Raw genomic sequence first — 131,376 nt, 5'->3', positions numbered from 1 at the left:
TAACAGAGACTTGAAGGAACAGGACTGGAAGATGAGTAACAGGGAATCTTGGGAAGAGGTATAGGGATGGAACGCTCTGAACGGGCACAGTGTGGACATATTTATATCTGCCTTTTTTTTTTTTCTTTAGTTTCTTGACCGTGCTGCGTGGCATACAGGATCTTAGTTCCCTGACCAAGGTTTGAGCCTACACCCCTTGCAGTGGAAGCATGGAGTCTTAACCAATGGACCACCAGGGAAGTCCCCCATATCTGTGTCTTATGTGAATGCTCTTCAGGGGACATCTACTGTAGATGTCAAAAATCAAGTGGACAAAATGACACATTCTGCAGCTGTCAGTCAGCCTCTTTCCCTCAACACCCTGTTTCAAGCGGGTCCATGTGACAGGGATGGAGAATATGTACAGCTAATAAGGCCATCCCCTCGACAAGCTGATCTGGCTCCTGTCATTCCTGAGTGTTTAACCTTCCAACAGCTGAGACCAGCACTGACCTACCACCCTGCATGCCATCATCCCCAGGGGGACCAGCCAGCCACCTGCCTGTAGGCTGGTTATACTGGACCCCTTTCATTATGGAGGGGGCAGCAGTTTTAGAATAAACATGCATTCTGCATAGGATTTGCCTTTCCCATCAGCAATGCTCCCAGTGTCACCATCCATAGTCTTTTGGAATTCCTTTTGCACTTTCATGGTATTTCACGCAGCAGTGTATCCAATCAAGGGAATGGCTTCTTTTTTTTTTTTTTTTTTTTTTGCGGTGCGCGGGCCTCTCACTACTGTGGCCTCTCCCATTGCAGAGTACAGGCTCTGGACGCGCAGGCTCAGCAGCCATGGCTCACGGACCCAGCCGCTCCGCGGCACGTGGGATCTTCCCAGACCAGGGCACGAACCTGTGTCCCTTGCATCGGCAGGCGGACTCTCAACCACTGCGCCACCAGGGAAGCCCTCTTTTTTTTAAAAAATAAATTTATTTATTATTTATTTTTATGGCTGCATTGGGTCTTTGTTGCTGCCGCATGGGGCTTTCTCTAGTTGCGGCCAGCAGGGACTGCTCTTCATTGTGGAGCGCCAGCTTCTCACTGCGGTGGCTTCTCTTGTTGTGGAGCACAGGCTGTAGGCGTGGGTTTCAGTAGTTGTGGCATGCGGGCTCAGTAGTTGTGGTGCGTGGGCTCCAGAGTGCAGGCTCAGTAGTTGTGGCGCACAGGCTTAGTTGCTCCGCAGCATGTGGGATCTTCCTGGACCAGGGCTCGAACCCGTGTCCCCTGCATTGGCAGGCGGATTCTTAACCTCTGTGCCACCAGGGAAACCCAGGAATGGCTTCTTAGCAAAAGAATTGTTGCTGTGAGCATGCATGTGTAGAACTCAGTAATATTACTATGTACCCCATCACCTAGAAGCGGCTGGCCTGAAAGAATGGTGGAATGACCTACTGAAGGTTCTGTTCTGATGCCAGTTGAGAAAAACACCCTGAAAGGATGGGAGTGTGTCTTACACGTGCTTTCTTACAAATGTTGTCAATACGTGGTGCTGTTTGAAGGTCTGGAACAGGAGCAGCTCCTCTCACTGTTACACCTACTTTCAGTTCCTGCTCCCACACATTTAAACTCGATGGGAGGTCTTAGTTCCCAAAGGAGGAATATTTCCTAATATTAGGGGACATGGCTATGGTTCCATTCAATTGGAATCTGGGCATTTGGCACTTCCCAACTGGTAAAGAAAGAGGTTATCTACTGGCTGGGATGATTCACCCCAATTAGCAAAGCAAGTTGTTACTTACAAAGGGGGCTGCAAAACTGTGTCTGGAACCCAGAGGATCCTATGTAACACCTCTCATTATTTCCATGTCGAGTAGCAAGAGTTAATGGGAAATTAAAGCAACCCAAAAAGCAGGACCACTGAGAATTAAAACCGTTTAGACATGAAGTTACTTTTTGTTTTAATTGCTTTTAGGCCTGAAGTTTTAAGGCACTCTACCAGGTAGAGAACCCTAACTTGATGAAGTCCTGGCTGAGGGCAAAAGAAACAGAGTGGGTAGTGGAAGGAGGAATTAATAACTATTAACCTTGTGAGCAGTTACAGACCACATACAGAGGACTATAGCAGCTATACACTCCAGCTGTGCCTTTTAGAGATCATTCTAACATCCTCTCAGACGAACAACTTCAAGATGATGTGGTAGGGCTTCCCGGGTGGCGCAGTGGTTGGGAGTCCGCCTGCCGATGCAGGAGACGCAGTTTCGTGCCCCGGTCCGGGAAGATCCCACATGCCGCAGAGCGGCTGGGCCCGTGAGCCATGGCCTCTGAACCTGCCCATCCGGAGCCTGTGCTCCGCAACGAGAGAGGTCACAGCAGTGAGAGGCCCGCGTACCATAAAAAATAAAAAAAGATGATGTGGTATATCGTAAGATCAATGTCCAGTTGATCAAGATTCTTTAGGACTATATGATGATAGAAAGCAGAAGAGTTAACGTAGCCCTGAGGTAAGACTGTGAGTGTGGCCGTCTGTCCATCACAGGTGAATGCAGTCTGCTTTGAGCCTCCTTCTTGCCCATTGAAAAGAATGCACTTGCCAGATCAATAGCTGCATACCAAGTGCCAGAGGCTGTGTTGCTGCTCTATTACACTAAAGATGCTACATCTGACACAGCAGCTGTGACTAGGGCTACCATTTGGTTATAATAATCAACTGTCATCTACCATGATCCATTTGGCTTTTACAAGGGCTAGACCAGTGAATTAAACAGGATACTAATCTCTACCATTCCACCTAGGATGCAGGAGTGCTTCTGATATATGATGTTGGCCAAGGGAAGAACTCCAATGGTTTCAGGGACTTCTCCTTGACTTTTCCAAACATAAGGGTCCTTATTCTCTAAGTCAAGGAATAAATGTGTGGGTTCTGCTGGCTAATAAGTATATCCATTCTGATTACTCACTCAAAGATTTGGGAAATGACCAGAGGAACATGACTCCAGGTATCACCAGCTTCCGTATACCCCCATTCTAACAAGGGAGCCATGATGGTATTTGGGTCTCCTTGTATCAGTGTCAGCTCAGACCCATACCTAAGAGCCCTCAGAAGATCTTGGCATTCCTCTGTTCCGTATTGTATGGTTACTCTGGTAAATGATTAAAAGTCCTTTTGGAGAAGCTATAGAAGTATATAAGTATATACTACTTGTTGTGGTATTGCAGGGTCCTTTCTTGAGGGGACTTGGCCTCGCCTTCATTTGATGGGTTCTGGGCATAAAAGCCAGCTAATGTCTGCTAAATAGGTGAGAGATTTAGACTTTTCCAGTGTAATGCCTGACATCAGCCATCTGCCAAAGCCATCAATCACCTCAAGATCTCTGTGTTAAAGGCCACCTGATTGCCATTCCCATTTTGCTCCCCATTACAGTCATTGTGCGTGTCTTGCCTCTGTTGATTAAGTGCTACCACTTAGCCTCTGCTACCACTCTGGATTCTGCTATTTCAGAATCCTATCATGCATATTGGCACTAGGGAGCCCAGGTACACAGCTGCATCTGGCCCACAGAGAATGGCTACCATTGAGTTTCTCAACAATGTTGACCTCTCACTGGTACGTTCCATACTGCTTTAGTGAAGACAGTGTCTTCTAGAGATCATGGTCAGGTTCACTGGTTTAACGTAATCCATCCTAACATGCTTACCTCTCTCAGCTTTTGACCTTTTCCTCACACTGGTAAAGCAAGGCCAGCATTACCATCTAATTTTCTGTAGGACATCATTGTTTCTAGGCTTGAAGGGACCATTCCAAAGGGTACCAGAACTGGCTCCAGAAGTCCTTGCCAGAATATTAAATCCTGAATCATGAGAGGGTTCCCCTCACATCAATAAACTCTCCCCATGCCAGCCTTATAATTCCAGGCACCACCCTCCCTGGTCCACCACTAGCAGGATCTATTCCCAGGAATGTTCTCCTTGTTCCTGCTGGAAAATATTAGCCAGGTTCTGAAGCTCTTTGGGGAAAACTTGACCCTAGTTTTTGTCCTAGAATCCTTAAGGGCAGGAAAGGGCAGATCTCAAGGAGGACAAGTATCATCGTGTAAGACATCTGCCTCCAATGAAGCCTTTGCATGGTCTCCAGGTAATGGGAAGCTGATTTCTCCAGTGAAGGGGAGGGGCCGGTCCTGCTGTCCAGGGTGGTTAGGGTGAATCTGGGTGCTTTAGGTTCTCAGCTGCATCTACTCAAATGTCACATCCAGGCCTCAGAGCCCCACTTCTTCCCTTTCCAGTCCCTAGCAGAGGAGACTTGCTGGGGCTGTGAGTTCAGCCTCCTTTGTAACTCATAAATAAAATCTTGGGCCTGATTTTCAGCCCTGTTTTTCCTCTGGCTACAGGAGATTAGGGTCTCTTTAGATGTCACTATGGAGACTTTCTGGCTTTCACATTGTGCTCTGAGTTGATAGTGGACCGACTTGAGCCTATTGTTTTCTTCCTTCTGGGCGGCAGTTAAAAGAGCCAACCAGCCCCACAGTCCTTTTTTTTTCGGGGGGGGGGTGCCGCACCACACAGCTTGTGGGATCTTAGTTCCCTGACCAGGGATTGAACCTGAGCCCTCAGCAGTGAGAGCTGAGAGTCCCTAACCACTGGACCACCAGGGAAGTCCCCCCACAATCCTTATAATAATCCATTACCCTCGTTTTTCAGGCGATAGCGTCGTTGCAGATACCAGTGCAGCTTCTTCCACCTAAACCCCATCCCCATCTACCAAAGGTGAGAGTCTTAGTCATTGTGCTGGCCCAGCATGTTTTGGGTTATCACCATCCCACTCAACATCAGTAACAGGGTCCTCATTGCCATCTGACTGGAAAGTGATCCAATCCCAAAATCCCATTCTGAGAGCTTACTTCCTGGAGCCACTTCCGGTAACATCTTGCTTTAGATTCCATCAAATGCAGATTTAGCAGGGAGAAATTAATGGAGGAAATTGATTCAACAGATATTGAAGGACTGAAAAGGTGAGGGTGGAACACAGGTAACACTGAGATAGTAACTGCAGGAAACAGATACCTCCCCTGGGCCTGGGAGGACAAGGGCAAGGGCTGGGATTGTAGAATCTACACGCCTGGAGGAGGGGCCCATGGAGCATGGAGTTGAGAGCAGGTAGCTTATTCTGAAAATGATTCCATGAAACCCCAGTAAGAGTAGTGGGAAAGTAAGACGGGGACGGTAAGGAAGCTGATGTACAGGGGGTGTGGTTGCTATACGGGGTGCGTTAATGAGTGGTTACCACTGTGGGCAACTAGGGCTCCATCGCAGACTCCCTCTGGGAGGTGTGCAGAGAAGTCCTCAGGACTGTCCTACATTAGGATTAGGGAAGCATGGTATTCATCCACTAACTTCCACCTCCCGTACTTTAAGGGCTGCCCTGGAAGTGTTAACGTCCTGGCACTTCCGTACTTCCCACATCCTCACTGAGCATGTTCCTGTGCCCCTGAGAAAGTCCTTTAGGTAGAGAGTCTTGGGTGCTTGCACCGGGAAGCCTAGGGGTGCATAGGAACAACGGGCGCTTTGAGGAAATGGGGGTGGGGTGCAGTGCCGTCATGATGGCTTCGCCGGAGTCCAAGCTCCATGGGCCCCTCCTCCCCTGCTCACCGCAACTAGAGAAAGCCCGCGCAGCAACGAATACCCAACGCAACCATAAATTAATTAATTAATTTTAAAAGTATTTGGGAAGCACCAAGGCAGCATCTTCGCTGTGCCTGGTATGTGGATGGTTCCTGTCTTCCCTTCCAGGTTCTGTTTCATCTTCAACTTTATTCTGCAAACATTCTCCTGACCAGGGCGGTCCAGGCCCTGTGCTCAGAGGGGGCCATGCATGGATACGAGTCTACCTTCTGTCTCAAAAGAACTCTGATCTTGTTGTCTGAGCGTTGGGACTAGCTTGAACTTTTGTGGATATAGATTTTAGGAATCTTGGTACATCCTCTGCTCTATTGATATTGAACTCTTCTGTGGTCTCAGACCTGCCATGCAGTTCCACACCTCAGAGCCTTTGCCTGTGATGTTCCTTTGCCCGGGAACGTGGTTCTCCTGTTCCGTCTTCTTGTCCTAACAAACTCCTGCCCTCTCTCAAGACCTAACTGAACTACTCCCTCTTCTTTCTCTGACTTCCCTATACAGGACTGTGGCTTCCTCCTTGGAATAAAAATATGCATAAACACATCTATTATGGCCTGTATTACAAATATTCTTTATAAATCTGTTTTTCTCCAGAGTCTGACCTCCTTTTGGGGCTCATTCATCCCCATATCTTCATTCATTAGTGCAACAAATCTTTTTTGAGTCCCTGCTCATCCCAGGCGTGGGAGCAGCTCAGTCAATGTCTGCTAAAGGGATGAATGAATTGGTGAGCAGTTGCTACCCCATGGATGCTGTGTTGCTAGGTGACAAACTCTAGTGATGATTAGAGAGGAGGGGGGTGATGCTGTTGTGTGAGATGAGAGTCTACACATCTTCCCTCAGGATCAGGGAAACTTCGTGGGTGGAATTTCCACACTTCAGCACTGCCAGCGTGGCAGGGGTGTGGCTGGGCTTCCGACAGCAATCTTCATTGTGCATGCGGAGAGGAAGGACAGGGGGAGGGAGTTGTGTTAGAATCTTTCCAGTATATAAGAGGCTATCTTTCCCGCATCCTTCAAGTTGAGAATCACTGAATTAAAAGCTTTCCAAATAAGAGTAATGAGGAAACTGAGGGGAGTGGATTCAATACAAGAGTCTACACAGCTGCCTGTGAGGACCAGGCAGGAAAGTGTAAGTGGGAGCAGCTGATTGGAGGAGAATGAGGCTCATGCCTGGAAGGAGCACTGTTTCTCAGCACAGAGAGACAGTCACCTGGAGGAACTGTGGGCCCCGGTTTGCAAGGTCTTCCAATTTTTCAAGAGAGGCCCCCAAGTCCAGGTTTTAATATGAGATTTCCCAAGTTTTCAATGTTAAAAATAAATCTGGGGGGTTTCCTTGGTGGCACAGTGGTTAAGAATCTGCCTGCGAGGGCTTCCCTGGTGGCGCAGTGGTTAAGAATCCGCCTGCCAATGCAGGGGACACGGGTTCAAGCTCTGGTCCGGGAAGGTCCCACATGCCACGGAGCAACTAAGCCCGTGGCCACAACTACTGAGCCTGCACTCTAGAGCCCGTGAGCCACATCTACTAAAACCCGTGTGCCTAGACCCCGTGCTCCACAACAAGAGAAGCCACAGCAATGGGAAGGAAGCCCGTGCACCGCAACAAAGAGTAGCCCCTGCTCTCTGCATCTAGAGAAAGCCCGCGCGCAGCAGAGAAGACCCAACGCAGCCAAAAAAAAAAAAAAAAAAAAAAAACAGTAAATCCGGATTTTGCAAAGCCTGGGGTTTTCAGACTCAGTCTCCCCCTGGCCCAATACAGCTCTTTCCTCCAAGCCCCAGGCTGGAGAACACGTTCCCAGGGGACCCTTCCCTGGCATCACTGGCTCTTCTGTTCATTGAACATTAATTAAACCCTAGCTGGGTTTGGGGCTGAGAGGACATCGGTGGAGGAGTCTCTGCTCTCGCCAGCTTGCGTGTAACCCCACCGTTGCAGTGTCTCCCTTAACTTTATTCTTCCTCTGGTTTGTTGGTTTCTGTGTCTACAACTGGCTCCCCCTCTATTCTCTGAGCATCATGAGGGCAGTAATAGCATTGGGTGTATCTCTGCATTTGGCGTATAAGAGAACTGTAGATGTTCACAAACGAAACCTCCAGGGAACACAGGCCTCAAGTAAAGGAGAGACAGTCTTGTGGATTTGGCAAACAGGTTAGGCAGGATCCAGAGGGCAGAGCTGGACCTTTATGAGAAGGAAGCATTTTGGTTTGGGACTCTGCGCTTCCACTGCAGGGGACCCGGGTTCGAGCCCTGGTTGGGGAACTAAGATCCCACAAGCTGCGGCAGGGCAAAAAAAAAGGAAGCATTTCTAACAATGAGATGGGTGGCTGGCCTGGAGGGAGGTGAGAAGCTCACCATCCCTAGAGGTATCTGAACAGAGATGAGCTGACTGCCCACTAAAGATGCTGGAAAAAGGGGAACCACATTGGGTAAGAGACTCTGCTAGATGGTTACCTGTTCCTTCTAGCTTCCTTGGTTTGAACGTTGCTGTTTCTGTAACATTTAAGTGAGTAAACTACTAAATTAGGCCACGGAGGCAGTCAAGTGGCTAGGAGCATGGGCTGTGCTTCCAGGCAGACCTGGGTTCAAATCCAGGCTGTGCCACTTTGCTGTGCAGCCATGGGCAGGATGCTTCACCCTCTCTGAGCACAAGTAATGTACTGTTCAGGGTGCAGGATGCTTCTCACCTCTTCTCCCTCCAGGGCTCCGACGCAATGACGCACTCCCACAGTGAGTCCAACACAACCAATTTCCCCTCCTGTTTTAGAAAAGAAGATCACTGATAAGCACCAAAGGAAGTAGTTAGCTTGCATCTGCAGGCTAATGTCTTGTGAAAAATCCCCGTCCTTCGGCGTTAAAATCACTGTTAGTATGGTGAAAGGGCCACACGCTATGGGACAAGTGTGTTGGAATTGAGTAGACTGGAGACATAGCAGCTTTGGATCTTCTTTCCCTCTTGGCTCTGGGCCAGAGGTTCACAGCTGAATGGTGGTGGAACCTATATTACTTCAATCTTTAGTTTTTCTCTCAGTCTCTCTTTTCTGTAATTGCCAAACCCACATACCAGAATCTTCATAGGTTACTTTAGATAAAACACTCTATTGACTTAGGCAGTCTATAACTCCAATCCAGGGTGTTTAGTTAACTGTGTTGAGAATTCTCCTTTGGCCATGGGCCTATATTCCACCTTCCTACTCTCTCCTCCAGAAATAAAGACGGTTAGACCCAGGTGCGGCCTGACTCAACATTCCACCAAGTGTAGTAGAAAAGCTGCAAGTGCATGAGACCAGCCACCTGTCCCACACAGCTCGTCACAGGTAGAAAAGAAAGGGAATGGGCACCTGCCAATCATTTTAAAGGGACCCCACCCACTAAGAAAATGATTGTCAAGCTCTGACTGTTGGGTTAGCTCCTCTCCCCTTAAGGAGGAGCAAGGAAGGGGCAGAAAGGCTGGAAGTGTTCTTTGGGGGCATTTGTGTGAAGTGCCCTCCTTTCCTGTGGAGGCAGCCGTGAGAAGAGGGGCTTGTAAACATTCCTTCCCATACTTGCTGTGAGATCATCATGTAGAGGACTTAGCATGCTGCCTGGCACACGGTGAGCCTTCAAAAAATGTTAATCGGGGGCTTCCCTGGTGGCACAGTGGTTGAGAGTCCGCCTGCCGATGCAGGGGACGTGGGTTCGTGCCCCGGTCCGGGAAGATCCCACCTGCCGCAGAGCGGCTGGGCCCGTGAGCCATGGCCGCTGAGCCTGCGCGTCCGGAGCCTGTGCTCCGCAACGGGAGAGGCCACAACAGTGAGAGGCCCGCGTACCGCAAAAAAAAAAAAGTTAATTGTAACAAATAGTATTAGCCAACTATTCTTCATAATCCAAATACGTATAAAAATATTCAAATGAAAATATTACCAATATAAAAAACAATAAATGAATAAGTTAACAGAGTCAAACTTCACTATCCATGTCAGGTACTATTATCTGCCCAAACAATAACAATCATGTGATAATAACAGCCCACATATATTGAGTACTTATGATGCATGTATCTTTATCATTCCCATTTTACAGATAAGAAGAATGAAGCTTAGGGGAAGTCAAGTAATACAGCCAAATTTCTGCTGCTAGTGAATTCGCAAAGCCATGTAATCTGGCTTCAGAACCATGCTCTTAAGCACTGTACTCTACTGATTCACTTATGTTGGGGTGTTTCACTTATCCTGAGAATATACAGCAACTCTGGTAATTCCTATCATTGGTAACTCTGGAGCCCAGCCGGAAGATATACACCTGGGCTTCCCCTTGAATTGGTGTAGAAATTGGGCGATCAGGTAACAGGGAAGCCCAGGGGAGGCATTGCTCTAGAAATGACTGGATGGCACAGGGTGGGCAAGGCTCTCCTTTTCCTGACTCTGCTTGTCCCTATTTCTCCTCACATGTTTGTCTCATTCCCTCTGGCCACAGCCAGACCCTCTCCATCTGGTGCGAAAGGCCACTGCTGGCAACCCCCAGCCTCCAGCCTCAAAGATTACAACTGGAAAGGAGAACCCTGTTCCTCCTGGTGTTCCTAAGCCAGATGGACTGGAAAGAACTGATTGGCCAAGACTGGGCTACATGCCCCTTTGACCAGTCACTCTGGACTGAGATTGGCACCATTATTGTCCAAACCTTGACTACTGGGCCCAGACCCACAGTTAGGTGGTGGTCAAGTCCCTGGGAGTGACCATCCCACCATGGGATGGGGTAGGGTCAGTCTCCCAGTGGAAAGAGAGGTGCTAGGAAAACAAAAGCAGGCATTCACTACAAGGAGGCGGGCAAATAATGGATCATTTCGGCACACTGTGGTCGGTACCGGGTCCTGTGAGTTTGAACTCCAGGAAGCTGTTGTTCCTCACTGGGATTGAAGGAAGCTGAGCTGGCTGATGTGGCCTGGCACCTGGGGTGGCATAGCCGAGCAGTGCTTCCCTGCTGTTCCCATTCTCCCCAGAGACCCACCTCCTCTGTGATTCCCCAGCTTCCCCCTCTTGGTGCAGGAAGAGGAGCAACAGATCGGACCTAAGAACACTGAAATTTGTGTCTAGCTCTGCCATGCTGGCTGTGTGACCTTGGGCAGGTGGCATCAACAAGGGAGGGGCTTGTACAGCAAGCTGTGGAGAGCAATGCAAGAATGAAGGACCACCACTCGGCTCATGGCTGAGCCTCTCGTTGGACACACCATGCCTCCCTCCTTCCTACGCAGGCCCTTTCCTCTGGTGATCTCTGCATCTGTCTGATAGGCAAGGAGGAAGACAAGAGAGAAAGCATTCTACCTAGCAGTATGAACCCAGACAAGCACTGGGTGGCCATTTCTATGTGCTTTTTTGAGGTAAAGAAGATTTAATGATAGAGTTTACAGAACACCAAATACAGCCCCAAACTCCTGCCACTTAAGCCAACCTAGGTGGACGAGTATCAGGAGACTAAACAGCTGTGTGGTTGCCTTGGCAACCACATTTGTTAGCGATTAAAACCTCAGAGCCACAACACAGAGAAAACTACAACCTACCACCTGTTTGCACATTGAAACCATCAAGCAGAGCCTTGGGTGTTCAGGGAGAGAACCTCTGGGAAGGAGCTGGGTGATTTCTCTTGATACGAGGAGCAGGGAGTGCTGAGCACCCATTCACCAGTGCAGCAAAGAAATAACCCCACGTGACAGCCTGGGCCCCTGCTCAGAGGGGCAGGTCACCTCACTCTGGGATACTGGGGACCGACAGGATTTTGTCTCTCTTGGCTGAACCCATCCAGGTGTGTAGGCAAGAGTTCAGACCTTCCTACACTAAAATCAGGTCAGATGCCCTCGTGGACTTGCTGTGTCAGAATGACCAGAGCAATCTGGGGCACCAACCCGTGTCCCCTGCATCGACAGGTGGACTGTCAACCACTGTGCCACCAGGGAAGCCCACCACCCACTTTTTAACTAGAAAATGCTCTATAACATGGAAGTGGGGACTCATCTATAATCACAACCACTTAATACAATGAGTTTTTCATGGTGCTGGGTTACCTTGTCCCCATATCATTTTGATGTCCGTCCATAGAGCAGATGAACCTTAACCGCTGGGTGGGAAGCCCCTTTCAGATCTGTCCCTGCCCACATCTGACATCAGTTCTGCTCTGTTTTATTCCAAGGCAAAGAGATCCTGCCTCGTCTGAATTCTGAGTTGGCTGTGCATGGGTGAAAACAATCAATTAAGTCCCTGCCATGTAGTTTGGGACGAGCCACTGTACACTGGACCCCAGAAATCCTTCCCCAAATATTCTGGCCCATAAATCAGATTATTGTTCAAGAGCTATTATGATTTCATTTCTCTCCTTAGAATTAATTTTTTTTTTATTTCTTGGTTTTCATTGTAAAACTAATATTACCTTACAGAAGAAAATTTGGTAACTCAACTGTACACTTTTTTGTGTATTTCCTTATAGTCTTTTTTCCCCTTTATTAGGTATATTTATTTTTTAAATATGATTTTACTCATATTGTTCATGTAATTTTTTAAATTAATTTATTTATTTTTATTTATGGCTGTGTTAGGTCTTCGTTTCTGTGCGCGGGCTTCCTCTAGTTGCGGCAAGTGGGGGTCCCTCTTCATCGCGGTGCGCGGGCCTCTCACTATCGCGGCCTCTTTTGTTGCAGAGCACAGGCTCCAGACGCGCAGGCTCAGTAATAGTGGCTCACGGGCCCAGCTGCTCCGTGGCATGTGGGATCTTCCCGGACCAGGGCTCGAACCCCTGTCCCCTGCATTGGCAGGTGGACTCTCAACCACTGCGCCACCAGGGAAGCCCGTTCGCGTAATTTTTTATTTTTCTTTTTTAACTTGGCATTATAAAAAAGCATTTTTACTTAGAAAAATAAGCCTTTTTGTAAAACAAGCTTTTACATACATAAGCATGTATAATGGCAGCCACTTCAATTTCACAACCATACTTTTAAAGACAGCTTAGGGAAAAAGTAATTCTTTTTCTTACAGTTTTATGCTATGTGAAGGAAAACTGCACTCACTTTTTATATTGATATTGAGGAGAAAGTCACACTAAAAAGTGTATATATTCATTTAGTTTTTAAAGTGCTTACAAATAAAGTTTGTTTTAAATGAAACCTTTTTGCATCAAGTAGAGTGACATAATTTTTCATCCTTAATTTTAAATTATGGGAGACTTTTCCACCAAATGGAAAAGCAGCTGTGGTAGGTAATATATGAACAACGTACGCATATCTAGTGTGTTTGTGTGTGCCCTTTATAACCACGAGTTAATTTTTTTTCAAATTAATTTTTTTATTGAAGTATAGTTGGTTTACAATGTTGTGTTAGTTTCAGGTGTACAGCAAAGTGATTCAGTCATACATACATTTTTTTTTCAGGTTCTTTTCCCTCATAGGTTATTACAAAATATTGAGTATAGTTCCCTGTGCTCTACAGCGGGTCCCTGTTGGTTATCTATTTTATATATAGTAGTGCATACATGTTAATCCCAAACTCCTAATTTATCTCTCCCCCTGCCAGTAGCTACTTTTGCTATTTCATTTCCCTCTACTTCATGAGACAAACATTTTAATTACAATGATTGAATATTTATAAGTATTTAAAAGATATTTATTTGGGACTTCCCTGGTGGCGCAGTGGTTGAGAATCCACCTGCCAATGCAGGGGACCCGGGTTCGAGCCCTGGTCCAGGAAGATCCCACATGCCACAGAGCAACTAAGCCCGTGCACCACAACTACTGAGCCTGTGCTCTAGAGCCCGCAAGCCACAACTACTGAAGCCCGCACGCCTAGAGCCCGTGCTCCACAACAAGAGAAGCCACCGCAACAAGAGAAGCCCGCGCACCGCAACGAAGAGTAGCCCCGCTCGCCGCAACTGGAGAAGGCCACGCGCAGCAACGAAGACCCAATGAAGCCAAAAATAAATAATAAAATAAATTTATAAAAAGAGAAAAAACACGTGCATAGCCATTAACTGTTTATAAAGTTCTTGAATGTGTGTGCTCCCTTCCGATTCTCACACCTTTCCATTTAAAAAAAAAAAGATATTTATTCGATGTTAAGGTAAGATGCAATTTACAACATCAATGTAAGAATTTAATTTTTAAAATAGATTTGAAGGGTTTACTAATCAGAAATGATAAGGCAATAGATGCAACAACTGAAAGTTAACAATTAGAGAACAGCATGATGGGCTATCCACTATTTTGACAGCATGCTAAGTAGCCATTGCAAATGAGAATCATAAAGACAGTATCGCAACATGAAAAACCACTCCTGCTACATTATGTGAAAAAGCAGAACAAGAAATTTCATGTGCCCCTATGATTGGTTAGCACAAGGCCTAGCACTCAGGAAGTACTCACTACATATTATTAATTAGTTGTAATAATGTAAAACTATGTATATGCCCCTGGAAGAGACGATGAAAGGACCACACCAAAAATAACTGTGATTTTTGTGCTGAAGGGGTGTAATTTTTTTCACTTTGTAAATTATATTCTCCAAATAAAAATTTGACAATACAAAACCAACAGCCCAATTTAAAATGGAATAGAAAAATGGACAGAGGATATGGATAGATGGTTCTCATAGTGAAAAAACGAATGATCCAAGCGAATGAAAAAATGTTCAGTCTGCCTCATAATAAGAGAAACATACGTCATAATTAGCCTGACATACGCTTTTGAAACTATCAGATCGGCACAGTCCAAAGAATTTGAAAACACTGTGTCGCAAGAGTAGAGGGAAACAGCTGCTCTCATACCTTGTTTATGAGACTGTAAGATGGCACAATTTATGGCTAGCAATTTAGCTATATTTACTAAAATTTTAAGTGGATGCACCCTTGATCCACTAATACAACTTCTAGGAATTTATTCCACAATCTACTTACACTTTTGCCTAACAACATGAAAAAGTCTATATACTGCAGCATCGATCTAATATCAAATGCTAGAAACAGTCTAAATGTCCACTAATAGGGGATTTGCTTAAATAGTCCATACAAAGGATCACTCTATAGCCTTTAAAAGTGGGGTGGGGTGGGCAGGGGCTAAGGGTATTGAAATGAACAGGGTTCAGGGTGTGTTAATGAAGTAATGGGAACGAGGTGTAGAATGGTGTGTCCAGTGTGTTCCCTTTCTGTGAATAAGAAAGGAGCATGTTAATCAGGCACAGATGGTCTCCAGAAAGATGCACAGAAGTCTCTGCAGTGGCACCTGGGCCAGAGTGGGACAGAGTCCCTAAAAATGGGAATGATACTTTGCATCATAAATCTTTTTTGTGACTTTTGAATTCTGTAGCTTTCGTACATATAACCAATTCAAAAACTAAAGTAACACCGTATTGATTTTTAAAATTTGAAAATGTTACCACCGCTCTTTTTTAAAAAAACCATGATCCTCTAAAAGTTTTCTTAATCCAGGCTTGCAGAGGTCACCTGGTTCAGTGGAACAGAAGCAAGAGGGTTTTGAGGTCCCATTTCTGGTTCAGCCTCTGACTCAGTGGGTCTCAGTGACTAGTTTCATTCTGAGCCTTCCTTTCTCATCAGTACAGCAGTGGAATTGGTTGAGGTAATCACTAAAGTCCCTTTCACCCTAGTATGAGTACCTTTGAAAATATGTTTTACAAATAAGAAGATATCATTCACAAACATTTGTTAAAGCAAACATTTTATTGAAGTATATAGCACACAGGAAAGCACACAGATTGTAAGTGTCCAGCTTGGTGAATAAAGTGAACATACCCAGGTAACAACCCACACCTAGATGGATGGCAGAACATCACCCACACCCCCAGAAAGCCCTCCCCGTCACTACCGGGACCCAGGGCTACCATCCTCCCCACCCCACAGATTACTTTTGCCAGGGACAATTAAAAGCAAATCACTCCAGCACCTAAAACAACTGTTTCCACGTTTGCACTTTTCCTTCCATTCTTTTCAAGATGCACTTTTCCTTCCATTCTTTTGCACTTTTCCTTCCATTCTTTTCTGGTGACGATTGCCAGAAGGTAGTTGACACCCACGTTTGTTTCCACCACCTGCCAGTTCTTTGCCATGAGGAATCTAACGGCAGAGAATGGTTGATACTCTTCTCCTTTGCGCTGCCTATTACGATGTTAAAGGGAAAATGCCATTACAGACATTTCTAGACAAATCACACGGGAGCAAAGCACACACGTGGATGAACGGTCTGGAATGCACCCTCATCAGATAATGGAAAAATCCAGGCTGTCTTCTGGTGCCCTGCACTAACATACCCCGGGGCGGGTGTCCTAGTCCCCCGGGCGGTGGTCCCCCTGCCTGTTCCCGGTGGCCGCCGGCGGGCAGCGCGGAGTGTGTGTTCTGCGCATTCGTGGAATCCGCGGGATTAGCTGGCTTCCCCTGCGCCCCGGTGTTCGCCGCCAGAACCGAGGCAAGACGCGCGCGAGGGGCCTCCGGCTGGAGACGCGGGCTCGCCGGTCCCCGCCAGCCCCACGGTGTGTGATCGAGTGACTTTCATGTCAGACTTTCCAGTTCCCGGCTCGGCTTATACACGTAGCCTCCCCCTGGACGTCCACATTGCTTCTGCTGTGCAGCGTCTGTTGTGTCGAAAGACCTCTGCGGATTTGACGAAAGTTTGCCCAGCAAGGCTACAAAGCCGCCACCCTTGGCTTGAATGGAATGGGTGGGGTGTGGGGGGAGGGGGGAGTGTTTCTGCGGCCCTGCCCGCGCCCCCGCCCCGCTCCCACCCCCGGCAGCAGCCGCCAGCCGCGCTGGTCGGCTTGTGTCGTCAGTGATTTACGGCCCGCGGGGCCCAGCTGTTGGCGTGGACGCGGCAGCTGCCCAAGGTTAAGGGGGCCTTATGTGAGGTACTCGAGTCATGGGATGGCCTCAGAGCAGCTGTTCCCTCCCGAGGTCAAGGCGGTGATCATGTTGCCGATCTGCGAGCCAATACCAGCCAGGAAGAGGCTACAGGCCCCCCACCCGGCCACATGCACACACTGACCCCGCTCCAGCTAAGGCCCAGCGCTCTCCTCTGTCTCAGTCTTCTTGGTGGCGCGTTGATGCCGGGCTGGCTGAGCTGAGCGGCTGTTTAGGGGCCGGGGCCCAGCCCTGCAGGAAGATGGTTAGTGGGAGCTGCTCCCCGTGGTCCCGGATTGTCACCCAGCTCAGGCGTGCATCAAGGCCAGGGCTGAGAGCAGAAAGGAACTTGCAGCTCTTCACGAAGCCCTTATACTGTGTCCCAGACCCCTGCCAAATGCTTTACTTGCATTTTGTCATCTAACTCTTGCAACAGTCCAGTGAGGTGGATTTGACTAATATACCCCGGAACCTCCTGAAAACTGAGGTTCAGAGAGGTTAAGGAAACTGGCCTAGATCACACAGCTAGCTGCCTGTCTTTGGAGCCAGAGCTTTTAACAACTAAAGTGCCCACTATGTGTCAGGCAGTTTGCACAGGGTACAGTATTCAATCTCCTCATCAATCCTAAAAGGCCATTCAGGAGTGAGGAAGCAGGCCCCGTGTCTTTCCTAAGGTCACTTAGGCAGTGAAGCAGCAGGGCTGAGATTGTCCTTGGCATGCTGAGCACCAAACTCTGCTCCTTTTCCTTCCCCTTCACCAAACTACACCTCCTGCTGCTTCAGGGAGGCTTCAGTGGGGCACACTGTGGACTTTTTGCCAAAGGGGGCAGACAGCTGGGGATGGGCCCTGCTTCCTGCTTGCACCTTCCTGCCCACTCCGCTGCCTGTGACCCACTTGGCCCCTCCCCCTTCTCAAAACACTCTCCTCTCTTGGCCTCAGCTAGTCCTCCTCAGCTTGTCCACATCACATGCATGTCTCCTACCCCACTGTCTGCTATTTGGCCTCCTTTCCTGAACCCCCCTCCTTTCCTCATTCCAGTGATGAAAGGTCCCAGGACTTGATCCTGAATCCTCTTACCCCTCTACTCATCTTTCCAGTAAGAGTTCTCCCATCCCTGTCTGTGGCCCAATAACTTCCAACTTATTTCTCCTGCTCCAGCCTCTCTTCTCCGGGGCACACCCGATTGCCTCCTTGACGTTTTTTTTGTTTTTTTTAAATTTATTTATTTATGGTTGCATTGGGTCTTCGTTGCTGCGCGCGGGCTTTCTCTGGTTGCGGCGAGCGGGGGCTACTCTTCGTTGTGGTGCGAGGGCTTATTGCGGTGGCTTCTCTTGTTGAGGAGCACAGGCTCTAGGCGCATGGGCTTCAGTAGTTGCAGCACGAGGGCTCAGTAGTTGTGGCTCATGGGCTCTAGAGCACAGGCTCAGTAGTTGTGGCGCACAGGCTTAGTTGCTCCGTAGCATGTGGGATCTTCCTGGGATCTTCCCGGACCGGGGCTTGAACGCATGTCCTGCATTGGCAGGCGGATTCTTAACCACTGTGCCACCGTGAAAGCCCGCTTCCTTGACATTTTTTAACAGCTATGTTGAGATGTAATTCACATACCGTACAATTCATCCACTTAGCGTGTACAATTCTATGGCTTTCAGTATATCCACGGACTTGTGCAACCATCACCACTACAGTCAATTTTAGAACATTTTTACCACCCCCAAAAGAAACCCGGTACCCATTAGCGGTCACTTCCCACTTCCCCCCAACTTCCACAGACCCTGGAAATCACTAATCTGATTTCTGTCTCTATGAATTTGCTTATTTCTGCACATTTCATAAAAATGGGATCATACAGGGAATTCCCTGGCGGTCCAGTGGTTAGGACTCCACACTTTCACTGCTGAGGGCCTGGGTTCAATCCCTGGTCGGGGAACTAAGATCCCGCAAGCCATTTGGCACGGCCAAAAAAAACAAAAAACAAGACAGGATCATACAATACATTACCTTTTGTGACTGTAGTGGTGTGGTTTTCTTTTTAACACCTATACTGGGGTATAATTGCTTTACCTTTGTGTTAGTTTCTGCTGTATAACAAAGTGAATCAGCTATACGTATACTTATATCCCCATATCTCGTCCCTCTTGTATCTCCCTCCTACCCTCCCTATCCCACCCCTCTAGGTGGTCACAAAGCACCGAGGTGATCTCCCTGTGCTATGCGACTGCTTCCCACTAGCTATCTATTTCACATTTGGTAGTGTATATATGTCAATGCCACTGTCTCACTTCATCCCAGCTTACCCTTCGCCCTCCCCGTGTCCTTGAGTCCATTCTCTACAGTGGTGATGTTTTATGCTTTCAAGTTTCATCCAGGGCTTCCCTCGTAGCACAGTGGTTAAGAATCTGCCTGCCAAGCAGGGGGTTCAAGCCCTGGTCCAGGAAGATCCCACATGCCACAGAGTATCTAAGCCCATGAGCCACAACTACTGAGCCCACGTGCTGCAACTACTGAAGCCCGCACGCCTAGAGCCCCTTGCTCTGCAACAAGAGAGGCCACCACAATGACAGACCCATGCACCACAACGGAGAGTAACCCCCGCTCACCACAACTAGAGAAAGCCCGCGCACAGCAACAAAGACCCAGCACAGCCAAAAATAAATTAAAAAAAAAAAGTTTCATCCATGTTGTAGTATGTATCAGTACCTCATTCCTTTTAATAGCCAAATAATATTCCACTGTATGGGTATACCACATTTTCTTTATCCTTTCATGCACTGGTGGACATTCATGTTGTTTCCACTTTTAGTTATTATGAATAAAGCTTCTGTGAATATTCATATGTAAGTTTTTCTGTTGATTGATATTTTCATTTCTCTTGGATATATACCTAGGAGTGGAATTGCTGGGTCATATGGCAACTCTATGTTTAACTTTTTGAGGAACTGCTAAACTGTTTTCCACAGAGCTGCACTATTTTACACTCCTACCGTCAATGTATGAGGATTCCAACTGCTCCACATCCTCACCAACACTTGTTATTGTCTATCTTTGATTATAGCCAACCTAGTGGGCATGAAGTAGTATCTTATTGTGGTTTTGATTTGCATTTCCCTGATGACTAATGATGTTGAAAATGCTTTCATGTGTTTATTGTTGATTTGTACATCTTCTTTAAACAAATATCTGTCCAAATCCTTTGCTCACTTTAAAGTTGAGTTATCTGTTCGTTTATTATTGGGTTGTAAATGTTCTTTACATATTCTGGATACATGATTTGCAAATATTTTCTTCCATTCTGTGGAATACCTTTTCACTTTCTTTGTAGTGTCCTTTGAGACTTTTTTTTTGATGTATAGTTGATGTAAAATATTATATAAGTTTCAAATATAAACATAGTGATTCAAAATTTTAAAGGTTATACTCTACTTATAGTTATTTTAAGGCTTTTAATTTAATTCTATTTATTTATTTATTTATTTTTGGCCACAACACGCAGCATGCAGGATCTTAGTTCCCCAACCAGGGATCGAACCCATGCCCCCTGCAGTGAAAGCGCAGAGTCTTAACCACCGGACTGCCAAGGAACTCCCAAGGGTTTTTAATTTTTGATGAGGTCCAATTTATTTATTTTCTTTTGGGTGTTGTGCTTTACGTGTTATACCGAAGAAACTGTTTCCTAACCCAAGGTCATAGAGATTTAGTCCGATGTTTTCTTCTGAGGGATTTTATAGTTTTTAGCTCTTACATTTAGGTTTATGATCCATTTTGAGTTAATTTTTGTGTATGGTGTGAGGTAGAGGTCCAGCTTCATTATTTTGCTTGTGCATTTCAGTTATCGCAGCAGAATTTCTTTAAAAGATTATTCTTTCCCTAATGAATTGTCGTGACACCCTTGTTGAAAATCAATTAACCATAAATGTACAGTTTATTTCTGAACTGTCAATTCTTGCCCAATGATCTATATGCCTTTGCTTATGCCAGTACCCTCTCAAGTTTTAAAATCAGAAAGTTTGAGTCCTCTGTTTTCTTTCTTTTTTTTTTTTTTTTTTAATAAATTTATTTATTTATTTATGGCTGTGTTGGGTCTTCGTTTCTGTGCGAGGGCTTTCTCTAGTTGCGGCGAGCGGGAGCCACTCTTCATCGCGGTGCGCGGGCCTCTCACTGTCGCGGCCTCTCTTGTTGCAGAGCACAGGCTCCAGACGCGCAGGCTCAGAAGCTGTGGTGCACGGGCTTAGTTGCTCCGTGGCATGTGGGATCTTCCCAGACCAGGGCTCGAACCCGTGTCCCCTGCATTGGCAGGCAGATTCTCAACTACTGCGCCACCAGGGAAGCCCCTCTGTTTTCTTCTTTTTCAATATTGTTTTATCTATTCTGGGTTCCTGGCATTTTCATTTAAATATTAAGATCAGCTTACCAATTTCGCTTTAAAAAGCCAGCTGGGATCTTGGTGGAGATTGTATTGAATCTGCAAATTAATCAGTCAATCTTAAAATGTTAAGTCTTCTGATCTGTGAATATGTCTTTACATTTATCTACATCTGATCTTAATTCCTTCAACAATGTTTTGCTATTTCCATTGTACAAGTCTTACACATCTTTTTTTAAAGTTACAGCTAAGTATTTTATTCTTTTTGTTGCTATTTTAACTTGAATTGTTTTCTTAATTTCATTTTTGGAATGTTTATTGCTAGCGTATAGAAATACAATTGATTTCCATATATTCATCTTGTATCTTGAAACCTTGTTGAACTCATTTATTACTTCTAATAGTTTTTTAGTGAGTTCTTTAGAATTTTCTGTACACAAGATCATGTCATTTTTAAATAGAGATCGTTTTACTTATTCCATTCTAATCTGGATGACTTTTTATTTATTTATTTTATGACCTATAGTTGATTTACAATGTGTTAATTTCTGCTGTACAGCAAAGTGATTCAGTTATACATATATATATTCTTTTTCATATTCTTTTCCATTATGGTTTATCACAAGATATTGAATATAGTTCCCTGTGCTATACAGTAGTACCTTGTTGTTTATCTATTCTATATATAATAGTTTGCATCTACTAATCCCAAATTCCCAATCTATCCCTCCCCCACCCCCCACTTTGGCAACCACAAGTCTGTTCTCAATGTCTGTGAATCTGTTTCTGTTACGTAGATAAAAGTTCATTTGTGTCATATTTTAGATTCCACGTATAAGTGATATTATATGGTATTTGCCTTTCTCTTTTTGACTTACTTTGCTTAGTATCATAATCTCTAGGTCCATCTGTGTTGCTGTAAATGGCATTATTTCATTTTTTTATGGTTGAGTAGTATTCCATTGTATATATGTACCATATCTTCTTTATCCATTCATCTGTCAATGGACATTTAGGTTGTTTCCATGTCTTGGCTATTGTGAATAGTGCTGCTATGAACACAGGGGTGCACGTATCTTTTTTTCTTTTTTTTTTTTTTTTTTGCGGTACGCGGGCCTCTCACTGTTGTGGCCTCTCCCGTTGCAGAGCACAGGTTCCAGACGCGCAGGCTCAGTGGCCATGGTTCACGAGCCCAGCCGCTCCGCGGCATGTGTGATCTTCCCAGACCGGGGCATGAACCCGTATCCCTTGCATCGGCAGGCGGACTCTCAACCACTGCGCCACCAGGGAAGCCCTGCACGTATCTTTTTGAAGTAGAGTTTTCTCCGGATATATGCCCAGGAGTGGGATTGCTGGATCATATGGTAACTCTATTTTTAGTTTTTTGAGGAACCTCCATACTGTTTTCCAGAGTGGCTGCATCAATTTACGTTCCCACTAACAATGTAGGAGGGTTCCCTTTTTTCCACACCCTCTCCAGCATTTGTTATTTGTAGATTTTTTTAATGATGGCCATTCTGACCAGTGTGAGGTGGTACCTTACTGTAGTTTTGATTTGCATTTCTCTAATAATTAAAAATATGGAATGCTTTGGGAATTCCCTGGCGATCCAGTGGTTAGGATTCCATGCTTTCACTGCTGAGGGCATGGCCAAAAAATATATATATATATGGAACGTTTCACGAATTTGTGTGTCATCCTTGCGCAGGGGTCATACTAATCTTCTCTGTATCGTTCCAATTTTAGTATATGTGCTGCTGAAGCGAGTACCTGGATGACTTTTCTTTCTTTTTCTTGTCTGATTACCCTAGCTAGAACCTCCAAAACAACGTTTAATAGGAGTGATGACAGTGGACATCCTTGTCTTGCTCTTCATCTTAAGGGGATGTCATTCAGTCTTTCACCATTAAGTTTGATTTTAATTATGGGTTTTTCATATATTCCCTTTATTAGGCTGCAGAAACTCCCTTCTATTCTTAGTTTGCTAAGTATTTTTATTATGAAACTGTGTTGGATTTTGTCAGATGCTTTTTTCTGCATCTTTTGAGATGATCAGATGGTCTTTGTCCTTTATTCTATGGATGTGATGTATTACGTTAATTGATTTTCAAACCCCCAAGACCATCTTCAGTATCAATGATTCATAAGAAGGACTCATAGGATTCAGTATGTAGTCATACTCACAGATAAGTTTTATTATATAGTGAAAGGACACAGAGCAAAATCAGCAAAGAGAAACAGCACAAGGGGCAAAGTCCAGAGGAAACCAACACAAGCTTCCAGAGTGCTCTCCCAGCGGAGTCAACATAGGACACGCCTAATCCCTCCAACAAGTCCTGACGACATGTGAAATATTGTCTACCATGGAAGCTCATTTGAAATTCAGTGTCCAGGGTTTTTAATAAAGGCTGGTCATATAGGCATCCTTTGTCTAGCATGTATCAAAATTCCAGACTCCCAGAAGGAAAGCAGGTATTTAGCATAAACCACATGATTTGTATAAATAGTGTAGGCATAGTGAGCTACTCTTACCAGTCCTTAAATTCACATTCCCAGATGCCAGCCAAGGGCCAACCTTGCAAGCAGGCATTTCTAAGGATAGCAGTCTCAAGCTCCACATGTTAATTTTTTTCTGCATAAGATATTAAACCAACCTTGTATTCCTGGGATAAATCCCACTTGTTCATGATGTAATGGTATAATTATATACCATGGTATAATTCTTTTTATATGTTTTTAATTTTTATTTTTTTATTGAAGTATAGTTGATTTACAATGTTGTACCAATTTCTGCTGTACAGTAAAGTGACTCAGTGATACACATATATTTATTTTTTCCTTTTTATATATTGTTGGATTCATTTTGCTAGTATTTTGTTCAGGATTTTTGTGTCTAACTTTGTAAGGGATGTTGCTCTGTTGTTTTCTTTCCTTGTGATGTCTTTGTCTGGTTTTGGTATCAGAGTAATACTGGCCTCATGCAATGATTGGGAAGTTTTCCCTCCTCTTCTGTATTTGGAAGGGTTTGTGGAAGATTGGTGTACTAGTTTCCTTTTGCTGCTGTAACAAATTACCACAAACTTAGTGGCTTAAAATAACAAACTTATTCTCTTACAGTTCTGCAGATTCAACATCCAGAAATGACTCTAAAGTGAGAAATCAAGATGTAACAGGACTGGTTCCTTCTGGAGGCTCCAAGAGAGAATCTATCTGCTCCTTGCCTCTTCCAGCTTCTAGAAGCTTCTCATGGCTATTTCCTCCATCCTCACAGCCAGCTGGGTAGTAGCTTCTTGTTTAGACTCTGCTTCCTTCTTCACATGGCATTCTAACCCTGACTTTTCCATCATCCCTCTTAGAAGGACCTTTGTCACTACATCAGGTCCACTCAGATAATCCGGGATGATCTCCCCATCTCAAGATTCTTAACTTAATCTCACGTGTAAAATCCCTTTGTCATATAAATTAACATTCATAGATTCTTCAAATTGTGACAGACATGGGTATTTTGGGGAAGACATTATTCAACCTACCATAATTAGTATTAATTCTTCTTTGAATGTTTCATAGAATTCACCAGTGAAGCTATCTGGGACCAGACTTTTTTTGTGGGAAGTTTTTAATTATTAATTTGATGTCTTGTAATTCATGTTTTCAATTTCTTCTTGAGTCAGTTTTGATATTTGCGCTTTTCTAGAATTTGCCCATTTTATCTAAATTATCTAGTTTGTTGGAGTACAGTTGTTCATAGTATTCTTTTTTTTTTTCCTTATTTCTTTGGATTTGTGGAGGTATAATTGACAAATCAAATTGTATACATTAAAAATATACAACATGGGACTTTCCTGGCGGTCCAGTGGTTAAGACTCCGTGTTTCCAATGCAGGGGGCACGGGTTTGATCCCTGGCTGGGGAACTAACCTCCCACATGCCTTGTGGTGTGGCAAAAAAATGGGAAAAAAAAAAAGTATACAACATGATGATTTGACCTATGTATACTTTGTGAAATGATTACCACAATCAGGTTAATTAACACATCCATTACCTCAGTTACCTTTTTTTATGTGTGTGTGGTGAGGGTGCTTAAGATCTATTCTCTTAGCAAACTTCAAGTACACAGAACAGTATCGTTAGGCAGTTACCATTCTGTACATTAGATCCCCAGGGCTTATTCATCTTATAACTGAAGGCTTGTACCCTCTGATCAGCAGCTCCCCGTATGGTATCCTCTTATAATCTTTCCTATTTCTGTAAGTTTAGTATTAATGTCCTCTCTTTTATTTCTGATTTTAGTCATTTTAACCTTCTCTCCTTTTTTCTTGGTCAGTCTAACTAAAAGTTTATCACTTTTGTTGATCTTTTCAAGGAACCAACTTTGGGTTCTGTTGATGTTCGCTATTGTTTTTCTGCTCTTTGGTTCATTTGTTTCTGCTCTAGTCTTTATTATTTCCTTCCTTCTCCTTGCTTTGAGTTTTATTTGCTCTTTTTTTTCTAGTTCCTTAAGGCAGAAGTTTAAGTAATTGATTTGAGATCTTTCTTCTTTTTAAATATAGGCATTTACAGTTATAAATTTTGCCCTGAGCCCTGATTTAGCTACATTATGTATATTTTGGTTCTTGACATTTAAGAGGCAATGTTGTGTAGGGGTTAAGGTCATAAGACCGGGACCCACTCCCTGGGTTGAAATTCAGCTCTGCAACTTATTAGCTGCTTGGCCTTCGGCAAATGCCTCATCTGTAAAATGATATGATAATAATAGTAAATACCTCATAGAATTGTTGTAAGGATTCTATATGTATTAATATACTTAAAAGATGTAGGACAATGCCCAGAAAATAGAAAGCACTTAATAAGTGCTTTTTATTTACTCAAAATAATAAATAATATTATTTATTCAGCAAATAGTTATTGAATTCCCACTATGCAGCAGGCTCAGTTTTCGTCGGAATAGTAAACAAGACTAGGGTACTACTTTCCTGGCATATATGTTCCAGTTGGGAGAGGCAAACAGTAAATTAATTAATTAAGGGAAAGTGCTACATTGAGAAATAAAACAGGGTGATGTGCTACAGATAGGCTGAGGGACTCCTTCAGATTGAAAGAGGTGGTTTAGGGAAAGCCATATCCAAATGAAATCTCTCAAGGACAGAACCTGCCAAGCTGAAGAACAGGCTTACACAGAAGTCTCACAATAAGAACAAGAGTGGAAAGTTTGAGACCCCTCAGGAAGGCTGGAGACCCCTCAGGAAGGCTGGAATGTTTTAAACCCCTCAGGAAGGCTGGAGACAGGATAGAGGAAGAGTGGTGTCAGAGGAAGTCAGTCTGGGACTTTTTTTTTTTTTTTGGCTTGCAGGATCTTAGGTCCCCTACCAGGGATTGAACCCCTGCCCCCTGCAGTGGAAGCGCGGAGTCTTAACCACTGGACCGTCAGGGAAGTCCCCAGTCTAGGACTTTTAAATGACTTCATGGGATTCCAGAGTTCTGGCTGTTCCATAATTTTTAAAAATTTTTATTGAAGTATAGTTGATTTACAATGTTGTGTTTAATTTCTACTGTACAGCAAAGTGACTCAGTTACATATATTCTTTTCCATTATGGCTTATCACAGGATATTGAATATAGTTCCTGGTGCTATACAGTAGGACCTAAATATTTGTCCATCCTATATATAATAGTTTGCATCTGCTAATCCCAAACTCCCAGTCCTTCACTCTGCCCACCTCCTTGGCAACCGCAAGTCTGTTCTCTATGTCTGTAAGACTGTTTCCATTTCATTGATATGCTCCTTCGTGTCATATTTTAGATTCCACATGTAGGTGATATCATATGGTATTTGTTTTTCTCTTTCTGACTTTGTTTAGTATGATAGTCTCTAGGTCCATCCATGTTTGCTGCAACCACAACTTTAAAATATTCTCTTATTGGAGGTTGCTTCCCAGTTTGTTGCTATTACAACAATGGCGGCACATCAGGTACATCTCTGTGCAGTCATGTGAGTCTCTCTTTAAGATAGATTCCTAGAGGTGAGGTTGTTGGGTTGCATTACTTTTTAATTGGAAACAATGTTATTAAAAGATAAATAAATGAGAGACCATACAATGAGGAATGGGACCCACTAGGGGCACCGCAGACACTTTCTAGAAGACTCTCATGTGCTGGGTAGTTAAGCCTTCAGGCAGCAAGGAGCTATTGAATAATAAATTAGAATTATCATTTATTGGGACTTCCCTGGTGGAGCAGTGGTTAAGAATCTGCTTGCCAATGCGGGGGACACGGGGTTCGATCCCTGGTCCGGGAAGATCCCCCATGCCACAGAGCAAATAAGCCCGTGCGCCACAACTACTAAGCCTGCACTCTAGAGCCCGCGAGCCACAACTACTGAAGCCCACGTGCCTAGAGCCCGAGCTCCGCAACAAAACAAGCCACTGCAATGAGAAGCCCGCGCACCACAACGAAGAGTAGCCTCTGCTGGCCGCAACTAGAGAAAACCTGTGCGCAGCAACGAAGACCCAAAACAGCCACAAAAAAAAAAGAAATTAGAATTATCATTTATTAAGAGCTTATCATCTGCCTGGCACTCTGCTTCCTTACATGCAAATTCATATTTCATCCTCGTAAAAATACTCTGCTATAATACTATTGGTATCCATCATTTTACAGCCAAGGAAACTAAGACTAAGTTAAAATAACTTGCCAACGAAAGTCGCACAGCTCATAAGTGGGGTAGCCTGGATTTGAACCTAGGAATCTTGACTCTACTTCTAAGTTTAAGCACTATATCCAGTGGTCAAAGAGGTGGAAATGGGTCAAATGCAGACCGAGAACAAGGTGTCTTCTTCTAGCCATGTGAGAATAGCTTTGAGAGTTTTGAAAGAAATCACTGGTTAAAAAATAAAGAAAGAATTGGTTATCCCTCATGATGCCTTGAATCTACACACGAATCCTATTAGTTGCCTTATAGCGAACATCCTCTCTCCTTTTTTCCTATTGGAATATCACTAAGTGGGCACACGGTCACCCAGAATGAAAATAACATCTCTCACCCTCCTTGCACTAGATGTGACCATGTGTCTAAACTCTTGCTGATGGGATACAAGTAGAAGTGTTATATGGCAGCTTCTAGGAACAGAAAATAAAAGACTGTTGGCGTACCCTTTGACTACTTCTCCATCTTTTGACAAACTTCTTTCTGCCTGGTCTGCAGATATTAACTTGGTGCCTGAAGCTGAAGGCCACCCATCAGCAATGGAGGGTGACCCAGGGAGCTGGAAGCAGCTGAGCAGGGAATTTCGTGGAGTAGAGCTTCTATTCCTGCCCTGGGCTGCAGGCATCTGATATTTTCTATTCTATTCCACCTCATTAAAAAAAAGTTGGCTGTGACCCACTTGACTTCACAACACACTAATGGGTCACAAGTGCCGGCCGCCCTTGAAAGGCAGGTTCCAAATGGGGCAGGAATACTGGAGAACTGGTAGGGAATATTCAGTCATCGTGTGCATTGGGTGCTGTTTTCTGCTTTCAAGAGTCCTCAGAGAGCAGGGCACACACAAACAGAAGCGCTCCAGTCTTCAGCAGAGATAGAAAGGAATGTACTCTGCTGGCAGCCCCCAATCCAAATTGTCCAAGGGTTCCCTAACATGGAGACAATCGGGGCTGAAAGAAGCCCTCTGCTTTGGTATTTCAAACCTAGGCAATTATGAGGAGCGGCTTAGGAGCAGTAGTGAGAGATAAGGCTAACTTTCCCCCAGAGGCCAGGAGCCTGAAGGCAAAAAATGGGATTAAGGAATTTGCCTTCCCACCCTGTTTTAGAAGCACTGAAAGCGGCTGCCATTAAACTCAGCACAGAGGCTCATTTGTAGACCAAACTCTCCCGGCCTAAAAATTTTATCTAGGTGAGGTCTTTGACTGTGGTCATTTGCACACGAAGCAAATAGTCTGGAGGGCTGCTAAGTGTCCCCCCTTAACCGTGGGGGGATAGTTCCAAAACCCACAGTGGATGCCTGAAACCATGGCTAGTACTGAACACTATACATACTGTTTTTTCCAGCATCACTACTCTTGCTCTTTGGGGCCATTATTAAGTGAAATGAGAGTTACCTGAACACAAGCTCTGTGACACCACAGTAGTCGATCTGATCACCGAGAAGGCTACTAAATGTCTAAGGGGCGGGAAGTATATGCAGTGCGGATGCACTGGACAAACAGGTGATTCATGTCCCTGCAGGACAAAGGTACACTGGGCAGGGTTTCATCACACTACTCAGAACGGTGTGCAATTTAAAACTTATGAATTGTTTGTTTCTGGAATTTTCCATTTAATATTTTCGGATGGCATTTGACCTTGGCTAACAGAAACCAGGGAAAGTGTAAGTGAAACTAAAACCGTGGATAAGGGGGTGCTACTGTATTACCCAAGTAACCACCAGTTTGGCCTGAAAACATCTGTGACTACTCAACCCTGAAGCCATTCCCAGGCTACAAACCTGCACCAGAAGTGAAACAGGCACTGAAAACCTTGTGGCCCCAACACGCATCTCCCCAACACCAACCTCTCCTGTGTCCTTGGGGGATAGTGGACATTTCTCTCATTTTCAGAACAGTCATTTTTATTGTGGTTACCTTGTTCCTACTCCACTAGTACATAACTAAAGACAGTTTGTCTTTTAGCTTATAGGTTGCACCTCTATCTGGACCCAGTGGGTAGTTATAGACTTAGGTTATAGACTTTGAGCTGAACACAGTGGGATTTGGGGAGTTTCTCTATTGGGGATCAGGTGAATGTGTTTCATAAGTGGAGAGAAGAATATATATAGGGTGACCATTTAATTTATCATCCAAACTAGGACACTTCTTTAAAAATTATTTTTAATATTATTTATTCATATGTTAATGAAATTATGTGTGCATGTTTATTTTAATAATATTATTTAGGTATCCTTGACATATAAAAAACTGCACATATTTAAAGTGTACAAATTAAAAAGTTTTGACATAGTATATACCTGTATATACCCATGAAACTGTCACCACAATCAAGATAATGAATTTATCCATCACTTCTGCCAAAGCGTCCGTGTGTTCCTTGGTTATCCTCCTCTCCTATCCTTCCTTGTACCCCCCAGCAGGCCACCACCAATCGACTTCTGTCACCATACAGTAGTGTGCACTTTCTAGAAAGTATGTGAATTCTATATAAATGAATATATAAATATAGCATAAATTATTTTATATGGCTTCTTTCACTCAACATAATTATTTTGAGATTCATCTATGTTATTGCAGGTATTGTGAGTGTATTCCTTTTTCTTACTGAAAAGTATTCCATTGTATACATATACCAGAGTTTGTTTATCCATTAACCTCTTTTTTTTTTTTTTTTTTTTTTTCTGTGTTACGCGGGCCTCTCACTGTTGTGGCCTCTCCCGTTGTGGAGCACAGGCTCTGGACGCACAGGCTCAGCGGCCATGGCTCACGGGCCCAGCCGCTCCGCGGCATGTGGGATCCTCCCATACCGGGGCATGAACCGGTGTCCCCTGCATCAGCGGGCTGACTCTCAACCACTGCACCACCAGGGAAGCCCTCCATTAACCTCTTGATGTACATTTGGGTTATTTCCAGTTTTTGGCTATTACAAAAAGCTGCTCTGAACTGTCAGTATTTGTATGGACATATATGCTTTCTTTTCTCTTGGGTAGATACCTTAAGGGTTTTTTTCACTTTTAATGGGACTTCCCTGGTGGCGCAGTGGTTAAGAATCTGCGTGCCAATGCAGGAGACACGGGTTCAGAGCCCTGGCCTGGGAAGATCCCACATGCCGTGGAGCCATTAAGCCTGTGCGCCACAACTACTGAGCCTGCGTTCTAGAGCCCGTGAGCCACAACTACTGAGCCCGCGTGCCACAACTACTGAAGCTCATGTGCCTAGAGCCCATGCTTCACAACAGAAGCCACCACAATGAGAAGCCCGTGCACCACAATGAAGGGCAGACCCTGCTCACCGCAACTAGAGAAAGCCCGCAAGCAGCAACGAAGACCCAAAGCAGCCAAGAATAAATAAATAAATAAATTTAAGAAAAAAATTGTGGTAAAATATACATAACATAAAATGTATCACTTTAACAGTTTTTAAGTGTTCAGTGGCATTAAATATATTCACATTGTTGTGCTACCATCACTATCAATTTCCAGAACTTTTTCATCATCCCAGATAGAAACTCCTGTACCTATTAAACAATAACTTCCATTTCTCCCACTCCCCAGCCCTTGTAACCACTCTCTGTCTTTATGGATTTGCCTGTTCTAGGTAACTCATATAAATGGAATCATATAGCATTTGTCCTTTTGTGACTGGCTTCTTTCACTTAGCATAATGTTTTCAAGGTTCATCCATGTTGTAGCATGTATCAGTATTTCATGCTTTTAATGGCTGAATAGTATTCCATTGTATGTATAGTTCACATTTTGTTTATCCTTCTAGCTGTTGATGGACACTTGGTTGTTTCTACCTTTTGGCTATTACGGATAATGCTGCTATGGACATGGGTGTACAGGTATCTGTTTAAGTCCCTGCATTCAATCCTTTGGGGTATATACCTAGAAGTAGAATTGCTGGATCATATGGTAATTTTATGTTTAACTTTTTGAGGAACCACCAAGCTTTTTCCTTTTTTTTTTTTGACTTTTGAGTGAAAAGGAATTCTATTAATAATTATGTGGGATAACAGTGTAAACCGTGACTCTCCCATGCAAACTGGGATGTATGGCCGTCTTTTGTATATATAGATGTAAGGATGGAATGTGGCAGAGAAAATTGTTTCCTTGTATGTTCTCTACTTGGTCTGTAAAATTTAGGTGTGCATGTGTCTACTCAGAATGAAATTCATATTTCCAAGGCTGCCTTGTGGCAAGGTGTAGTTGTATAAAAGTCCTCACCAATGGGATATGTAACGGCAGCTGAAGTTTCTGGGAAGGGTCCTTATAGGGACCTCCTTCTCCCATTTCCTCCTTCTCCTGACTGGAATGGAAATGCTATGGCTGCTAGATCTCGGAATAGAGATAACTTAGGAAAGGAAGATGGACGGAGCAGAGCGGGTAGAAGGAGCCTGGGTCTCTGCTACCGGCTGGAATCACTAATGCCAACCATGAACTAACTACCTCTGGACTTCTACCAGAGGAAAAAATTAATTCTTGTTTTGTTTGTTTTGAGGTTTTCTGCTCCTAATTCTTACAGGGACTCTCAGTAGCTAGTCACTGATTGTTTTAATGCTCTAAATATGATAGTTACATATTACTGATCTTGGAGTTAAGTTTGTGGAAATCCAACCCATTGCCTTGCTTTCTTTGCTTTGCTCAACACTAGGCTATTTCAAGCTCCCTCACCCATCACACCTCCTCCCTCCTTTTCTCCTCGGCCTTTTGCTCCCCCTTCACGGCAAACAAAGCCCTCAGCCTGGACCCGCACTTCCAGCAGCTTGCTCTCACTGGGGCTGGAGAAGCTGGCGATGTCCCGAAAGCTGCGGGAGCGGAGGCTCCTCCGGCTTCCCTCACCTGCTCCGCCCGGGGCTCTAACTCTGAAGCTCCTCCTGCCAGTTCTTCGCCATTAGTCCTTGGTCTCTTCATGCCGTCTCCTGTCACTGTTCACTCTTTGAAAACTCTGGCATCTGGGCCCGGGGCAGGGGCAGACAATGGAAGGCAAAGGGGCCAGAGATCTGTGCTCATGGTTGACCAGGGGGTCTGGACGAAAGCCTCAGTTGTCATGAGGATCTCAGCACCTGGGCAATCTTAGTCGTTAACATCCCCTCCAGGGGATGTTACACACACCCACTCCCTCTGCCTTTCAGAAGCATTCAGCCTCCCCATCTGTCCACCCTGAATCTTTCTCCTTTCTCTCGGCCTCACCTTAATCACGCTGCTTTTCCTGCTGGGCTAGGGCCCACAGTCACTCTCTTGCACTATTTATTATCTCTCCAGCCTCACCGGCATCTCTGACTCCTTCTGTGCTCCCAACCCCCGCCCCTGCCTCCTGGAAGGCAGGAGTCAGCAGACTTTCTGTCAAGGACAAGATAGCAAATATTTTAGGCTTTGCGGGCCTTTCTTCCCTTGTAGCAAGAAAGCAGCCATAGACAATAGGTAAACGAATGGGTGGGGCTGTGTTCCAATAAAATTGTATTTACAAAAACTGGCAGCTCTTGTTTGCCGACCCCTGCTCTAGGGCATTATTCTGCCAGGTATTCCTGACTCCCTTCTGGATTTTTAATTTCCTTCTCTATGCCAATTTCTTCTCCACGTTCTACAAATATATTCAAGTATCTGCCTTTTTTTTTTAATGCTGTGGGTTTTATTGTTAGTTTGTTTTTATTTATTTTTTATTTTTATTTTTGTGGCAGCATGTGGGATCTTAGTTCCCTAACCAGGGATCAAACCCACGCCCCCTGCAGTGGAAGCAGAGTCTTAACCACTGGACCGCCAGGGAAGCCCCAAGTGTCTGCCTCTTAATGGGAAAATAGCTGAAAGGAGAGAGAGGATGAGTCAAAGGTGAGGGAACACAGAACAGTTTGGGCTGAACTTAAAGGAGAGGGCAAGAGAATGAGAGTGATTTCAACGAACATACATCAAGTGTAAGTCCTTGGGGACTTCCCTGGTGGCGCAGTGGTTAAGAATCCACCTGTCAATGCAGGGGACACGGGTTCGAGTCCTGGTCCGGGAAGATCCCATGTGCTGCGGAGCAACTAAGCCCGTGCACCAAAACTACTGAGCCTGTGCTCTAGAGCCTGTGAGCCACAACTACTGAGCCCACGTGCCACAACTAAGGAAGCCCTAGGGCCCGTGCTCCGCAACGAGAGAAGCTGCTGCAACTAGAGGAAGCCCATGCACAGCAACAAAGACCCAACGCAGCCAAAAAAAAAAAAAAGATAAATAAATAAATAAATTTTTAAAAAAATAAGAGCAAGTCCTTGTAATGATCATATCTAAAGCATTGAAATAATAAGAAACCAGCCCTTTTACTAATTGGAGTAGTTTCCAGGGCCACACCAAAGAGAACGTGGATCACTTAGGATTAGGTTTGGCTGGCAGCAATTGGAAAATCCAAAATAACAATGACTTAAACAACATAAGAGTATTTCTTTCTCTAAATAAAAACTGAGAGACACACAGCACATGGAGGGAATGGTTCTCCACAATGACAGGGACCCTGGCTTCTTTTTCTATCCTTTTGCTGTGCCATTTACACCTTCCACTTCCAAGATCACCTCACAGTACAAGGTGGCTGCTTGAGTTCCAGCCACCATCTCTGTCTTCTAGCCATCAGGCAGAAGGAAAAGGTAAAGAGGTGAGCACATGCCCCCTGTGGTGGGCAGTCTCTATAATGACTCCCTGTTATCCTTGTCTCCCAGTATTCACATCTTTGTGTAACACCCTCTCCCTGAGCATGGGCTGGATTTACTTATTCACTTCTAGGGAAGGTAATACAGGAGAAGGGTAGAATATTACTTTCAAGATTAGTTCATGAAAAGATGGTGGTTCTGTCTTGGGTGCTTTCTCTCTCTCCTTCTCTGGATGGCTCACTCTGAGGAAATCCAACTGCCATGTTGTGAGGCTGTCTCATGCAGAGCCTAATTTGAGGGAATTTGGAAATGGATCTTTTTTTTTTCAATTTTTTGGAAATGAAATTTTGAGGCCTGCCGATAGCCACATGAGTGAGCTCAGATGCAAATCCCTCTCCCCCCTCCCCCCCCAACCCTGGTAAAGTCTTGGGATGACTGCAGCCCCAGCTGATACCTTAATTGCAGCCTCTGAGAGAGAACCACCCAGCTAATTTGCTACTGGATTCCTAACCTACAGAAACTTCAAGAAACAAATGTTTCCGGCTTCCCTGGTGGCACAGTGGTTAAGAATCCGCCTGCCAATGCAGGGGACACAGGTTCGAGCCCTGGTCCAGAAAGATCCCACATGCTGCGGAGCAACTAAGCCCATGCGCCACAACTACTGAGCCCATGCGCTGCAACTACTGAAGCTTGTGTGCCTAGAGCCCGTGCTCCGCAACAAGAGAAGCCACCACAATGAGAAGCCCACGCACCCCAACAAAGAGTAGCCCCTGCTCGCCACAACTAGAGAAAGCCTGCGCGCAGCAACAAAGACCCAATGCAGCCAAATCATGCTCAAATCACGGGTCTTTGGTGATTAATCTCCAGCCCCGCCCTTCTCCCCAGAATTGGGTGGGTGAAGATGGAGTTGCAAGTTCCAACTCTCTAATCCCATGGCTGGCTCCTCTGGTAAGGGGCTACCCAAGCTTGGTGGGCTTCTGGTAGCTCCTGAAGCTACCCAGGGGGCCCACCAAGAGTACATCATTAGCATAAACTCAGGTATGATTGAAAGGAGCTTATTATGAATAACAAAAGACACTCCTCTCCCCCCATCACTCAGGGTTTTAGGAATTCTGTGCCATGAACTGGAGACAAAGACCAAATATATATTTCTTATATCACAGTATCACAGTCCCTTCTCCCTGTGTCCTCACATGGCCTTTTCTCTGTGTGCTCCAATCGCTGGTGTCTCTGCCTCTCCTTATTAGAAGGCTAGTCATATAGGATTAGGGCCCGACCCTAACAGCCTCATTTTAACTTAATCACCTCTTTAAAGAGCTTTTCTCTAAATAAGCTATATTCTGAGATACTGGGCATTGGGACTTTACAAATTTGGGGGGAACACAATTGACCCCATAACATCATCTTGCTCCAGAAATCTTCACCTTCATTTATGCACGATTCATTCAACAAACATGTACTGGACATATGTAGAGATGGCACTGAAAGGCTGCCTAGGGATAGAGAGTGGTATTAGGTGGCCAAGGTCTAAGTCTTGGGGAGCTGAGCACTTTTTTTTTTTAATTTATTTTGGCTGCGCCACGTGGCTTGCCGGATCTTAGTTCCCCGACCAGGGATCAAACCCAGGCCCCCTGCATTGGGAGAGCAGAGTCTTACCTACTGAACCATGAGGGAAGTCCCTCCACTCAGCATTTTGAAGGCAGAGTAGGAAGGCCCAGAAAATGAGATTGGGGAGGAGTGAAGGGCTCCCTTTCTTTCAAGTGGATCCTCCCTCATGCTCTCCTCTGGATCTTCGGTCAGCCTCTTCCCTAAGCCCTTCCTCACTTTGAGCCCCATTCCTGCCTCTTGGGACTCCCCAACCCTCCAGGCATGAGAGTAGCTCTTCTGGTGTCACGTTCCAGTTGGATGTCAGTGGAACCTTCTTCTGCTTGGGTGTCTACTACTTTCCAAGGGGATTAAGGGTAGTGGGGGAGTGCTCTGGACTTTTAACAGGGATGTAAAATCTTAGACCTTCAGCTGAATCTCTGTATCAGCCATATCTGTAGCTGTTTCGCTCCTCAGTTACCAAACGGCAAACTCACCTTCTCACCACAGAATTCATTTCTTCCAACTCCACACTGTCTAGTCCGGTGAAAAACACGATTTCCTCTGATTGATATGATTTTGCCCTTTTCCCTAAGAAATGATAAAAATTCCTTAGCCTTTCTGTCCCCAAAACGCATTTGCTTTCCTCCTGGGGATTTTTTTCATAAAAATGATATATGATAATGCCTCCATCTGAGCTACCAGGGAAGGATAGCATCATTCTGGACTAGATCTCTGATTTCCCAAACTTCTCTTCTAATCTAGGGAGGGTTTTGTCCATTCTGCCATAGTATTTTTTTTAATATATTTATTTATTTATTTATATTTTTGGCTGTGTTGGGTCTTCATTGCTGCGCGTGGGCTTTCTCTAGTTGCAGAGAGCGGGGGCTACTCTTCATTGCGGTGTGTGGGCTTCTCATTGCGGTGGCTTCTCTTGTTGTGGAGCACGAGCTCTAGGCGCGCAGGCTTCAGTAGTTGTGGCACATGGGCTCAGTAGTTGTGGCTCACAGGCTCTAGAGCTCAGGCTCAGTAGTTGTGGCACACAGGCTTAGCTGCTCTGCAGCATGTGGGATCTTCCCGGACCAGGGCTTCAACTCATGTCCCCTGCATTGGCAGGCGGATTCTTAATCACTGCACCACCAGTGAAGCCCTCTGCCATAGTACTGAAACCAGAGAAGGGGTAGACACCAGGCCTAAGGATGTGGATGAGTTGTGTTCTGATGCTTTATCTTTGCTCTGTGCGGTAGGAAGCAAGGCCATCTACTGAGAGTAAAACGGGAAGGCAAAGGAGTACATAGCTTAGCAGAAAAAAAAAAAAAAAGAAAGATTAGCAATAATCTTGTGGAGACCTGGAGAGAGAGCTGACCAGAGATGCTTGGTAATACTCTCAGCATTGTTGAAGGCCCAGGGAGATGGGTGACCCTGAATTTTAAGCCAGACCAGTTTGCCCCTGCAGCATACAGCTGCCTAGATGCGCCACTGTCTCCTATTCCTGGCTAATAGCACTATTGTCCCCTAACAGGAAACCTCAAGCCCTCAAGGAGCCAGCCATTCAACCACCAACCTTACAGATTCAACTGCCTAAATATTCCTTAAATCCATCCCCTCTACCTTTTCTTTCATCGTATAACAGCTTCCTCATTGGAGTCTCTGCTTCTGTTCTTTCTTCACTCCGCCAGCCTATTACAGTAACTTTCAGATGCTTTCCAAATTCTCAAAAATTTGATTGTGTCACTCCCCTACTTAAAGCCCTCCACTGGTTCCCTGTCATCTGTGGGCTTCGTTCTAAGCACAGCAGAAGCCACTGGAGGGCTTGGAGCAGTGATTTGATTCAATTAACGTGTTGAAAAGATCACTCTGGCTTCTGCATGGAAGAACTACTTTGACAGGGGGCAAAAGTAGCAGCAGGAAGACCAGTGAATGCGTCTTCTTATGCAGGTGAAATGGTGGCTTAGACCACATGCTGGCAGTGGGGAAAGAGATAAGGGGAGAGATTTGAGATTTATTTTTAAAATAGACTTGATCACATTTGCCAATGGATTGGGTATAGATTGTGTGGGAGAGGGGGGTGTTAGGAAAGACCCCTTACTTCCGGAGACTCCCCGAGTCCTTGGTGCCGGCAGCACTTTGCCCTTCCCTTTCCCAAGTCATGCCTCTCAGTCTTGTCACTTCTCCACCATCATTGCCAGCTCCTTAAAGGATGTGATTCTTCAAGGCCTATGACTCCCTTCCACTCCAATTGTATCAGCTTTCTCTGGGAAAGCGCACTTACCCCTTAGCTTCTACTCTTAACTATATACTGACATTTTCCGAGTCTACATCTCCATTCTTTTTTGTGTGTTTTTGTTTTGTTTTGTTTTGTTTTGTTTTTGCGGTATGCGGGTCTCTCACTGTTGTGGCCTCTCCCGTTGCGGAGCACAGGCTCCGGACGCGCAGGCTCAGCGGCCACGGCTCACGGGCCCAGCTGCTCCGCGGCATGTAGGATCTTCCCGGACCGGGGCACGAACCCGTGTCCCCTGCATCGGCAGGCGCACTCCCAAGCACTGCGCCACCAGGGAAGCCCATTTTTGACCCATTGTTTATCACGTTCCATACCAGCCTTTCTGTCCGCAATAGGCACCTCAAATTGAACGTGTCCAAAATAGAACCTATTCTTTGACTCTCAAGAATGCCCCACTTGGGCTTCCCGGGTGGCGCAGTGGTTGAGAGTCTGGCTGCCGATGCAGGGGACACGGGTTCGTGCCCCAGTCCAGGAAAATCCCACGTGCCGCGGAGCAGCTGGGCCCGTGAGCCATGGCCGCTGAGCCTGCGCGTCTGGAGCCTGTGCTCTGCAACGGGAGAGGCCACAGCAGTGAGAAGCCCGCGTACCAAAAAAAAAAAAAAAAAAAAAGATAAAATAAAAAAGAATGCCCCACTTTCTGTACTCTTTTTTCTTTTTTAATAAATTTTATTTATTTATTTATTTATTTTGGCTGCTTTTGTCCTTTGTTGCTGTGCGTGGCTTTTCTCTAGTTGCGGCGAGCAGGGGCTACTCTTTGTTGTGGTGCGCGGGCTTCTCACTGCAATGGCTTCTCTTGTTGCGGAGCACGGACTCTAGGCACGCGGGCTTCAGTAGTTGTGGCTCATGGACTCTAGAGCGCAGGCTCAGTAGTTGTGGCCCACGGGCTTAGTTGCTCCGCGGCATGTGGGATCTTCCCGGACCAGGGCTCGAACCTGTGTTCCCTGCATTGGCAGGTGGATTCTTAAGCACTGCGCCACTAGGGAAGCCCTGTACTGTTGATCTCAATGCTTTCACCATCTCTCCAAATATTTCTCGCTCTCTACTAGTACATCATCATCTTCACCTTTCTCTCCATTAACCCCCATGTGCTGTGAGCCGACAAATTCCATGGTCTTCAAACATGTTTCTCACTCAGTCTTTCTATCCATTTCCAAAGCCACTGACTTACTTCAATTCCACATTATCTCTTGCTTGGATTATTCTTACCTCCATGAACCACTCATTCTCTAGCTTTTCCCTCTGGGTTTCTGATGCTCAGAATTCGTAATTCCCTGGGATTGCTCCACATGTGGCTTGGTCAAGGTTCAGGTGGTATTACCAGGAACCAGTCTCATATCTTCTCCCTGTCCTGCTTCCTCTGTGCTGACTCTATTCCTAGGCTCTATTCCATTCCTGTGGTGCTGCCATAACTCTGGCCTTTCTCATTCAAGTCAGCAAATTAAAGACCTAAAATTGAGCCTCATTGGCTCTGATTGACCAGATTTGTGTCATGAACCCATCTTGAACCGATTATTGTGTTCAAGGGTACAGAATGTTCTTATTGGCTTAAGACTAGGTCACATGCTCCACCCTTGGTAAGGGGCTGGAAGAAGTTTCACCCAAAGCATAACGGTTGAAAGTGGGGGAGGAATGGTTCCCTTAAAGCAAAACCAGGGTACCGTTATCACAAGAAGCCAGATTTGATGTTGAGCATCATCTACTACAAGGTTCCTCTTCCTGTATCCCTTTTCCTGTATCCCTTTTCTTACTGAGTGGTACCACCTTTGACTTAACCACCTGAGGTAATCCTTGGCACATCCAATCAAATCCACCAAATGACAAGATTCTAATCAATTTTTCCTTTCTGTCCTCAACGACAGGTTGCTATCAACTGTCTTATATGTTCACAATCATTCATTCCCTCCAACGCATAACAAATTTCCCTGGCCTACTGACTTTGGATTTTGCCACTTGATATGCTTTGGCCAGTGGGATTTAAGTATATGTGACCTTTGTCACAACTGAGCAGAGCTTTAAACGCAATTGTGTGGCTTGACTGGGGGGCTTTTTCTCCAACCCTCTGCTATGAGAACAACATGTCTCAGAAGGTGGCTGTTCCTTCATCCCGGGTTCCAGAAAGAAAAGATTTGTGCAGCTGCATCTAGCAGAGGGATAGCCAACCTGCAACCTCCATGTTACATGAGGGAAAAATAAGTATATGTTGCCATATGCCATGAAATTTTTTTTTTTTCTTTTTTGCGGTACGCGGGCCTCTCACTGTTGTAGCCTCTCCCGTTGTGGAGCACAGGCTCCGGACGCGCAGGCTCAGCGTCCATGGCTCACGGGCCCAACCTCCCCGCGGCAGGTGGGATCTTCCCGGACCGGGTCACGAACCCGTATCCCCTGCATCGGCAGGCAGACTTTCAACCACTGCGCCACCAGGGAAGCCGTGCCATGAGATTTTAAAGTTGTTTGTTATGCAGCATAACTTAGAGAGAGCTGAGTAGTACATACACCTGAATTCAAGTCCTTATCATTTCTACCTGGATCACTGTCACCATTCCCCACTCCCACCGCAGCATCCTCCCAGCTATCTTTCTTGCTGGGCATCTGGCCTCCTCCTGCCCATTCCCCACATTGCAGCCACAGGGATCTTTCTAAAGGGCAAATCTGATCACATAACCTCCCTGCTTACCTCCAAAGTTTTACCACTATTTTCAGGATAAAATTCAATCTCCTTCTTTAAGCACACCCCAGCTTTTTAGGAGCTTATCCAGATCTCCAGCCTTATCTACTTCCCTTCCCCACACAGGCACCCATTGCCCCAGTCTCACTTAATCCCATGAAGTTACTGAACGAAGCATTTTAAGTTAGTGGTACCTTCACCCACCCTGCTGGCTCTGCCTACAATGGTCTGCCTGTTACTCATCTAGGTGTCTCTTACTTGTTCATCAAGAAGTAATGAACCTCTAGCCATGTCTTCTGCTGCTTCTTCTGCTTCTTCGTCTTCTTTTTTCTTTTTTCACCACGACGCACAGCTTGTGAGATCACAGTTCCCCAACCAGGGATTGAACCTGGCCATGAAAGTGCTGAGTCCTAACCACTAGACCACCAAGGAAACCCCTAGCCATGTCTTCTATTATGGAACCCCCTGCCCAAGGTGGATTTAGATCTCCTCTCCCTCCTCTGTGCTCCCACAGCACCCTGTGCCCACCTACTCCTCTTGTAACACGAGGTTCACTAATCTCACTCCTTCCTGGCCCCAAAGTCTCACGAGGTCAAGGACAGGGTCTGGTTTGTCTCTGTGTTCCCTGGGCTTGGTGATCCCTGGTACAAAGTGTGTAGTGATGCTTGGAAGATGATTAAATGATAACATGAACACATGTATTGGATTTTCTACTACGTATGTCCCCGAATCAGCCAATCTTCTACATTGCTACCAGAGTTACCTTCCTATAAACAAGATTGAATTATGTGACTTCCTTGCTAAAGAAAAAAACTGTACTGGCTCCTCTTTGCTCTTACTTAGTTTGTCTCCGTCTACTTTCATCCACTCCTTTGACCTCAGGCACTATTTGTATCCTGATGATACCCAAATTTCCAGCCCAGAACTTTCTCCAGTTTTATATGTAAAACTGCCTATTGTACTTAACCTACTCAGGTAGGGTCTTGCAGGAACCTTAACTTAGAAGAATAGATGTCCATTTTCTTCCTCAAACCTTCTTCTCTCAATAAATAGCGTCATCAGCCACTCATTTGCCCAAACCTGACACCTGGGAGCCACCCTTAAGAGATGGGTCGAGAGCATGAACTTGGCAGCCAGATATATGGCTTCAAATGCTGATTCTGCTACATAGTACCTATGTGACTTCAAGCAAGTTCCTTAACCTCCTTTAAATCTGTACACTCTCATCGTGGCAGACCTACCTCTCCAGATCACCGAGACGGCTGAATGACGGAGTCACGCCAAGTGCTGGGCAGGTACTACCGCGTGGTAAATCCTTACCAAATATTAGCCTTTATTGTTATACTGATCCTCTCTCTCCTTCACCCTGTCATCCAACCACCAGGACTGTAAATTCTATATTCTTAATATCTCTGGCATCTGTCCCATCCTTTCTATCCCCACGGCCACCATCTTGATCCAGCCACCTGTCCTCTATCACCTGATGACGGCAGAAGCTTCCTAACACGTCTTCTGGACTCCACTCTTGTCCCCTTTCAATCCTTTCCCCATACTTCTACTGTGGCTTTTTCTGAAAACCAACTCTGCTCTTGTCAACTTCCTGCTGAGCCGAACTTCTTTCAGTTCCTCAAATGGACAGAGCTCTGCTCTCCCTCCATAAATGCTGTTTCCTCTGCTGGGGCCTGTGGTCTCTGTAAGCCACCTCCACAGGCTGGCTCCCTTTTCTTTCTGCTCCTCACATAAACATCAGGCTGCCTGCTCACCTGCAAGGCTCTGTTAGACATCCCTGCTTTGTGTCACTTTCCTCCAAAGTGCCTCAATGTCCCCTATTATAGCACTCATCACATATCACCCCAATGATGGTTTCAGGGACAGTCACCCATCACTAGACGAGGAGCTCCACAAGGCAAAGTCTTTGTTTTGGTCACCACCATATCTCTAGGATTTAGCACAGAACTGGCCCATAATTGGAGCTCAATACATTTTAAAATTATTTAACTTACTTTTAGGTGATATGTGCACCTAGTAGAAAATCCAAAAGGTGCAAAGGGACATACAGTAAAAAAAAGTCTCTTTCCACCCTAATTCCCCAATCACCCACTATACCTATTTTCTTGAGGATCCTTTCAAGATATTCTTTGCAAATACAAGCATATGTGCATATATACTGTAGTATTATACACAGTATTCTACACCTGGCTATTTTCCTGCTTAACAATGTATCTTGAAAGATATTCCTTTTCAGCTTGTATAAATTTTTTAAAAATCTGCATGGTCCTTTGTAAAGATGCGTCATAAATTATTGAAGCAGTCCTTAGCTGCTAGGTATTTAAGTTGTTTTCAATCTTTTGCTATTATAACAATGTTATCCTGAATAACCTTGAATGTGTCATTTCACACATAAGCGAATACAGACCTTCCTCGACCTTAAGATGGGGTTATGTCCCTATAACCCATCATAAGTTGAAAATATTATAAGTCAAAAATGCATTCAAGGGACTTCCCTGGTGGCGCAGTGGTTAAGAATCCACCTGTCAATTCAGGGGACACGGGTTCGAGCCCTGGTCCAGGAAGATCCCACATGCCATGCAGCGACTAAGCCCATGCGCTACAACTACTGAAGCCCCTGTGCCTAGAGCCCGTGCTCCACAACAAGAGAAGCTACGGCAATGAGAAGCCCGTGCACTGCAACAAAGAGTAGCCCCCACTCGTCACAACTAGAGAAAGCCCACGTGCAGCAACGAAGACCCAACACAGCCAAAAATAAATAATAATAATAATTAATAAATTTATTTTTAAAAATGCATTCAATACACCTAAACCTACAACACATCAAGTTTAGCTGAGCCTACCTTAAACGTGCTCAGAACACTTACATTAGCCTACAGTTGGGCAAAATCATCTAACACAAAGCCTATTTGATAAAAAGTGTCGACTATCTCATGTCATTATATGAATACTGTACTGAAAGTGAGAAACAGGGTGGCTGTCTGGGTCCAGAATGGTTGTAGATGTATTGGGTGTTTACCCTCGTGATCACGTGGCTGCCTGGGAGCCATAGCTGCTGCCCTGCCCAGCATCCTGAGAGAGCAATTCTCCCAAATACCACTAAATCGGGAAAAGATCCAAATTCAAAATTTGAAGTATGGTTTCTACTGAATGAGTGTCACTTTCGCACCATCCTAAGGTTGAACCATCGTAAGTTGGGGAACAGCTGTATATCACAGGATAAATTCCTAGAAATGAAATGGCTGAGTCAAACCATACATACATTTCAAAGTGTGTTAGGTGTGCCACGCTGATATCATAGAAGTTCACCCATTTACACACCCGTCTGTAATGTACTACTATACATTCTTCACATGGCAGCCAAGAATATCATCAAACTCCTTGATATTTGCCCAATCTGATAATAACAAAAAGAACGTCATCATAGTTTTATCATCTCTTTTCATAATTGAAGGTGAACATCCTATATACTTAAGATCCATTTGCAAAGTTAAAGGACAACGACAAAATGGGAAATTACAAATCATCAATCAGACAAAGACAAACAAACCAACGGAAAATTGAACAAAAGCTTGAACTGGCACTCCATAAAAGAAGAACTCCTAATAGGCATTAAGGGAAATACAAATTAAAATCACACCAAGACTGCACTGCATTCCCACCAGAGTAGCTAAAATTAAGAAGTCTGACAATACCAAATGTCCTCAGTGATGTGGAGCAATAGGAACTCTCATACACTGCTGGCAGGAGTATAAACTGATAAACTGCTCAGAAAAACTGAAGATATGAATGCCCTATATCGCAGAAATTCCAATCCTGGTATCTATACTCCTTGAGAAAGCCTTGCCCATGTATACCAGGAGTTATGTAAATGAATTTCAGAGCAGAATTGTTCCCAATGGAACAAAAATGTCAAATCTTAAATGTCCATCCATAGTAGAATGGAAAAATAAATTGTAGTTTGTTAAAAACAGTGGAAAACCGTACAGCAATAGAATGAACAACTCACAACTTCATTCATCCTCATGGCCGAGGTGCATAAAAATGCGAGCTAGAGCTTCCCTGGTGGCGCAGTGGTTGAGAGTCTGCCTGCCAATGCAGGGGACACGGGTTCGTGTCCCGGTCCGGGAACATCCCACATGCCGCAGAGCGGCTAGGCCCGTGAGCCATGGCCACTGAGCCTGCGCGTCTGGAGCCTGTGCTCCGCAACGGGAGAAGCCACAACAGTGAGAGGCCCGCGTACCGCAAAAAAAAAAAAAAGCAAGCTAAATAAGTCACAAATGAAGAGCATGATTCTCCTTATATAAAGATCAAAAATGGGTGGAGCTAAACGACTGTACAGTGTCTGAGGATGCAAACATAGGAGGAAAAACCATATTAAATAGACTAGGAGGGGGACTTCCCTGGTGGTGCAATGGCTAAGAATCCGCCTACCAGTGCACGGGACACGGGTTTGTTCCCTGGTCCGGGAAGATCCCACATGCCACGGAGCAACTAAGCCCATGCACCACAACTACTGAGCCTGTGCTCTAGAGCCCGCAAGCCACAACTACTGAGCCCACATGCCACAACTACTGAAGTCCGTGCTCCTAGAGCCCGTGCTCTGCAACAAGAGAAGCCACCACAATGAGAAGCCTGCGCACTGCAATGAAGAGTAACCCCTGCTCGCTGCAGCTAGAAAAAGCCCGTACGCAGCGATGAAGACCCAATGCAGCCAAAAATAAATAAATAAATAATATAAATTTATAAAATAAAATAAAAAGACTAGGGAATGATAATGACTGAAGTCAGTGTAGTGGTTACGTCCTCTGAGAAGCAAGGGGTTTGTGATAGGAGCGGCCACTCAGCCAGGGGTAGGGCTGCTAAGATACTGGCTTTATTTTATTTCATTACCTGGATGACGGTTTTACAGTGTGTTGGCTTTGTCTTTAAAATGTATGTATATGTTTCATACACTCCTCTGTGGGTATGATGTATTTCACAATATAAAAATAAAAATAAAGGTTCAGAATAGCATATGTATAATACCACTTAACTAAAAGAAAATAGTTTTAAAAAGGCAAAGAAATATACATGTTTCCTCATATGTGCACTGATTAGCTCTAGCTCTGGGAGCATACGGAAGAAACTGGTAACAAAGATTGTCACTGGGGGACAAGAGTAGGACGAAAAAGCTGTCTTTTACAGTGCTAAACCATGTTAATATATCACCTACTTAAAAATACATTTGCATGGGGAATTCCCTGGTGGCCCAGTGGTTACGATCCTCGCTTTCACTGCCGAGGATTCGGGAACTAAAAGCTCACAAGCCACCCAGAGAGGCTTAAATAAATAAATAAATACAAAAATACATACATACATACATTTGCATAAAAAAAAGTCCTGTTGGTATTTCCTTTCCTGTATTGTTTTAGTTTTCTACTGCTACATTACAAGTTACACAAATTTAGTGGCTTAAAACAATACATATATTTATTATCTCACAGTTTATGTGGGTCAGGAGTCCAGGCATAGCCTAGCTGGGTCCTTACTTCAGCGTCTCCCAGGGCCGCACAAAGTGTCGACTGGGCTACAGTTTCATTAGGAGGCTCAAATGAGGAAGAATCTATTTCCAAGCTCATTCAGATGGTTGCAGAATTCATTTCCTTGTAGCTGTATGACTGACGCTCTGGCTTTGTGTTGGCTGATGGCCTCCTGCAGTTCCTCGAGACCACCCAGAGTCCCTTGCCAGGTGAGCTTCCTCAACGTGGCTGCTCTTGATACAGTCATACGTAACACAGCATGATCTGGGAGTGTCATCCCGTTACCTTTGCCATATTCTACCGGTTAGAAGTGAGCCACAGCTTCTGCCCACACTTCAGGGGAGGGAATTACACAGAGGCATGGACACCAGGAGGTGGGAATTATCGGGAGTCACCTTAAGGTTTGTCAGCCACAACTGTTTATTGCTTGGGGAGGGTTATTTGCCCAATGTTTTTCTACTTTTTTTTCCTTTATCTTTTCGCAAGAGCCCTGTGGATACGTTAACCCTTTGTTTGCCACATGAGGTGCCAATTCAAACAATTTTGATAAATTAATACATGACTTCACGAATCTCCTATTAGTTGCTCTACACACTTTTAGCTACGGCAACAGTGACTTCAGGCCTTTACAGAGTCTGTTTCCCTTACCTAGAAAGCTGAGTTGGGTCAAAGCACAGAATTTAATTAATGTTCAAGGATGAGTGAGAATATTGATTTGGACTTGACTTGAAGTTGCTCTGACTATGATTTATGCCAAGATGAGCCAAAGAAGTAGTGCAAAGAATAAACCTGCAATGAGGCTGCAGGTAGGAGAACACGGCAGGTATTTCACCTGAGTCTCATGGACGTGTACCTGAAGTCCTACAGAATGAGATATCTGTAGGTTGGCAGAGTGGGGGACACTGGGTTTGCTGCCTTGTCTGCCTCTAATGACCTCAACACCCCAAAACATCTTATGTCACCAGGTGATACATTCAGCTCCCCAGTAAGCCACTTTACCAGTGGCCATTGTCCAGCTTCTAAGCTTTATGTTTGCTGTGCCATCTCTGGGCACTCTCCTCTTACCTGTGCCTAGACTACAGAGCCAAAGAGGAGCTGCTCAATTATTTCACAAAACCCTCTCCTTTTTTTTTTTTTTTTTTCCAACAAGGATAACCACTCTGAATCATTCAACACTCAGCTCCTCCTAGGCTGTCTCCTAGAGGGACATCACAACTTCCAGGCCAAGGTAGTCATACCATCAACTTTGTGAACCCCTGTGTTAGCCTTCACTACAGAGTATTGTAATTGATCTATTATATTCACATTTCTGTTTCTTTCACTCCATAGCAAGACCCTCCAGGGCAAGGACCGAGTTTGATTTCCCTAAAAACTGTACATCCAGCTGTCCATGGGAGATCTCCATATGGGTTCCCACAAGCACATCACCATGTCCAAAGCTGACCTCACTTGAAGCACCCCCTCTGAGTGTCTGTACAGCATCCAAGCCTCTTTCATTGCATCTTGTATGTTAGATTGTAGTTTCCTGTTCACAAAACTATCTCTCCCATTAAATAGTGAGCAACTGAGGGCAAAACCATGGGAATTTTATTTATCTTTCTATCCCTGGAGCCCAGCACAGTGCCTCCCATATAGGAGTTATTCAATAAATGGTCACTGAACTGAACTGGATATCTGTATCTTCAGGGCCAGGGGCCGTGCGGGAATCTTGAAAATGCTCAGGACACGTTTGTTACATTAGATTCTGGGAAAGGTGCTTCTCTCAGAGCCCTCTGCCCGCCCTCCTTCTCTAGCAGGCTTGGATTAACACTGAGAGCCAATAGTTTGTCACATAGCAACAATAGTAAAGAATGAGCTACTGCCGAATAGAGCAGAACCTTTTCTGCCGCAGACAGCAGAGCAGAGCTATTTTGAGATCCTTTAGGTAGCGTCACAGTCTGATAAACCCACACGTTTTGGTGATAGTTACACTCAACTTAGGAGTACAAGGCATTGAAAACATCTTATTTGTATATCTGTCTCTTTTGTCATCCTTTGGAGCTCCCTTTTAGAATACAAAGTAGCAAATTTTAGGTCATCGTTTTTCTTATTTTGCAGTCAATCAAATTTTTATTTGCAATACTACTAACATATTTTAATATTCCACTGAATTACTGTACAGATGTGCTAATTTATAGATCAAATGACCACAAAACCCAAACAAAAAATCAGGACTTAGGTCTCAGCCCAAACTTCCCAGCATGGCACACAGGGTCCTTTGTGGCCTGGCCAAGCCCACTTTTCTGGTATCCAATCCTTCCTGGCTGTTCTCATTAGCATATGCTCCAGCCTTGGTGAGCAGCGTAGAGGCACCAATGTGACAAGTGCTTTCACTCATGAATTAACCATCCTTGTTTGCCTTGAGAGAGCCCCTATCACTCTGTCCAGGAACTTTACCTCTATGAGTTTCTTTCCAACCAGATAGTGTGCCCAGAGGAGAGGAATAGTGTTTTTCCCATGTTGGAATTCACAATATCCAGCAAAGTGCTGGGCACAGAGAAGATGCTCAGTAAAGGTTGCTTCAGGGTATAAGGAACGCAAGTTCCTCAGTTACCTTAGACTATGCTCGTCCACTTCAGTCTTAATGGTGGGACACTGTGCCTAATGACATGGACAATTACAAGTTCTGTGGCTGCTTTTGTGGCTTTGGCACTCTGTCTTCTGATTTTATAGAAGAGATACTATGAGTGTGTGTTTATGTATAGAACTTTCTTCTTCCTTTATTCATTCATTCATTCATTCATTCAACAAACACTCATTGGCTATGAATTCTGTGGCAGTTCCTGTATGAGGTGCCGGAGATATGAGGAAGCTGCTTCCCACCCTAAGTGTTCAGTGCTAAGAGGCCTGTATGTGATGCTGGAAGACCTGAGCTCAAGCCTTCCCTCTGCCTCAGTTTGGGGTCTCATGAAGGACATTTTACTTGCTTTAGAGCCCCAGTTTCCCAGATCATTAATGAATACAAATATTCTCCTTCTGTTGTAATTATAAACAATCCAGGTCAAGACATTCAAGACTTCAGGAGAGAGGAAGATTGGCTGGCACCCTGATGGACAGAGAAAAAAGACCATCTCTTCTTCAAGGCCAGAAAATCCTTGTCACTGCAGAAAAACAGATGAGGATGGACAGGGAGACCCACCAACCCAGACCAGATTCACAAGTCAATGGTATCCATTAATTTGTTCAAGAAATTTGTGTTGAGTTCTAACTATGCATCAGGTCCTAAATTAGGAGCTGGGGAGAGAGAGATGGACTATATAGTCATCCTTCCTGCTGCCACAGGGAAAGGCCAACAGGGACTGTCACAGTGTGAAATGGGGGGCAGTTTAGAAGTGTAGGATGCTCACCATGGGAGGGCATGGGAGGAGTCGGTAACCTGGACTGGGGGGGGGGATGGGGGAGGACTTTCCAAGAAAAGGGATGTGTGAGCTGAGACCTGAAGGGTGATTGGGAATTAAGTGGGGAAAAGGGATGAGGGCGGTGAGTGTTTCAGACAGAAAGAATGTACGTGTGACTGTCCCAGGGACAGAGAAAGCATGGCACAACAGAATAAAAATAATTCCACTTGCCTGCAAGGAAGGAAGTTGAGAGGAATGAGACAGGTAGGCAAGGGCCATTTCTTGAACATGAAACTTTACCGTAACAGCAAAGAGGAACTATTGAAGGTTTTTGAAAAAACACTTTTTGGTTCTGATTTCACACACCACAAAATTCATAATGTAGAATGAAATCTCCCCAGATCATTGCTCTCACCCCGACACTGGTAACAGTTGGGTGCATATTCACTCTGTTTCTAACCCATTATTATTATTAATTACATTTGTAAAAATAGAGCCATTCTTTACTTGCTGTCCTATAATTTTCTCTTTGTCCTTAGCAATATATGGATATCTTTCTATGTTACTGCATATCTACCTACTAGTTTTTAAATGACTGCATAATATCCCATCATTGTAAAGCTGTTTGTTTTTTACTGTGGTAAAAAATATATATATACACATCTATATTTTAAAACAAAATGTATATATGAAACAAAATTTATCATTTTAACCATTTAAAAAATGTTTAAATAAACGTTGGTAAAATACACATAACAGGGGCTTCCCTGGTGGCACAGTGGTTGAGAGTCTGCCTGCCGATGCAGGGGACGCGGGCTCGTGCCCAGGTCCAGGAAGATCCCACATGCCGCAGAGCGGCTGGGCCCGTGAGCCATGGCTGCTGAGCCTGCGCGTCCGGAGCCTGTGCTCCGCAACGGGAGAGGCCACAACAGTGAGAGTCCCGCGTACAGCAAAAAAAAGGAAAAAAAAAAAAAAGAACAGATCTTATTAAATGTGTGATATTAAAAAAATGTGGAGACTTCCCTTGTGGTCCAGTGGGTAGGACTCTGTGCTCCCACTGCAGGGGTACAGGGTTCAATCCCTGGTCAGGGTAAGATCCCGCATGCCGTGCAGCGCAGCCACAAAAAAAAAAAAGTGTTCTTGCAAATGTCGGCAACACTTTACAAGAGTATATAATATATAAATCAATAATTCCTTGTGAAGGATGTGCGGCCACTTTCACAATCCTGTCCATGTTCACATCTGCAGGAGCAACCCAAGTTCGTGAACCACTTTTCTCTTGATGACAGTGCTTTGGAAAAACTTTGCTGAGGCCACACCTATAAAAGGGTTTTTTTTGTTTTGTTGTGTTTTAAAGATTCATTTATTTATTTATTTTATTTTAAAATTTTTGGCTGCATTGGGTCTTCGTTGCTGCACGGGGGCTTTCTCTAGTTGTGGCGAGCGGGGGGCTACTCTTCATTGTGATGCGTGTGCTTCTCATTGTAGTGGCTTCTCTTGTCACGGAGCACGGGCTCTAGGAACGCGGGCTTCAGTAGTTGCGGCATGTGGGCTCAGTAGTTGTGGCTCGCAGGCTCTAGAGTGCAGGCTCAGTAGTTGTGGCGCATGGGCTTAGTTGCTCCGCAGCATGTGGGATCTTCCTGGACCAGGGCTCAAACCTGTGTCCCCTGCATTGGTAGGCAGATTCTTAACCACTGCACCACCAGGGAAGAGCAAGAGTATTTTTTTTTTAATTTTTGTGAATAGGCAATACTTGCACATGGTTCAACATCCTTGATTTGGAAGATAGTTCAGGAAGTAGAATCCACAGGACTTGACTGGGTGTGAGGAAGAAGGAATAGGGAGGACTATGTGGATTCATGGATGGTCCCCAGATATCCAGCTGGACAAATAGAGGGACATAGGAATATAAGAAACACAAAACAAGAGGTATAGATCCTGGGGAAAGCGGGCAGGGATGAACTAAGGCTATCGTACCAGTGGGTCATATGGGTAGCATCTCGACCAGACGCAACTGATGGATTCACCCTGGGGTAATATCATTCTTCTCCTATTCTTGTGCCACTCTCTAGGGGTCTCCTTTTGGCAATCAGGGTACCTGGGAAGCTGGATTAGTGATTAGATGTTTCGAGGTGAACAGAGAATGACTTAAAGGAGTTGGACGACCCTGTGAGACGTTTCCTTCTGACTATGGAGAGGCCAGTGTGGTAGCCCAGGAGCAATCGCCAGGCTCTGGGCACTGCTAATCACTTTACATGCAGTGATCTCATTTTCATTCTCCTAGCAACTCTCTGAGTTAGGTAAGACCTTTTCCCTTTTAGAAGGAATGACCAGAAACAACTAAGGTGTATTGTGTACTTACTGTATGCCAGGCACTGTGTTAAGCATTATTCATGAATTATCCTGTTTAGTCTTCACAGCAGTAAAGTAGGTCTAATCAAGAAATCCATTTTCAAAAAAAAAAAAAAAAAAGAAAAAAATCCATTTTCCCAATGAGGAGCCAAGTCACACAGCTGCCAAGTGACAGAGCCGGAATTTAAACCCAGTCCTGGCTGACTTCTCACCTGCCAGGCTCTACTGTCTGGTGTGTCTCCCTTCCCCACTCTCTCCCACCACCCAGCCACCGCACCGTTCTGAATGCTCTCTTCACCTACACGTAGCACTCCACAATTGATTAAATTTTCATTTGATTAGGCTAGATATAATCCAAGCTGAAGATTCAATTCTGTGTTTTTGAAAACATCTGCAGTTTCACCTTGATTGCCTTTTGTGTTGACAACATTCCTCCAGCTACTCCCAATAGGATTGACTTCAGCGTCAAACTCAGGGTAAAGCAGGAGTGCCATGCTTCAGAATTCCCCATTCACAGCAGGCAGAGCCTTCCCTTCCGGGCAGATCCATGGCCCCTGACTCCTCTCTGCAGAATTTTCTCATGAGATGTTCCTCAGATCTTCCTTGATAAGTTTCCTATACCTAGTCCCACAGTATTTGGGGCTAGATGGGCCAGGGCTGTTTGAATGCTGTTTAGCCTCAAGCTGCATCCTCTGCAAAACTAGGCAAATCTTTTCCCAAAGGTCAAAAAATCAGATGAGCCACCTCCCACGAGGAAATTACAGGCAAAATTTCCAGGTGTTGTCCACATTTCTTTCCTCTGTCCTCTTGACTGTGACTGTGGGTATAAACTATTAAAGATAATTGAATCATTCCTGAAGGCCAGTTCTGACCTTAGCCCAACATGGTGAATCCATCCTGTAACAACTTTAAGGTTAGTCGGTACTGTCCTTTTCAATTTGCCTGGTTTTCCACTAAAGTTTGGGGTAAATTAGGCCTGAAATCACAGGACAGAATTCATCCCTGCTGGCAACCCGAGTTGCTTCATTAAGATTTTCACTCCTAGGTTTTTATTTATTCTCCTATTCATTCATTTAAAAGGCAATAAACAAAAGCAACAAAAATCAAAGTATCCTGGACGACAAGCATACATCACCTAAGGACCATAAGATTTGAAATATGTTTAAAAGCTTTTAACTATCTCCATAGATACTGGTTTGGGGGTTTCCTTGGGGAGATCTTGCCACCAATTTACCCAAGGCCAAACACAGAGGAATCCTGTAACCTGTAGGAATGTGAAAGAATGCTGGCAAGGCCCTCCTCTGCAAAACTGTTATCACACACACCACATTTTATTTATATTCAAGCATTTTCCTTCATCGTTACATTTTTGCTTTTTTCCATCCTTACATTACCTTTAGCATAGTATGTTTTTGCTTTTTTCCCCTAATTACGTTATCTTTAAGGCACTGCCTAAACATGGTCTTTTTTTAAGCTGGTTTGAGAGTGGGTTAAAAGGAACACCCTAAAATGTCATCAGGTCCTGGATGTGGTTCACAAAAATAATTCAAGGCTCCTTTGGTGAGACTGCTAACTGGTAGGGGTAATGTGGATACACGGTGGGTAAGAAATGAATTTAGATCTGGTATTAAAACATCTTCCCACTGCTGTGATTTTTGTTTCCTGGTTATCAAAATAATATATGTCCATTGTCAAAAAACTAAAATTAAGAGAAAAAGGAAACAACTCGTAATTGGCGTGATTTTTGGATGTGAGCCCTTCCCTTTGGGAAAGCGATGGAGAGGAACGCACTGTCTCTGGCCTGGAATACCGGGCGGCGGGGTTTCCCCTGCCTGGTAAATTCAACCGGCTTCGGAAGTCAGGCCGCCAAAGGGCCCGGGGCGCAGGGCCATCCCCATGGCGTTCCCATTCGGCCACCTGTGCGGCGACTTGTCGTCCTCCCCGAGTAGCTGCCAGCCCCGTCACCCCCAGTTCCCACCGATCTCCTACGCAGAGACCCAACCCAGACACAGTCCCCCGTAAGTGTCCACCGACTGAAAATAGATACCGAGCCCGCCCCTGACCCCCCCCTTCAAATCCTCCCCTTTAAAGGGAGCCACCGGGTGACGCCGGGGGAGTTTGCGGAAGCGCCAACCGCGTTGGGGCCTTGGGCGGATCCCGTGATTGGAGCCGGCCCCGCCCCCGGGTCCTCTTCCCCCATTGTGAGAGCGGCTCGGGCCCAGGCCCCGCCCACTGCCACCTCCCTCTGGAGGCCCAACCCCTCCCCTTTTTTTCACCCCCCCCCTTGGCTCATTTCCGGCCGCCGCTGCTACCGCTAGCCTGTAAGGAGGATTCGGCAGAGGGAAGAAACAACAGCCGCCATCTTGTTTGTGTGCTAGGCTCGGGGGGAGAGAGGGCGAGAGGGAGCGGGCGAGAGTGGGCAAGCGGGGTGCCGGGCTGAGTGCGAACTGCGGGAGCGAGAGTTCGGAGGAGAGCCGGGACGGAGAGAGGCGGCAGGGGCCGAGACAGTGGCAGGGGGCCCGGGGCGCACGGGTTGAGGCGACCCCCAGCCCCCTCCCGCCGGCACACACCCCCACCGCGGCCCGGGAGCCGGGCCGGCGTCGACGCCTAGGGGGGACCATTACATAACCCCGCGCCCCGCGGCGCCTTAGCCCGCCGCCGAGGGCGGCCCCGAGCGGAGCCCCGGGGGGCGGGCGCTCCCGGCATCTGGCCGCCGGGGGTGGGGGCCGTAGCGGCGGCCGTATTTATTTATTTTCCGCGGGAGGGAGGGCGAAGGAAGAGAGCGCGGCGCGAGAGGAAGCCGCCTGCGCTGCCCGCCAGAGCGGGGCCTCCTCGGTGGCCTCGGCGTCGGCGCGGGCTGGCGGCGCTGCTCGGCCCGGCCCCCTCGGCCCTCTGCGCCGGCGAGCTCCGCGCCCGGCGTCCTCGCCGCGCCTCCGCCGCCCGCCGCGCGATGTGAGGCGGCGGCGCCAGCCTGGCTCTCGGCTCGGGCGAGCTCTCTGCGGCCATTAGTGGCCGGTGCGGCGGCGGCGCGGAGCGCGGCGGCAAGAGGAGGGTTCGGAGGGTGGGGGCTCAGGTCCGGGAGGGGGCACCGGGAGGAGGTGAGTGTCTCTCGTCGCCTCCTCCTCTCCCCCCTTTTCGCCCCCGCCTCCTTGTGGCGATGAGAAGGAGGAGGACAGCGCCGAGGAGGAAGAAGCTGATGGCGGCGGCGGAGCTCCGAGAGACCTCGGCTGGGCAGGGGCCGGCCGTGGCGGGCCGGGGACTGCGCCTCTAGAGCCGCGAGTTCTCGGGGATTCGCCGCAGCGGACGCGCTCGGCGCATTTGTGTGCCTGTGCCCTCCTCCGGGCCTGGGCTCAGGCCCGGCCCCTCGCACTTGCCCCTACCTTTTCTATCGAGCCCGCATCCCTCTTCAGCCACCGCGATCCGGCGAAGAGAAAAAGGAACTTCCCCCACCCCCTTCGGGGGCCGGCGGAGCCCCCCAAGCCCACCCCAGGGATCCGGGCGGGGACCCAGGCCTGAAGAAGAGATTTCCCGGGGATTCTCGTTTTCCTCGCCCGTATCTCCGAAAGAATTAAAAATGGCCGAGAATGTGGTGGAACCGGGGCCGCCTTCAGCCAAGCGGCCTAAACTCTCATCTCCGGCCCTCTCGGCGTCCGCCAGCGATGGCACAGGTTAGTCTTGGGAACCCTGGCCTTCCACCTCCTCCTTAATCTTTTCTCCTCGCAGCTTTATTCGTCCATATTTTCTTTCTCTCTCTTCCTAGTTCTCTGCCTCTTGATTGATTTTAAAGGTGTTTGAATGAACTGGTCGAAGGCGTCCAGTAGCCCAACCATTTTCTTTCCTTCTTAATACATTTATTGCAATACTATGTCATATCGCTATGTGTTCTGGAATTAGAGGTATTGAGTGGTGCTGCAGAAATGGCCTTTATTGTTGTTCCCATTCAGTTTAATTTTGGAAATGCCAGTGCATTTGAGTGTAAGGGCCTTTTTTGCAATTTTACTTTTTCTGTTGTTGATAAATGAGGAATCGTGAATCCTTTCTTCCTGATCGTACTTGTCCCGTTTCCTCTGCTTTCTACTCTTCAAGAATTTCTCTTTACATGAGATTTTCTGTTGAGGATGAGGATATAAAAAAATCTTGGTTTTATTTATTTGTGTGTGTGTGATCCAGGATTTCAGGTTTGACGTGAAGTTAAACGTCAAACCCGAAATTTGGTATGAATTATTTTATCTACCATTCCCAGCTTTTTTGCCGACCCCCCACACCCCCATTTGCTTTAAAAATCAATATGGAGCGCTGTTCATTTTCCATCTCATTTCTTTGGTGCCAGACCAAAACGTCTGAAACTCTGGGGGTTTTAGGTTGGGAGAGAGGACAGAGGCATTTTCTTTGCAGTTTGCAGTTACTTTCTCTTTGGGGAGGGCTGGATGGGGGGCTAACAGATTTTATGGAGTTATGTACTTGGAAATCAAGATTAAAAGTTGAAAGAGTCCCAATCATGAACTGCAAACATGAACTGATAATACAAGAATTTTAAATGTGCAGTAGGTTTTGTATTTGTGTGTTTTGTCTTTTTTACACTTTAAACATATGTGGAGATCCAGATTTTAGTTTTAAAAAGCGCTTCAAATTTTTTACTTCACTCATTTGTGGACTAGCCCTTTTGTCAAGAGAAATTCGGGGAGACTTCTTTCCATCATTCCCTTCTTACAGTTAGTTTGATGCTATCCTGATGGCCACCGACCTTCTCTTTTGCTGTCTTAGTTGTTTGAGGTTCCAGGGTAATGAAGATGAAGAATGGCTGGCCATCTGACAGTCTACAAGATGTTCCCCCTTACTACGGAGCATCTCTTTAACTCCCTGAGAAAACAGGCTCAACGTCATTCCTCCATCTGCCAGTGAGAGTGCATAATGGAGTTAAATGTACCCTTTGAGTTTGTAGAGAACTTCTAAAGAAGCGTGGTTCTAAGTAGGCTCGTTTCTGTGGGTGAAAAACGTAAGGATATGGCAAATGCTTTGGATTCTTTGCTTTTATAAGAAAGGTGTATCGTGAGTTTAAGGTAACCTGCAAAGATTGAGGATTTTTGCAGAGTTCCTCTGCTTCAGGCTTGTAACGTTGGCAGTACATGAACTTTGATCTGTCCTCATTCCTTGAAGTTTCTGTAGTCTTCAGGGATTTTTTTTAAAACCTGTGTTTTTTCCTCAGAATTCATACCCATATGGAGTATTGTATTCCTTTGTACTTACTAAAATGTCACTTGGTAGGACTTTTAGATCACCTTTAGACACATTTTTCACCTGTAGATTTTTGTTTTGTTTCTTTAGTTTTTGTGTAATATGGTAATGGATTTTACATTTGAGTTAGCCAGTGACTGGGAATATTGTAGAGAAAACTTTTTACTTGTACTGTTTTGATGACTCCTGATTGGAACAGTTTAGTCTTAGAGTAATGCAAGGTCTGAAAGGGAGGCTGTGCTCTCTTGTTCAGATATCTCTGTTCAGGTGCACTGCTGCAGTCTCCATATTTGATCTGTGTATTTGGTAACTTTAACTCATTTTGGTGCTGTCTCACCTGACTAATGCACAGGAACTGTTTTGCTACTTGAAATATCTTTGAATCATTGTAACAGTGCTAAATGTATCAAGTGGGTTTTTATAATATAAAACCCTCAGCACTGAGATTAATTCAGTCTTAGTCCTAAGAGTTTATCTTTCTCTAAATTTTCTAGTGTAGGTTGATTTTTTCTGCCCCCACCCCCCTTAAGATTCTACTCCAGGAATTCTTTGGTATCCAATTTTTAATGCTAACCAGTTTGGATTTTTTGATGGGGGAAGGGGAGAAATGAGTGTTAAGAATATACTGTCCCCCTGTGAACTTCAAGTTGGGCACCATTACATTTTGATTTTTATTTGCATCTAGCACTGTGTAGTATAAGTTTGCAGTCAACTTTTAACAGAGACTCTTCATTTTTTAAAACATTACATTTTAAACTTGTAATTTCTACATTTTTACTTCTGAGTTGCCGCATATTTTGTAAATGTGAATGTAAATTATTCCTTCGTACTTGATTAATTTTATTTAGAACTGTTCAAAATTATCCCAAAATTCTAGACTCCAGAAACTTTTTTTAAATGATTGAGGCTTGCAGTTTTAGTAGTGTAAGTGTACCTGCCAAGAGTGTTTGCATGTTCCAGTTTTATAGGAAAGAAAATTGGAACCCAGTTGGGTCGACATGCTAAACTAAAGTGTTACAAAACAAATTAGTACTTAAATCCCAAAATTTGATTTTCTAAGGTTATCCACTGATGCAGAATAAAAATGACTTATTTAATTTTCAAAGATTCTTCTAAAAATTTTCTAGGTTGATAAAAATAATTTGAATTACATTTAAGTTTTACATGTTAGAATGGGGAGAAAGACTTACCACTTTTGTATTTTTATGTTCCTGTTTCAATCTTTGCACTTGATACATTGAAAATACTATTTAACTTGGCATGGTTAGATCAAAACTGTTTGAGGAATCAAATGCCTTCCTGTCCTAACACCTCCATTACTACTCCATCATAAAAACCATTTGCAAAAATTTTTTGGTAAAATTATTGACCAGAATAGTTAATACATTGTCCTTCAAATATTTCTTGAACCTGTTTCTGATAATCACCTGTGTGATGGAATGATGAGGATGATATATAGCCTTCATTGCTCACAGGACATGTTTTGTCACTGCTTTGTGAACACTTGATGCTGTATGGGCTGAAAGAACAGACTCTGGAAAGAGGCGTGTCGGCATTAGGATCTGGCATATTTAGTAGGGTAAAAGATTCTTCTGGTCTTGGTATGGTTTTGTGGCCCTGCTGTGTACCCATGTGTCAAAATTGGCTTGGATTTTATGCCCGTTTTCATTTTGAAGGCACAGGGCAGATACATCTGCATTTTGACCCCTAGATTAGTGTACACAATAGATTTTTTTGTGACAGGAATTTTTTTTTAACATCTTTATTGGAGTATAATTGCTTTACAATGTTGTGTTAGTTTTTGCTGTATAACAAAGTGAATCAGCTATATGTATACATATATCCCCATATATCCTCCCTCTTGCGTCTCCCTCCCTATCCAACCCCTCTAGGTGGTCACAAAGCACCGAGCTGATCTCCCTGTGCAGTGCAGCTGCTTCCCACTAGCTATGTTTTACACTTTCAGAACCTTTTTTTTTAGATTCCATGTATATGTGTTAGCATATAGTATTTTTTCTTTCTGACTTACTTCACTCTGTATGACAGACTCTAGGTCCATCCACCTCACTACAAATATCTCAGTTTCGTTTCTTTTTATGGCTGAGTGATATTCCATTGGCAAGGATTTTTTAAATGTCAGTTTTACTTTCTCAACACCATTGTGTCTTAGCATGTAACTAGAATATTTTTTTTTGGAGATCATTTCTTTGTTAGCTCTTAAACCTGTGATACTGTGTTTTAATTTTATTTTTCGGGCATCAGCGTTTACATGAGAGTTCTGCTTCTGAAGTTTTTGAGTTACTGCTCTTTGGTCCAGCGAGGTATTGCCGACCTCTCTGCTAAATTGCAAAACGTTTTACTAAGTGTCTCGAACTCTGGCAGTTGCTTACTCTCAAGGCTTTGTAAGTTCATTTATAGGGCTTCAAGAAAGCTATCTGTGGTGGATAGTAAGTTAAGGTGACTTGTTACGTTGTAAATCTTGTATGTGTTACAACAAGGGTTCCCTTTTTCAGCTGGAGTTCATATTCTGTTACAGAGGTAAGAAATGTATTCGCATGTCCAGTGATTGGATGATGGGGAGGGAGGAAAAGGTTTCTGCCTTGGTTGCGACATTGTTTTCTCTGTTTTACTTTGCTTTCTACCTTTTCCTTAGTCTATTCTATAAAGTGGGGGGGGGGGAACGAGAAGTTGAAAATTAGTGCCTTGTGGTGTTTTTGTAAGGACATTAAGTGGTAAATAAGAAAGAAAATGAGTAGGAAGAATGTTGCAGATACAAGTGGAAGTGTAAAATGCTTCTTCCTGGTATATTTACAAAAGCAATTCAAGAGTTATTCTGCCAGTTCTTACACCCAACAATTAATGGAAAAATAAGACAACTTGTTTTGTGTGTTTTTGAAATTTTAGGGTCCCTCTTTAGAGAATTTCTGAAGTTGAATTTTTTTTAGTGTGGCAAGCATTAGAGAAATTAATGGGCAAGTTGAAACTTAAATTATGCCACGTGTAAAATATTTAAAACATTGGCTTTTGCAGATGATTTTTTTTCATGAAATGGATGGTAATTTTCTTCTGAAATTTTAATGGTAAAATATTTTATTGCTCAGGTCTCAAAAAATGTTTAAGAGAATAAACATTGAGGTTTTAAGCCTCTTCTGAACAATTTGGATATCATTTGTTTTTAGATGTAGATCTTTTTGTTTTCTTTTTTAAGATTATTTTGATGTGGACCATTTTTATTTTTTAATTTTATTTATTTATTTTTGGCTACGTTGGATCTCTGTTGTTGCGCGCAGGCTTTCTCTAGTTGCTGCGAGTGGGGGCTGCTCTTCATGGCGGTGCGTGGGCTTCTCATTGCGGTGGCTTCTCTTGTCACAGAGCATGGGCTCTAGGCGCTCAGGCTTCAGTAGTTGTGGCACACGGGCTCAGTAGTTGTGGCACACAGGCTTAGTTGCTCTGCGGCATGTGGGATCTTCCCGGATCAGGAATCGAACTCGTGTCCCCTGCATTGGCAGGCAGATTCTTACCCACTGCACCACCAGGGAAGCCCGTGGACCATTTTTAAAGTCTTTATTGAATTTGTTACAGCATTGCTTCTGTTCTATGTTTTGGCTCTTTGGCCACGAGGCATGGGGGATCCTAACTCCCTGACCAGGGATCAAACCTGCACCCCCTGCATTGGAAGGTGAAGCCTCAACCGCTGGACCGCCAGGGAGGTCCCTAGATGTAGATGTTTTTAAATAAATGCCCCAAAAGGCAATTAGGAGTAATTTAGTTGAGAGAGAGTATAAAATTTAAACTGCTGGAAAAAAGTGAGTGGTGAGAGAATTTGTTTTGGAGTCAGACTAGTAGAGTTAAAATCCCAGACCTGCCTTTATTACCTGTGAGCCTTGGGCCAGTTACTTAATCTCTCTGTCTCAACTTCCTCACCTGTAGTACCCACCTTGTAGGATTGTGGTAAGGAATAGTAAATGAGAATTCTCTTTGTCAAATACTTAGGACAGTGTTTGCTGCAGCATAGTATGTTTTCATTAAGTGTTAACTGTTTTTAACTTTACTGCTAAATATATCCCCAAAAAGCAGTGCTGGATTTTTTTAATGGGTATACAGATAGATTGGGTAAAGAGAAAACAAAATGTGTGAAGTTGAGAGTGGTCTGAAAAGTAAGGCTTACAGAGCCTTACTTTTAAGGTGCAGAGTTAGCGTATACATCATCTATTCAAAGATTAAGTTTTTTGAGAGTATAAGAATATGGCAGCAGAGGTTAAAATAAAAGTATATATATTGTCACATAGGGGAATCTTGTATATGTAAGTAATTGAAATGAACATAAATATTTAAGGCATAATGAGAAATAAGATTGTTCTTATTGGAAATGATCAAGGTAAGAATGGCTTTTTTCTAAAGAATCATGTGGTTGAGCATTATTTTTTATTTATCTGGGTCTTTTTTTAATCATTTTATTTATTTTTGGCTGTGTTGGGTCTTCGTTGCTGTGCGCGGGCTTTCTCTAATTGTGGCGAGTGTGGGCTGCTGTTCGTTGCGTTGTGCAGGCTTTTCGTTGCAGTGGCTTCTCTTGTTGCAGAGCTCGGGCTCTAGGCGCGGGCTTCAGTAGTTGTGGCATGCGGGCTCAGTAGTTGTGGGTTGTGGGCTCTAGAGTGCAGGCTTAGCCCAGGCTTAGTTGCTCCGCAGCATGTGGAATCTTCCCGGACCATGGCTAGAACCCGTGTCCCCTGCATTGGCAGGCGGATTCTTAACCACTGTGCCACCAGGGAAGTGCATTATCTGGGTCTTAAAAGAAGACATTCTTAAAGGAGGAGGAAGAAAAGTAGAAGGGGCAATGCAGAGCTTTTCAATATTTTTTGACCACACCCAAGTAAGAACTACATTTTACATGGAGAACCAGAGACCCTGTCTCAGGAAATGAGCAAACAATATTTATCCTACCTAGCCTTACTACTTACAATATACTCTGATATTTTCTATTGCATTTCATGTTTTAAAAAGTGGTGGTCGTGGGCTTCCCTGGTGGTGCAGTGGTTGAGAGTCCGTCTGCCGATGTAGGGGACGCGGGTTCGTGCCCCGGTCCAGGAAGATCCCACGTGCCGCGGAGCGACTGGGTCCGTGAGCCATGGCCGCTGAGCCTGCGCGTCCGGAGCCTGTGCTCCGCAACAGGAGAGGCCACAGCAGTGAGAGGCCCGCGTACTGCAAAAAAAAAAAAAAAAAAAAAAAGTGGTGGTTGTGACTTACTATATTGATTTCATGACCCACTATGGCTTGTGACTCACAATTTGAAAAATACTAGTTTAAAAGAGTTGACAAGCTGCCAGTTGTCCTGTATTGGACCAACGTCCTGTATTGGACCAACGTTTTCTGTATGCCCGGCATTTCAACTCAAAACAGGGAATACTCTGGTGATCCAGAAAGACGTGGGCCCTTCCTTCCTGGGGTTTGTAGATAAGGGGAAAGAACGACATTCAAGTCTGATGTGACCAGTGTTGTATATGTACAATGTACAGTGTTGTATTTGCACGGTGTACAGTGGGAGAAACGGGTACCTAACCTGTAGTTACTGTTGCTCTAGTGGCTTTTTTTGAGGAAATCGGTGTCTGATCTTGGGATTTGAAGGATAAAGGGTTTCTAAGAGTGAGCCCAGGTTGAAAACAAGAGATGGTCTGTCATGGAATCTGTAAATTTCGTCTATCTGGGGGATAGCAAGAAATATAACTGTAGAGGTGAGCAAGGGGCCAATCTTGCAGGATTTATTGGAGTTACTGCTTATTGGAGTTTAGATTTTTTTAGCTCTTTTAAATGGATGGACAGAATTGTACCTTAGATGATTGACTAAAGCGAGGAATGGTTTGGAAAGGAACAGGGGAAAATAGGCAGGGAGACCAGTGAGATGACTGTTTCAGAATTCCAGCTGTGATGAGGGTGGCCTGGATTAGTACACGGAAAGAAGTGAAAAGGTTTGAGAGAACATGGGTGGTCAGCAGAACTTGGGGATTAATTAATTAGTGTCAGAATATTGCCATAGAGGAATCAAGGGTAATTCCCAAGTTTCAAGCTTGGGTAGCAGAATTGGTGAGGATGTCATTTATTCAATACTTAGAGAAGTGTTTGTGTATGGATATGGATGGGGGGGGGTTGTGATGAGTTAAATTTGCGTATTTTAAAGTTGTGTGATTCTCCTGAATTGGGTAGTCACTGTTTTCATTTGGAGCACCTTTCATTCGAGCCAAGAAACATTGACTACCCACCAAGTTTTAGGTATTTGGAATGTAAAGATGAATCAAGGTGCAGTTTCTGCTCTCAAAGCCTTTAGGATCTGGTGGAGTTGGTAGTACACGTATCCACACAGTTTTCCCATGAGTTATACTCTGATAAGGTTTTTTGTTGTTTTTTTTCGTTTGTTTTTTTGTGGTACGCGGGCCTCTCACTGTTGTGGCCTCTCCTGTTGCGGAGCACAGGCTCCGGACGTGCAGGCTCAGCGGCCATGGCTCACGGGCCTAGCCGCTCCGCGGCACGTGGGATCTTCCCGGACCAGGGCACGAACCCGTGTCCCCTGCATCAGCAGGCGGACTCTCAACCACTGCGCCACCAGGGAAGCCCTACTCTGATAAGTTTTAAATGTTTTAGATAAAGGCAGAGGATAGGGATTATTTCTGACAGGATGGGTTTGGAGTATTGGGGGAAAACTTCATATAGAAAATGTATATTAAAATGGGGGTAGGAGAGCATGACCTACCTTTTCTTAGAAGTTGGGAATTACCTGGTGGTCCAGTGGTTAGAACTTTAACTGCCGAGGGCCCGGGTTCAGTCCCTCCTTGGGAACTAAGATTCCGCAAGCCATGCGGTGCAGCCAAGACAAAAAAAGTAGGGAAAGTTGGAGTGGTATTTCAGGTGGAACAAATACAAGTGGTTTTTATGTGACTGGAACAGACCATACGGTGGAATGTTTTCATGGGAGACAGATGGAAAAGGATGTTAGGGTCCTAATATGGAAAGACAAATATGCTAAGGAATTTGACATTCATCTCACCATCTGGATAAAAATTTTATGAGAAGAGTGACATGGTCAGGGAAAGAGTAATGCTAGTGACACTGCACAGGATCAGTAGCAGGGAGGGAACCTAATGGCAGGAAGACTTAGGGTTTGTCATTTATCTCTTGAAATGCACTTATCATTTGTCTTTGAAGTTTTTGGTAAATTGTAGTTAACAAAGTGAACTGTTTATTTTCTTAAGATCCAAGTTTTGTTTACCAGTTGTCATGCATGTAGAAAATGTAGCAGATTTTTTTTAAAAGTCACGCTCCCCTTTCTCTTTACAGATATACAATTTCTAGGAGACTTTTTCTTTTTTTTTCAGAAATGGTACGATAGTTTCACCATCTAGGATCCCCTATAGGCATTCCCTTGGAGCAAACCCCAATTAGGCAAACAAATCCAACCCTCACTGCAAAGCTTCTCTCAAAATGTTACTATACTCGGGCTTCTCCAGTGGCGCGGTGGTTAAGAATCTGCTTGCCAATGCAGGGGACACGGGTTCGAGCCTGGCCCAGGAAGATCCCACATGCTGCGGAGCAACTAAGCCCGTGCGCCACAACTACTGAGCCTGCTCTCTAGAGCCCATGAGTCACAACTGCTGAAGCCCACACGCCTAGAGCCTGTGTTCCACAACAAAAAGAAGCCACTGCAATGAGAAGTCTGCTCGCCGCAACGAAGAGTAGCACCCGCTGCCACAACTAGAGAAAGCCCGCGTGCAGCAACGAAGACCCAACACAGCCAAAAATCAACCAATTAATTAATTTTTTAAAATGCATATTTTTCAAATTAACCTGTACTTTTGCCCTTTGGCTCTATTAGCTTTCACAGTTCACCAGCTGCCAACATGCATAGCTATGTGATCCTGTGAAACTTAATATTGATTATCATCTTCGATCAAATTTGTATATAACCCACAGGTTGTTACCAGTTGTTTTTTGGTTTTGGTTTTTTTGGCTGCGTTGGGTCTTCGTTGCTGCGCTCAGGCTTTTCTCTAGTTGCAGCGAGTGGGGGCTACTCTTCGTTGCGGTGCGCGGGCTTCTCATTGTGGTGGCTTCTCTTGTTGCGGAGCACGGGCTCTAGGTGCACGGGCTTCAGTAGCTGTGGCTCGTGGGCTCTAGAGTGCAGGCTCAGTAGTTGTGGCACATGGGCTTAGTTGCTCCATGGCATGTGGGATCTTCCCGGACCAGGGCTCGAACCCGTGTCCCTTGCATTGGCAGGTGGATTCTTAACCACTGTGCCACCAGGGAAGCCCTCGTTACATTTTCGTAGTGTCCTTCAAATTCAATATTGTAGTTTTAAGTGTTTATGCACCTTTACTTCCTTGATAGGTGGGTTTTTTATGATTAGGTTAATTCTGCTTCATCTACGGAGTATTAAATACCATTTCTGAAATAAAGTACTGGATGAAAGTTAGGATGGTTATTTTAACCTGATAAGTTCATGAAATTTACAAAATCACCTCATTTTAAAGGCCACGGTGTTTTAAAACGTCATACTTTGTTAAGCACCCAAAACAGCTGAGTTAATGTAAGAGTAGAAGTGCCCTAAACCAATAAGGAGAGATCTTTGTGAGATTGATAGTTTTCATGTCTAGCCAAACTGTTTTAAGAATTATTAGAGTTCTGTAGATTTGACTTTCATCTCTAATCCTTAGTTTTTTAAATCTCAGATCTCTGCCCACCTCATCACTCACCTGGCTCCCCCTCCTCTGAATGACTTCAATTGCTGTGGCTCAGCTTGAGTTGTTCACCTGTCCTCCTTTTTTCCACTCTTCACTTGTCTAGTTCCTACTCGTCCTCTGGTCTCACCACTGGGATGAAAGAAAGGTTTTGAGATCTGGAATGTTCATTTTTTAAAAAGCATTTTTAATGCCACAGAGAAAACTAACTGAAAGGAGGAGAGTTGATGGATGAATTCTGTCTTTTAAGCAGATACTTGAGAATTGACTAGTTTTAGAATAATTCGTATGGGTATTTTGCTTAATGTACACAGTTTAAAACCCAACTGAGTTTTTATTTGAATTCAGCTTACCTGAAGTACAAAAATAAGCCTGTTTATTCAGCAAATAATGTTTGAGCCTTCTAAATGGGAAAAAAATTTGTAACTGAAAGAGGTACTGTTATGCAGTAGAATTAGATTTTTTTTTTTTTTTTGGCGGTACGCGGGCCTCTCACTGTTGTGGCCTCTCCTGTTGCGGAGCACAGGCTCCGGACGCACAGGCTCAGCGGCCATGGCTCACAGGCCCAGCCGCTCCGTGGCACGTGGGATCTTCCCGGACCACGGCACGAACCCGTGTCCCATGCATCAGCAGACGGACTCTCAACCACTGCGCCACCAGGGAAGCCCTAGAATTAGATTTTGAGCCAAAATTATTTCAGTTCTGCATCCTAGTTTGTAACTTTTTAAAATCTTTTGTTTATACTCAGTGCAGTATTTGGGATTATATTGTTAGTAATCCTAATTTTGAAGGTTATACTTCACTTACATATTTCATGGTGGGGAACATTTGTGTAATTTCTCATGTATCGTGGAATTGTCTTGATCTTTTGATTTTTTTGGAAAGGCTAAGTGAGTTGAGTATTTATTTTACAAGAGATGATATAGCTAAATCTGCTGTGAAGACCACAGAACTAAGAAGACAACAAGGGTGACCTACAGAATCAGTATGTAATAATGAAAGGATGTTTTGACTCAATACTAGTTTCCCACATGCTCAATCCAAGTTCGTTTTTGTTTAAATTATCACATTTCTAATACACAGTTCATTGGATAAACCTAATGTATTATGCTAAACTTTTCAAATCAGATTTAATTCTGTCCTGTCAGTCACATTTCATGTCACCGTGTTTGGACTGAATGTACACTCAGATGAAGAAACTTTCCTTTTTTTTTCTTTTTTTGGCTGCTCTGCACTGCATGCAGGAGCTTAGTTTCCTGACCAGGGATCAAACCTGCGCCCCCCCTGCAGTAGGAGCAGAGTCTTAACCACTGGACCACCAGGGAAGTCCCGAAGAAACATTTTACTCAAAGTCATTTTGTATTTGAGCATCTGGGAACCATATATGGGAATTTGTCAATAAACTATTTGGTAGAAGTAGCCTGCCAAATGATGTTAATTAGTTGATATTTTAGAAAGTAAGCAGGAAATGTCTTACTGGAGATAGTGTGAGTTTGTTCATTTCAAGTTGTTTCTGATACTGTCTTGAAATGTTTGTCATAGGATAGTTTAATAGTAATGGGATACATTTCAGATTTGTAAATGTCTAATCAAAGAGAAAGGGGGGGTCAGCAAATCAAATATGTAAGAACTCACCTTAATATCTAGAAGAAGTACTCGCTGTCATTTACTTTCTACTTCCTACTTCTCAGTCCATTGCAGTCTGGCTTTTGTTGTTACCTAGTTTACTAAATATCTCCTATTACCTATATTTAGTGAATTTTCTGCCGAGCATGGAACACCACTAACATTTCCTTTTGGAAACTGATTTCCAGGATTCCTGGTGGATGGGCTGGGGAATGTTGAATTTTAGCATCCTTTGCAGGTTAAGATCATGTCCCTTAAATACTGGCATTTCCAGTGGTCCCTTTAATGTCTGATGGTGACTTAAGCTCCACATTTCTCTCTCACACTGCCATGTATTCCTCTGATTGCCCATATGGATAACTGTACTCTTAGGTTATCCAAGCCAGAAACTTAGGAGTCATTCTTTTTTTCTCTCCTTAACTCCCTAACTCTAGTCAGAGTCCTTTTTTTTTTTTTTTTTTTTTTGCGGTACGCGGGCCTCTCACTGTTGCGGCCTCTCCCATTGCGGAGCGCAGGCTCCGGACATGCAGGCTCCGGACATGCAGGCTCAGCGGCCATGGCTCACGGGCCCAGCCGCTCTGCGGCATGTGGGATCTTCCCGGACTGAGGCACGAACCCATGTCCCCTGCATCGGCAGGCGGACTCTCAACCACTGTGCCACCAGGGAAGCCCTAGTCAGAGAGTCTTTTGATTGGCCTCTTTGATGCCTCTTTAACAGCAGCCTCCTCACCAGTCTCCCTGACTCTAGATTTGTCTGTCCAATTTATTCTTCATCTTGTTTGTTTCAGTGGACTCTAATAAATGCAGATTTGTTCATATCATATTTCTGCTTAAAATTCTTTAGTAGATCAATTTTCTCTCTACAGTAAAAATCCCAAGCTATTATGTGTAGGACCCTCTAGGTTGCTTCTTTTATTTGTTGAACACGTAAATTTTATTCAACTGATCTGAACTAATCCCTATGAAGAGCAAGTTGAGATGGGGGCCTGAGAAGGTGATTTATTTGAACCTTTATTTTTTCCCTTTCCTTGAACAAAAAGGAAGAACCTGAGGAGCTTAGTAAGAGGGGTGGATTGAGGCTGGTCAGTACTAAAACCCACTGTTCAGTAGGATTTGTTTGAATTATGACATTTAAATTTCTAATTATTTTTCCCTTGCATCTTCATACATATTGCTTTTAATTTGAGACTTGCTTTTCTACTAGTTTTAGTCCATTGGGTTTTATTTGCTATTTATGACAAACTGGTTAAATACATAGTCTCTTATTTTTAGTAGCCTTTTTCCAATATGCTGCTCGTGAGCTTGCGGCCAGGTTTTTTTCTGGGAAGCCCCTTGCAGAAGGACCTAATGGGGAAAGATTGGAAATTTGATGGCTAAAATAAAATCCACATATTAGGTTTTTGAGCTTTAGTACTCTTAATCCTACCAGTATAGAATTGATTATTTACAGTTCGAGTAGTTTTTCTTAGTCTGGAAATACTTAAATTTTGTTTAAAAAATTGTTTTCTCAGTTTAAAAATGTTTAGAAAAGTGATAGTTCTCATAATGTTGAATAATCTAAAACAGCTGCTAAAAATGAAGTCTGTTTGCTTACTTACATAGAAAGAATATTCTGCTGGGATCCAGGGACTTTATAATAGAGTCCATACTCAATAACAAAATAGTACAATCTTAGGGAAGCTAGTGATGCATCAGTTACTGCATCTATAATATGGGAGAATCAGTAATTTTCAAACTTGGGCCCTCCCTGGGAGGGGCAGTGTTCTAAGAAGCCTGAGGAAAATCCATCTTCATTCTCCCAATTCCTCCTCACCCAATATGGTTCTGCTTTTTATTCTGTCTGTGTTTCCAAATAAACACTACTAGATGATCCTAAAGGATCCTTTGCTCTGTCCCACCTGGTGTATATAACTTTTAAAAAGGGGGTTAATAAATTTACACATTTTTTATAGATGCATAATTTATATGCTTTAGAATCTATTAAAATATTTAAGACCCATCTCATTGGTTCTTAAAACAACTCCATGAAGGAAGTAGAATAAGTTTTACTGCCTTCTGATAGAAGAAGTAACATGAGCTCACATTTGGAAAGTAACTGGTAAATGAAGTCAGCTTGTAGAATTGGGTGTAAATCCAGGTACTTGGACCCTTTGAGCTGTGCCAGGTTAGATACCAGTGATGGCTGATGGCATTTAGGAATCGTAAATGTCCAGAACTTTGAGGCACAATCATAACAGCTTAGGAGTGATAATGACAGTCAGTGATATCAAATGAAATAATAAGGTCTGCTTAATCATGGGTCAAAGTATATATGATTTTTTTATATAATCTTCCAAATCTAATTAATATAGTCATTGAAAATTACAAGTTTTAAGGAAAGGTTAAGAGAACTTTTATAGATTTGTGAACTGCCAATCAGATAAAAATAATTATAGTATGCAATTGCAGAATTGCTGGAAATGTTTATTATCAAATTTACTCCTTGAGCATGTGCTAGGTGCTATGGGAAATGTAAATATCTGTTAAATGAGACCCTTATCTTTCAAATACTTATGATTTGCTAAAGAAGTAAGGTGCACACAAATACTTAGCTATAACAAAAGATAGAAGATACAAAGTGCATAGTTGAGGTTGTAACAAAGTGAGCCATCTTAGGAAATAGTATTTGAATCTGTCTTTGAGTTGAAACCTGAGTGGATCTTTTGTAGTGGACACTACAATTAAGTCTGTTGAAAATACAGAATTGCCATTAAAAAACAACCCTATAACCTTTATTGTCAAGGTCTACCAATGCCAGCCTTCCTGTCTGCTTCATAATGGAGCCTAACCTTGTAATGAGATGTTAAATGTTTTGCATAATAAACATGAAACAACAACCAAGTGCAGCAGATTTGGCTGTAGTACAGGTTAAATTAAAGTCCTCAAGACTAGAGCCTGGAGTAAGACTTTGGTATTACTGAAGTTGATTTTTCCTCAATGGACTCTATATATGTGGCTGTTAACTACTTCTGAAGTTGTTAGAGGATTAATGAGAATAATACAGTTATTGAGGAGCCACAGAGACAATGCCTGACACATTGAGAGTGCCTGAAAAAAATTTGTTCTTATTATTATGAGCTAGTCTTATCTCCTAATAGAGTGATGATTCCACTAAATAATAATAGAGGTAACATTTTCATAGTGCTTAATATATGCCAGGCACTGTTCCAATTACTTATATTAACTCATTGAATTCTCACAAATAACCTGTGAAGTGGGTACTTTTCCTGTTACACAGAGGTGGAAACTAGGTTCTTTAGAATCATCTTGTCTGGTTCTTTGAAAAACTGTTAGAATTTATTGATTGATTGATTGCCATGTTGGGTCTTCGTTGCTGCACGCGGGCTTTCTCTAGTTGAGGCAAGTGGGGGTGACTCTTTGTTGCGGTGCGCAGGCTTCTCATTGCAGTGGCTTCTCTTGTTGCGGAGCCCGGGCTCTAGACATGCAGGCTCAGTAGTTGTAGCTCGCAGGCTCTAGAATGCAGGCTCAGTAGTTGTGGTGCACAGGCTTAGTTGCTCCACAGCATGTGGGATCTTCCCGGACCAGGGATCAAACCGTTGTCGCCTGCATTGGCAGGGGGATGAATAACCACTGCACCACCAGGGAAGTCCAAACTGTTAGAATTTTGATTGGCATTGCATTGAATCTAGATCAATATTGGGGAAGCATTGAAGTCTTTATATAACATTGAGGGTTTGTATCCAGACACTTGTGATTTTGTGATGTTATTTTATTTATTTAGGTGGTCTTTTTTTGACTGCTTTGGGTCTTCATTGCTGCACGCAGGCTTTCTCTAGTTGTGGTGAACAGGGGCTGCTCTTTGTTTTGGTACGTGGGTTTATCATTGCGGTGGTTTCTTTTGTTGCAGAGCACGGGGTCTAGGCACGCGGGCTTAGTTGCTCTGCGGCCTGTGGGATCTTCCTGGACCAGGGCTCGAACCCCTGTCCCCTGCATTGGCAGGCAGATTCTTAACCATTGCACCACCAGGGAAGTCCTGTTTAGGTGGTCTGTAGTTTCACAGTTTACACATATTTTCTAATAACGTTGTCAGATCTTTTTTCCCCTATTGTGTTTTTAAAACTTATTTCTAATCATTTTTTGCTCATGTATAGAAGTGCAATTTAATTTGTCTGTATTTGTGGTATGTTCAATCACCTGGCTACCCTCTCACTATTTCTACTTCTTTGCCTTGGGTTTTCCATGTTGACAGTTATATCATTTGCATACAATAAGTTGTGTTTCTTCCTTTTCAATCTTGACTCATGAGTGTTTCTTATATTATTTCTTTGGCTAGAGACTCCAGTTCACACTGAATAGAAGTGGTTGTTATGGGTATCTTTGTCTTGTTTTGATGCTAAAGAGGCTACTTTTAATGTTGGTCCATTATCCATATTTGCTGTCAGTTTTTAGGTTTTGGAAGAGACCTTTTTATCAGTTTAAGGAAGTTCCCATCATTTTTTTTTGTTGTTGGTACGCGGGCCTCTCACTGTTGTGGCCTCTCCTGTTGCGGAGCACAGGCTCCAGACGCACAGGCTCAGCGGCCATGGCTCATGGGCCCAGCCGCTCCGCGGCATGTGGGATCTTCTCGGACCGAGGCACAAACGCGTGTCCCCTGCATCAGCAGGTGGACTCTCAACCACTGCGCCACCAGGGAAGCCCTATCATTTTTTTTTGTTTGTTTTAATTTTTATTTTATATTGGAGTATAGTTGATTTACACTGTTGTGTTAGTTTCAGGTGTACAGCAAAGTGATTCAGTTATACATATATCCTTCTTCCCATCAGTTTTTTTTTTTATTAATTAATTTATTTTTGGCTGCATTGGGTCTTCGTTGCTGCGCATGGACTTTCTCTAGTTGGAGTGACCAGGGGCTACTCTTCATTGCAGTGCACAGACTTCTTATCATTGTGGCTTCTCTTGTTGTGGAGCACGGGCTCAGTAGTTGCGGCTCTCAGGCTCGAGAGCGCAGGCTCAGTAGTTGCAGCCACGGAGCAACTAAGCCTGTGGCCGCAACTACTGAAGCACCCCTGTTCTAGGGACTGTGTGCCACAACTACTGAAGCAGCCCACGTGCCTAGAGCCTGTGCTCCACAGCAAGAAGAAGCCACCACAGTGAGAAACCTGTGCACCACAAGGAAGGGTAGCCCCTGGTCACTCCAACTAGAGAATAGAGAAAGTCCATGTGCAGCAACGAAGACCCAATGCAGCCACAAAAAAAAAAAAAAATTGTGATTGGGTATTGACTTTTAGCCAGTGCTTTTATTATAGTCATTGAGATAGATATAATGTTTTCTTTCTCCTTTGTTACTACAGTGAATATGCTAAACCCTCCTTCTGGATTCCTGAGATGATCCCAACTCGATCATGAATATTACATCTATAAAACACTGATAAACTTGATTTGCTCTTCGTTTTTTTTTTCTTTCTTTTTTTTCTTTTCTCTCTCTCTCTTTTTTTTTTTAAAGGATTCTTGCTTCTGTGTTCATGACTTCCTTTTCTTTTACTGGCCATATGTGGTTTTCAGAGTATTTCTATTTTCTAGAAGTGTTTGTATAAGCTTAAATTGTCTTTTCCTTGAAAGTTCAGTAGGACATGCCTGTAAAAATATCTAGTTCTGGTCTTAATGGGAAAAATTAACCAATAAGTCTTTAATAGTAATAGGATTATTCAGGTTTTCTCTGTCTCCTTTTAAAGTTTTTTAAATGAGATAATTCAATTTAGTAGAACAGTAGAAAGAACTCTTATGTGCCTATTACTACAAGTTACTGATCATTTTGTCCACCACCCCCCCACACACCCTTTTTTTTTCTGCTGGAGTTTTTAAAAGCAAATCCCGGACTTGTCATTTCAGTAGAAATACTTAAATATATGTCTCTTAGGACTTATTTTAACTTAACTATGCTATTGTCATACTTAACAAAATTAATAATTTCTTAATATTACCCACTATTCAGTCTGTATTATCCTGATTCTCTTAAAATGTATTTCCAGTTAGTTTGAATCAGGATCCAAACGAGGTATGTTTGGTTGTTGAATGATAACAGCTTCTCTCATTCTCTCTCTTTTTTTTTTCCTTCCCCCTTTTATGCCATTGATTTGTTGGAGAAGCTAGGACACTTATCCTATATAATTTCTTTTTAATTGAAGTTTATTGAGTATTTTATTTTATTTTATTTTTTATTTTTGCGGTACGCGGGCCTCTCATTGTTGTGGCCTCTCCCGACGCGCAGGCTCAGTGGCCATGGCTCACGGGCCCAGCCACTCCGCAGCATGTGGGATCTTCCCGGACCGGGGCACGAAACCGTGTCCCCTGCATCGGCAGGCAGACTCTCAACCACTGTGCCACCAGGGAAGCCCTATTGAGTATTTTATGAGGAATTTATTCATTTTTCTTTCTTCAGTTTTTTTGTGTGAAATTGATTAGTAGGACCACTTTCTCTTTTTATTGTCTTTTTTCCTTAACTTTCCCAGAAGTTTATCTTTTATTACTCTTTTCAAGGAACCAAATTCTGATCTTGTTAATAACCTCTCAGTTCTATCTCCATTTTTCTATTTTTTTAATTGCTTTTATATTTGATCATCTTCTTCTTACTGTTTTTTAACATAATAACTTGGATACTTGTTAATTTCAAGCTTTATTTTCTAACATAAACCTTTAAGTTTTGAAATGTAGTATTTTTATTATTTCTCAGTTTGTGATTTCTCCTTTATCACTTACGTATGTGTGTATTTTGATTTTTGATTTTTGATTAATTTTTTAAATATTATTTATTTGGTTGCACTGGGTCTTAGTTGTGGCAGGCGGGCTTCTATAGTTGCAGCTCACCGGCTCCTTGGTTGTGGCATGTGGGCTCCTTAGTTGTTGTTTGTGAACTCTTAGTTGTGGCATGTATGTAGGATCTAGTTCCCTGACCAGGGATTGGACCCGGGCCCCCCCTGTGTTGGGAGCACAGAGTCTTAACCACTGTGCCACCAGGGAAGTCCCTGTGTATTTTTGATTTATTTTATTTTATTATTATTATTTTTTTCTTGGCTGTGCTGTATGGCTTGTGGGATTTTAGTTCCCTGACCAGGGATTGAACCCAGGCTCTTAGCAGTGAAAGCAGAGTCCTAACCAATGGACTGCCAGGGAATACCCCATGTGTATTTTTTAAGTTTCTAAATAGGTAGAGATTATTTTTATTTTTTCCTAAATGTTTAACACTAAAAATATGCTGATGATGGAATGTTTCCTTGTATACTCCAGGGGGAAAGTAGAATGCAAAATTGCTTAAAAGTATATATGGGGACTTCCCTGGTGGCACAGTGGTTAAGAATCCGCCTGCCAATGCAGGGGACACAGGTTCGAGCCCTGGCCTGGGAGGATCCCACATGCTGCGGAGCAACTAAGCCTGTGTGCCACAACTATTGAGCTCTGCTCTCTGCAAACCACAACTACTGAGGCACGTACCACAACTACTGAAGCCCGCGCGCCTAGAGCCCGTGCTCAGTGATGAGAAGCCACCGCAATGAGAAGCCCACGCACCGCAACTAAGAGCAGCCCCCACTCGCCGCAACTAGAGAAAGCCTGTGCGCAACAATGAAGACCCAACACAGCCAAAAATAAATAATTTTATTTATTTATTTATTTAAAAGTGTATATGATTCCAGTATTGTGAATTATGTAAATAGGAAATAATGAAGGAAATATATCATTATATTGATATTAAGCAGTTGCCTTTTGAGTAGTGATGTCAGGTAAATTTTATTTGAAACCTTATTCATATTCCACAACTATTCATAAGACATTTTATTTTTATGATGGAGGGGCACATGATTTTTCCAAAGGAATAATTCTGTAAAAATCTGGACTCTAAATCATGTCCTGAGATCCTGGGGTATAATTCAGTTCAACTAAAATATGACCAGTTGCTTATCTCTGTTGGGCATTAGGCAAGGAGTTGGTATGTAAGTGGTAAGACATGTTATTCCCGGAGTTACAGTCTGGGTGCATAGGTGGGGTGAGGGGTGGTGATGGGGAAGAGATGGCAGGAGAGGAGGAGAGAAATATAGACACACATGTTAATTTCAGTGCCATGATAGAATGCAAAAGAACAGGAAGGACAGATAGAGGAAGAATTGCACTTATGAACCAAGGGTAATTGGACCAACACGATCATTATTAGAGTGGTATCTTGTCTTTGATGGATGGGTTATTTTTAATAGGATTATCAGTTGTAGATTCAAATATATTTAATTTTTAAATACCCAGAAGTGTCCTTTTAATGTTAAAACTACTTGGAGAATTAAAACTCAAAACACCTCAATCTGTATAATGAGTTAGTACTGTCAACAGGTCAACCAAGGGGACAATTTTGCACCTCCAGGGAACATTTGGTGATATATGGAGACATTTTTGATGTCACAAATGGGTTAGAGCTACTACTGGTATTAAGAGGAGAGACCAGGGATTTGCTGAGTATCTTACAGTGCATAGGGCAATCTCCCCCTCTCCCCAAAGAATTATCCAGCCTAGAATGTTTAATAGTGCCAAGGATGAGAAACCTAGGTTAATCCATAATTTTTGCATCCTCTTTCTCAGGGATGGGGCAGAGGTGGAATGGTAGTGGTTTGTCAGTTGTTGAAGAATCTAGAGGCATGGTTTTGTATCCTGTTCAGCTAGATTTTGGTTAAGGAAAACTAATCTGTAGTCTGAAGTCAGGTCAAAGCAAATTCATTCAGCTTTGTAGCAGGCACTGTGTGATGGGAATTTGGTAAAGTGGTAAGCAGCTCCTGTCTTCCTGGAGCTTACACTGAATGGTTTACAAAGGGGAGATCTTTTTTATCAGTTGTCTTTTTTTATTATTATTATATTTTAAATCTTTTGTTCTGAATTTATTTTGTGTATAGATAAGTTATTTTAAGCTCTTCTAAGGAATTCTGGAATAGTATACACCTTTTTTTTTTTTAATCTATTTTTTATTGCTTTGGGTCTTCGTTGCTGTGCGTGGGCTTTCTCTGGTTGCGTCGAGCAGGGGCTACTCTTCGTTGCGGTATGCGGGCCTCTCACTGTTGTGGCCTCTCCCGTTGCGGAGCACAGGCTCCAGACACGCAGGCTCAGTGGCCATGGCTCACGGGCCCAGCCCCTCCACAGCATGTGGGATCTTCCTGGACGGGGGCACGAACCCGTGTCCCCTGCATCGGCAGGCGGACTCTCGACCACCAGGGAAGCCCAGCAGGGGGATTCTTAACCACTGTGTCACCAGGGAAGTCTGGTACACAACTTAATTGTGTATCTTTTGCATGACTGTCAGTACAAACTTTTGGCAACTCATGTAATGGGTGTGTGTTCCCCCCATGTAAGATGTATTCCCCTTTTCTCTGGTCTTGTTTTAGGTACAGTCTATAAGTGTTCAAACTTGTTGGCATGACAATTTATATATATTTATATATATATATAAAACACCTTTTTTTAGTATAATATGAAAAACTAATAAAAATAGATAGTATTCCATGGAGTGAGGTTTAGAAATGATATTTAATGCTTATCAAGAACAAAGTATAGAGAACTTTGTAATTTTGACTCTGTCATACTTTAACCTTTATCTTTCCTCTTTGTTTTTAGATTTTGGCTCTCTATTTGACTTGGAGCACGACTTACCAGATGAATTAATCAACTCTACAGAATTGGGACTAACCAATGGTGGTGATATTAGTCAGCTTCAGACGAGCCTTGGCATGGTACAAGATGCAGCCTCTAAACATAAACAACTGTCAGAATTGCTACGTTCTGGTAGTTCCCCTAACCTCAACATGGGGGTTAGTGGCCCAGGCCAAGGCATGGCCAGCCAGGCCCAACAGAACAGTCCTGGATTAAGTTTGATAAATAGCATGGTCAAAAGCCCAATGGCACAGGCAGGCTTGACTTCTCCCAACATGGGGATGGGCACTAGTGGACCAAATCAGGGTCCCACACCATCTGCAACAGGTATGATGAACAGTCCAGTAAATCAGCCTGGCATGGGAATGAACACAGGGATGAATGCTGGCATGAATCCTGGAATGTTGACTGCAGGCAATGGACAAGGGATGATGCCTAATCAAGTCATGAACGGTTCAATTGGAGCAGGCCGGGGGCGACCTAATATGCAGTACCCAAACCCAGGCATGGGAAATGCTGGCAACTTAATGACTGAGCCACTGCAGCAAGGCTCTCCCCAGATGGGAGGACAAACAGGATTGAGAGGGCCCCAGCCTCTTAAGGTAAGTGCAGTTCTGGTTTCTGTGTACCGTCAGTATGTTTTTCAGTGCTCCAGTGATGGAGGAGGAGGGCTTGAGGTCAGTTATTCATTTATTCTTTACTGTTCATGTTTAATCTTCTTACATCATGTATCATTTCCCACATATTATATGCCAGGGATCTACTGTGTTGTCACAAGTTTTATGAAGCTCTTATATTAAATGTAAGTAATACTTTTTTTTTTTTTTACAAATGATTGCCAGCTAATTCCTGTTCCCTGTGGCACAAGTATTAGAATATTTTCATTTCATTTCTAATTCATCTCATTTTAGCCTTCATAGCCTTCCTTAAAAAAAAGACAACACAGTTTTGAGATAGCCAGCATTATATTATCTTCAGGTAGACTTTATTTGTCTACCTGAAGATTGCTTGGGATGTCCCTGTTTTTTAAGAGATGTGTTATTTTTTTTTCTTAATGGTTGATGGAAATTAAGATGCATTAGTTTACTATAAAGCCTCAACCAACATTCCAGGTCTTCCAGTTATCCTGATTTTGGCTGTTATTTGAAAGGTTTAGAGAAAAATAGGTTTTGTGTTTCATAGAGGGGCCATGTGGTGTGAATTGTTCTCTTGGCCTTCCCCATCCCTGGGCCTATCCTGAGTGCTGTGTTGGCACTCTTGCTCCATCTTCTGTTCCCTGACCAGGGATCGAACCCATGCCCCCTGCAGTGGAAGCGCGGAGTCCTAACCACTGGACTGCCAGGGAAGTCCGAAAGCCTTTTCTTTTTTAAAAAGCCTACTTTCTTAGCCTTATTAAGTAGAGAATGCTAAATATATTTTTAAAAACCTTTTAAATGTGTACTCTGTATGTATAATTAAGATGTTATAAGCATATGTTGGATGTTTATTCCACCATATTTTTCATACACATTTTATTCCTTTTTCTTAAAATGGTATCACACTATGGTTGCCAGTGCCTGGCATGTAGTTAGTAAATACTTGTTGAATGAAAGAGATGGCTTCGCTTGGAAGGTGATACTAGAGATGGGAGAGATTTTCACAAGGAGTCAGGAGCAAGCTTGCTCTGTAAGAGGAATAATTTGAGCAGGCATTGGGACTTCTATATTCCTGAGAATAATGATGGTGAGAGTTCAAGGATGAAATGAAGACATACGGATGAATTGGGAGTGGGGGCACTGAGGTCACATGTAGATAAATGAAAGCCCTTAAATATTTTTTTTTTGCTACAGGATAAAGAATATTGACATCTTGACTTAGGAAAAAATTCTGTTTGGCATCACTATCTACTCTATAGGTTCTCCCTTTCTGTCACTTTTATGTTGCTGTTTTGATGTGGTTTACTTAGAACACTTGGAGTGAGAACCAGAAACAAGAAGGTAGAATATTTATTAGGTACCTCTTCTAGATTTCTAGGAACCTGCCTGTGAAGAGTCCCTGCCCTCCTGATGTTTATATGGGGGGTGGGGGGGCAGGGATGACAGACATTGAAAGTTTCACTGATTGAACAAATATTTACTGAGTCCTAGCTTGCTTTTTTTTTTTTTTGCTGTACGCGGGCCTCTCACTGTTGTGGCCTCTCCCGTTGCGGAGCACAGGCTCCAGACGTGCAGGCTCAGTGGCCATGGCTCACGGGCCCAGCCGCTCCGTGGCATGTGGGATGTTCCCGGACCGGGGCACGAACCCATGTCCCCTGCATCGGCAGGCGGACTCTCAACCACTGCGCCACCAGGGAAGCCCCGAGTCCTAGCTTAGATGCTGAAGATAGAGCAGTGAATAAACTCACTTCATGGAACTTACTTTCTTTTTATATATATATATATAAATTTATTTTATTTATTTTTGGCCGCGTTGGGTCTTCATTGCTGCGTGCCGGCTTTCTCTAGTTGCAGCAAGCGGGGGCTACTCTTCGTTGCAGTGCGCGGGCTTCTCATTGCAGTGGCTTCTCTTGTTGCGGAGCACGGACTCTAGGCACATTGGGCTTCAGTAGTTGTGGCTCATGGGCTCTATAGAGTGCAGGCTCAGTAGTTGTGGCGCACGGGCTTGGTTGCTCCGCGGCATGTGGGATCTTCCCGGACCAGGGCTCGAACCCATGCCCCCTGCGTTGGCAGGCAGATTCTTAACCACTGCTGCACCAGGGAAGCCCGGAACTTACTTTCTAGTGTACACATAAGATATAAATTCATAGTGTTCCAGGTAAGTGCTGTGAAGAAAAATAAAGGAAGGAAAGGCACATTGGGAGAAGGCCTAGGTTGAGAGTGGGGCACTGTCCTACTTCTAATCTAAATCACAAATTTCTGTATCAACATTGTTTCAGGGACTGGATATATAGCAGTAAATTAATCAGACAAAAATCCCTGTACCTGTGGAGCTTATATTTTCATGGAAAGGGGCAATTCAAATATAAAAACTTAATTATTAAAATATTTCCTTGTTTTAAATGAAACAAGGAAATCCCACCTATATTTTATATTTGAAAGTTGATGTAAATTGTTACTTTTGGAGCTCTTCTCTTAAAATTAACATCAGTTTGTGATGGGCTTTGGCATGTGATATTAAAGAGTGTTTAACCTATAAATTTTAAAGTAAGAGCAGTGATTGATATGTTGCATCTTTGTCTTTCTTGTGTGTTCTTGGATAGGCAAGGAGTGAAGCAGGTAGGAAGAGCCAGTTAAGAGGGTATTAAGTATAAGGCAGGGAGGAATAATCCATGTTGAGAGAGAAAAAGACAGATCTTAATGCCATATCCTGATGGGTTCTAAAGAGGAGGATCTTATTCCCAAATTTACGATCTAGATGGGTGTGGTTTTAGGTGTACAGTATCAATTTGAAAAATAGTCCCTGTGGGGTGATGACGCCCCCCACTAAACTAAGGCAGTGGTATAAGAGTAATAGGACTGAGTCTAGAAAACGTTTAAGATTGGTTGTCAGTTCTGTTCTGAGAGATCCCTGTAGTCTTCCTTGTTTATCATTGTACGTGCTGCCCTGCCCCTGCCATGGTTAACATAGTGCCTGGCGAATGACTTGGATATAGATGTATTTATCAAATCTGATAGGCTGGAGGACATGTCAGGATGTTGTTTAATTTGTTATTATTTGGTGAATCACGGAGTCACATTTTCACATTTAGTATCAGTGTGCACTACTGTTGATGCCTGCAAGTCTTATTAAGGGATTTTTGTCCCTATGTTAAATGTTCCTAAACTGTTATATTTGTTGTATATTGGGCACTACTTTTTTATTTGTCAGTGTTTGGTACCATGGTGTGTCTTATGTGTTCCTGTGTTCCCTTTTAATGTATTGAACACTAAGAAACAACCTGTAGTGTCAGATTTATTTTTAAAGAAAGATAAAATAGTCCCCTGCAGGCCCTTTGGTTTTAGTTGCCTAGGACTGTGGCTTCCTGGTCCTCTGCCTTTTCAGTTTAGGTGGAGATCTGTATCGCTGCTGTTCAGGTAGGTGGTAGTTAACTAGTTGGACATCTGGATCCCATTAGCTATAGAGAAGGGAACAAGATCAAATAACTAACTACAGTGTAGCAGAAATTAAGTACAGTATATTCCCTTCCTATTCTATTTCGCGGGGGAGTAGTGGGGGGTGGGTAAATAGAAAGGGTAGCGGTGGGGGGGGTTGGTTGCATTTCATTTTCTAACACTGACAGCAGAACTCTGAGGGAGATAGGTAAACAAAAAGCCTGAGAGAGTCTTTGTTGGTCAGAGTGACCAGAAGTGTCAGGAGTGAATTACTGCCAGCTGACCCGCAGTTAGTGCAATCTGTATATTTGAGACCGTAGTCTGCTACAGAGTGAACTTGGAGTTTCTAGGTAATGCATTGTGACTGAGGGAACAAGCAATGTCAGGAATTGGTTGAAACTCGGTTAGTGTAGGCAGTCAAGGCAATATCCATGTGAACAAATGTGTGAAGGACCAGATTCTACTAGGACGTGTTTGATGAAGGTATTAGCTTATTAACAGGAGACATCAAGGCATCTTACAAATCCCAGCATTTTATCTATATAAATTATGGACTCTTAAATGGCTTTCATTTTATGTCTACCATGAATTTCCATGCTAATAAGAAATACAAGTAAAATACTCCTCCAGGTGTAGGTGAGCATACTATTGGGACTATATTAGTATAAATATTAGTACTTTAAAAGCAATATGTAGGGCTTCCCTGGTGGCGCAGTGGTTGACAGTCCGCCTGCTGATGCAGGGGACACGGGTTCGTACCCCAGTCCAGGAAGATCCCACATGCCGCGGAGCGGCTGGGCCCGTGAGCCATGGCCGCTGAGCCTGTGCGTCCGGAGCCTGTGCTCCACAACGGGAGAGGCCACAACAGTGAGAGGCCCGCGTACCGCAAAAAAAAAAGCAATATGTAGCAGCAGCACTCCCAGCCACATTGGAAACTACCAAAAGAAACCTGAACTTTGCATTTAAGCCTGTTTTTGTATTTGATTTTCTGGCCAGATTCACGTAGGAAATTCCAGTTATTGGAGACTGAATAAATTTTTTACTCTGGATGCTTCCCATTCATGCTGCCTCATTTTTTTATGCTTTCACCCACACTATGCCACTTCCCTCAGTCTCGTTCCCTATCATCATTCCTGCCTCTTTGCGAATTTAATATTTTATTTCCTTTACAGGTTAGCATTCAGGAGTAAAAAATAGGAAAGGAGGGTGTGCCACTCAACTGCCTAGTTGTAGGGAAAGGGAAAATCTTAAGCAAATGCTGGCGATTCAAGAAGCATGATGCTCTCAGGTTTGCAAGTTAATGGGTATAGGAGATAGGATACCATGGAGAAGTAGTCAGTTCACATGAAGATCATGAAAGGTCTGGTATACCGTGGTTTTCCCCCTTTATGAGTAGAAACCAAGTGAGGACAGAAGGCAAGAAAACCTGTTAGTCACAGTCTACAAAAGCTGTGATGAAGAGCTTTGTATTAGGACAGTGACAGTGGGCATGTATACATGGGAATGATGGGGATTGGGTGGCTAGAGGCAGAATTTGAAGGACCCTTTGATAGAATTGGATCTCTCTGAGAAGGATATAGAAATCTAGTATGACTCCTTTTAATTGGACAGTAGCTGTAGTGTCATTAGTTTTCATTCTGAGTGCTTGCCTAGTAGGTGATGATGGACTTACAGTGGGGTCTTATGTGGAAGGATAGAATTGTAAGTTGCATCATTGTTATCAGTAAAACATTTGGTTTTTGAATAATTAATGCTCTGTTCAAGTTAATCATTATACAGTATGATGGTTCCACGTGGACTTACATAAACACAGGAAAAAACTTACTTTTTTTTCTTTTTTCTTTTTGGCCATACTGCACAGCATGTGGGATCTTAGTTCCACGACCAAGGATCGAACCTGTGCCCCCTTGCATTGGGAATGTGGAGTCCTAATCACTGGACTGCCAGGGAATTCCCGAAACTTACTTTTTAAAGTACATAGGGATTGCACATACACTCAGATTACTTTAAGAGCCAAGAAGGCAATTTAATAAAGCAGCTAGGTGTAAGACAGCAAGAAATGGTGCAGACTTTGAAGTTTGCATGCTATACCTAAAGGATTCAGATTGAAAAAGTTTTAAAATCACTGTTCTATCCTGTCCCTAAGTAAGAAAGTACATATCCCCCCAGGCTACCAATCTTCTACCTTTTATATAAACAAAATGCTGGAATAAGCATTTTGATATATCAAGTTCTCTAATATATTTAAGGATTAGATGGTTTATTGAGTTGAATTGAATTTATTAAGTTATAGTTTGCACCTTAAATGAAAGTTATTTAGTGCATTAAAAGTGGAGATGAATGGCAGAGCCTGCTTAGTAGATATAGCTAAATGAAGACGCTTATACATTTTTCTAAAACGTTTATCGCATATTTACAGCAAACAGCTCTAAATTTACTGTACCTCAGCTCCCTAGATTATAGTCTGTTTATGTATACAGAGAGTTTCTTTTAAAATTGTCTTTGTAAATTAGGAAGTGGAAAAGGAAAGGAAATAGTAATTTCCTATTAGTGTGGGGAATAAGATTTAATTTCTCTTCTGTTTCTTGTTCTTAGATGGGAATGATGAACAACCCTAATCCTTACGGTTCACCATATACTCAGAATTCTGGACAGCAGATTGGAGCCAGTGGCCTTGGTCTACAGATTCCGACAAAGTCTGTACTACCAAATAGCTTATCTCCATTTGCAATGGACAAAAAGGCAGTTCCTCCTGGTGGAGGAATGCCCAACATGGTGGGTAGTAATCTGTTTACAAATTTGTCTTCCATCTGACACTTTAACAGAATTGTGTTAAACCTCTTATGTCTTCTATTATACTATACACACTAGGATGTAATGGATGGCCCCTGTGATTGAGGAAGCTTGTGCCTTCCTTCCATTTCACCTGGTGTTTTTTTACTTGCAGTATTGACCAGTAAGGATGCTGTCCAAATAGGAGCAAATGGGGCTGCTACACTGAAAGTTTTGGGGTCCTGCCATATGCAGCTTCTCCTTGTGAGCAATTCTTTTTGTAGGATACAAAAGTGGAACCTTTTTCCTCTTGGGAAGGACTCTCTGAAAAAGGATTCCAACTCTCAATTACCACATCTACTGATTTGTATCTGATGCTATAACACAGAAGTAACTTCCCTTTCAAAGTTACAGATTGTTTTTAACAGTGATTTTTGTTATGGTAAAATCTCCAAAGCTTCTAACGTTGCTATTTTTCTAAAGTAAAACTATCTCCATTTGTAAATGTGTCAGGTAGTCCATGTCCATCTTTGGAAAAAATTGTCCTATAGGAATTTTATTTCCTTTTCAGATGTTTTAGGTTTTTTGCTTTGTGTCCCATAGTCATTGAATGCCTATATTTCAGATACTTCACTAAGTACTGGAGACAAAGATGAACAAAACATGTCATTTCTGCCTCCAGAAATGTTTACTTTTTTATTAGGAAAAACCAAATTTCTTCCAGGGTTTACAGAAACTAATTTTTCACCCACCTGAAAGGCCCCTGCCAGCTCTCCCAAGAAGCTCTTCACTATTCTTCAAAACCTAACTTGAACACGCTCTTCACAACAGATCCCTTCCTTTCCCCCCCTCGCACTGGAGTTTACCATGTCCTTCTCTTTCTGTTTTCAGAAGAGTTGCTTCAGAGCAACCAAATACAAATACACATTTTAAAAAAATTTTTATTGGAGTATAGTTGTTTTACAGTTGTCCTTCTCTTTCTTTTGCTCTCTGTATGTTATACATACTTTGATTATATTGCTTGCTAATATAGCAATTTGTTTTCTTGTTAAATTGAGCTGCTTGTTGGTAGAAGTCATCATTTATCGTAGAATCCCCTGTGTCAAAAAATTGGGTCTGGTACATGGTAGACTGTCCTTAAAGGTTTTCATTGAAAATCTCCAAGTCCGTATTTATTAAGGAGGTAGCAAACTATGACACCTAACATCAAATGCATCTTTATTGTTTTATCCCTTAGGGCCAGCAGCAGACCCCGCAGGTCCAGCAGCCAGGCCTGGTGACTCCGGTGGCCCAAGGGATGGGTTCTGGAGCACACACAGCTGATCCAGAGAAGCGCAAGCTCATCCAGCAGCAGCTTGTTCTCCTTTTGCACGCTCACAAGTGCCAGCGGCGAGAGCAGGCCAATGGGGAAGTGAGGCAGTGCAACCTTCCCCACTGTCGTACAATGAAGAACGTCCTTAACCACATGACACACTGCCAGTCAGGCAAGTCCTGCCAAGGTGAGTGGGCTCAAAAGGTTTTTGTGCTCAGCAATTAATATTTTTTTTTACAGTTAGAGCTGATCACATTTTCTCTCTTCTCTTTTGAGACTCCTTACTGATAATGCCTTACTCTGTATTTAATTATGATAAAATTCAGAATCATTTTGTGAATGAGTATCTAGAGATGTGGTAGGAGAGGAAGCTTTAGATTCTTCCCTTTTGGGGTGATACTGACCTTTATTTGCCCCAGCATAGCTTTAAATATTATTGAGGGTTTGCTAACTATCATGTAGGCCAATACTAAAAGAATGTTACCCAACTTAGTACAATTTGTATGTTTATAGAGTCATTAGAAATCTGTGTGTTGTTTTTTTTTTAATTTTTTATTGGAGTATAGTTGATTTACAATGTTGTGTTAGTTTCTGCTGTACAGCAAAGTGAATCAGTTAAACATATACATATATCCACTCTTCTTTAGATTCTTTTCGCATACAGGTCATTACAGAATATTGAGTAGAGTTCCCTGTGCTATACACTAGGTCCTTATTAGTTATCTATTTTATATATAGTAGTGTGTATATGTCGATCCCAATTTCCCAGTTTATCCCCCCCTCCCTTTCCCTCGTGGGAACCATAAGTTTGTTTTTTACACCTGTAACTCTATTTCTGTTTTGTAAATAAGTTAATTTGTACCATTTCTTTTTTTTAAGAGAAATCTGTTTTTATAGGGTTTTTTTTTTAATTTATTTAATTTATTTATTTTTGGCTGTCTCGGGTCTTTGTTGCTGCACGGGGGCTTTCTCTAGTTGTGGTAGGTGGGGGCTACTCTTTGTTGTGGCACGCAGGCTTCTCATTGCAGTGGCTTCTCTTGTTGCGGAGCACAGGCTCTAGGCGCATGGGCTTCAGTAGTTGTGGCTCACGGGCTCTAGAGCACAGGCTCAGTAGTTGTGGCGCACGGGCTTTGTTGCTCTGCAGCATGTGGGATCTTCCCGGACCAGGGATCGAACCCATGACCCCTGTATGGCAGGCGGATTCTTAACCACTGCGCCACCAGGGAAGTCCCCAGGTTTTTATAATGTAAAGTAGATTGCACAGCTTTGTGGTGAAAAATAGAGGCTCTGGAAGCCAGACCACTTGAGTTTGAATCCCACTTTGGGTGCTCTGTGACTTTGTACACATTACTTAACCAGTTTTTGCCTGTTTTCTCAACTATAAAGTGGGAGGATTAATAACTACCCTATAGAGGTGTTATGAATATGCAATGAGTTAATAGCATTTGTAGCACTCATTATGTGATCGATAAGTTAGCTAACAGTAATATAAAAATATAACCTGCATTTGAAAAAATAATCATTTTTCTTCTTTTTAGTGGCACACTGTGCATCTTCTCGACAAATCATTTCACACTGGAAGAATTGTACAAGACATGATTGTCCTGTGTGTCTACCCCTTAAAAATGCTGGAGATAAGAGAAATCAACAGTGTAAGTGACTAAATCTTTTGAAGCTTTATATCAAAAGTATTCTTAGACTCACCAGTACAACTTGGTGAGATGGTAGAGTACCTCTTGATTGTGTGAAGTTTCTTTGACTGCCTAGTGCTATCACACTAGATTATTTCCACTTACCACTAACTTCATATTAATAAGGTTAGAATGGAAGTACTTATTACCTAAAATAAGATCCAGAAAGATCATTGCTTTGACATTGGGCAAGTTACTCTTTTATACCTGTGATATAAATATTTAGATAATTTGAAATTAATGTAAAAAGAAAGAAGAAAGTTTGAGATTATTTTTAGAAGCCTGGGGTGATGAGCTTTTCTTAGAGGAAAGACAAGTCAAAAGTAGAAAGTGCAGCCACCACACCTCCTTTAGAAACAAAACATTTAGCATTTAGGATTGAAAGATAAATTTGGAACTGTATATATAGCATGTTTTTAAAAAGTAATTAAATTCCATAAATTAATGAAGAAATCATAAATAGCCCAGTAGAGAATTGGGACTAGGAAATAGTTCACTAGAGGGAGGAAATACCAAAAAGTTCCCTGTTAAATTAAGGAATGAAATAAAGTACCATTTCTCTCCTGTCACATTGATAGAAATGATGCTACCTGGTGTTGGCTTTTGTGTGGCTCTGAGGCATTTCATACACTCTGATGGGAATATTGATACAGCCTGTGGGAAGGCTTTTGGATATTTTGGATCAAAAGCTTTTCATGCCAATGATCCCCTTTGACCAATCAGTTCTGCATCTAGAAATTTTTTCAAGGAAATAATGGGAAACAAGATGTGTGTATTTCATAATCACGTAACAATAATTTTGTGTTTAAAATTCACTCAGACATCCTAGTGTTTTCTTTCTCACCATCTTTAATGTTGTAATACTGTTTCTTTTGTTTTCTCTAGCAATTCTGACTGGAGCACCAGTTGGACTTGGAAATACTAGCTCTCTAGGGGTGGGTCAACAGTCTACTCCCAGCCTAAGCACTGTTAGTCAGATTGATCCCAGCTCTATAGAAAGGGCTTATGCAGCCCTTGGACTACCCTATCAAGTAAATCAGATGCCAACACAGCCCCAGGTGCAAGCAAAGAACCAGCAGAACCAGCAATCTGGACAGTCTCCCCAGGGGATGCGGCCCATGAGCAACATGAGTAAGTCTGTGTCCTCCTAGTGACAGATGTGATACCAGTTGTGTGTGTACATACCATGTAATATGCAAGGTTAACTTCTTTGTTTATTTTAGTCTCTGTGTGTGTGTCTATCTCTTTTATTGTCTCTCTTTCTCTCCATGTCTCCCTCTCTTACTTTTTTTGTTACATGATTAATTTTTTGAAGTAACTTTTAAAAGATTATAGTGTAGAAATCCCCTTGTAATCCACATACCAGAGGCAACTGCTATTGGTTTATATCCTTCTTAATCCTGTTATACATATATTAGTTTATATTTCTAGAAGTGGGATCCCATGTGTTATAACAGACTTATTTCTTTACACAATGTGGACATCTTTCCGTTTCCATGTCTAATGTATCCTTTTTAATACTTGTATAGTATTTTGTCGCATAGAACAGTGTGTTACAGGTGGACATTTAAGTTTCCAAATTTTTTGATATTTTAAATGCCACAAAGAAACTGTTTTGGCTCGAAGTATTCTTTTGGTAGTATTCTTTTGATTTGAAATGTTTGGTTATTGTTAATATAGATTTCTGCATATCTGGCAGCAGTAGTCGTTTGCCTTTGAAATAGTTTATCAAATACACTTGTTCTCCTAACCTCTTCCTATAATAAAACTGAGAGGGAAGGGGAAGTGTGAGCAGTGTTTTAATATCCTGATTTGGGGGTAGTTTTTATTCTCTAATTGTATGGTAAAATAAAGGAGATTTGCCCTATGACTATCCCTTTACTGTCAGGCAGTTGAACATCTAAGCAATTTTATATAAATTGTTAAATGCCCAGCACAGGTAAGCCCATAACTTTTAATTATTTGCCTCTTATTCTAAAATTGTTCTTGATGATGAAGTTCTTCTGTAATTAGACAACTGTCTAATTTGGAATAATCTACCATGCTTTTTCCTTTGAAACCCATTTTCATCCCTCTATTAGTAAGTGCAGTAGGCTTTAGTTTCTGCAAACTGTTTGATTCTAAATGAGAAAATTGGGCACGCTACTCTTGTAAGAATGTAAATCTTACTGATTTTTATTTTTAACTTAAGGAAATGTACACTATTTCATAACAAGCAATGCTAACTTGTTAAACAGTTATTGAGAAAGGAGTTTTAAAAACTGGACTAGAAACCGGAATGAAGAGCATTCCTGCCTTTTCAGGCTTGTTTTCAAGCTCTTATTTATTAAAAGAGAGATCTGAGGACTTCATGCCCCCCCTTTTCCATCTCCTTCTCTCCTTCCCCCTCCCCTCCCCTCCCCTCCCCTCCCTCCTCCCCTCCCCCTCCCTCCTCCCCCCCCCCTCCGACTTATGATTGCTTTTTTCCTCTCTCTTTCAAAGTTATGTAGAGTGCATCTTCCTTGAGCTTTAGGATCTTGACCCAATGCAGCTGTCTACCCCTGGCCTAGATTTTCATTTTTGTAATTGGTTGTTTCCCATTACCTTTTCAAGTTTCTGTGTATAATTACCAGTTTAGTTCTTGTCATCTTCTCTTGTATCATCTGTGTATTTGCATGTACATTTATATATACCCACAAGATTATTTGAAAGTTAACTAGCTTCTTGGATTTCTTTTTTCCCCTTTCTCAGTGTCTTTTTAAAAAATGTTTTAGGATTAAGATTAATCAGGTTTTTCCATTTCTTGTTATTGAGTTAACGGTGCCTTTTTGATGATAATCATCATTGTGAGCCAGTACTTTTAGAATACCTCAGATATTTCTTTGTTGTGTCAGAGCCCATCTTGAAAACTGGTGTAAAACAAACAAAATGTCATCATGGTTTCTTTTCTTCAGGCACAAGCCAGATAGTCAAAGGCCTCCTTTGAAGTAATTTTTCCTTTTATACCAAAGTCCTGTAATGCAGGGACATTCTCAGAGTTATAAATTTTACGTACCTGTGAGTGACAAGGGCATTTGAATAAAAACAGCATTCACTTAGATGTGCTGTGTGCTGAAAAAAACATACTAAAGGGGGCATGATCCCTACTTTTGAAACATCTCTAGTTTGGATGGGCAGGTAAGTGACTAAATAGGCAAAATAGCAAGATCTCTACTACGTGTATCAGGTTATAGAGACTCTGTAACAGGGAGGGCAAGAGGGAATCCACTCCAGAACTCCATATTAGAGCTTTTTACTGTAAGCCTTCCATGACCATATTTGACCACATTCTTAATCTTCTGGTTTCTATTGAATTCACTTATTCTGTAAAGATTGTGTTAGGGCTTAGAAAAAATACGTATTCTCCTATGGCTTAGGATTCCCCCTAGGGCTTTAAAATACACACACACACACACACACACACACACACACACACACACACACACTCTCACTGAATATTAGGTGCCTTGAATTCTTTTTTTGTTCATTTTCTTTCTGACTTATTCTCTCAGTGCCAGTAGTGTCTTTCTTCCTACATTTTTGTATTCTCAAGTGAATGCTCACTCTTAGGGTCTTGAATGCGAACCTATATAAGGGTATCCTTCTCAAGTTATTATGGAGCCATTACTTGCAGTAATGGACCCGGATACTTCAGAGGGAATGTTTGGCTGTGTTTTCATGTGCCATCAGAAGGCAGTAAGATAAGCAAATTGATACATAGTGTAATCACTTTTTCTTTTACCTTCATATTCTTACGACCAGTAAAACAAATCTGTGTTAAGGGTACGTAATTTTTCTAAAAATGAGTATTCACACGTGGAGTGTTCATAGTGACAAGTAGACCATTACCAGCAACTACATTTTAGAGCCTGCCTTGATGATGTCAGAAGCAGAGTTCTGCCTAAGCATTTGGGAAGCATGATGAAAGAAGGCAACAGGATTTTTATTAGCCATTGTCTAGAAATCTAGTCAATTATTTTCATTTTACGGAAGTTTTTTCTTTTTTTTAATATCTTGGAGGGTATATTAATAAAATTGTATATCAGAAAAATTTTTAACCACACGAAAATCTGGTTTAGTGTAAATATTGTTTGTTTTTTTGTTTTTAAAGAAATAATATTCATTAAAATCATTAATCAAAAAAGTTAATATGTGTACATAGAGCTATTCAAGCCAATTTGAAGGAGTATTCAATTAAAAATGTTTAACCCAAACACTGTTTTTCATTCCCCTCCCTAGGGGTCATCATACATGTCCTTACATAGATTGTGCTTATGAAAGCACCTGCATATATTAATTCAGTTCCCTAAACAATTTTGGTTCTAGTTTTTTAGCTCCTTTTAACATCATTACTCTTATGTCTGTCCATACATATATAACTGTAAGACAATATCAAGTGGAAATCCTAAGTCAATGAATATATGCACGCATTTTTTCATTTGTTTAGCAGTTACCAGATAGCTCTCCCAAGAGTGGGTCAGTTTACACATCTGTGAATTTTTATTGAAAATGCTTCTTTTCCCAAACCTTTCTCAACACTTGGTATTCTCAGACTTTATAAAAAAGTTTTCACAGGAATTCCCTGGCTGTCCAGTGGTTAGGACTCCAGGCTTCCACTGCAGGGGGCACAGTTTCGATCCCTGGTTGGGTAACTAAGATCCCATAAGCCACTAAGATCCCTCAAGCCGCACAGCCAAAAGAAAAAAAAAAGTTTTCATATTTTCGTACATGAAAAATATATTACTTTAAGTTTTACTTTAAATGCGGTTGAACATACTTGCATACTTTTAAAGCTGTTGATTTCTTTTTTATGTAAATTGCCTATTCCTTTCCTCTTGGATTCTTCATCTTTTTCTCACTGGGTTGTAAAGGTACTTTGTGTATTAGCCTTTATATTTGTGTTGCTAATTATATCGCAAATGATTGTTTATTATATACAATGCTAGCATTTTTTCCCCCGATTTGTCTTCTGTCTCTTGACTTTGTCTATGGTGATTATTTTACTTATTACTCAAATTTCTAAATGTCCTTAAGACTTCTGTTTTGGGTCTTACTTTAAAAGGATAAAAATTTCTGTGATATTTTCTTCTAGTACTTTCATAGCTTTTCCTTTCTCTTCATCCGTTTTTGTTGTTTTTATTGTTGCTGGTATTTAAAATACTCTGTCTTGCTTTTTGTTTTGACCTAGGTGCTAGTCCTATGGGAGTAAATGGAGGTGTAGGGGTTCAAACGTCGAATCTTCTTTCTGACTCGATGTTGCATTCAGCCATAAATTCTCAAAAGTAAGTTTTATCTTGGGTTGTGCCCTTTGTCAGATTTCAGACACTTGTTAGAATTCCTTGAGTTTTTTTAGTTTGCTTGATTTGAAGATATCCTTGATGAATGAAGACAAATAATATGTTTGAGTTTATTCTTTAGGCTCTCTATAACCTCTTTAGAAATTGTATCAATTATTTGGGGTAACTGACACCTTCCCACATACAGTAGAAAGTTCCAAATGCAGCTGCTTAAAAAACGAGTTTGCTCTATCCCAGTGTTAACAATTAATCCATTGCCCAGTGGATTCCCTGGGATAAGCTGTGTCAAAGTGACAACTTAGTCTTATAACACAAGACTTAGTCTTTTAAACACAAGACATCATCTACCCCTTCACACAAAGAAATGTTGTGGGTTTAACTCTTTTCCCTCACACAAGTACAAATACATACACACCATTTCCCCCAGACTTCTTTATGTGTAAATAGACTTGTCATAGTGTATTGGTCCTATTGCAGTCATCACTGTCAGCTCTACTTAAATGAGATCCTCCTTCTCCTACCCTTCTTCACTAAAACTATTTCACTCCTTTTAAAAGCCCAATGATGAGTGAAAATGCCAGTGTGGCCTCCCTGGGTCCTATGCCAACAGCAGCTCAACCATCCAGTACTGGAATTCGGAAACAATGGCATGAAGATATTACTCAGGATCTTCGAAATCATCTTGTTCACAAACTGTAAGATTGTCGGCTTGTCTTATTCATAAGGAGTTACCAGGTCAACATGCTACCAATCTGCCAGGCACTTAAACACAAGAGAAATATTACTGATTTTTCTATAGCCTGGCTGCTGCTGCTGCTACTTCTATGGCTTTCCTGCTTCCTATTCTCTGCTTCTCAACATTTTCACCATCATTTGTTAGGAGTTTTTCAGCCTTTAATGGTGTGTGAATGATTCTGCCTAGCAACAATAATCAATATATATTAGTTAAAAATTATTCATTTAGGGCTTAGGTGGTTGAGAGTCTGCCTGCCGATGCAGGGGACACGGATTTGAGCCCCAGTGCGGGAGGATCCCACATGCTGCGGAGCGGCTGGGCCCGTGAGCCATGGCCGCTGAGCCTGCGCGTCCGGAGCCTGTGCTCTGCAACGGGAGAGGCCACAACAGTGAGAGGCCCGCGTACCGCAAAAAAAAAAAAAAAAAAAAATTATTCATTTAATGCTATCTTAACAAAACTCATATTTTAAAAGAAAATCTAGGTCTTAGATCATTAGAATGGTAGAGGCAACACTGTCTTCTGTTGTTATCCTTGGTAAAGCTTTTATTGACAAATTGAATCTGTTTGGGTGGTCTCTCTGTGGTCTTCTGGTCCTCCAAATGTGCACATTGTAGTAGTATGTGAAATACCCCTGCACTGTTTGGTGTGAAGTTTATGTATGCCAGGCACACTGCCTCACAAGCACTGTCTTGTTGGATGAAAGAGGGGGAAGGCTTATAGAGTGGTAAAATGTAATGTGCCCAGTATCCTAAAGATAGAGCTCTGCCCTTACTGATTAGAGAGCTTATACTTCAAACAAAATGCAGCATTTTTTTTTTTTTCTTGGAAGAATCAGTCTTTTTTCATTTCCCTTACACTTAATAGAGGGATCTCCTTCAATTCATCCAATTTTGTATTGGCTTAGAACCATGTGGTCTGTCTTTTATCTTCTTATTTTTATGTTACATTGGCCTACTAATTCAACTTGAGCTTCATTTAGGAGTTCTCAAATGATAGCATCAATAATGGAATTTGACACAAGGAGAAAACTCTGAGATTTTAATACTGAATTAATAAGGAATAACCAAAACAAACTTATCTTGTGATCACAATAGATTATTTAGGATTGATCATCTGACTTGACGTTAAATGTTTATTATGTGCTTGCAAATTTTTTACTAATTCGGGTTTTCCATTTATTTCTTCTCCACTTGGTTATTTCAGGTATAATACACAACTGAACATGAGATGTCCAGATGATAAAATTAGTAGCTGACATCACATTTTGTCAACCTTCAGGAAAGTTAGTGCCAAGCATTTTGCAGGGAATTGCTAGAGAGCAAAAGACATTGAATTTAGCAGAATTATTATGCATTTTTGTTCCCTTCACTTCAAGTTTTTGATCATTTAAGATTTTGTAGAGATTATTCAGTTTTATTTTACTAAGCTGAATGAAGAGAGTAGAAGGATCTTAAGGCTGTTGGTACTTTGGCAAAGGTCAGGTTTTCTCACTTCCTTTATGCAAATAGCACAGTATAAGTTTTTTTTTTTTAATTTTATTTGTTTATTTATTTATTTTTGGCTGCGTTGGGTCTTCATTGCTGTGCACGGGCTTTCTCTGGTTGCAGCGAGTGGGGGCTACTCTTCATTGAGGCGCATGGGCTTCTCATTGCAGTGGCTTCTCTTGTTATGGAGCACGGGCTCTAGGCACACGGACTTCAGTAGCTGCGGCACGTGGGCTCAGTAGTTGTGGCTCACGGGCTCTAGAGTGCAGGCTCAGTAGTTGTGGCGCACGGGCTTAGTTGCTCCGCAGCATGTGGGATCTTCCCGGACCAGGGCTCAAACCCGGGTCCCCTGCATTGGCAGGCGGATTCTTAACCACTGTACCACCAGGGAGGTCCCACAGTATAAGTTTCTTGCTCTACGTTAGAGTGACTGGGACCAGAAAGTATTTTTATGGAGTCATTTCTTAATTCTGATCAGGAAAACCCTTTCATTACCACAGAGAGACACTTTCATTTTGGTCAGTAATTTATATTTGAAGACATCTCATACCTCATTTTAAAATTTTACCTAAAGTGTTCGTTGTATAAAAATGAGTAAATACTAATCAGGAAGACATTTAAAATACTGTGTACTTATATGGTGAGTAAAAAAATGCTGACATGATATAATAGTAGAAGGATTTTCTATTCCTAGTGTTCAAGCCATATTTCCTACTCCGGATCCTGCTGCTTTAAAAGACAGACGGATGGAAAACCTGGTTGCATATGCCCGGAAAGTGGAAGGGGACATGTATGAATCTGCGAACAATCGAGTGAGCGTCTGTTTTTTCCTACTCAAGGCAAAAGTGGACCTCTTCTGGCTGTTTAGTTTATTCCTCTTAGTTGCACATACACGGAATACTATACTTTAGAGGACACCCTTTAGCCATCCTGTCTTACTCTCACTGTGGAGTCACGATAACAAAGCAGTTTTCTTAAAGTGTACGTCAAGAATCTTACATTTTTCCTCTTAATAATACAGTGCACTCATGTGGCACTTTATCTGGGTTGTCCTTCTGTCAGCTAAAAAGTGGTTGAGCTGTTACCAGCTCTGTGCTATTTTCACTAGAATATGGTGAATCAGCTGCTTAGTATTTTCATCTCAAGTAGTATTTCTGTATCAGTTGAACCTTCCTCCCTAAATTGGCACTTTTTCAAAATGTAGCATATTCTTCCCACATGCTGTAAATTGTAAACCTACTTTGAAAAGTCATGCTTTACTATGTAGGTTCATTATATAGCAGCTATTCATATGATCATTCCAAACATGAGCTCATATTTTTAATGTTGTAGGAAAGTAGATTAGATTTACTCTTCTCCGTTTTCATTTCTGCCTACCTTTTTAAATGAAGCTAATGTCTGTTCTTAGTTCATTTTTTGTTACCTGATGGTAGTCCCCCTTTTTTCCTCATCTCTATTTTCAAAATTCAAAAAGGCGGAATACTACCACCTGCTAGCTGAGAAGATCTATAAGATCCAGAAAGAACTGGAAGAAAAACGAAGGACTAGACTACAAAAACAGAACATGCTACCAAGTGCTGCAAGCATGGTGCCAGTTTCCATGAACCCAGGGCCTAACATGGGGCAGCCACAACCAGGAATGACTTCTAGTAAGTGCTTTTTATTATATTTATTTTGGGGAGAAACTGAAATAAAACGGTACCTAACCAAATTCACTAATTTGCATTAGCTTGTGTAACTATTCTTGAGCTTTCAAATGACTCTTTTTTGCCTTTTCAAAGAAAATAATTCATTCTCTAGTAAAAACAGTAAGCTGAACAGTATATTGAAATTTCTGGACATGACTTGACAATATGGCATCATTTTTAGTGCCAAAGATATTATTCTGTCATAGTGACACCTAGGAAGTGATAGTCCACAGGTTTTCACTGATTTGCATATGGTAGGCAGCCAGCCAATAGATGTAGACTGAGCAGGTTCAAATGCCTTACTGGCTTTGATACATCCTAAACAATATGTTACTTACGTTGTCACACTTTCTTCCTGACCCAATATGTTCAAAGTCTAAGAACTGTTTATTTTTTAGAAGCAGCATTTGAAATTCATCTTGACAGTTTCAGCCTTCTTGACCTAATGAATTAACTGGATAGCCAGGATGATCATGCATTCCATTATTCATTTATTGACTCATTACTAGGTTCCAAGCAGTGAAATATGGTGTGGGTACACAACGGTGAGGAAAAATACAGGCTACTTAAATGATGTGTGAAAGGCTATGATAGGGAAAACCTATGTTTCTTGAGTCAGGGAAAGCTGGCTACCTATAGATAGTGCCAAATGAGCCAGCAGGTACCAACTCTTAGGCCATTAGTGGATTATAAGTGGGCTGAGAAATTCACCCCCCACAGGCCTTGAAGTAGTCAAATGGAGAACTTTTAGCAGCCTCATTTGTTAACTGCAGTGTTGTGCTAGATATATTTTCTCATTGAGCCATGATGTGAAAAGAATTGAGAATAGCATTTCTGGCAGAGGGAACAGCATACACAGAGGCCCCACTAGCAAGGGAAAATGCAGGTATTTTTTGAGTAGGTACGAGAACAATTGTTCAGAAACAAAGTCAAGACTAGAGTTGTGGACACTGCCTCAGTGCTAATGGTTTGAACTAGGGCAGTAACTAAGATACAGAGACAAGTAGACAAATTTGAGATACTTGGGTGTGGTTGAATTTACTTGAATTCTTCAGAAATTTGAGCCAAGTTAAAAGTTTATCAGATGTTAAACTGTAGTGTTACGTTAAAATAAAGACAGGATGGTACTGGTGCAGTAGGGTAGCGATAAATATTAGTGGAACTGAATAGCCCTAAGTATGTGTTTATAGACTGAGATTCCTGTCTTACCCCATACACAGGAATTAATTGTAGAAGAATCCAAATTTTTTAAACTATAAACCAAAAAATCAAAAGTACTACAGAGAATACTGAAGCAAATATAAAATGAAATGAGAAAGGTCTCTAAAGTAAATACTACCTGGTAGCTTTTTTTTTTAAAAAATGAATTTATTTATTATATTATTTATTGTTTCTGGCTGCGTTGGGTCTTTGTTGCTGCTTCATTGCTTTTCTCTAGTTGCAGCGAGCGGGGGCCACTCCTCATTGCAGTGTGCAGGCTTCTCATTGCGGTGACTTCTCTTGTTGTGGAGCACGGGCTCTAGGCACACGGGCTTCAGTAGTTGTGGCACGCGGGCTCAGTAGCTGTGGCTCGAGGGCGCTAGAGCGCAGGCTCAGTAGTTGTGGCACACGGGCTCAGTTGCTCCGCAGCATGTGGGATCTTCCCAGGCCAGGGCTCGAACCCGTGTTGCCTGCATCGGCAGGCGGATTCCCAACCACTGCGCCACCAAAGAAGCCCTACCTGGAAGCTTTAAAGAAAGAAGAAAAAAACGGAAGATACCATAAACATAATTAGTGAGCAAACCAAGGAAACTATTTTCATATTAAAGGTGCTAGTTTCCTTAATATACATTTAGAGTATATACATATGTATATTTTCATCATTCTTAGTTATTTCTATTTTTGTATTTGTTTTAAGAGCTGCGTGATGAGATAAAGTGCAGTGTAATATGTATTATTTAAAGTCAGTGTTCACAATGGGCTTGTATGCATAAAAACACATTATTGGGGTACACAGTCAAACTTGGTCACTGGATAGAATCTGTGGCTATTGTCTATAGAGGTATTCTTCATACCAATGAAATAATCAGGCTTGATCAAATAACAGCATATTAAATGCTGTATTAGTCTGTTTAAATATGAGCTTTTATATTATTGTCCTGTGAGTGCTGAAAGCACCCTGGTTCATAAAGAAATGTACTAAAACCATTTGGAGGCATTTTCTTGTGTTCCAGAAATAACATTTTCTTCAGGTTCCTGTCTACTTCATAGCTTTATTTTTTTGATATTCAGACTGAATTCTGTAAGTTATACTTTAGTTTTTAAAGGGGAATGGCTGCCTAAAAGATGCATTTCTAACCATTTCTGTATTCCATTCTAGATGGCCCTCTACCTGATCCATCTATGATCCGTGGCAGTGTGCCAAACCAGATGATGCCTCGGATAACTCCACAACCTGGTAAATTATGAGGGAAATCGGTGTACTTAACCATGGCTTTTTTTTAACAGAGTTCCTAGTGTATTACAAGATTACACCTGCCGCAGGCCAGCAGCAGCTATCATAATTACCTGCCTGAGAAATCAGAAAGCCTTTTATTAGAGTGGGAGCCCAGGGAGGAAGGAAGGGTGAAGAGCAGATTGGCTGACAGGTCAAGGGGCAAAAGACATTAAATGATCAAGCATCCATTTAAAAACAACTAGCCAAGATGAAATTTATTCCAGATTGTAAAATTTGGTTCAGAGACCATACATTCATTAACAGTGCCCTTCTGTGGCTGCTGTGAATTAAACAGAGATTCACAGTTGGAAGCAGGTGCCTTTATTTGTCCTGATACAGTGACATAGAATCATAAATAAGAACTCTTTTATTCTCCAATTACATGAAGGTGTTCAGATCTAATATTTTACACTTACTCACAGGTTTGAATCAATTTGGCCAGATGAGTATGCCCCAGCCCCCTATTGGACCCCGGCAAACCTCTCCTCTTCAGCACCATGGACAGTTAGCTCAACCTGGAACTCTCAACCCGGTAAGTTTGACCTCTGAGTAATCTTTGGCCTTTACTTGACATTTTTAAAATCCTTTTTTCTTTCAGAGAACAAATTCTCACACTTGCTTAAACAGCTAACTATACATAATTAATTCTTAACACTGATTTTTTTCCTATAATTCTGTTGTATTTACCCTTAATATAGACATGATTAAATAATTAAAACTAAACCATATACCACAATTAGGCAGAGAATACTAAAGTCCTTAATTTTCACCTACCTCTTTTACCTGTATGCGTTGTTTTTAGAAATTTATCCTACATAAATAATTCTTGAGATACTAAAAGGATATAATTTGAAGGGCTTCCCTGGTGGCGCAGTGGTTGAGAGTCCACCTGCTGATGCAGGGGACACGGGTTCGTTCCCCGGTCCGGGAAGATCCCACATTCTGTGGAGCAGCTAGGCCCGTGAGCCATGGCCGCTGAGCCTGCGCGTCCGGAGCCTGTGCTCTGCAACGGGAGAGGCCACAACAGTGAGAGGCCCGCGTCCCGAAAAAAAAAAAAAGATAATTTGAAGAAAATGCATATTAAGGATGCTACGTTATGTACTGTGTTTTAGGGAAAGGCCATAGCCTGAATGTACTGTAAGGGATTATGTTTAAATTACAGTACATCTGTAAATTGGAATGCTTCATAAGCAATAATTTCAGAATTTATATGATGGCATGAAAGGTGTTTACAGCTTTAAGTGGGAAAATCAGGTGTCTAAAGTATATTTATTATAGGATCCTGTATCGTTAAGGACTTTCTTGATTATAATTTATATAAAATAAACACTAAAAGAAAGATTTCCTTCCAAATACTGTTCATATATAGTCACAGTACTAGAAAGCTTGTAGGAGCAGCCAGTCGCCACTGCCTGGAGTCTCAGTGTTGAGTAGTCTGCATACTTTGACACAGTCATCTCTCTTCCGTAATGCTTCTCTTCCCCAAACACAGAACCTACCCAGGCAGGAAACTGTCAAGGGTGATGGAGGGGCAGTTGCCTGATTTTAGAGCGTGGAGAAGATGGCCTCTGAGCATCTCACTGCTCCTTGTGCAAATTCTAAACCTGTCATCCAGCTTTCAATATTGTCCCCAACCCTTACCCTGCCTCTCAGAGTTAGTTAGTACTATCAATTGTTCAGCCTCTTTGGAGTTGTCTAGCACCAGTCTGCTGTATTTAATGAGGGGTCTTATTCTTCATTTTAACCTATGAAACAAATACCTTTCTTAGACTTTGAAGTTCTTGGCCTTTGGTATCCATAATTACTCACTATGGAGTCTTATAGTTTGTGCTTTAACAATACCGCCTACGTAAGCAAAGACCTCATGAAATTGTGATTCGCTCTCCTCACTTATAAAACAAACGGAGTGTATAGGCAGTTACCTATGTGCCTCGTTCTAGATGCATTTGTGCAATTTCTTGACGGTGGGCTTAGGTAAGCTGTGAGGCTGTTCTCCATTATCTTGGCATGAGCATCAGCTGTTGTAGCACCACTTTCTTCCTTTCCTACCCCACCCTCCCCATAGCAGAGCCAGAGCAATTGGTAATTCCAGCTATAGTAGAATAACTGAAAAAAAGCAATTTGGTGCTCTGTGTTTTTTTGTTTTTGTTTTTGTATGTGTGTACAGCCTATGGGCTATGGGCCTCGCATGCAGCAGCCTTCCAGCCAGAGCCAGTTCCTTCCTCAGACTCAGTTCTCAACACAGGGAATGAATGTAACAAATATGCCTTTGGCTCCGTCTGGCAGTCAAGCACCAGTGTCTCAAGTATGTCTCACAAATGGGTTTTTTGTTGTTGTTGTTTTTTTAAACTTGTTTCCGTGATTCCTGGAACTTCTTAATTTGGGTTTTTACAGAGAAGGGTGACAGCAAATAATGGGTGGAAATAGATGATTAAGCTTTTAATAAGAACAGTTATGGACATGGTATTCTGAACATGAAAGGATTACTAAGTCTACTTAATTACATACTGTATTGGTTGGATTTTCAGTTCTGTTCTGAATTGCGTCTTATGTTTTTCATTTTAACAGGCACAAATGTCCAGTTCTTCCTGCCCTGTGAACTCTCCTATAATGCCTCCTGGGTCCCAAGGGAGCCACATTCACTGTCCCCCTCTCCCTCAACCAGCTCTGCATCAGAACTCACCCTCACCTGTACCTAGTCGTACCCCAACCCCTCACCACACTCCCCCAAGCATAGGGGCTCAGCAGCCACCAGCAACAGCAATTCCAGCCCCTGTTCCTACACCTCCAGCCATGCCACCTGGGCCACAGTCCCAGGCTCTACATCCTCCTCCAAGACAGACGCCTACACCGCCACCAACGCAACTTCCTCCCCAAGTGCAGCCTTCACTTCCTGCTGCTCCTTCAGTTGACCAGGCGCAGCAGCAGCCTCTGTCCCAGCAGAGTACAGCAGCCTCTGTGCCCACCCCGACGGCACCACTGCTGCCTCCGCAGCCGGCAACTCCAGTAAGCAGAGACGGGGCTTTAAGCAGGATCGTGTCAGCTGTGCTGTAGTTTTACACTGCTTCTGTGCTGTTTCTTTATTCTTTTCTCCCTTTTTTTTTTTTGGCCGCATTACATGGTTTGTGGGATCTTAGTTCCCCAACCAGGGATCCTGGCCCGGGCACACGGCAGTGACAGTGCCGAGTCCTAATCACTGGACCGCCGGGGAATTCTCTGTGCTGTTTCTCTTCTGTGTTGTTTCTTCTCTTATTGTTGTCTCCGCAGTTAGACTAGAATCTGTTTATAGTTACAGACCTTCTTTCTCTTTTTTTCTTGCTGTCGTACCTAACATAGGAGGAGCTCAAAAGATTTTGTTTAGATCGTATGTTGACCATGGTCATGTTGTATTACGAGGCTCGAAGGCATGTAAGGAGAGGTGACAAAGGGAGAGCATCGACAGTACATTTAATACCCCACGTGAATTTTACAGATATTTAAAGAATCTTTTCATACAGTCTGAACTGATGTACTCAAGAGCAAATGAACAAAATCATCGATTTATGAGTGTCTGTGGTACTAGCCAAAGTTAGAAAATTCATCATGTAAGAGATTAGAAAACTATGGGCCTGAAACAAACCGGTAGCTTCCTTGTGAAAGGCTTGTTATCTATATAGTAGAGATCCAAATGCACATTTAATACTTGCATTCTTACTAATAGAACTCTATGTGTCACAATCTAAAACTTTCTACTTGATCACTGATACTAATATTTCAGTTCTCTGTCATACTGGCAAGCTGAGGATCCTCATGAGTTATAGCTACTTCATAAAACATTGCTTATCCATGACTGGTTCATCTTAGCTTCTGATATGTAAGGAAAGGCAGGATGCAGAAAGGAAACTTAATTCTATGTAGGATAGTTTCTGAAAATACTAATTTCTCATTATGAGATATCTTATTGGAAGACTTAGGGGAAAAACAGAGATTGCTAGTTATCCCATTAAAGTGTGATGATTCAAAACAGCTGCTTATTGTGGGAGTTCATAATATTCTCTCTACTTTCCTGTACATTGAAACCTTTTCTAATGAGAAGTTTAAAAGAAAAGAATGCCAGTCATCCTTGTTCTCTTTCCATTTTTCTATAAACATGAACTCCTCTGAGGTAGTCATTTCTGAAACCCCCCTCCCAGGCACACTGCCACAGAATGAGTTACTGAAGAAACAGTTGCCTACTCTTCTATCTGCAACCAACCAACCTATATTTGCAAGTCCTCAGTCTCCTATTCTTGAGTGTAATTTACTTCAAGGGGGCGAAATAGGTTGAGTAAGTGAAAGCACCATCAGTGGGTGTAATGACACTAGCCTAAAGATAGGTAGTTAATCATGCCATCTTGTTGTGTGTAATAGGCAAACTTTTTGTTTTTCCCCCTCTTTCTACCCAGCTTTCCCAGCCAGCTGTAAGCATCGAAGGTCAGGTATCAAACCCTCCATCTACTAGTAGCACGGAAGTGAATTCTCAGGCCATTCCTGAGAAGCAGCCTTCACAGGAAGTGAAAATGGAGGCTAAAATGGAAGTGGATGCACCAGAACCAGCAGATACTCAGCCAGAGGATATTCCAGAGGTGAGAGTAGGGCAGTTACTGCTGTTTTTTGGTTAGGACCTCTGTCTAGGAACTCAAACATGTTACAGGAAAGTATTCTATAATTAGGTCTTATTTTATTGATTTCCATATGAAAAAGGGTCTTCAGCTACATCCACAGGGGAGAGTAAGTAAGATAATGATGTTATTGCTTCTCAGTTACATGTCTTTAGAAAACCAAAAATTCCTACCTTGCCTTTTAGACTAAAGCAGAAGACTGTAAAGTGGAACCTACAGAAACAGAAGAGAGAGGCACTGAATTAAAAACTGAAACAAAAGAGGAGGAAGACCAGCCAAGTACTTCAGCAGCCCAGTCATCTCCAGCCCCAGGACAGTCAAAAAAGAAGAGTGAGTCTCTTAGGCTCTGTGTTTGTGGAGACAGAGTAAAAACCAAAGACCTTAGTAGAGTGAGATTGGATTTCTTGGGCCTTGGAATTGAATTTTAATGTGATTTCATTAAGCTTGGAGCCCTTGGCCTGGTCTCTTCATTATTGCTAATGTTGGAGAAGAAATTTTCTTTCCTTTAGGTATATGTGCATCCTACAGTCACTGGGTGGCTAACAATTTCTCAAATTTATCTTTGTTAGAGGACAGAAATTATTAAATAATATTCTTGACTAAAATGCAGGAAATAATAGCAATAATAATATTTTTTGTTAACCTGCTGTGCGCCAGGCACTGTGCTACAACCTGCCGTGTCTCATCTAAGAACTTCACAGCCCCTCTGTGAGGTTACTGATCACTGTTTTACAGGCAGGAAAACTGAGGCTCAGCAAGGTCAAGTAACACTTCCCAGCTCACTCAGCCCAGGCAGGCTGATTCAGAGTCTCTGCTCTGAACCACGCTACTGAATATTAATGAGTCAAGCCAAGCAAGCAGCAATGCTTAGCAGAGAGTGTTAAACAATTCCCACAGAAATTAGTTTACTAACTAGTTTAGGACTGGAACTTCTCGTGGCTCTAGTGACCCCTTCAATGGCACAGGTAGGACTTATCTCAAAGAGGAATCTGCTGGCTCCTGAAGATGACGTATACAAAAGTGCTCCATGAATACAATATACTTTAAAATGATGGGGTTAAAAAATTATTTTCATTTAAAAATAAGGTTGTTGGGACTTCCCTGGCGGTCCTGTGGTTAAGGCTCCACGCTTCTACTGCAGGGGCATGGGTTTGATCCCCCGCGGGTCGGGGAAGTAAGATCCTGCATGTGCATGGCATGGCCAATGAATGAATGAATAAATGTTTGTTATATATGGAGATGTTATTTTGATCTAGGCTGCAACAAACCCAATCTTAATATTAGGAATCTGCTTTTAAAACAGCTAATCTCACAAATTTGCTCAAAGCACAACAAAGTATGAGACAAAGAAGATTCTCCCGTCTGTCTGATTTTTTTCATGTCAGCCCCCACCATGTGGTGAAAAAATACTCAAGGTACTGACAGATATACCCCCTTGAAGATAAAATTAATTTGTAAATAGAAGAAGTAATAAGGCCTCTCTGCTCAGACTGATTCAAAGCTCGAACTGGACCCTTAATGGCCAGCTTCTTAAATGGTAGTTTAAATTAATTCCATTTGGGACATGCCAGCAAATCTTTCCTGACTTTTGGGAAACATACTGAGAACACATTTGAGCATAATTTGATCAACTGAGTCCATCATTCTGGCAATAACAATTTAGTTCTTTCTTTAGACTGGAACCTAACGTTTGCCATTAAAATAGTAAATACGTCTTCTGCTGAAGCTCTAAAACATCAAACATTTCAAAGGACTCTTGGCCTTCAGTGGCTCTGATTCCTTTGGCGATAAGACAATACCAGGTCTAATTTCTGACTTGTTACATGCTGATACCAGGAAGGAGGGCTTCTTCCGTTCTTGCTTCACAGCATCCCCCGCCTGTCGTATCTTTTGGAACATTCTGACAAGTCTTTTCATAAATTTTTGGAAGGCTTAGCATTCTGTTTCTACTTGGTCAAGACTATCTTAACTGGGTTTCTGACTGAGAAATTATCTGAGCCATGAAGGGTATTTAAAGGTGACTAGACAAGATGGATTTTTTTTTTTTTTTTTTTTTTTTGCGGTACGCGGGCCTCTCACTGTTGTGGCCTCTCCCGTTGCGGAGCACAGGCTCCAGATGGGCAGGCTCAGCGGCCGTGGCTCACGGGCCTAGCCACTCCACGGCATGTGGGGTCTTCCCGGACCGGGGCACGAACCCGTGTCCCCTGCATCGGCAGGCGGACTCTCAACCACTGCGCCACCAGGGAAGCCCCTCGACAAGGTGTTATAAAGGATCTCTCTGAACCAGGAAATAGAAACACCCTTAGTGATATTTCATGGGGATAAGGTAGAGAATTTTGTGTTTTCTGAGCCTTGAGATATATTTTATAGTTTTGACTTGAACCTTTTTTCCTCTTTTGCTTAATTGGTAACTAATTTCAAATATACTCTTATTAAGTTTTCAAACCTGAAGAGTTACGACAGGCATTGATGCCAACATTGGAGGCACTTTACCGACAGGATCCAGAATCCCTTCCCTTTCGTCAACCTGTGGACCCCCAGCTTCTAGGAATCCCTGTAAGTATGTGGTGGTACTTCTCTTTTCTTTTAAAATTTGTTAACAGCTTTATTCGGATACAGTTCACATATTGTACAAATCACCCATTTAAAGTGCACAGTTTAATGGTTTTTGTGTATTAACAGAATTGTGCAGTTATCACCACAGTCAGTTTTGGATGATTTTCATCACCCCAAAAAAGAAACCCCATTTCCATAAGCAGTCACTCCCCATTTCCACCTACAGCCCCTACTACCAACCAACTGCTGGTCTGCCTTCTGCCTCTGTGGATTTGTCTCTTCTGGACATTTCATCAAAGAGAGTCTTACAGTATGTGGTTCTTTGTGACTGGATTCTTTCACTTAGCGTAATGTTTTCAAAGTTTGTCCATATTGTAGCACAAATCAATACTTCATTCCTTCTTACAGCCCAGCAATATTTCATCATATGGATGTGCATACATTCTCTTTATCCATTTATTAGTTGATAGACATGTGGGTTGTTTATACTTTTTGGCTGTTGGGGATAGCACACCTGTGAATGTTTACATACAAATTGGTGTGTGTATCTTTTTATTTCTCTGGGGTATATATCTAAGAGTGAGATTGCTGGATCATATGGTTTATTTATTTTTATCACTTGAGTAGCAGTAGTTCATGATAGGAAAGATAGATCCAAATTAGCTTCATCTGCTTTTAAAGTTGCCTTTATACACCAGGCTGCTGGGAGGTTTCATTTGAGTATTTTAAGTTGTATTGGATAAGTCATTGGAGTGCTTCGAGGGGCAAAAATGTGTTAGAATCTTTTTTTTTTTTTCCTATATTTTTCTGTGGCCTTAGACAGATCACCAATATTTTCTGGGCTTAGTTTCATCTGTAGGCTGCATCTAGTACTAAAATGTGAAGGGTCTTTGATTTCTTGGTCTTTTAAGTTGATCACACATGTACTATGGTAAAGTATCTAGAATCGCTCCTGTAGACGATCAGCTTGCTCCTACAAAATCTAGAGTAGTTGTTATTCTCTCTGCCCCTGGCTGCTTCATATCTCTGTAGACTAATGATTTAAAAAAGTGATGGGCATCGATCATTTCTTTGGAAATACAGACACATCAGAGACTCAACATTATCCAGAAAATTTATAATGATTATAGCAAGATATGCTGTGGACCTTGAATATAGTGAGACTTTTGGATAATGTTGTTTGGTGTCACTTGTCCTTCTAGGATTACTTTGATATTGTGAAGAGCCCCATGGATCTTTCTACTATCAAAAGGAAGTTAGACACTGGACAGTATCAGGAGCCCTGGCAGTATGTGGATGACATTTGGCTTATGTTCAACAATGCTTGGTTATATAATCGGAAAACATCACGGGTGTACAAATACTGCTCCAAGCTGTCTGAGGTCTTTGAGCAAGAAATTGACCCAGTCATGCAAAGCCTTGGATACTGCTGTGGCAGAAAGGTAAGAAATGTTTGCACAGATAAGAACTGCATGGAAAACTTGCCAGTTAGAATCCTGAGTCATCAAATTGTAAGTTCATCTTGGATAGGGACTTGGTCGTATTTACCTGTGGTGCACAGGGCGTGGCATATACTAGTTTTCCTGTACATGGCAATTCACATTGAACTCCTCTTGTCCTCTTCAGTTCTTTGGTAAATGGTGGAAGGATATGACTGTTAAGCTTACCTCAGAGTGGTGGAATAAAACAGTAGCAAACAAGATTAGTTTTAGTTCAGTGAACTGTCTTGGAAACTGAAATAACCCATTATAAGAGACATAATGAGAAGTAAGGCTTCACTAACTTCTGTTTCTGATTTACTTGCCAGTGTAAATATTTTAGCTTGCCCTTCAAACCATATTTAACAAATGGTTTCTTTTGCAGTTGGAGTTCTCTCCACAGACACTCTGTTGCTATGGCAAACAGTTATGCACAATCCCTCGTGATGCCACTTACTACAGTTACCAGAACAGGTAAGCTCGACCTGTGTGGACCATGGTCAGAGTGTCCGCGTGTCCAGGGAGTGCATGCGGATGGACCAGCACACATACAGTCATGGTTCATGTGTAACTTGCTTGAAAACAACTGTACAGCACAAGTTCTGGTATCAGTTTTCTGGGCCCTTATTTTTATAAGGCAGGAACCCACGGCATTAAGAAGTTAAGCAACTTTATGAGTTGGTGGCATACCTGGGATTACGTCCCAGGCCCCATATTTTTTTCCCACTGTCCTTGTATAGCTCACCACAGCCTCAGGCAAAAACAAAAAAGTTTCAAACTAATTGGTCTACTTCCCTGTGAAATTGCTGCCATCTATTGCCATTCCCAAAACCACCCAGAAAACTTTAACCAAAAGTTTCCTAGCCAGCTGTATCTTTTAGGAAATGTTTCCTTTTTGTGTGCAGCTGATACCTAAGTTTTTCTTGGAGTATGTAAAAACAAAGGATCCCAGGGTATTTGCTTTGCCTCTGTTGGGCACATTAAAGAGACCTCTGTACCAGACTGTTCCTTACAAAAATTTGCATATGACCATGGACGGTAGGCTTCTAATAAATTAGACACTTCTGCCTTATTTTCTCCTGCTCAAATAAGGGCTGTAATCACACAAATTGGATTTGCTAATCTATCTTAATCATGATTTGTCTCTTATTTTGTGTAATCAGCCAACAGTATAGCTGGCATGGGATGTAAATAAAAAAGCAAGGCTGGACAGTCAATACTTTGATGACCCAAACCCATGGTGGTCGTTTTTTGCTGAACTTGTGTGCTACAGATGTATTTCTAGCTTTGAAAAAGTCACTTAAGCTTTTTGTTTTATTTACAAAAAGTTAGGTGCACTCCCCTAATGCTTTGTAGTCATAAGAATCTATAGTGTTTTACTCCTTAAAACCTAGGAAAAGTGGGGGTTCAAGTTGTTCAAGAAAGCAAGTGACTGGGCTTCCCTGGTGGCGCAGTGGTTGAGAGTCCGCCTGCCGAAGCAGGGGACACGGGTTCGTGCTCCGGTCTGGGAAGATCCCACATGCCACGGAGCGGCTGGGCCCGTGAGCCATGGCCGCGGAGCCTGTGCGTCCGGAGCCTGTGCTCCGCAACGGGAGAGGCCAGAACAGTGAGAGGCCCGTGTACCGCCAAAAAAAAAAAAAAAAAGCAAGTGACAGCTGGCATGCTGTAATCTCATGCTATAATCTTGGCATTTATGTACCTTTTTTGGATTTTAAGCACCAATCTACAGCGCCCAGGAATATATAATCATGTATCTGCATACACCACTGCCTTTTCCCTCTTCAACTATGTCAGTTGGTGGCTACAATCAGTGTTTAACTGCTTGTGCAGACTTTTTATTGTACTTATGTGGCTTCCTTGGGATCAAAAGGAAATTTGGGGTGTTTTTTCAGACCACAGTTGTTTCTAGATGATTGTTTCCTGGTACTGTATCCATAGTGGATTTTTTTCTTTGGAAGTGGGGAAGGTTTTTTCTTTGCTATGTTTAGGTAATAGAGTAGTAGTTCTTCTCTCCACAGTATATTTATCCTACTTTCGATTATTTGCATCAAGTAGCATAAATTACTAAAATGAAAGGCTGTAGGTCTGTGTGAGACTTGCTTGTTTTATTTGCTGTAATCATTTGCTACTTGTGATCCCATTGAGATATTTAATGCTAATCTGTGCTTTGCCTTGGCTTTCTGCTTTGTGTTGTCTTGTCTTGCTTTTATGTTTTTTGTTGTCCTGCAATCCCTCATTTCTTCGTTTGTTTTGTGTTTTTTTTTTTCTCCCTCATGCTTGTCGTTGTCTGCACTTGGCTTTGATTGCAAAAAACAAAAACCAAAAACAAAACCCAAACTGTGGTGCCCATAAATCTGCATCATTGAATGTCCTTGTCGCCGTTGATGACCTGCTCTCTGCTCCCGTCCCCCTCTTGGCCTGCTGTGATTGGTGGCTTCGTTGCTTGGCTTGGGCTGTGTTGTGTGAACGGAACAGTTCACCCCAGTATGGCCTTCTTGCCGACAGGTATCATTTCTGTGAGAAGTGTTTCAATGAAATCCAAGGGGAGAGCGTTTCTTTGGGGGATGACCCTTCCCAGCCTCAAACGTAAGTAACTATATTATTTTGGAAAGTATTCTCTTATTTCTCAGTTTGTTGTCAGGTGATTATGCTCAGGCTTCTAAGTGGTCTTGGGTTATGCTGTCCAGTATCGTATAGCCACAGGTAGCTATTTAGATTCAAATTAATTCAAAGTAAATAAAATTTAAAATTCCCAATTTCAGTAGACAATCTGTGGCTAGTGGCTGCCATATTGGTCAGCACAGATAGAGAATATTTCCATCACAGCAGTGAGTTGTGTCGGTACTGATCTAGGGAATACATCAATATTGGATGGTCATTTCAGATATATTTCTTCTATAGGGAAATAATCAGCTTCTCCTAAAAAGTGAAAGGCTGTAGTGCAACGGAACTTCATTGTTAACTGTTTTGAGTTTGAGAGGAATTGAACAAATATAACCACCTTACAGCCTTCTCATAAAGGTTAACGATACCAAAGTCATTATAATCGTCAGTGTCATTTAACATCATTAGGGGTTTAGGAGTTTGTGAGAGTGATTTATTAGAAAGAGACTTGGTTGGACATTCACAATCTCGCATGCTCTTGTGGTTTGGTAAATGCCAAGAAAAATTTTTAAACATAGCCTAAACTGCCTCATAGTACTTCTGATCTCTAAGATTTAGTTTACACACACAAATTTGGACTGTTTTAGGAAGAAAGAACTATTTGGTGTCCTTTTAATATTCTTCAGCTTCTTTTCCGGTTTAACCTATAATAAACAGTCAATTCAGAACATTTCCCCAAAAAGTATGGAATTGTTATGTTACTAGTAAAAACAGGGCTTCTGAGAAAAACTGGTTAGTGTTTTCAAATTGGGTTTTCAAGTTGTACTTTTTCTTCAGTCACCATTGACATATAATATAGTGGGGTCTGGTACTGGTCTTGGGGTAGATACTGGGTCCCCTTGAACCTTAAGAGATTTTTCTGACCTTGGCTAAACCAGGGAAGTCAGATCTGATGCAGCAAAGGGAGGCAGCCTTACCATGGGTACTACTGAGTGGCTTACCACATGTTCTGTACCTTAGGACAGCACCACTCTGACTGTGAAGAGTGTAGAAACCCCTCTTGCAGTTCCTCAGGTCAGCAGTGAGCCTGGGAGTATGCGGTACTAACAAGTTCCCAGGTCCTTCTAGACTGCTGGTCTTTAGAACACACTTTGGGTAGCAAGACCTTAGGCCAGGTAGCGATGAATCTCTAGCCTGTAACTAATAGAAAACAGTTTAAATGGGGAAATGTCCTCATTTCTAATTTTTGTGAGGTAGAGTCACAGTAGTCGAAGTTGGGCCCCCTGCAGTTTGTTCTAGGTGGAGAATAAGGCTGTTAGCTCCTGTATTTGTGAGGCTATGAGCAGTGTGGTAGGCTAGATTTCAGAGTAGGAGGCCATGTGGAAATTTTTTAATGAATTTTTTAATGTATTCTTAACATTGAAATTTTTTATTAATATAAAGAATTTGACTAGACTCCTGAAATTTTAGTATTTTTTATAAATAGTGGTTTAGCTCCCTCTATACACAGTATCTTTCATACGTAGCTCAGTCTAGGAACATTAAACTATTAGAAGGTGTAAATACCTAACACTAAGAGTAGTAGGCAAGATTTTAAAAGGAAAAGAAGAACAAATTCATGTTTTTAGTTCTTACTGGGTTCTCTTCCTGTAAATGGGAACAGATTTACTATAAAGTCCTTTCCAAAAACATAGGCATGTAAATGTGCATTTTGTGGGAGCCAAGAATGTACTGTTGTATCCTTGGTATATTCTTAGATTTAAATGATCCACTTACAGGGTGGGGTTTTTGCCCTTTGGTAATTAGAACAGTAGTCAGACTGCTAATCTTTCTGTGTTGCTTGTTCTCATTGTGTCCCTCTTCTTTTCCTTAGTACAATAAATAAAGAACAATTTTCGAAGAGAAAAAATGACACTCTGGATCCTGAACTGTAAGTAGTTCTCCTTGAGTAGTCAGTACACTTTGATTTTCCTTCTTCCTTTCATTCTCTTGGTTTGCACAGCCAGTGAGATGATTCTATATTCTTGGACTAAATCTATAACATACATCTAACAGAGATGGTAGAAGTGCTAAAATTTACATATGGTTAGTATTCATTTACATTTCACTAAATCTACCTAATATTTTGGTGTTTTATAGGCTTGAGTGAAGCACAAAGCTACCTCTGCTCAGTGCCATTATTCCAGCCCTGTTGTCCTCTGTATTTTCAAACCAGTTCATAATCCCCTCCTTTATAGTGAGGCCTTTCAGAAGTATTCAGAGGTACAGAGATGTACTGGTATTCTAGGTATTCCTGGAATGGATATGATGGTGTCAGACTCACTTGGAAGTTTAACCAGCAGTCATCTTGATCTTTCACTTTTTATTCCATAGTCACAGTTCATATTTAATGACTAAACTGCTTTTGAGATTTGCTCTACCTGTTACACTAAAGAGCTTTTAAAACCTATTCTTCAATTCTTTGGACGTGATTTTGGCTATCTTTTGAATTGTCAGAAATTGGGAAATATTGGAAGTTTTGATTTGGTTAAATTTTTGGATTTAATCTTGACATTTTGACTTTTCCTTTCCAGGTTTGTTGAATGTACGGAGTGTGGAAGAAAGATGCATCAGATCTGTGTCCTTCATCATGAGATCATCTGGCCATCTGGGTGAGACATCAGTATTTTCCCTAGACTTTTTCTTTGTTGTGAATTTTAGGAAGTTTGTCTTCTCTGCAATGATTATGTTTTATCTTCAAAGTTACTGTCTCTTGGAATTATTCTTTTTTTTGTTTATTTATTTTTGGCCGTGTTGGGTATTAGTAGCGGTGGGCGGGCTCTTTGCTGTGGCATGCAGGCTTCTCTCTAGTTGTGGCTTAGTAGTTGCAGTGCACAAGCTCTCTAGTTGTGGCACGCAGGCTTAGTTGCCCCGCAGCACGTGGGATCTTAGTTCCCCAACCAGGGATCAAGCCCATGTCCCCTGTGTTGGAAGGCAGATTCTTTTTTTTTTTTTTTTTTTTTTAAATATTTATTTATTTATTTTATTTATTTATGGCTGTGTTGGGTCTTCATTGCTACGAGCGGGCTTTCTCTAGTTGCGGTAAGCGGGGGCTACTCTTGGTTGCGGTAAGCGGGGTTTACTCTCGGTTGTGGTGCATGGGGTTCTCATTGCGGTGGCTTCTCTTGTTGCAGAGCATGAGCTCTAGGTGAGCGGGCTCAGTAGTTGTGGCGTGCGGGCTTAGTTGCTCTGCGGCACATGGGATCTTCCTGGACCAGGGCTCGAACCCGTGTCCCCTGCATTGGCAGGCGGATTCTTAACCACTGCGCCACCAGGGAAGTCCCTAGAATTATTCTGGTTTGGGAAAAGATCATTAAAATCCAGTTTTAAAATATTAAATAACCTAGAATCCAAAAATATAGATATTTCTCTTATTTGCATTGTTTTAATCCATATACAAATACTTTATTCTGTTTTAAATTCTTTAGTGGTCATTGTGCATCAAAAGTAAATACAAAAGATTTATCAGTAGAGGGTAACAGGAAGTCTGTAGCACCTGGAAACCAGCAAGGAGATGTTAGACACAGTTAAACCTGCTAGATTTTGAACATTACTTACATTGTAGTAGAAAAACTAGACGGTATGGATAATGCAGGTTGCCAAGGAGCCACCTCAGTTTCTGCCTCTGAGAGAACATCGCACTGAACAGCATACTGAATGGTGACCATGGTTAGGTTTTTTTTTTTTTTTTTGGCTGCGTTGGGTCTTCGTTGCCGTGCGCGGGCTTTCTCTAGTTGCGGCGAGGCAGGGGCTTCTTTTGTTGCGGAGCACAGACTCTAGGTACGCGGGCTTCAGTACTTGTGGCACATGGGCTCAGTTGTGGCTTGCAGGCTCAGTAGTTTTGTCGCACGGGCTTAGTTGCTCTGAGGCATATGGGATCTTCCCAGACCAGGGATCGAAGCTGTGTCCCCTGTGTTGGCAGACAGATTCTTAACCACTGTGCCACCAGGAGAGTCCCCCAAAAGATTTTAAATCAAATCCTAACCAGGGGACTTCTCTGGCACAGTGGTTAAGAATCTGCCCACCAGTGCAGGGGACATGTATTCAAGCCCTGGTCCTGAAAGATCCCACATGCCGTGGAGCAACTAAGCCCATGCACCACAACTACTGAGCCCACACGCCACAACTACTGAAGCCCGCACGCCTAGAGCCCATGCTCCGCAACAAGAGAAGCCACCGCAATGAGAAGCCCGTGCACCACAACGAAGAGCAGCCCCTGCTCGCCACAACTAGAGAAAGCCCACACACAGCAACGAAGACCGAACGCAGCCATAAATAAATAAATAAACAGGCAAGCAAGCAAACATAAAATCCTTTGGGGAGTTGGTTAATAGTTAACTAGGTGTTGTCCAGTGAAAGGCAAAGTTGCATGAAAATGACTAGATACAGACTTCAATGAACTAGGTATTCTTGGGCCTCGTGTTCTGTTTCTGAATATTCTCCACATATTTACCCAGGGTGCACATCATCAATGCCTTTCATGGGCAGTGAGTGGATTTTTGTCCATTGTGACACTTATGTGTTTACTGCTATGGGCTACCTCTCTTTGTCCAGGAATGGGGCTGATCCCAGCTCTGTTCCAAGGGAAGCGTTGGGGGAGTATCTGTGTATTAAATGACTCATTTGAATGGATATCTACTCTCTGCTCTTTTCCTGGACTGTTGTTGTTGTTGTTGTTGTTTTAAGAGCTTTATTTTCTAGGTTGCTTTCCCTCCAGTGACTTTTTTTTTTTAATATTCATTCATTTCTTTATTTGGCTACGCCGCGTCTTAGTTGTGGCATGTGGGATCTTTGTAGCGGCACGCAAGAACTTTGGCTGCAGGATCTTTAGTTTCAGCATGTGGGATCTAATTCCCTGACTAGGGATCGAACACGGGCCCTCTGCATTGGGATCGTGGAGTCTCAGCCACTGGACCACCAGGAAAGTCCCCTGGACTGACTGTTGATGCTAGTTCAGAGGTCACAGGAAAGAAGAGGCTAATTAACAAATTTCCAGAAAAAAACACTAAGGAAAAGCGCAGTAGTTGATGTTTATATGGCTTGTCTTTAGATAGGCCTTTTTAGTGCTTTCCTTAATTAAGAGTGGGTAAGGATAATTAAGGGAGTTGCAATGATCCTTGCAACTGAAGGTCAGCCAGGCGTTGATGAGTACTTAAATTCTACTTATGCACATATCCTTATGTAATTGCAAAAACAAAGAGAATGTACATTTAAAATCTATTAGTGCTGGACTTCCCTGGCAGTCCAGTGGTTAAGACTCTGGGCTTCCAATGCAGGGGGCACAGGTTCAATCCCTGGTCAGGGAACTAAGATCCCACAGCGTAGTCAAAAAATATTTTTTTTAAAAAATATTAGTGCTGCTTTCAAAACGTATTTACATTCCCACCGGTAGCATGTAGACTTTTGCCAATGTGATTGGCCATGACACAAATTTTCTGCTTTAATCTGTGATTCTTCAGCATCTTTGTGCGTGTATGCCACTTTATATGCCCTTCACATTTCTTCATGTCTTTTATCTATTTCTCAGTTAGGTTTTTTATTTCTATTTTTTTTTTTTATTTTTGGCTGTGTTGGGTCTTCATTGCTGCGCGCGGGCTTTCTCTAGCTGTAGCAGCTGGGGGACTACTCTGCGGTGCGCAGGCTTCTCATTGTGGTGGCTTCTCTTGTTGCAGAGCACAGGCTCTAGGCGTGCGGGCTTCAGTAGTTGTGGCGCACGGGCTTAGTTGTTCTGCAGCATGTGGGATCTTCCCGGACCAGGTCTCAAACCTGTGTCCCCTGCATTGGCAGGCAGATTCTTAACCACTGCACCACCAGGGAAGCCCGCAATTAGGTTTTTTATCCTTTTTCTCTTAATGTTTTCTAAAAGCTCTGTGTATATTGGTTACATTAACTTTTTGTTGTGTATTTAGAAATATTGCTCCCAGGTTGTCTTTTAAATTTCAACCTTACACATACAATAAGATAGATTCTATAGCATACGTTACTTCAAGTGTTTCTCTAAGTTGTTTACGCAAAGTCTTGGTTTACATTTTAGATTTGTCTGTGATGGCTGTTTAAAGAAGACTGCACGAACTAGAAAAGAAAATAAGTTTTCTGCTAAAAGTAAGTTTCATTCTTACAGGTAAAATTTGGCAAAGCTTCACTGAAGCATAGTTAAAAATAAACATCCAGAATGAATTATTTTGTTTCAACATTATTTGAAATTTTAAAAAAAATTTTTAATTAATTTATTTTTTGGCTGCATTGGGTCTTCGCTTCTGAGTGGGGGCCATTCTTCATTGTGGTGCACAGGCTTCTCATTGCAGTGGCCTCTCCAGGCGCGCGGGCTTCAGTAGTTGTGGTTCACAGGCTCTAGAGCGCAGGCTCAGCAGTTGGGGTGCACGGGCTTAGTTGCTCCACGGCATGGGGGATCTTCCCGACCAGGGATCGAACCCGTGTCCCCTGCATTGGCAGGCAGATTCCTATCCACTGCGCCACCAGGGAAGCCCCTGTTTGAAATATTTAACCAAAGTTAAAACCAAATAATTTTTCCATGATGTACTTAAAGTTGAACTGTAATGTAGTTTTTGGTGTGAAAATCATTAGACCTAGTTATTTATAGGAAGGAGGATATATGTTTTTCTTGTTCCTGCATGTATCCTGATGGAGGCCAGATGTGGAAATACTTTCCCAGAATTGCCATCTCATGAATTCCCTCAAACTGATTCCCTCAGTTTTGTGTATACCCTTAGTCGGGACTGCATTTAGACCTGTCTGATCTTTTCAGTTGGGTGGGGATGGCAGTCAGTTTTAGTTTTGTAGAGTGATGCCTTTGCAGTTTTTTGCTGATCTACAGGTTGCTTTTAATCCTCTGTAAAGCTTATCAAAGCACCCGACAGTTGTTTAATATTACTGCAATTGAGGCAAAGTGCATATGAGTGTTTGTTCTGTTTTTTGACTCTTCTGAAAAGGAAAATTTTTCAAAATAAAAAGTTGGGGAAAATAACATTTAAAAAGTATTAACTACCCTGCTTGCTTTAACTGCACATATACTGAAATCAGAATGATACGGAGATGATTAGCATGGCGCTCTGTAAGGATGATAGACTCGTAAAGTGTTCCACATTAAATCTTTTTTTTAAGTATTAACTAGATTGCTAACTTAACAAAATCTAGCAAATAATCTTGTTAGTATTGAAAAAGCAGAAATGAGATTTGGTATTGAAACTTAAGACTGATAGTAATAAATTTGCACCTTAGATACTACTGAACTTTTAACTTTTAAATTCTTAGGGTTGCCATCTACCAGGCTTGGCACCTTTCTGGAGAATCGTGTGAATGACTTTCTGAGGCGACAAAATCACCCTGAGTCAGGAGAGGTCACCGTTAGAGTAGTTCATGCTTCTGACAAAACTGTGGAAGTCAAACCAGGCATGAAAGCAAGGTACCTCATAATTTCCCCTTTTCTTTGTGGATCCACAGTTGCTCATACACAGTTACTGTTGATGAATCTAATCTGAATGAAACGTTGTGGTCTTTCCCTCCAACATGAATTGTATAGGTTTGTAGACAGTGGAGAGATGGCAGAATCCTTTCCATATCGAACGAAAGCCCTCTTTGCCTTTGAGGAGATTGATGGTGTTGACTTGTGTTTCTTTGGCATGCACGTTCAAGAGTATGGTTCTGACTGCCCCCCGCCGAACCAGAGGTAAGACTTTACTATGGCTACTTTCTAATTTGCGTGGGAGTTTGAAGTTATAGTAAGGTAAACAAGCATAATGGACAAGAAAATATTTGATGTGCTTGTTTTGGAAATGCAAGTTTTCAAGTGTGTAGTATTGAAGTAAAACAAAACTAGAAAATACTGCTCTTGTGTGGTCATAGTAATAGGGAAAGGGATGTGAACAGCAGCTTAAAACACAAAATGACGACTTTTCAGAAAATGTAATTAAGTTTAGGTTGTTTCAAGTACCTTGCTGAGATGTACGTGAAAGAATGTCATACAAATGAGGTAGAATATGGTTTAGAATTCTCCATTTCCAAAATAGTATAAAGGCCAGAATAAGAGTGCTGCCAGAATGTTTGGATTGCTCAATACTGACTGATTATACTGTGTCTCAGGCCCTGCTAGGTGCTGAGACTGTAATAGAGCCACAGGCCCACAAAACCCCCCGACGGGTTCACAATCTAGTCATTTACCTAAATAACTGTAATATTGTGTGATAAGCATTAAAAATGACAAGGTCAGCAAAGGGCACAGAAAAGAGAGAAGGTGTTTTTAGCCACATCAGTAGGAACTCGTTGCGTGACTTGACCTGGCTTCTTTCTCCTCGTTTGGTATAGGAGAGTTTACATATCATACCTGGACAGTGTTCATTTCTTCCGTCCTAAATGCTTGAGGACTGCAGTCTATCATGAAATTCTAATTGGGTATTTGGAATACGTCAAGAAATTAGGGTAAGCATAAAAACAAATGCAAAACAACTTGTTTAATTAGTTTTAAACTAATCACCACTGATATTATGGTGAGATATACATGCAAATATGTGACTTTTGGTCTTTTTTTCCTCAACTTTGGCTTTCATCTAATGGAACTATAATTTGGAGACCCTTGGTTAATTTTGCCAGTGGGAAAGAAATGGATATTTTGACCGTAGTTGCACCCATCCCAGATTTATTTTGTTCAGTTAAGCTATTAGGTACAGTTTGATTTGAAGGGCCAGAACCTTAACCTGCACTTGGTCCTTTTGCACCTGAGTATCAAAACCAAAATCACACTAAGGTCTGGGGATAAAAAAAAATTCATCAGACTGGTTCCTTACCTTCAAGGTATATATGTACTTGAGAATATTTAGCACCTCACCACCTCACCTTGCAGGTTATTCCTTTTAACAGTTTGCATTTCATTTAGCCCTCCTGCTGACATGGATTCATTTTCCTTTGCATTGTAGCTTTTGTTTGGTCTTTAAATGCAAAATGCAAATTTGGGATTTTTTTGATCCAGGGTTATGCCTAGTTCTGGCCTGGAAGACTTTTTTTTTTTTTTTTTTGGCTGCGTTGGGTCTTCGTTGCTGCGACCGGGGGCTACTCTTGCGTTGCGGTGTCTAGACTTCTCATTATGGTGGCTTCTCTTGTTGCTATGCGCAGGCTCAGTAGTTGTGGCTCATGGGCTTAGTGGCTCCACGGCGTGTGGGATCTTTTAGGACCAGGGTTCGAACCCGCGTCCCCTGCATTTGCAGGCGGATTCTTAACCACTGTGCCACCAGGGAAGTCCCTGGCCTAAGACTTTTGGTCTGATGTGGATTGCACACTTCATGTTATCTCGGGGAAATTATTGGTTTCTGTACTGACTCCATTTTGTAGTTTAAAGTATAACATTCTTTCTAGGATGGGTGATCTTTCTCTTGAATGTTCCTTCTCTTTGTGTTGTTAGGTATACAACAGGGCATATTTGGGCATGCCCCCCAAGTGAAGGAGACGACTACATCTTCCATTGCCACCCCCCCGACCAGAAGATACCCAAGCCCAAGCGACTGCAGGAGTGGTACAAAAAGATGCTCGACAAGGCTGTATCCGAGCGAATTGTCCACGACTACAAGGTCAGGAGGTGGGGGGGATGATAGAACTGTGGCTTGACTAATCCTGCTGCTCTGTATTCTGCTCTTTTTACTATCTTAACAGAAATCTCCTGTTTGTTCTCCCTCTTCCATGTAATTTGTAAAATTAAGCTAATTTGATAGCGGGTGTTTTCTTTCCTGAATTACTAAGATGAGTGGATCTGGCAAAATATTTAATAGCCATTTGTGATTGTAGGGTATCCCATGTTAAGAAACTTGAACTACTAAATATCTTATCTGTTTTTACTCATGGGGAGGAAAACATGAAATGGGTGTTTTCCTAAGCAGCCCAGCAAATCATTCTTTAACCATGTGGTTTCCAGTAATTGTAATTGGGGTTGTTTTGAACATATTTCTCAGTAGGAACTGCTGATACTTCAAGGGTGTGTGCAAGGCGGGCATGCCTCCTGTCGCACTGCGTTCTGTCTCAAGAGTGGTAGAAGCCACGGTGTGAATGATGCTGCCTTTGCCATTGTTCCTGACAGGATAGTTTGCCACTTGGTTATGTAAAGGCGGATAATTTCCCTGTCCTCGTGGGTAGAGGAAAGAGGAACCAGAAATACTGATTTCAGACCAGACCTTTCACTGTTTGTGACACTAAATGTCTCCCCGGACATCAGACTTGGGTGTAAAATCTCTGCCATCTTCCAGAAGACACATCTGATTCTTCATGTTTCTTGCATCCGTTAGCTATGACTGCTTCTGTATAATAAACGTGTTTTTTTTTAATATATAAATTCCTATTTGTACACGGATATTTTCACAGGATATTTTTAAACAAGCTACTGAAGATCGATTAACAAGCGCGAAGGAATTGCCTTACTTTGAAGGTGATTTCTGGCCCAATGTACTGGAAGAGAGCATTAAGGAACTGGAACAGGAGGAGGAAGAGAGAAAGCGAGAGGAGAACACGAGCAACGAAAGCACAGATGTGAGGGCTTTGCATTTCCCTTTCCAGCCTCTACCTATTCTCATGTATAACCCAGAAGTGAGCTTAAGTTTTCAACATGGTCTTAAAGCTCTCAGCTCTTCAAGTTGGGCAAGAAATATTGGCGTAGATAAGTTACTGTGGTTCTAGTTGAGTGGTTTTAAGCCTTTTTTAGCATCAGACCTCTTTCTTTTAATATATAAATTGATTGATTGGCTGATTTTGGGTCTTCGTTGCTGTGCACGGGCTTTCTCTAGTTGTGGCGAGCAGGGGCTACTCTTTGTTACGGTGCATGGGCTTCTCATTGCGGTGGCTTCTCTTTGTTGCAGAGCACAGGCTCTAGGCACGTGGGCTGCAGTAGTTGTGGCTCGCAGGCTCAGTAATTGTGGCTCGCAGGCTCTAGAGCACAGGTTCAGTAGTTGTGGCGCACGGGCTTAGTTGCTCCGCGGCATGTGCGATCCTCCTAGACCAGGGCTCGAACACTTGTCCCCTGCACTGGCAGGCGGATTCTCAACCACTGTGCCACCAGGGAAGTCCCAGACCTCATTTTTTTAAAATATTTATTTATTTGGCTCCGCAGAGTCTTAGTTATGGCATGCGGGACCTACTTCCCTGACCAGGGATCGAACCCGGGCCCCCTGCATTGGGAGCACGGAATCTTAGCCATTGGACCACCGGGGAAGTACCAGACCTCATTTTTAAATGGAATCTTGGATTTCTAGTAATGGAAGACTGAGAAAATTACCCATCTAGAGCATGGGGTTGGTAAACTTTTTCTGCAGAGGTCTAGATTATGAATATTTTGGCCTTGCAGGTCATATATTGTCTCCAGCACATTCTTTTTTTTCTGTTTTTTCTTTTTTTCTTTAAACACCACTTTATAGATATAAAAACCATCATTCTTAGCCATACAAAAACAGGTCTGGGGGAAAAAAAAACAGGTCTGGGCCAGAGTTTGCCAGTCCCCAAACAGAACCTATGTTGTAGAAGGATCATCTGAGGAGCTTTTCCTTGTCATTTATTTCCCCATAGTTTATCTAGATTGCCCTTGCTGAGTCTGAACTATTAAAGTCACCCTTAAATAGTCTAATAAAAACCCTTTACAGCCTGCAGTTTAAACTCCTCGATTGAACGTTTTTCAAGTTTTTTTTTTAACAGTAGGCCCATAAAATTCTAGAAAGTGAGCAGAAGGAAATGTAGCCAAGGCCTTTGGCTCCCTGCTCCTGTGTGCACTTCACTACCCCACACTGCCACTCACTCCTTGTTCTTGTCCTCAAATCTGGGATAGCCTGGGTCCACCTGAGGTGTCTCCTTGGTCTGCGGGGTTCTTCTGGCCAAAAAGCTAAGGCTGCCATTGTCTTAACGAAGAGACATTAGTGGAGACATTCTTCACTGGGAGAAAATAAGTGCAAAAACGTTAGTAAACTTTAGTTTACTGTAAATAACAGCTTTAAAAAAGAGAGGAGGAATGAAGAGAGCAGATGGTGTAAGGTGGAAGGTTATGATCTCTAGTTTCAAAAATGGAGTCTTAAAAAAAAAAAATGGAGTCTTTTTACCATTATTTTTTCTTAAATCTCTTAACAAATAGTTAACATTTTCTCGTCCTCTTGTGCTAACCTGCAGGTGACAAAGGGAGACAGCAAAAATGCTAAAAAGAAGAATAATAAGAAAACTAGCAAAAACAAGAGCAGCCTGAGTAGGGGCAATAAGAAGAAGCCAGGCATGCCCAATGTATCCAATGACCTCTCGCAAAAACTGTATGCCACCATGGAGAAGCATAAAGAGGTAAGATACAGCCACCAAGCATGGAAAAGAACAGGGCAGGATTTCTCAAAAGCTCCCCACCGTGGTTGGTATTTATGACGTGAGCACCAGACCATTTGAAATTCAGAAGGAAGAAAATCATTTGAGGGGAAAGAAGGCAAAAAGAGGATGGCTAGAGTGGGTGCTGAGAATAGGAAACGTAAGCCGTCTTTGATTTGTAGCTGTTATAAAGCTAGATGGTGCTGGGAAAGTGTAAGCATAGTTTGTCTGACCCTGTTGTTTGTGATCCTTTTATGTTTGTATTTCTGTCCGTTGTTCAGGAGATTGGCTTGTTGGGTATCTTTATTGTTTTGTTTTAGACCAAGCTCCTTAGAACTCCATTTGGCCACTCCACTTTGTCTGTAATGGAACTTTGGCAAAATGAATGAATATTTGCCTTCCTGAAAGGGAACTGGGAAGTGTAGAGAATTGAAGAAAAGTTAAACTTTCATATATGCACCTGTAACACCTTCTCAGCAAAGTTAAAACTTTGAATTATTTCATTATTTAAATTGCTTTATTGTTGTAGGTAGCTTGGGAGTAAAACTGGGTGTGTTGGACTTTTTCTCCCCAACGTCATCATTGCTAAGATGAGGAGTCTTGAAGGGTAATTCATGTCAGTTTGTTGTTGTTGTTGTTTTTTAACATGTATGACTCTGTTCAGACATCATAGTCAAGTTCTTATAGGAAGAGGCCATTATGTGGAGAGGGGACTTGAAGTCTTGGTTTAAGGTGTGGATGCCTCACTTAGATAATGATTGTCAGCTGTTTTGAGCAATATATAGTGTCACAGAATTCTATCATAACAGCAGTTGGGGAAAGCCCTTAGAGTATGTCATAATAGGTGTGACTTAAGTTGTGGATACATCATCTGAAGAAGATGTGGGTAGTAGTCACCTGTTAGGAGTTAGAATCTAAGGTCGTCAATTTAGGTTAAATTCAAGTATTGTCTTAGCTCTAGGGTGACATACAGTGGAATCAGTCATAATGGTTGTTATTGGATGGTTGGCCATAGTGAAGATTTCCTAGGGAGTCACCAGATGGTTTTATCTGCACCTCTTTTGAATGGGTTGCTGCAGACATTCCCTACTTGTTAGATCAGGCATTTTCAAAATGCTCTTCCTTGCTTTATGAGTGCTTTCTTTGAGCCACAATGTCACACCCAGTATTACAAGGTCACACACACATCACGGTCCTCCCTTGATGTTTTTAACTTTCGGCATCTGTTTTTATATGTCTTTAGTCAGTGTGTGCACTCTTGTCCTATGTTTTCTTTTTTTTGTTTTTTTCAAGTTTTTGTTTTTGGCCACACTGTGTGGCATGCAGGGTCTTAATAGCTCCCCGACCAGGGATCGAACCCACGCCCCCTGCAGTGGAAGCATGGAGTCTTAAGCACTGGACTGCCAGGCAAGTCCCTGTGTTCTTTTTCTAGACTCTTGTTTTATGCCAGCATTGCTGCCCAAGTATATAACAAATGTTACTGCCAGTTTGCACAGATTTTCAGCCTCTGAAAAACTGGTAGAATATAGTGGGCAATACAGCAGTTACAAGTTCTTGATCTCTTGAAGGTTCCATTTTACATTTTATTATTACATATATAATCCGAGCTTCCTCTTGCAGCCTTTACACCAATGGTTATGGGAATTAATGGTGGTTGTGTGTCTTTAAACTTCAGTGAACAAACTTCAACTTTTGCTGTTTCTGTAGCAAGGATGAAGGAGGTTTTGCTTTTTTAATTTTCCCACCCCTACCAACTTTTTTTTTCCTCCAAACTTACAGGAAAGTTATATAGAAGGTGCCCTCCCATAGCCTTCACTTAGATTCACCAGCTGTTAACATTCTGCTACATTTTCTTTATCTTTATTGCAGCAAGTCCCTTCTAGGAAGGAGGGCGTTTTCTGTGTGAGTGCGCTGTGGCTTCACGCTCAGGAACCTCGCCCGCTGCTGCCGTCTCGGGCCTGCTTCTCCTGCTCCATGCCGAGTCGCCATGTTTTGGTTCCTGGCCTTACTTTCTTAACATGACATGGAAGACTCCAGCCCAATTGTTTATAGAATGTCCCTCAATTTGGATTTTTCTGTTTCCTTATGATTAGAGTCAGGTTAAATCATGGATTGTATCTTAAAGTAGACCACTTTGAGGCAGAATGTCCACTGTACGGTGCTGTACCCGACCAGTCTTCTTTTGAAAAAATTATTGAATGAGGTAGAAAACATAAGATGTAGATTCTTTAGGCCCATCGTAGACAAGTCCCGGAGAAGAGCACAGAGGTAGTGAAGCAGGAGAAAGAGGGCCATGTCGTGTAACCTTGCGAGGTGGTCATAAAACTAAGCCAGGTGTCCTGGCCCCCCAGGTGCACAGCCTGGCCCCCCCCGTCCGCGGCATCTGGTCCAGTGCCCCGTGGTGCTCTAGCGCCAGAGTCAGGATGAGACTGTCTGTTTTGCAGGTCTTCTTTGTGATCCGTCTCATCGCCGGCCCCGCCGCCAACTCCCTGCCTCCCATCATTGATCCCGACCCCCTCATCCCCTGCGACCTGATGGACGGGCGGGATGCCTTTCTCACCCTCGCAAGGGACAAGCACCTGGAGTTCTCCTCACTCCGAAGAGCCCAGTGGTCCACCATGTGCATGCTGGTGGAGCTGCACACCCAGAGCCAGGACCGCTTCGTCTACACCTGCAACGAGTGCAAGCACCACGTGGAGACGCGCTGGCACTGCACCGTGTGCGAGGTAGGCCCCTGGCAGGGGAGGGGCGGGGGGGCTTCCGGGTGCCTGAGATGCGATTCAGACAGAGGTTATGCAGGCCTGGAGGGCCTTCCTGGGCTCCGGGGCCACTGGTGAGTAACAGGATGGGGTGGGTGGGGCCTGGTCTCAAATCTGAGTAGTTGATTAGAGGCTTTCTCTAAAACGGGGCTTTTTAGCCCAAGCAGAGTATGTAACTACTTTTGAATGACTTTAATCCTGGAGAGTTGACCTGCACCTATGTCTTCCCCCAGGATTATGATTTGTGTATCACCTGCTATAACACTAAAAACCATGACCACAAAATGGAGAAACTCGGTCTCGGGTTAGATGACGAGAGCAACAACCAGCAGGCCGCGGCCACCCAGAGCCCGGGAGATTCCCGCCGCCTGAGCATCCAGCGGTGCATCCAGTCTCTGGTCCACGCCTGCCAGTGCCGAAATGCCAACTGCTCCCTGCCCTCCTGCCAGAAGATGAAGCGGGTTGTGCAGCACACCAAGGGCTGCAAGCGGAAGACCAACGGAGGGTGCCCCATCTGCAAGCAGCTCATCGCCCTCTGCTGCTACCACGCCAAGCACTGCCAGGAGAACAAGTGCCCTGTGCCCTTCTGCCTCAACATCAAGCAGAAGCTCCGGCAGCAGCAGCTACAGCACCGGCTCCAGCAAGCCCAGATGCTCCGCAGGAGGATGGCCAGCATGCAGCGGGCTGGCGTGGTGGGGCAGCAGCAGGGCCTGCCCTCCCCGACGCCTGCGACCCCGACCACGCCCACCGGCCAGCAGCCGACCACCCCGCAGACACCCCAGCCCCCCTCCCAGCCCCAGCCCACCCCTCCGGCCAGCATGCCGCCCTACTTGCCCAGGACTCAGGCTGCTGGCCCGGTGTCCCAGGGCAAGGCAGCCGGCCAGGCCACCCCCCCGACCCCTCCGCAGACTGCTCAGCCACCCCTCCCAGGACCCCCTCCTGCAGCGGTGGAAATGGCGATGCAGATTCAGAGGGCAGCCGAGACGCAGCGCCAGATGGCCCATGTGCAAATTTTTCAAAGGCCGATCCAGCACCAGATGCCCCAGATGACGCCGATGGCCCCCATGGGTATGAACGCACCCCCCATGGCCAGAGGTCCCGGCGGGCATTTGGAGCCAGGGGTGGGGCCCACAGGGATGCAGCAGCCACCACCATGGGCCCAAGGAGGATTGCCTCAGCCCCAGCACCTGCAGCCCGGGATGCCCAGGCCAGCCATGATGTCAGTGTCACAGCATGGTCAGCCCCTGAACATGGCTCCCCAACCGGGATTGGGCCAGGTAGGTGTGAGCCCTCTCAAACCGGGCACTGTGTCTCAACAAGCCTTACAAAACCTCCTGCGGACTCTCAGGTCTCCCAGCTCCCCCCTGCAGCAGCAACAGGTGCTTAGTATCCTTCACGCCAACCCCCAGCTGTTGGCTGCGTTCATCAAGCAGCGGGCTGCCAAGTACGCCAACTCCAATCCGCAGCCCCTCCCCGGGCAGCCCGGCGTGCCCCAGGGCCAGCCAGGGCTGCAGCCCCCCGCCATGCCGGGCCAGCAGGGGGTCCACTCCAGCCCCGCCATGCCGAACTTGAATCCCATGCAGGCGGGCGTCCAGAGGGCCGGCCTGCCACAGCAGCAAGCGCCACAGCAGCAGCTCCCGCCGCCCATGGGGGGGATGAGCCCCCAGGCTCAGCAGATGAGCATGAATCACAGCACCATGCCGGCGCAGTTCCGAGACATTCTGAGGCGGCAGCAGATGATGCAGCAGCAGCAGCAGCAGCAGCAGCAGCAGGGAGCGGGGCCAGGAGTCGGGCCTGGGCTGGCCAGCCACAGCCAGTTTCAGCCACCCCAGGGCCTGGGCTACCCTGCCCCCCAGCCGCCGCCGCCGCCGCCCCGGATGCAGCAGCACATGCAGCACCTGCAGCAAGGGAGCGGGGGCCAGCTGGGCCAGCTCCCCCAGGCCCTGGGGGCAGAGGCAGGAGCTGGCCTGCAGGCCTATCAGCAGCGACTCCTTCAGCAACAGATGGGGTCACCCGCTCAGCCCAACCCCATGAGCCCCCAGCAGCATATGCTCCCGAGTCAGGCTCAGTCCCCGCACCTTCCAGGCCAGCAGATCCCATCTCTCTCCAATCAAGTGCGGTCTCCCCAGCCTGTTCCTTCTCCGCGGCCACAGTCCCAGCCCCCCCACTCCAGTCCTTCCCCACGGATGCAGCCTCAGCCTTCTCCACACCACGTTTCCCCACAGACCAGTTCTCCACATCCTGGACTGGTCGCTGCCCAGGGCAACCCCATGGAACAAGGGCATTTTGCCAGCCCGGACCAGAATTCGATGCTCTCTCAGCTGACTAGCAATCCAGGCATGGCAAACCTCCATGGTGCCAGCGCCACGGACCTGGGACTCAGCACCGACAACTCAGACTTGAATTCAAACCTCTCACAGAGTACACTAGACATACACTAGAGACACCTTGTAGTATTTTGGGAGCAAAAAAATTATTTTCTCTTAAGACTTTTTGTACTGAAAACAATTTTTTTGAATCTTTCTTATCTAAAAGACAATTTTCCTTGGAACACACAAGAACTGTGCGGTAGCTGTTTGTGGTTTAAAGCAAACATGCGAAATGAACCTGAGGGGTGATTGATAGAACACAAAGAATCTATTTTTGTTATGGCTGGTCCCCACCAGCCTGGTTTTTTTTTTTCCTTGTGTGTTTGGTTCAAGTGTGCACTGGGAGGAGGCTGAGGTCTGTGAAGCCAACCACATGCTCCCGCCTTGCACCTCCAATAGGTTTTATTATTTTTTTTAAATTAATGAAAATATGTAATATTAATAGTTATTATTTACTGGTGCAGATGGTTGACATTCTTCCCTATTTTCCTCACTTTATGGAAGAGTTAAAAAAGAACATTTCTAAAACCAGAGGACAAAAGGGGTTAATGTTACTTTAAAATTACATTCTATATATATATAAATATATATAAATATATATTAAAATACCAATTTTTTTCTCTGGGTGCAAAGATGTTCATTCTTTTAAAAATGTTTAAAAAAAAAAAGGAAAAAAAGTCCCCTCAAGTCAACTTTTGTGCTCCAGAAAATTTTCTATTCCGTAAGTCTGATCGTAAAAACTTCAAGTATTAAAGTAATTTGTACATGTAGAGAGAAAAATGACTTTTTCAAAATATACAGGGGCAGCTGCCAAATTGATGTATTATATATTGTGGTTCTGTTTCTTGAAAGAATTTTTTTCGTTATTTTTACATCTAACAAAGGAAAAAATTAAAAAGAGGGTAAGAAACAATTCCAGTGGGATGATTTTAACATGCAAAATGTCCCTGGGGTTTCTTCTTTGCTTGCTTTCTTCCTCCTTACCCTGTCCACCCCCAAAACACACACACACACACACACACACACACACACACACTTTCTGTAAAACTTGAAAATAGAAAGCAAAAACCCTCAACTTGTAAATCATGAGATTAAAGTTGATTACTTATAAATATGAACTTTGGATCACTGTATAGACTGTTAAATTTGATTTCTTATTACCTATTGTTAAATAAACTGTGTGAGACAGACACCTGACTTTGTTTCACTTCTTGCATCTTTATCTTAGAATGCCTCAGTTTGCATGCTTGATGTGTAGGATTCAGGTTGGTGAGGGGGGGTGCAAGCACTAGCTTACAGCCCTCCCTAACTGTTACGTGAAGTGATTTTGTGATAAAATAGATTTTAAAAAACAGATTTTGGTAAATTTGTCCAAAGTTCAGGGGAAAACACAAATACCAGCTAAATGTTATCAATTGGAATTGATACTAATTAGCCTTTATCAGCTTGATACAGGTCCTTCTTCTGTGGTCCCCTGTGGATAACCTCATGGTCTTCCAATCACCCTCATCTTACAGGGCTAAGAATGAGCACCTAAGAGGGGTCATATCTGCCTAAGTCACAAGTAACTCCTTGAAAAAGCACTTGGAGCTGGGCTGACAGTACATCCCTATTCTCTGTTACACTTTGTTTTTGCTACCTGCCAGTCAGGAAATCGTCAGGGGAATGAGGCTGTAGGAAAGGAAACCGTGTGGAAATAAACCCAGGAGGCCGAGAGAGATGACAACGCAGAGTCTGATACTGTGCTGGGCACTGAAGAGAGGTTACCAGTCCTCCCTCGAACTGAACATTACATCGGCTTTGAACAAGTTTGAAAACTCAGAAGAATACTGAGAGTGAGCTGCTCTGGCATCGTTCGGCAGGTCTTCCTTGTTATTGTCACGGAGCTTCTACACTGACTATGTTCGATCATCTGCTGAGGGCTAAAGAAGACTCTCTTCAAGTACCATAATTCAGACTCCTGTTTGTCCTTTCCACTATTTTACATTGTCTCAGGAAAAATAACCAGTACCTCCATGTGCGGTGAACCCGCACACTAAGCATTAATCGGCGCCCACCCCAGAAAATGTTAACAGGTGTCCACCTGCCTCAGGTCAGTGGTCCAGCAGATGTACGTGCAGCACCTGTGTCCTGTGCCAGGCCAGACAACACGCGTGGACAGGGTGCAGCCCTTCCCTCAGGCTAGCCAGCTCGAGATCTAGAAGAAAAGACAGAATGATGCTTAAACAAGATAAAACAGAATAGTGTTCAGTGGTCTACGCAGGGGACACAGGCAGCAGGGGTAAAAGCTTCTGGCTGGTGGGAATCGGGAAGGTTTCCGGGAAGGGTAGCATGAAACTGGACCTTGTGGGGGAGATGAATGGGAAGCGGTGGAGAGGGGTGAGGAGGGACCCTGCCCAGAGGAGTGAAGAATCAGATCCTAGTGGGAAAACCAGCTTCAGGTCCACTTGACTGAGACCAGAGAGAAGATGCTGAGTGCCTGTTACAGAAAGGGCCCCATAATGGTCCCCACAACTAGGGGCCCAGGGTTGATCTGAGCCCTCAAAAGGGAAATAGTTAGGATTCTAACCCATTTCCAAGCAGTAAATTCCCAGCGTTCATAGTCCTAGGCTCTTTGGCTAAAGACAGCTGGACTGAAGTGTTAACGTTTTCACCCCAGTGTGGCAAGGAGAAAGTGGGGGCAGAAATTAAACGGGGAGGGGAAACAGGCTGTCCTCGCCAGGCCAGAGGCAGTGCTAAGGAGGGGGAAGATGTGAATTAATCCACAGTCAGGAATACAGGAAGGTGATTTCGATGTTTATGTGTATTTGAAAATTATCACAATGAAAAGTTCAGAAGCGCTAAAAGGAGCCCCAAGTTTCCAGTTGGGCTGTTTCTGAGACATCAGTCTAGGAAATGAGCCCAATGGGGGCCAAGCAGCAGCCAGGTGCTTTTTCATTTACTTAGCTCACTGAATCCTCAAAAACAGCTCCAAAGACTGACAAATGAGAAAAGGGCAGCTCAGATGTGTACTCAAGGTCACACAGCCAGAGAAAGCCAAAGGTCTGCTGGATTCCAAAGCCTGCCTTCCCCGTATCCTGGCTCTCTCTCACTGTACAGAAGCCCTTGTGACACAGGGCCCTATTCCAACCAAATTCAAAATACAGACTAAAAACTGAAAGGGGGAAAAAACAGGAATCATAAAGGTATGTTCCAGGCTTCTTTTCCAACCAAAGAACCTAATCTCTAGACAGATGGTTTTCCGAAATGTTATGTTCATGATGAAGTCACCCTGCTTAAACAGCACACAGGCCAGCATCAAAAAGAATAAAATGTTTAGGAATAAATTTAACAAAAGAAGTACAAGACTTGTACGTTGAAAACTATAGAACATAATTGAAAGAAATTAAACACCTAAATAAACAAAAAGACATCCTTGTTCACAGATCAGAAGACTGGGAAGGGACTTCCCTGGTGGCACAGTGGTTAAGAATCCGCCTGCCAATGCAGGGGACACCGGTTCGATCCCTGGTCTGGGAAGATCCCACATGCCATGGAGCAACTAAGCCTGTGCGCCACAACTAGTGAAGCCCACACACCTAGAGCCCGTGCTCCACAACAAGAGAAGTCACCGCAATGAGAAGCCCGCGCACCGCAATGAAGAGTAGCCCCCACTCACCACAACTAGAGAAAGCACGTGTGCAGCAACAAAGACCCAACGCAGCCAAAAATAAATAAGTTTATTTTTAAAAAAAAGAAGACTGGGATCTAACACTGTTAAGAAAGTACAGGCATGCTTTGTTTTTTTGTTTTTTGGTTTTTTTTGCTGCACCATGTGGCACGTGGGA

The 131,376-nt window shown here is 43.0% G+C and overlaps 1 protein-coding gene and 2 non-coding genes across 3 annotated transcripts; 2 read left to right on the top strand and 1 right to left on the bottom strand.

Moving 5' to 3' along the window:
- Nucleotides 1–22,527: 22,527 nt before the first annotated feature.
- LOC132530143 (U6 spliceosomal RNA) lies at nt 22,528–22,634 on the bottom strand. Its single transcript, XR_009543699.1, has one exon. It is a non-coding gene; the product is annotated as a U6 spliceosomal RNA (small nuclear RNA).
- Nucleotides 22,635–54,912: 32,278 nt separating this feature from the next.
- On the top strand, nt 54,913–128,739 carry EP300 (E1A binding protein p300). Its single transcript, XM_060164565.1, has 31 exons — nt 54,913–55,642; nt 77,198–77,835; nt 83,899–84,078; nt 85,313–85,574; nt 86,926–87,039; nt 87,964–88,209; nt 92,285–92,378; nt 92,951–93,088; nt 95,308–95,425; nt 96,088–96,262; nt 98,661–98,738; nt 99,200–99,309; nt 100,945–101,082; nt 101,346–101,783; nt 103,202–103,381; nt 103,603–103,747; nt 105,855–105,973; nt 107,176–107,415; nt 107,837–107,925; nt 109,957–110,037; nt 111,929–111,985; nt 112,629–112,706; nt 116,129–116,196; nt 117,367–117,517; nt 117,635–117,781; nt 118,417–118,530; nt 119,507–119,672; nt 120,457–120,621; nt 122,242–122,403; nt 124,866–125,147; nt 125,414–128,739. The coding sequence occupies exons 1-31, from the start codon at nt 55,549–55,551 to the stop codon at nt 127,619–127,621; spliced, it is 7,275 nt and encodes a 2,424-aa protein (XP_060020548.1). The 5' UTR covers nt 54,913–55,548; the 3' UTR covers nt 127,622–128,739.
- Nucleotides 117,106–117,208, top strand: LOC132530089 (U6 spliceosomal RNA). Its single transcript, XR_009543651.1, has one exon. It is a non-coding gene; the product is annotated as a U6 spliceosomal RNA (small nuclear RNA).
- Nucleotides 128,740–131,376: the final 2,637 nt, after the last annotated feature.

This window comes from Lagenorhynchus albirostris, chromosome 11 (genome assembly GCF_949774975.1).
Source record: "Lagenorhynchus albirostris chromosome 11, mLagAlb1.1, whole genome shotgun sequence".
NCBI lineage: Eukaryota > Metazoa > Chordata > Mammalia > Artiodactyla > Delphinidae > Lagenorhynchus > Lagenorhynchus albirostris.
This window is presented reverse-complemented; position numbering and strand designations above follow the sequence as displayed.

Coding starts and splice junctions, on each gene's coding strand:
- EP300 (XM_060164565.1), top strand. CDS start 55,549: ATGGCCGAGAATGTGGTGGAACCGGGGCCGCCTTCAGCCAAGCGGCCT. Junction 105,974..107,175: donor CCCAGCTTCTAGGAATCCCT/GTAAGTATGTGG, acceptor TTGTCCTTCTAG/GATTACTTTGATATTGTGAA. Junction 122,404..124,865: donor CCATGGAGAAGCATAAAGAG/GTAAGATACAGC, acceptor TCTGTTTTGCAG/GTCTTCTTTGTGATCCGTCT.